Below are 144179 nucleotides of genomic sequence, written 5' to 3'. Positions count from 1 at the left end.
GACCAAGATTAACAGTACTTGCAACATATCGTATAACCCGCTTGACAGTAGTCAAGTGCGACTCTTTAGGATCAGACTGATATCTAGCGTAAATACTAACACTTAGAGCAATATCAGGTCTACTAGCAGTTAAATACAGTAAACTACTAATTACACTATGATATAATTTCAGATCTACATTTTTACCAGTAGAATCTTTTGAGAGTTTTAAAGTTGTACTCATAGGAGTATCAAAATTCTTACCATTCTCAAATCCAAATCTCTTAATCAAATTCATAGCATATTTAGATTGAGAAATAAACATTCCATCAGGTTTTTGCTTTACTTAGAACCCAATGAAATAATTCACTTCTCCAACCATGCTCATTTCAAACTGAGATTTCATCAAATCTGCAAACTCAAAAGTCATGTCAGTACAGGTAGATCCATAAATGATATCATCAACATAAATTTGTACTATTAAAATATGATCATCATATTTTTTGATAAACAGAGTCTTATCAACACATTCCATTTGAAAATTATAGCTTAATAGAAACTTTGTTAGTTTCTCGTACCATGCCTTAGGAGCTTGTTTTAAACCGTAAAGTGCCTTTTTAAGGCGATACACATGATCAGTATTTTTGGGATCTTCAAAACCCATCGGTTGTTCAACATAGACTTCCTCATGTAGATCACCATTTAAAAAAGCACTTTTCACATCCATTTGGTAAATCTTAAACTTTCTAACACACGCAATGGATATAAAGAGTCTAATTGATTCAAGACATGCTACTGGTGCGAAGGTTTCATCAAAATCAATGCCTTCAATTTGAGTGTAACCTTGTACCACTAGCCTAGCCTTGTTTCTAATAATATTGCCAAGCTCGTTAGACTTATTTTTAAAAATCCATTTAGTTCCAATGATGAGTTTATCTTTAGGTCTAGGTACGAGATACCAAACATCATTTCTTATGAATTAGTTAAGTTCTTCTTGCATCGCAACAATCCAGTTTTCATCAGCAAGAGCTTCTTTTACGTTAGATGGTTCTATCTGAGATGTAAAATATACGTAATTACATATATCCTCAAGTTGTCTACGGGTACGAACACCAGTGAGAGGGTTTCCAAGAATCTGTGTGGTTGGATGATCTTTAACAATCCTTAGTTTAGAATCAGTCTGATTAGATGAAGTATCAGATTTATCAATTACTAGTACTTCATCATTATCTGAACTTGAGACTGGTGTGTTTAAGTGATCATCAATGACTACATTGATAGACTCTTGAATCACACCGGTCCTTTTGTTCAGAACCCTATAAGCTCGATTGTTTAAAGAGTATCCTAAAAAGATCCCTTCATCACTTTTCGTATCAAACTTTTCCAGATATTCACGATCTCGTAAAATATAATACTTGCTACCAAAAACTTGAAAGTATTTGACAGTAGGCTTTTTATCGAACCACAATTCATAAGCCGTTTTATTATTACTTTTGCTAGTGTAAACCCGGTTAATGAAATAGCAAGCTGTATTGACTGCTTCAGCCCAAAGATTCTTAGAGAGTTTCATACTGTTCAACATGACATAAGTCATTTCTTGAAGCACTCTATTTTTCCTTTCAACTATTCCATTTAGTTGTGGAGTTTTGGGCGCTAAGAATTCATGTAATATTCCCTGGCCGCTAAAGAACTTCTCAAAATCACTATTCTCAAATTCAGATCCTTGATCATTACGAATCTTACTAACTTGAGAACCTTTTTCAGTTTGAATCCTTTTGAGAAGCTTTTTCACTTCTTCAAAGGTTTTTGATTTGTCCCTTAAGAAGACAAGCCATGTATATCTGGTAAAGTCATCTACTATTACTAAGACATATCTTTTGCCACCTCGACTTTCTGTCTTGGTAGGTCCTATAAGATCCATATGGGGAAGCTTGAGTAGTCTTGATGTGGTATTGGAATTCACCTTTTTGTGTGAGTTCCTTGTTTGTTTGCCAATCTGACATTCACCACATATTTTATCTAACTTTTGTAGTTTGGGTAGACCTCTTATAAGTTCTCGTTTGCTCAATCTATATAGATTTCGGTAGTGTACATGTCCAAGACGTTTGTGCCACAAATCAGTCTCGTCTGTATGGACCATGTAACACAATTGATTAGATGAGCTAGATTCACTAATAATATAGCAGTTTTCAGACGTTCTACATCCAGTTAGTATTACTGAACCCTTGTTGTTTAGAATCTCACAGCTTTGATTAGAAAACCGAACACTATGGTTATTATCACAAATTTGTAATATGTTTAGAAGATTATGTTTCAGTCCTTCAACATACAAAACATTTTTAAATAAAGGAAGGTTATAGAGTTGAACCGTACCTTGGCCCATAATCTTGCAATTGCTTCCATCACCAAAAGTAACTGACCCATCAGTCATATCTTTAAGATCGGTGAATAAGGCCTTGTCGCCTATCATATGCCTGGAGCATCCACTATCTAGGTACCACTTTGAATGGCTTGTTGCTTTGAAAGTGGTGTGGCCAACCAAGCAGGCAACTTTAGGAACCCATTTCAGAACTATTTTGGGTTTAGGAGTATAGTTGGTCTTCTTCTGACTGTTGTTATAAGAATGACCTACTGAGTTAGATTTTAAGAGCTCCTTGAGTAAATCCACTATCTTTTCAGCTAGTGGGTTTCTGTTCTGATTTTTGAAGTTGACATAGTTACCTCTAGGTTTTTGAAAAGCTTTTGTATTTTTAGAAAAACCTTGACTAGTATTTTTTCCTTTTGAGTTAGAGGACTCTCCTTTCACAAACTTAGGAGAAGTATACTTTATCATAGCCCAACTCGGATCTGTCGCCACATTTTCTAGATTCAGATAAAAGTTTTTCTAACTTTAGATCTCCTTGGGCATACCTCCATGTATCCTTTAAACTCAGAAGAGAAGATACTTCATTTTTAGGTCTCTCATTTTCAGATTTCAGATTTTCAATCAGGGAGGTTTTGAATTCTAAATCACATTTTGATTTTTCAAAACAATCTGAAATTTGGGATTTTTCTAAAACAAGAGATTCAAAACATTCTTTGAGTTTAAAAAACTTTTCTTTTTGAAGTTTGAGTTTGACAGCAATTTTACAACTTTCCTTGTATAGGGCATTGTAAGCATCTTGAAGATCATCTTAACTTTCATAATCACTATTCAGATTTTCTTCGCTAGTTGGATCATCATGATCTGAAAAAGTGAATTTGCCTAGAGTCATAGGGGTTTAACTTCACTGCCCGACACGATTTCAGAATCTTCTGATTCAAAAGAAGCTTCAGAATCAGATGATTCATCCCAAGTAGCCAACATAACCTTCTTTTCGGGTTTGTCCTTTTTAGGACACGTGTTTACTAAATGCCCATATTCTTGGCAATTGTAAGATTGACTATCTTTCAAAGATTTCCAAGTTTTAGATTTGGGTTTTGATCTTTTCTTATGACTTGATTTTTGAAAATCAACCCTCTTTTTACTCTTGAAAATATTGTAAAACTTTTTCGCTAAAAGAGCCATATCATCTTCAAAATCAGAGTTTTCTTTAGAAGATTTAAGAATGATAGATTTACTTTTAGGAGCTTTAAAGTTTAATTCATAGGTTTGTAAAGAACCAACTAGTTCTTCTACCCTCATATTGTCTGTATCACGAAGTTCCTGGATCGCAGTTACCTTAGAGTTGAACCGTTTAGGAAGTGAGCGTAGTATCTTTGCACACACTTTACTTTCTGGGATTTTATCGCCAAAACCCCACATTGATTTACAATGTCATTTAATCTAGTGTAAAAGTCCATAAACATTTCATTTTCCTCCATATGAATTTCTTCAAATTTGGTTGTGAGGAGTTGGACTTTAGATTTTTTGACAATTGTAGTACCCTCGTGTGTCATTTCTAATATATCCCAGGCTTGCTTTATAGTATCACAGGATATGATTCTTTTGAACTCATCCGGTGATAGTGCACAAGTGATTGCATTTAGTGCTTTTGCATTGGCACTATCATTTTTCTGAAGGGTGGTCCAAGAGAAATAAGGAGTTACTCTCATTGATTTTGAACCATCGATACCAGTCACTTCAATGGTAGGTGGGTTCCATTCAGTCACTGTGGCTTGCCACACACTCTCATCCATTGATTTGAGGAAGATCCTCATCTTGGCTTTCCAATAGGCATAATTGGAGCCATCAAAGGGTGGAGGCCTAGTGACTGATAGGCTATCAAAATTTGACATCTTTTTAAATAGCTTAGATCGTTAGCTCAGGAAATAAATCCAAATAAAAAGCAATAAGAGCGAGCTATTAAGCTCAAATACCACTTGAAATGGCCTAGCTATACGTCCTAGAGGGGGGGTGAATAGGACGATGCCAAAATAAAACTTTAACAATGGAATAAAGAAAGATAGATAGCCAAATAAATTAAATCAAATCACAATGCTGAAATAAAAGCAACCTCACTAAACAAGTATTGAGAGGTTGATACGAATTCAGTTCTAAGGACAACCTTACACCATAAAACCAAAGGTTTATGGCAGGACAACCTTATTTCTAGAATGTCCTTTGTATCAAAAACTCAAACCGGAGAAGAATAAATAAATAGTAAGGAATTGAAATAAATTACAGGAATTTAAAACTAAATTATTACAACATTCCCACTGTGCTTGAAATGTAAATTTTACAACATTCACATCCACACATACATTCCACAAATTTGAATGAAAGAGATATAAAACTTAAGTAAGCATTCAAACCACAAGACAGAGTTATATTGGTTCGCCTGTGTGTACACCAACTATTTAACAACAGCCACACAGCGCTACTCCATTCTAATATCCTCACACATGGGATATCAACGTTCACTATCAAAGATAGGTTTTCCGGGTTCACCCAAAACCTTCACAATTGTGTTTTTCGTTGTGGGCTTACACAATTAAAAAAAAAACCCTCTTCTGAGTTTTCTTGGCTCTCCTCAGATAACCAATACAATGAGATTTTTCTGGCAAATTTCAAAAGAAAATCAAATGAAAGTAAATTACACAAACGTAAAATACCTGAATTTCTCCTTCGTTGTAGCAGCCCAGAAGAACCAAGTCGGAGTAGAGATTTGAATGTCAAAGTTCAATGTCCAATACTCTCTTTGTAATGGTTCTAAGTTCTAACAGATTTTAAATTAAACCAATTGGGCGTAGCTTTATTTGATTTTAATTCTAAGAAGATGGAATACAGCAATTCCACTTTTCAAATAAGATTGGAATACAAGAACAAAATCAAATAAGAAAAGCTAAAGAAAGAGAATATTAAATATACACACTTAGCTTAAAATGGATCACAGACTTATCTCTTAGAAGGCCAAATTAAATTAGCTTGAATTTCATATATTATTCTGAGATTCATCCTCTATTTATAGGTGAGCAAATCACGTCTTCGACTGGTCGTAGAATTAACAAATATTTGAAAATTCCGGCGCGATAAGATCTAGCGGTTTCACGACTGGTCGTAGGTGGTCTACGACTGGTCATAAGTCCCCTTCTACTGGTCGTAGGTTTCACACAACTAGTCGAAGCTAGCCAATCTTTAACGCTGTACATTGAGTCGTAGCTCTATGACAGGTCGAAGAAACAGTCAACATTGTTTATACTACTAGTTGAATAAACCCAAAGACTAGTCAAAGCCAAACATAAAATATCTGAATTTTGTAACAAACTTACGACTGATCTAGGAAATTCTTAGACAGGTCGAAGGAGTGCTAGGACTAGTCAAACAAAGTCCAGGACTAGTCTTAGAACAACCTAAACTCACATATATAAAACATATGAATTATGTATCCAGAATGACCTACTCTAAAGGTCAACCTAAGGTCAGTCATACCTCAATAGTGAAGTAAGGACATTGAAACTTAGAGACAAGAGACCTTTGAAAGTAGCAAAGCTTGAAGTCTTGATGGAGCTCAAACTTGAAAGCTTCTTGAGATCTTGAGGTTGAACTTGAAAGCTTCTTGAGATTCTTGACTTATGAACAGTGCTTGTCAAACAAAGTTGATCTTGAGTAGAGCATTATTCTTCACAGATGCAAGCTTCATAATAGTGTCTTTGGCCCCACAAATTTGACAACAAAAAGGGCTATAAACTATAGCACTTACAGAAGCCCAACACTGTAGGCGATATCCGACCTTATGATTATGAGGTACCTTAGGCTTCCAATCAGACTCTTGAACAGAGTCAAGTCCACGCTCCTTCCTTCTCCTTCTTTTGTCAGCTTAAGGCCCGTTGTTACAGGCGTGTTTATGGCATTGCAATCGGTCATCTTGAACTTTTCAAGCAATTCCTTGGCATACTTCTTCTGAGATATATATATGCCACCATGTTGTTGCTTCACTTCAATGCGCAGAAAAAAGGACATCAGACCTCCGTCGGTCATCTCGAACTTCTTAAACATAGCCTTCTTAAATTCATCAAACATCGGTCGATTGTTTCCTGTAAACAACAAATCATCAACATACAGGCATGCTATAAGCATATCGCCATGAGCATTGTTCTTGATGTAAACTGCATGCTCATATGAACATTGGGCGAAGCTGTTCTCTTGAAGATATTTATCGATGCGTGCATTCCAAGCACGTGAGGCTTGCTTCAATCCATAGAGGGCTTTCTTCAGTCAATACACCTTGTGTTCCTCCCGTTGCATAAAAAACCTTCAGACTGGTCAACGTAGACCTCTTATTCCAGAATTCCATTTAGGAATGCAGATTTCACATCCAATTGGTAGATCATCCAACTGTGATGAGTTGCAAGGGAGATAATCATCCTAATAGTGTCAAGGCAGGCAACAGGAGTGAAGACTTCTTCATAGTCCACCGCATACTTCTGTTTGTAGCCCTTTGCTACAAGCCTTGCCTTCGAGCGATCGATCTCACCATCAACATTTCGCTTGATCTTGTACACCCATTTGACGCTAATAGCTCTTTGGCCTTGATGAAGTAAAGTTAGTTCCCATGTATGGTTCTTCTCAATGGCCTGAATCTCCTCTTCCATAGCCGTCCTCCAGCATTCTTCTTCTACAGCCTCCTCAAATGTAAGAGGCTTGTGGTCAGCATATAAGCAAAACAAATTTACTTCCTTAGTTTCGGCGTATATATCGTTGAGGCTCCTCATTTTGATAGGAGCCAAGGGTGAAGGAGAACTGTATGATGACGTGCTAGCTGAATTTTGATTTGATGGAATACTTCCAGAGGAGATGGAATATATCGTTGGACTTCTATGTGCAGACGGTTCGGTGGAAGATGGTGTTGCAGGTGTTTGCTCCTGGTTCTCATGCTTCTCTTCTTCATGTTCTTCAACCTCGACTTGATTTTCTTTAGATGAATCTTCCAGTTCCATTTCCAGGCTTCTTCCTTGCAAAATACTACATCTCTACTCACCACCACTTTATTGGTTAGTGAGTTGTAGAGTTTGTATGCCTTTAACTCTTCACTGTAGCCGATGAAGATGCACTTCTCGCCACGATCATCAAGCTTTTTCCTTCTCACTTCTGGAACTTGAGCATAGGCAACACACCCAAAGATCCTTAGGTGTGCCATGCTTGACTTGTATCCACTCCATGCGTCCTACAGTGTCTTGAATCTGACACTCTTAGTCAGACACCTATTGAGCAGATAGTCAGTACATGTAACTGCCTCTGCCAAGAAATTCTTCAGTAGACTTTTCTCCTTCAGCATGGTCCTTGTCATGTCGAGAATGGTTCATTTTTTCTATTCTGCTGTAGCATATAAGCTGCAATGTGTTGTTGCTTGATTCCTTAATCCCTGCAATACTCTCGAAAGGCATTTGAAGTGTACTCTCCACCTTTGTCAAATTTAAGGGTTTTGATTTTAAGACCACTTTCTTTTTCAACAAAGGCCTTAAAATTTTTTTAAATAGTAAAAGCAACAAACTTTTCTTTGATTGCATACACCCACAATTTTTTACTGAAATCGTTAATGAAGATAATAAAGTATTTATTACCTCCAAGAGAGGTTGGCTCCAATGATCCACAGATGTCAGTGTGAACCAACTGCAACGGTTCTCTTACTCTTCAGGATACTCCATTCAGAAAGGAGTTCCTTTGCTATTTCCCAAGTGTGCACGCCTCACACACTTGTTCTGGAGCTTTAATGGTAGGTAAGCCATGCACCATGTTTGATGACGATGAAAGTTTCAGGCCACTAAAATTTAGATGGCCAAATAGAAGATGCCATGTCCAAGAATCATTCTTTGCTTTTCCATAAAAACACTTCTTGAGCATTGTGTTTATATGAAGCGGAAACATACGATTCTTTGCCATCTGAAATTTCGTAATCAAATGTCCATGCATCTCTTATGGAAAGAGAAGAATTCTCCATGTGTATAACATACTTTTCATGTTGGGCACGTAATACACATTGGAGATGTAGTTTGGAATACCATTCTTCTGAAAGATTTTGATTTTGCCTTTACCTTTCACCGGTGTCTTTGATGAGTTGCCAAATGTCACATCACCATGAACTCCTATGAATTCTTCAAATAGGCTTTTGTTCCTGCACATGTGATTGCTCGCACCTGTGTCGAGATACCATACATCTGGTCGATCACATTCTTTCTCTTGTGCAAGGAGCACCGTGGATTCTTCCTGATCATGACTTGATGCTTCAACATAGTTGGATCGTTCATTGTGATCCATTGGCTTGCTCCAACAATCCGAGGCATAATGGTCTAATTTGTTACAATTCCGGCACTGAATATTTCTCATATTTTCGCGACTGCGTACGGATCGGCCTTTACCATTCCCTCATCCATGGAAATTGGTAAATTTCTGTTGATTTTGTGGATGGTTTAGATGATATCCATGTGCCCTTCCTCTTACATTAGTGTTGATGAAGCGACCTCCACGATTTGTATGACCACTACTTTGGTCATTTAGAGTTAGCTTAGACTCTAAGGCATGTTCCAACGTCGGTGCGTTATTTTTCTGCATTTATTGCTCATGCACTTGCAACGATCCCATCAACTCTTCGACGGACAAGATTTCCAAGTCTTACGATTCTTCAAGGGCCACAACCAGATGCTTAAATTTGGTTGTATGAGATTGGAGTATTTTTTCTACTACCTGAATATCTTCAAACTTTTCTCCATTTTTTTTAAATTGTTCACTATAATAAGCAATTTTGAAAAATAGTCTGAAATGGACTCACCTTCCTTCATATGTGCAGCTTCGAACTCGGCTCTAAGGGTTTCGAGTCGAACTCTCCTAACACAATCAACACCCTTAAATATGGTGCTGAGACTCTCCCATGCTTGCTTGCATGTTGTAGCTTCAGCAATTCGTTCAAAAGTGGAGTCATCCAACCCTTGATATATAAAAAATAAAGCCTTCTTGTCCTTTTTCCTTTGATCTTTGAGAGCCGTCTTTTGTTCGGCAGAATAGGAGGCTTCTTGCTCCATTGTGGGTTTTACATACCCATCACTGACGATATCCCATAGATCCTGAGATCCAAACAAAGCCTTTATCTGGATGCACCAGTTTTCATAGTTATCCTTAGATAACTTTGGAATCTGTGGCTGGATCGAGGACGCCATCACTTCTTCAGACCACGGATCAACAACGCCTTTTTCTTGACGTAGCAATACCTTTTTTTTTTGAAAAAAAAAAACTTCATTGCTAAAAAACCAGGGGGGCATGTACAAGTAAATTCAAGAGGGCCGCCCCCCGCAGGCCACTCCTATCGTGAATAAATAACAAAATGCAAAAGAAAAACACCCAGCCCTACCCAGCAGAATTAAACAATCTAATATTCCCCAACCCTACCTTGTCCAAGAAAAGAGAGCCTTTCACCTCAGCAGGGAGGTCCTGCAAGGAGAACAAGGACAAGAGGGGTTGGTCGGCGCTGCCTAAAGGGGCCATCCCGTCAGCCGGAACGTTTCCTTCTCTCCAAATGTGGGAGATAGATATGTCACCACAAGGGAGCAATTTTTTGACTCTCTCCACCCATGCTCTCCATCGCCAGGCAACTTCCACCTTTCCTAGCAACATATCCACACTCACTCTCGAGTCGGATTCAACTACCACCTTTTTTAGACCTCTCTCTAAGCAGAAAAATAGTCCGTCATGGATCACTCTAATTTTCGCTTCATTATTCATACCCGGCCTGTAACCAGTTGCAAATGCAAAGACCAGGTTACCATTGGCATCCCTGCACACTCCACCACCGCCTGATAGACCCGGATTGCCTCGAGCCGAACCATCGACATTGAGCTTGTACCAGCCAGCGGCCGGTTTTGCCCACTTGATGACCTCATGGTGCAGGATTGGAGACGTCGGAGCCGGGGAACGAAGCCCCCCCCAAGTTTGCTGGGAGGACGGGAAGGGAGCAGAGCCATCGCAGTCCATGGCCGCGATGCGACCCTTTACCCTGGCGATAATTCTCATTGACTGCATGGGCCTATCGTCAAATCTCGCCTCATTCCTTGCAATCCATAACTCCCACACAATTAGCATAGGAATTGCGTACCTGATTCGCGTGGAAATCACTCCCGGAGTAGCGGCATTCCACCATAGATGGAAGCAGTCCTCAAAAGATTGGTGCAAAAAGTGATATCGCATTGAACCGAGAAATAGCGCCAGATATTGCTAGCCTGCTGACCAAGCAAGAATAGATGAGGGATGGATTCCTCCTGCGGGCTGAAAGTGGGGCCAATTCTACAGCAGGAACATCTGGATGCAAGGTGGACTCCTTTGCTCTGAACCCGACTATCCACAGGAAGAGCTCCCTGTAAAAGTCGCCAACTGAGCAACGACATTTTAGGGGGAATGTTAGGATGCCAAATCCAGTTGTTCCACCATTGACCTTGCCCCATATCCCTACCCAGATGCCAGGCTGACTTTCCAGAGGGTTCCTGCGGCCAGAAGCAACACGGCCTATCATCCGACAGTGCTAGCCTTGCCTTGAATATGTGGGATAGGACGGGAGGAGGGAGCAGATTCAAGACCTGAGAAGGGGGGAGGGCCCCTACGGGGCTAATGAAGTCCCTAACCAGTAGCTCCCTTATATTTTCTGGGATTGGACCATCCACGTGTGCTGATAGAGGCCCAAGACCTGTCCAATTGGGCTCCCATAAGTTCATATCACCATTTCTAGCATCCCATTGGGTGAAGGCCGAGACGACAGGGAGGAAGGTTCTAGTTTTCTTCCATAGCTGAGAGCTTCTGTTTGTAAGGAAGTCGCCATCTGTACATCCCAGGTCAACCTGATGCCTAGATCTAATTAGATGTACCCAAGGTCCGCCTTCTTCCCTAAATTTTACTGACCAGGCCATTCTCATGCGATGAGCTTCCATAACTTCCTGTAAGCTACGCACTCCCAGCCCACCTTCTTCTGTAGGGCTCGCGATTTTCCTCCAAGCGATCCAGTGAGTCTTGCCCTTCCCTTCAGCCATGCCCCAGAAGAAAGACGCGATCTGCACCTTCAAACTATACCCAGTCCCATGGGATTGTCTCACTCTAATACCAATTTGTTGGCTTTACAAAGCCTTGGGAGATAATTCAAACACCTACACAAGAAGGGAAGAAAAAAAAAACATAGAAAAACTCTTTGTATTAAAAAAGCTTTCAAGCTTGATTTTTCTTTTTTGTTTTCTATATGAACGTGCAGCATAACACCTCCTTATACAGTCATTGCTACTTATGTGAAATACCTAATATGCCCTCATTAACTACATATAATATTCTAACAGTTTCCAACGTTTGGAAATCCACCAGTCACATGTGGAAAATGTGAAAATTCCATTGGACGTTCCAACAATTAGCCCTTGGTATCAACAATCTTACCGGAAGCATCCCACCTTCACTTGGAAACCTTTCGTCTCTCATACTCCTTTATCTCTCAAGAAACCGTCTGGAGGGCAGCATCCCTGATGATCTCAGTCGGTTGGTGAGGTTAAACATTCTTGGTATTCGTGAAAATGAACTTTCAAGTACGATTCCGCCTCGGTTATACAATCTCTCTTCTATTAACATTTTTGACGTGGGATTGAACAGATTGCATGGAACTCTTCCACCATAGGCCTCACTCTTCCTAATCCCCAATAGCTTCTTTTCGGAGTAAACAAATTCATAGGACCCATACCAGTTTCATTATCCAATGCTTCTGGACTTGTACTTGTTAACCTTGATAACAATAGTTTTAGCAGATCTGTGCCTATGAATTTTGGAAGCCTCAAGAATCTCTCTAGGTTACGTTTGTGGGGAAATGAACTAGGAATTGGAAAAGGTAGTGACTTGGGTTTTCTTGATTCTTTGATCAATTGCAATAGTTTACAACTATTGGATGTAGGCATTAATAATCTCAGTGGCTTGTTGCCCAACTCCATAGCGAATCTTTCAACCCAACTAAATGAACTATCATTAGACAATAACATGATATTTAGAAGCATCCCATCTGGGATTCAGAATGTCATTGTCTTAATAGTAGTCAATTTGGGGAACAACTTTCTAACAGGTAGAATTCCCATTGGTGTTGGGATGCTTAACAAGGTGGAGCAACTTTACTTGAGTGGAAATGAATTATTAGGGCAAATTCCATCTTCCTTGGGCAACATCTCTCAATTTCTTTTATTCTTTTTTTCAAAAAAACTATCAGTTCATTTCATTAAAAGGTATAAGATTTACAAGGATCTGCACAGAAAAGAGAAGAAACGAATGCACCCCTCACAACAAAAAAAAAAGCAGGGGTTGCAATCCTAGTCTCTGATAAAACAGACTTTAAACCAACAAAGATCAAAAGAGACAAAGAAGGCCATTACATAATCCAAAAAAGTCATACTACGGACGAGAGGGGGAAGGGCCCGATACTGGAGATAAATTGTAGACTGCTGGAGGAGGCTCCCTTCACGCGCCAAACCATCAGCCGGCCCGTTTCCTTCACGGAGAACGTGAATGAAAGAGAAGTTGCCCAGGCTACGCAACTGGTGGATTCAAGACAGTCAAGGTTTCCACTTCTAAGGGGTCTTAGATTTAGTGGAGATACTGAGAACCACCAGATTTGAATCAAATTCGACCATTACCCTATTCAAACCTTTCTCCAAACAAAGCAGCATTCCATCATAGATAACGCAAAGTTCCGCCATATTGTTAGAGCCTACCCCATAGGCCCTGGAGAAAGCGAAAATAAAGTTACCTTTGTCATTCCTACATATACCGCCCCCACCAGAGGGGCCAGGATTAGCAATCGCCGAACCATCTGTATTTAATTTTACCCATCCCAGAGAAGGATGCCTCAATTTCACCAGCACCGAGGAAGGGCGCCTATGTATAACTGTCGGATTCCTTTGTCTAAGCCCACAAGGCCGTCGAATATTGTCCATAACATCCTCTCCAATAACAGGTTAGCCCACCATCTGACTCGGGCCACCGACTTGCTGAAGATCATAGGGGAGTTATTGAAGATGGCACCGTTTCTGGCACGCCAAATCTCTTAAAAGATTAGGATCGACAACACACTTTTGACTGAGATTGGAGCTACTCCCTGCACTGCAGCATTCCTCCAGTGACTCAGCTTACCTGCAGCTGAGCTGTGGACCAGAGGAGGGACCCCGCACATCCTTCCGAAAAGGTGCTAAAGGGATTGAGCATGGTGACTAAATAGAAAAAGATGAGCGATTGATTCCGATTGAGGAGCTCTGTTTTAATCATCCCGGCAACAATTACATCTCAATGCAAGGGCTACTCCTTTTGATTGAACGCTGCTATCGACGGGGAGCGCATTATGTAGTAATCGCCACATGAAGACAAAAATTTTAGGAGGGAGAGGGTGTTGCCAGATCCACTTACCCCAAAGGACGGGCTGGCGAGGAGTTCTAAGCAGCTGCCAGGCGAAGTGGATGGAAAATCGACCTGACTATTTGAGGGGCTAGAAGCATACAGGGGGATCATCAAAAATAGAGAAACCACCATTGAAATTTTCATCGATTACCTACTGAGGCAAGATGGAGAAAACCCGAGCTGGAGGGTGGGGGCCTGCATGACTGTCCCAAGCAGACGTTGTATAGGGCCCCTGCCTAGCCAGTTTTCAGTCCAAAAATTAAGCTCTCCATTACCGATCAGCCACTGGATAGACTCTGAAAGAATAGGGAACAATGACCTGACACTCTTCCAAAGCGGGCAACATCTCTCAATTATACCAACTCAGTTTATCTAGAAATAATCTAATGGAGAGCATACCTTCAAGTCTTGGAAATTGTAAAAACTTGTAGTTTCTATACCTCGAAAATAATAACTTTAGTAGTACCTTACCCAGACAACTTTTTAGCATTCCTTCTTTGATAGAATTCCATGTTCAGAATAACTCCTTTAACGGTTATCTACCACAAGAAGTTGGTTACTCTAATGCTCTTGGAAGCTTCATTGTTTCTAATAATAAATTGTCGGGTGAAATTCCAAGCTAGCTAGGCAATTGTCTCAACCTAGAGTATCTCCTGTTCGATGGGAACTTCTTTCGCAAATCAATTCCTCCAACATTTGGTACTCTAAGAGGCCTTCAAATCCTGGATCTTTCACGCAACAACATGTCTGGGGAGATTTCAAAATATTTGGAGAAGCTTGCTCTACGATCTTTAAATCTATCTTTCAATAATTTCGAGGGCGAATTACCAAAACAAGGGGTTTTTGTAAATGCTAGTGAAATTTCTGTGCTCGGAAATAGGAAGCTTTGTGGAGGTATTCAAGAATTACAATTGCCTCCATGCTCTAGCAAAGCTTCCAAGAAACGGAGGAACTCTCCTGCTTCAAAAGTCAAATTCTCAGTAATTGGCGTTGTTCTGGTTCTCATTTCATTATCATGTTTCTTTACCGCTCTTTATTGGGTAAGAAAGTGCAGAAGAAAAGCTTTCACTGCACCTTCTACAAAGGATCCTTCTATGAACGTGCCTTATGCGAAGCTCTTTAAAGCAACAGATGGGTTCTCTTCTGACAATTTGTTCAGCACTGGAAGTTTTGGTGTTGTATATAAAGGGATTCAGGATTGTGATGCAACAATGTTAGCAGTAAAAGTCTTCAATCTTCAACGACAAGGAGCTCTGCAGAGCTTCATGGCCGAATGTGATGCCTTGAGAAACATTAGGCATCGGAATCTTGTTAAGATCTTGACTTGTTGCTCAAGCATTGCTTTCAAGGGCAATGATTTTAAAGCTCTAATTTATGAGCACATGCCCAATGGAAGTCTAGACGAGTGGTTGCACAGTGATGATGATGACCAGCTGAGAAAGAACTTGAAGTTTACTCAAACGCTAAACATAGCTGTAGATATTGTTGGAATTACAAACCAAAGTCTAGCAATTAACTGTGACTGTTCATCTTCCAAAGCACAACAACACTTCCCATGAAGATGCTTTTGGAAGATGAAAAGTTTGTGTAGTTTTTAGGAATATTTAATGTTGGAAGCTCCTAGTAGGGGTAGTTTTGTCTTTTCACATTACATTCAAATGCTTAGAAATGGGCATCTTGTGTATCCGGTTGGAGCAAGCAAGTCAATAGCAATGAGAAGTTTGCAGCAGCAAAACAATTTAAGAGAATAAAAATTCTATTTTTCTTCTCTCTTTCTTCCTTCTGCATCAGATTTCTGAGTTGTGCTAAGGCTTTGTAAAGCTAAGAAATTTTTTTTTTGAAGCAAAGAAAAGCTCTGGCTTATACAGCCAACAAACTGGTATCAGAGCCTAGTTGGTTTTTCGGAAGATGTTTCCAGCAGGTTTTTTCAGGCAAAGTACTGATTTTTTCTGAAGAAAAAAAATCTGTTCAAAAATCAGATTGCAAAGCTAAGTATTTTTTCAGGTTGAAGTTGCCAGCAATTTTTTCAGCCAAAAAAAAAAAATCAAATTTCAAAAGTTTTTTTTTTCGGCTAAAAAAATCTGTTAAAAAATCAGATTTCAAAAGTTTATCTAGCTAAGAAAAAAATCCGTTTTCTATTTCATCTCTCTCTCTCCCTTCATTTAAAAAAATCAGTCATTCCTTCTTTAAAAAATAAAAAAGATGGCCAAATCAATCCGGCCACAGGTTCCTAAGTTGTCAAAAGACAACTATGAAAGGTGGTGCATCCAAATGAAGGCGTTGTTTGAGTCGCAAGAACTATGGGAGATCATCACCGATGGGTATGTAGAACCCACTATGGAGGAAGAAGCCGCCTTCATCAACGAAGAAAAGACCGCTCTCAAAAATCAAAGGAAGAAAGAAAACAAGGCTTTGTTCCTCCTCTATCAAGGGTTGGATGAATTAACCTTTGAAAAGATTGCTGAAGCAACATCAAGCAAGCAAGCTTGGGATACCCTTGGCACCATCTTCAAGGGTGTTGATCGAGTGAAGTGGGTTCGCCTTTAAACACTGAGAGCCGAGTTCGAAGCGGCGCACATGAAGGAAGGTGAAAGTATCTCTGACTACTTCTCACATCTAATTGTTATTATTAACAATTTAAAAAGAAATGGTGAAAATTTTGAAAACGTACGTGTCATGGAAAAGGCATTGCAATCTCTCACAACCAAGTTTGAGCATGTGGTTGTGGCGATCGAAGAATCAAATGACTTGGAAAAACTATCCATTGAAGAATTGATGAGATCGTTGCAAGTGCATGAGCAACGAATGCAAAAGAATGCTGGTTCAACGCTTGAATATGCCTTAGAGTCTAAGTTAACTCTAAATGAACAAAAAATGGTCATACACAACGAGGGGGTCGTGGCACTAGCAATCGTGTAAGAGGCAGAGGTCGTGGATATCATCCAAGCCATCAACAAAATCAATAAAAGTTTACCAGTTTCATTGGAAGAGGAAATGGTAGAGGCCGGTTCATACGTGGTCGTGGAAACACAGAGAACGTTTAATGCCACAATTGCAAGAAATTCGGCCATCATGCCTCTGAGTGTTGGAGCAAAGTGGATCAAGATGAATGATCCAACTATGCTGAAGCATCACATCATGAACAAGAAGACTCCACACTCCTCGCACAAGAAAATGCATGTGAATGCCCAGATGTGTGGTATCTCGACACGGGTGCAAGCAACCACATGAGTGGTAACAAAGAACGATTCGTGGAACTCATAGAAGGAGTTCGTGGCAACGTGAGTTTTGGCGACTCATCAAAGGTACCTGTGATAGGCAAAGGAAAAATTAAAATCTATCAGAAGAATGGTGAGCCAAATTACATCTCTAATGTGTATTACATACCAAACATAACATCCTCAGTATCGGCCAACTCCTTGGGAAAGGGTATGTCATACACATGGAGAACTATTCTCTCTCTATAAGAGATGCTCACAGAAGACTTGTGGCTCAAGTCCAAATGGCGAAGAATCGCATGTTTCTGCTCCATATTAACACAAAGGCTAAGAAGTGTCTCTATGGAATCGTGAAGAATAATTCATGGAGATGGCATCTTCGCTTTGGGCATCTTCATTTCAGTGGCCTTAAACTCTTATCCTCATCAAGTATGGTGCATAGCTTGCCAGCTATTGAAGCTCCAGAACATATATGTGAGGCCTGCACACTCAGCAAGTAACAAAGGAACTCTTTTCCAAGTGGAGTGTCTAGAAGAGTAAAAGAACCACTTCAATTGGTTCACACTGATACTTGTGGACTACTTGAAACACCCTCTCTTGGAGGTAATAAATATTTTATTACCTTCATTGATGATTTCAGCAGAAGACTTTGGGTGTATTACATCAAAGAAAAATCTTCCGCTTTCACTATCTTTAAAATTTTCAAAGCTCATGTTGAAGTTGAAGGTGGTCACAAAATTAAAGTACTCAGATCTGACAGAGGTGGAGAGCACACCTCAAATGCATTTCGAGATTTTTGCATGGAACATGGCATTAAGCAACAACATACTGCAGCTTACACGCAACAATAGAATGGAATTACAGAACGGAAAAACCGCACCAACCTCGACATGATGAGGACCATGCTGAAGGAGAAAGACTTGCCAAAGAGATTCTGGGCAGAGGCAGTTGCATGTACTACTTACCTACTCAATCTGTGTCCAACCAAGAGCGTCAGAAACATGACACCATAGGAGGCATGGAGTGGCTACAAACCAGGCGTGGCGCACCTAAGGATCTTTGGGTGTGTTGCTTACACTCAAGTTCCAGAAGCAAGAAGAAGAAAGCTTGATGATCGAGGCAAAAAATGCATCTTCATCGACTACAGTGAAGCATCTAAAGCCTATAAGCTCTACAATCCACTAACTAATAAAGTAGTGGTGAGTAGAGATGTGGTCTTTAGTAATGAAGAAGTTTGAAAATGGAACAATGAAGAATCAACCAAAGATATTCTAGTCGAAACACAAGAACATGAAGAAAGGCATGACCGTTAAGAACAAACACCCGCAACATCTTCGACCGCATCATCAGTACACAGAAGTCCAGGAGTACATTCCATCACTCCTGGAAGTACTCTATCAAGTCAAAATTCGGCCAGCTTGTCCTCACCCATGGCACCTACAAAAATGAAAAGCTTAAGCGATATCTATGAGCAAACTGAAGAGGTCAATCTTTTTTGCCTGTATGTAGATCATGAGCCTCTGACATTTCAGGAGGCCATAAAAGAAGAATGTTGGAGAATTGCTATAAAAGAAGAAATTCATGCCATTGAGAAAAATGACACATGGGAGTTGACTACGCTCCCTAATAGCCAGAAAACTATTGGCGTCAAATGAGTGTATAAGATTAAGTGAAATGCTGATGGTGAGATCGATCGCTACAAGGCAAGGCTCGTAGCAAAGGGCTACAAACAGAACTACGGGGTGGACTATGAAGAAATTTTCACTCCTGTTGCTCGCCTTGACACTGTGAGGATGATTATCTCCCTTGCAGCCCATCACAGTTGGATGATCTAACAACTGGATGTGAAATCTGCATTCCTAAATGGAATTCTGGAAGAAGAGGTTTATGTTGACTAGCCTGAAGGCTTTGTTATGTAAGGGGAGGAACACATGGTGTATCAACTGAAGAAAGCCCTCTATGGGTTGAAACAAGCTCCACGTGCTTGGAATGCACGCATCGACAACTATCTTCAAGAGAACGGCTTCGCTCAATGTCCATATGAGCATGCAGTTTACATCAAGAAGAATGCTCATGGCGATATGCTTATAGCATGCTTGTATGTTGATGATTTACTATTTACAGGAAATAGCCGACCGATATTTGATGAATTCAAGAAAGCCATGTTTAAGGAGTTCGAGATGACCGACAGAGGTTTGATGTCCTTTTTTCTAGGCATTGAAGTGAAGCAACAACATGGTGGCATCTATATATCTCAGAAGAAGTATGCCAAGGAATTGCTTGAAAAGTTCAAGATGGCTAATTGCAATGCCGTAAACACGCCTGTAGTAACGGACTTAAAACTGACAGAGGATGGAGAAAGAAGAAGCATTGACTCGACTATGTTCAAGAGTCTGATTGGAAGCCTAAGGTACCTCACAATCACAAGGCCGGATATCGTTTATAGTGTTGGGCTTCTAAGTAGGTACATGGAAGTATCAAAAGAATCACACTGGCTAGCCGCAAAAAGAATCATTAGGTACGTCAAAGGAACAATGGAATTTGGTCTTTTCTATCCATACGATGATGAAGCAATACTGTATGGATACTCAGACAGTGATTGGGGAGGTGACCAAGATGAAAGAAATAACACCACTGGCTATGTATTCTATCTCGGAACGACTGCTTTCACATAAAATTCGAAGAAGCAGAGTGTGGTCGCCTTGTCCACATGTGAAGCAGAGTATGTGGCAGCATCATCCACTATTTGTGAGGGAATTTGGTTGAGAAACCTGCTAAAGGAGCTGAAGCATCCGCAGGAAGAATCCACAGTCATATATGTGGATAACAAGTCGGCAATCGAGCTAGCCAAAAATTCGGTGCAGCATGGAAGAAGCAAACACATTGATACCCAATACCATTTTCTGAGAGATCATGTGAAGCAGAAAACGATGAAATTAGAGTATTGTCATACTACGGAACAAGTGGCAGATATTTTCACAAAGGCATTGCCGACAGATGCATTCAAATGACTAAGAACGATGCTTGGAATGAAGCCGGTTTTGGTTTGAAGGGGAGTGTTGGAATTGCAAACCAAAGCCCAGTAATTAACTGTGACTATTCATCTTCCAAAGCACAGCAACACTTCCCATGAATATGCTTTTGGAAGATGAAAAGTTTGTGTAGTTTCTAGGAATATTTAATGTTGGAAGCTCCTAGTAGGGGCAGTTTTGTCTTTTCATATTACATTCAAATGCCTATAAATGAGCATCCTGTATATCCGGTTGGAGCAAGCAAAGCGAGCAAGTCAATAGCAATGAGAAGTTTGCAGCAGCAAAACAGTCTAAAAGAATAGAAATTCTATTTTTCTTCTCTCTTTCTTCCTTTTGCATCAAATTTATGAGTTGTGCTAAGGCTTTGTAAAGCCAAGAAAATTTTGTTATTTTGAAGCAAAGAAAAGCTAGCTCTGGCTTATACAGCCAACAGATATGGCTTCTGCACTGGATTATCTACATAATGATTGCCAAACATCAATCATTCACCGGCATCTAAAACCGAACAACATTCTTCTTCATGATGACATGATTGCTCACGTGGGTGATCTCGGCATCTAGCCAGATTCTTATCCGAAGTTGCTAATACTAGCTCAATTGGGATGAACGGATCTATTGGGTCCATCACTCCAGGTAACAATTTCGTCCATTTCCTTTTAATTTTTTTGGTCATGCATGCGATGTATGTATGTGAAAGGGCCCACTGTAATGTTTATGTGAAATCCACTCCAATGAACAGATGCATCAGCCCATCTTAGGGCTAAGATTCAAAAATCAATTGATAATTATTCCCGTGACCATACTTGAGGGAAATAGTTGGGGCCAGGGATGCTCACCCTTGATCTTTACATTGCCTGATATGATGTTTACGTGAAATCTACTCTGCCAATGAGACATTCAAAAAAAAGAAACCTACTCTGACAATGAGATGTTCATCTCAAGTGAGGTCTAGCGCCAAAAGCCAGGCTGATTTGAGATTAGCACAATAAAGGAAGCAGTTGGGAGTGTGGTGTCCACCCTTCACTTTTTTTAGGCCCACCGTGATGATAATTTGAAAATCACTCTGACCATTAGATGATACATTGAAATATAGACCTGTGACAAAAAATTAGGTCCATTCGATATTCAAGCCGGTAAAACGAAGAGTAATAGTTTTGAGGGTGTGTTACTTTTTATATCATTTTCAATCATGTGGTCCACCTAGATTAAGGGATGAGGCTGATTTTTTGTCTTGGGCGTGCACCTAGCAGTCAGAGTGACTTTCACACAAGCATTAGGGTGGGGACCTACCTGAGCCTCCAAGCCTCCAACCTCTTTGGTCTCACAAAGGGTCTAGTTACAGTGCAGGGATAACTTGTAACCTTTCATGTACTTGCTTTATTTAATCTATGCAATAGGTTGGTCATATCATGATGATTTTCTTATGCAAAAATTATCTTCTTTCATCGGGTGATCTTCTATCCTGCTATTTATCAATGGTTAGACATTGTTTTCTAAGCGTGATTCATTTGAAGAATAGATGGGACTCATTTTTGCACTAGTTGATACCCATGGTAGGCCAATCCTATTGGATGTCCTGTTCACTTGATAAGTTGGAAGTTATCCATTGGGTGGATATGTGTGTGTGTGTGCTCCTTCCAGTCTATCAGGGAGGGTCCGGCCGGTGCTGAGCCAAGCAGCTGAGTGGCCCCTGTTTTATGCTCTGTTGCTAGTTCCCCTGCTCTTCAGTAGATGGTCCTTCCCTTGCTGAATGTTTCCAGTTTCTTTATTCTTGGTGCTCCTGCTTCTTTCTTTGTTAGCTAGCTTCTTTGTGTAGCCTTCCTTTTCTTGGTATATGATAGGTGAGGTCCATTTCTTTTTGCCTGAACACACCGGAATGGTTGTAAATCTTGTTTCATCAATGAAATTTTGGTGGAAAATGTCCACCTTTCTTTTTTTAAAAAGAAAAAGAAAAAGAAAGTGTCATGGTCGTCTAATCTGAACGGTCTATGTGATGTGGAATCCCATGAAACTCTAATCTACAAATTTTCACCCTAATCTAAAATTCTGGTGGGCCGTACCAAAAAGAAATGCAAATCAAGGAAGGAAACTGCTTTCATTTTTTATGGCCCACCAAAGTTTTGGATCAAAGTAAATTTTGAGCCCAAGGGGTTTCATGAGGTGCTCCTTCATATGGACCGTTCAAATTTTGGAGTGTTGTCCATTCGGATGTGTGTGTGTGTGTGTGTGTGTGTGTGTGTGTGTGTGTGTAGGGTAGCAATGGGCTGGGCCTAGAATAGATCTTGGCCCAGATTTTGAATCGTTGCTGGCTGATACACACACATATGAAGGGTTATCAATGGGCCGGGCCTAGATTAGGTCTTAGCCCAGATTTTGAACTGTTACTGGTTGGGATGTTGAGCTAGCTCTATTCAAAATTCTGATTTTTATAGCCTAAGCTTGGCCCATTGACACCATATGTGTACATCTATATGTATGTATGGCTACATGTGTCAATATATATATATATATATATATATATCTGTGTGGTCGTGCAAGGTTAGATTCCTTATCCAAAAATAGTGTCGAAATCGCCGGTATAGCGATACAAGTAGGATGATTCGGTACGTAGAGCGGTGGAATCGAATCCCTGAAACTATCTCTCACTCTCTCTCACTTCTCCTCCCTTTCTCCTTTTCTTTTTCTCTCTTCTTTCTCCTAGGGTTTGAAAATTCATATGGAATGAGAGATGGGTGGGTTAAGGCCATTATATAGGCTCAGAACTAATGTAATAGCCTCAGGGCCATGGTATACTTAGGTTATAGCCAAAGGTCGACTATTTCGGGCCAACGGAGCTCGTTTGGAGGCCCATTACCTGCATACGGTTCGGAGAAAGTTCTCTAACGATGGATCTACGCTAGGTTAAGATTTCGGTCCAATCGGATTTATGGATCGACCGCGATGGACTTGTTTTAGTTCAACGATCATCGTCACTCGATCAGGGCCACAAGTACACTGACCTGTGTAGGGAAATTTTCCTGATCCGAGGGTGTAGTTGGATCAGATTCTGACAGTCTGAAACCTTAAATTTGGCCTACAAGCAAACGGACCAGATTACTTAAGTTTGAGTTTATTTTCTAAAGATAATCACGTTTCTCATACACTTCGCTCTGGGTTCAAGTTGTGCATTTCTGGATACTATTTGGACTTGATTCCCGATATGGTTGTCAAGCCCAGTAAGGCGTTCATAACCGTATAGTTTCGCATTAATCGGACTTTCGACGCGCGGTCCAGGTTTGATACGGAGTTTCAAGATTCTCTCGAGAGCAACTGGGTTTTGAGATTGATCATAGGTTTATAAGTTATGTAGCATTAGCGATTCTACTTGTTTTGGGTCTTGCAGATTGTATAGAAAGTGGTTCAACTAATTTACCAATTAATTCAGTTTAGTACTTAATTAATTTCTGTTTAATTTCTATATAATTCGACCCTTAGTGATTTCTGCCTGAGATGGTATTTAGGTCTTTGTATGGATTTTTTCGAGACGTTACAGGATATAACACATACCTCATGATCAGGCCCACAGAACTTGTTAACGTCAATACAGCAAGTTAGGTGCACAGCTACACTTACATGAAATGTCACTGCACTTTTTGTGCAGTGCACATCAACACTAAAATATCTAAAATATATCCAATAAAAGCAAGGATATGTAGATGGATAGTTCTTTCAAAGCCATGTGGGGCCCACCTTGATTATATGTTTTATCTAAGCCGTTCATCCATTTTGACATATCATTTTAGGTCTTGAGCACAAAAAGACGGTATATTAAAGGCTGAAGTGGACCACACTACATGAAACAATTGGATTAAATTCATATAATCTAAATCGTACCCAACCTGATTTGACTCGGTTTCCCTGACCGAATCGGACTCGGTTCGGGTCAGGCCAACCATGCATCGGATCGGTCCAAGTCAGGTGACCCGGACTCGATCCCGGATCGGATCGAGTTTGGGTCAAGCCATTGAGATTTCGGATCGGATCGAGTTGGACCCGATCCGATCCGATCGAGACCAATGCCCAGCTCTACCCTTGGCTCTGTAGGGCCTACTGTGATGTGTGTGTGTGTGTGTGTGTGTGTGTGTGTGTGTGTGTGTGTGTGATGTATCCATACCATCCATCTATTTTATCAGCTCGTTTTAGAAAGCGACCTCAAAAACGATGCAAATCCAAAGCTTAATTTGACCACACCACAGAAAACATTGGTGAATAATGTTCCAACAATAAAAATTTCTTAGGAGCCATGCCGTGTTGCCCATGCTGAATTTGCGAGATTCCATCATAGCTACGGAACAAACCATTACACCTTCCACTACTGACAAGTTCTCCTAGACCATCGGCCAATGAATTTCCTTCTCTAAAGGTGTGGGCAATCCTAAAATTTATAACAATTCTCAAGCGAGCAATAGCCTGCACCTGGTACCAAATTTTCCACTGAGCTGGTGCAAGGGGATTAAAGATGGCATAAAAAACAATTTTGGAGTTATTATGGAATACCATTACCGAGCCCCAAGTCGATGCAATACTTTATTTTTTTAATAAAAAAGGCCACACCCCTGTATCTTTGTTGAAAAGAGTAAACGATGTACAGATTTAGTGACCCTGCCAGAGAAGTTATGAGCGGCAAAGATAACTTTTTGACTCGTGGAGAGTACCTCCTCGACCGCACGGGGCTTGGCTCTGTAAGGGACTCCTAGTCTCCTCCCATCAGTTCTCTAGTTAGGATCTTCTCATTGGTGTCCTCCTCTTCTTTTTGTAATGGTGGGACACCTCCTCTGTAAAGTTGCACATTACAGGAAATATACAAATCCATTTTCAAAAAAAAAGAGGCAAAGATAACTTTGCCTGTGTGATCTCTATAGATTCCACCCACTCCACGGTGCCAAGATTTCCACTGGAGGATCCATCAACATTCAGTTTTACCTATACTGTCAAGGCTTAGCTCATTTTATATTAACCCATTTCTGTTCCTGCCTCGCCCATCCCTATTGGTATTCACAGTTTTATCTGTACCATCCATTATGTTAGAGACTACTATGGTTTGATAATTCTAACCATCTTGTTAGTTGTATATCAATATATATTTGAAAACAAAGCAATGATTCACATTCGTCAGGCAAAAGAATTACATCAGTTGGATCGAACCATTGGATCATAGAAATTCATTCTTTCTTTTTCCTTTTAGCAAATCATGGTCAAACTCACTGGATGAATACCTCATCAAACTAATATCAAGTTGGTAGTCCAAATGCTGAATTAATTCCTCAAGATTGTAACTAATATCGAGTTGGTAGTCCAAATGCTAAATTGATTCCTTAAGATTGTAAAGTCATTTTGAAATGTTTTGCATAAAATATATTAGTGATTAAACATATTAGTGAGTCAATGCTATTCTTATTATAATATGATGTTGTCTTTTTCTTATTAAATTCATGATACAATCTCCCTTTTACTAACGGAAGGCCAGAAAAAGAAGAAGAAGAGAAATACATCTTACATATTCAATATCAATACAAGTAGACACTTAAGCCAAGATTAAATATATATAGAGCTTGTTTACAGAAGCATTCAACAAACTCCTTTTATTTGGAAATCTTTCTCAACATAACTACCAATGATAACTTATTAATGACTGAGGTTAGACAAACCTTCGTCTAATATTTGCAGCCTAACCTATCTGTCTCGGTGAATCCCGACCCTGAGATACAAGTCCTTGATTGCATGCATTTCAGCAACAACATCTCTTATATGCATTCATTTTCTTGGAGATTCCGCGGAGCACAACACTCCGATTTTGACCATTGAAACCAAGCAGTCATGCATTCTGTTTCTTGTGTTGATATGATTTTCATTGCCTTGAATAACTTCAACTGCTTCTAAGAGCAGTTGTGGATCAACAATCTCCATTACTCGTTCAGCCAAAGCCAAACTTAGTAAAATGATGAAGGCTGAGATTATCCTTAAACATGTCGTCAGTTGGCCCCTTTCCGGTGATCATCTCCAATAGAAGGATTCCATAGCTGTAAACATCTCCTTGTGTAGATCAATTGGTGTGCTATAAACTTATATGTTCTTATAAAGATGTTCTACATTGAACAAGGATCTGCTACCTACTGGAATGAAAGAACTCAGCTCCTCAGTCATCAACTGAACATATGAGTTGCTGTTATGATTTTAATGTAACACATATCACAACTAAAGCCATTAACAGAAAAGAATTATTGATACCTTACTATGGTCTGATTCATGTGGGGGTGCAAGTGAGTACCCACTTTGTATATCTAGATCTTTGTGAATCTTGCTGGGTGTGGGTCCTTCAAATTTGGGGTCATTCTTTAATGACCCCGATTTGAATAAAATCGGGTTGGTGACCTTCATTTTGATTTAGGCCCAGGTCAGGTCTGATTCTGTTCTAGGGCGAGTTCTGTTTATGTGAAACCCTACCCACCAGTGAGGTTGTTGTCTGTTGGGATCATCTGCTCCCAAGCTGGAAATGTTTGCATAGTGAGGCAGCTGTGAAAAGCTTGTGCATAGATGCTCTTATTATGCAGGACCATGGGTAATATGTGGGCAATTAGCTACCTCTGCTTTTGTACCACTGTTGGAACCCACACCCAACCACCCTAGCAAGTGTGTTACACCATGTTAGGCCCAGGGCCCAAAAATCAACCCAATCTGTGATTCAGGTCCACCACATGATTGGAACCGTGTACTAAGGGCGGTGGTCACCTCCAAACTATTTCCCTTCATGTGGACCACCTGCATCATGGATAGCTTATTTTTGGGCCAGGCCTAGATTTTAGTGTGCCCTCTAATGGTTGGAGTGGATTTCATGTTATCATCATGGTAGGCCCTATAAAAATTCAAGGGTGAATATATCTCTCCCACCCGTTTCTTTTGGTGTGGTCCACTTTAATCATAAGTCAGCTTGATCTTTTGGACCTGAACCTAACTCAGGATCACACATCCAATGGTTGGAATGTATTTCACATTATCGACTTTGTGAATGCAGGAAAGCCAAAGTGATAATGAGAGAAATATGAAGTGGATTCTACTCCATTTATAGAGAAGTGCATAACGGACTCGGATTTGGTAGTGACCCCTCCAGTACCGAGCTTAGTAATGGTAAGCTCTGAAGTTAGCAGTATCGAGTTTGTGAATGCAAGAAAGCCAAAGTGACGAAGATATTCCATACATTTTGAACGCTGATATTGACGATAATATCCATTTCTCAACTACTACACACTTCCAGTAATTCCTTTCATGCAACCCATCAATCTAGGTGGGGCAACCTTGGTGATGTTTTTGATAAATCCATACCATCCACCAGTTTCACTAGTTTATTTTATGTCCTGGTTGAAAAATTGAGGCAGATCTGAAGCCTAAGTGGGTCAAAGAAGAGTAAAAAGAGGAGTGGAAAATACATACAGTTAAACCTTCTGAGGTCCAACATGATGCTTATATGCCATCGAAATCGTTGAAACGGTTTATCAAATTGTTCATATTGTCATTCCCACTTGTATGAGCTTAAAAGTTAAAACACATAAATGGTAGCATAATTCAAAACTTAATTTAATGGTACCACTAGCATTTAACGGTGGGCGTTTAATACTCAATATTTTTAACCATGTGACTCACCAGAGTTTTAGATGCATTATTTTTGGGCGCATCCCCTGAAATCATATAAAGAGACTAGTAAATGATTTTGAAATTATTAACAATAAAGGTTAAAAAGACTTTTGGCCCGTCCCAACGCGGTGCAGAACGATGTAAAAAGCGGACGGTTATTTCGCGACTGCAGAAACGAAAGTCTGCATTTAGAAATGGAAAGAAAAAACTTTCCCCTTCTTTCTTTTCTTTTGACTGTAAAAGGTCCAAAAAGACTTGAAACACGAGGAGTAGGGGCCTACGCAAACAAAAGCTCCGTGGGCCTGCATTAGAGCTTCTTGCGACGACTGTCTGTGGAATTAAATTGGCGTGGATCATGATGAATGTGATGCACATGTATGACTTAACACTGTTTTATCTTTACCACAACCTGGATGCATGATACGCGAAAAGAAAAGTAACACCGGTTGGATCCCCGTGCTCCATGGGTCACTGAATCTTTACCGGATGTGGAAAGGAAGTGATCTATAGAAGTCATCCATTACTTTCCCCAATAGGATTGCGTGGTGTGTCACACACTTGATGTGGCAAAGTTCTGTACGCCCCACTACGATGTATGTGTTATATTCAAACCATCCATCCATTTTACCAGATCATTTTAAGCCATAAGACCAAAAATGAGGCAGTTCCAAGGCTCAAGTGGACCACACCACAGAAAGCATTGAGGAGGGCAATGATGATCACCGTTGAAATTTTTCTTGGGCCACTTGTGATGTTTATTTGTCATACAACGTGTTCATAGGGTCACACAAACTTAGATGAATTGTTTTCAATGACAAGCTTTCAATCCCCACCGATATCTGATCCGCTTGAGCTTCGGATCTACTACAATTTTGCAGCATGTTTATCATGATGGATGGATGGTGTGGATATTATATATATATATATATATATATACACACATACACACACACACGCTCGACCACATGTTATCTTCCCATGAGGTCAAGTGTGGGTACTATGCTAGCGCTCTGATGATGAAAGTTTCAAAAGAATGGTGAGATTTCATAGGAAGAAAGGTTAGATTTTATATGAGAGTGGAGAAACAAGATCGGTGAAACCGTCTCTCTCATGTATATTTCCTAAGAAAGCCTCCCGCATGAAGGTTCTGCCTTAGAAACTTAGGTGAGGCCTACCGTGGGGTTTTCTGAGACCCACCCCATCCATCCGTTTTTCTCATATCATTTTAATATATGATCCAAAAAATGAGTTAGGCCCAGGGATCAAGTGGACCACAAGTTGGGGATTGAACGTCCACCATTAAAAACTTCTTGGGAGAGATGGAGAAGTTTTAAATCAACCTAATATTTGTGTTTTCACTTCATCTACGTCTGCATGACCTTTCGAATAGGTTGGATGGTAAAAAAAAAGTATTACGGTGGACCTTAAAAAGGTTTCAACGGTGGGTGTCATTATCACTGCAACTTCCTTTGGTGTGGCCCATTGAAGCTGGACCTGCTTCATTTTTAGGATGATGTGGATAAAACACTTACATCATGTTGGCCCCACAGAGCCCTAGTGGGGGTAGGACGCAATCCATGTCATCTTTCTTTCGGGTAGTGCCGAACAAGTAGAAACAGATTGGCTACTCCCCCTGCCACTAGCTAGGTGGTGGTGGTCGGTGCGCTATGGGCCCCACCATGATGTATGTGTTTCATCCATGTTGTTCATCCACTTTTACATATCATGTTAATACTTTATCCAAAAAATGAAAGGGATATAAATATCAGGTGGACTACACCATAAGAAAACAATAGTGATTGGATATCCACCATTAAAATCCTCTCAAGGACCACTGTATTGTTTATTTGACATCCAATCTGTTGATTAGATCATACAGACATAAATGAAGTGAAAAAACAAATGTCATCTTGATCCAAAAACTTTTTTGGCTCCCAAAAAGTTTTTAATAGTTGACATTCAATCAACACTATTTCATGTAATGTGGTCCACTTGAGATTGGGTTATACCTTATTTTTGGTCTCATTCCCGAAAATGATATAGAAAAATAGATAAACGGCATGGATGAAGCACTTACATCATTGTAATGTCCACAGAGCACTGACCAACTGCCGTTTGCTGGTGGCAGGGGAGTAGCCAATCCGTTTCCAGAGCGGTCCCTGTTTGACGGACGCGGATTAGATACTGAAGGGTTGAGTAGCGAGTCAGCTACTGAAGTGATGTGTAGGCCCCACTATGATGTATGTGTTATATCCTCTCCGTTCATCCATTTTAAAATATCATTTTAAATCATGAGCCAAAGAATGAGGTAGATAAAAATCTGTAGTGGACCCCACCACAAAAAAACAGCGAGGAGAGTGATTCCCATCGTTGAAACTATCCTAAAGCCCACCACAATGTTTTTTTAAAATCCAACCTGTTCAAAAGTTTAAAAAGACATGAAATAAGAGAAACACAAATATCAGCTTTATCTAAACTTTTGTGGCCTTTAGAAGTTTTTAATGGAGGGCATCACTGTCCCCACTATTTCCTGTGTTGGGGTCCATTGGAGCTTTGGATTTAACACATTCTTTGCGTATTGCTCTAAATTGATTTGGAAGGTGTGGATACGAAACATTCATCATTGTGGGGCTATATATGGAACTTGGTGACGTCACTTCGATAGCTAGTGCTACTCAACTTGTCAGTAGCTAATCCGCTAATCTGCACCGCTGTTTGACGGAAGCAGACTGCGCAGTGAGTAACTCACTTCACTTAGCGTACTGAGTAAACTCTGTGAGGTCCACTATGATTTATGTATCTGGTTTGCTCCATCCATCCATTTTACCATATAATTTTAGGGCCTAAGCCCAAAAATTAATCATATAGAATATTCAAATGGACCACACCACATGAAACAGTTGCATTTACTGTTGAAAAATTCTTGGGGGCCACAGAAGTTTTGGATCAAGCTTATAGTTGTTTTTTTCTCTTCATCCATGTTTGTTTGATCTTATGAGCAGATTAGATGACAAATAGACATCACTGTGGAGCCTAGCAAGATTTCAATGGTTGAAATCATTATTCCCACTCATGTGATATGATCAACAACTTGAGACTTGGATTTGGTTCAATTTTAAGCTCAACCCCCTAAATGATATAGAAAAATGGATGGATGGAGTGGATTTCTCAAAAAAAAAACCCACAGTAGGCTCCACCTAGGTTTCCATAACTGTACTTCATGCTAAAGGCTTTCGGAGGAGATACCAGAGTGGTATTTTAATAACCAGTTTCATCGGTTTTGTTTCTCCACTCATCCTATAAAATCTCACCATTGGTTTGGAATTTTCAACATCCGACCGCTATTGTGTTGCCAGCACTCGACCTCATAGAAAGGTACCATGCAGTCGAGGGCATATTACCTTTTCCCATATATATATATATATAGGGAAATAGTACTATAAGGTCGAGCGTGAAAAAATTAAATTGGCATGCCACTAGTTTTCAAGTGTTCATGTGGCGGTGTGTGAAAAAAAATCGTATACCACTAGTTTAGAAACTTGGTGCGGTGATAAGTGATCTATAGGCTGATTTTAGTGCTGCAATGGATCTTATGGTGCATGGTATGATGCTCCCTGGCTTGTCATTGTATTGGTGTGACCTTGGAAGCAGATTCGTTAGTGTCCTTGTCTCTTTTGGGCCTACTGTGATATATATGTGTTGTATCCATACCATCCATCTATTTCGTCAGCTCCTTTTAGATAGCGACCTCAAAAATTAAGCAAATCCAAAGCTTAATTCGACCACACCACAGGAAACATTGGAGATAACTTGTTCCACAAATAAAAATTTCTTGGGGGCCATTAAAGTTTTTGATGAAGCTGATATTTTTGTTTTCCTTTCATCCAAGTCTGTGCAACCTAATCAAAAGGTGGGATGGCAAATAAGCATCACAATAGCCCCAGGAAGGTTTCAGTTGAGTATGTCATTATCCCCACTGTTTCCTGTAGTGTGGTCCACGTGAGCTTTGAATCTGCTTATTTTTTGAGAACATGCTCTAAAATGAGGTGCCAAAATAGATGACCCGTGTGGATATAAAACACATACATTACGGTGATGCTCACGGCACCATGGTGGCATTATCACCAGCCACTCCTTTTCCCTTATTGTCATATGGAACTGTAAGATTGACCTTCAAAGTCACGGGGAGGTAAAAGTAACAGGTGGATCTAGAAGTTCTTCCTATCATTACCGGAATATTTTAAGATGTCTGAGCAGATCTGACCGCGTAGATATTCAATTTAACCGATTTTAAGAATAAAAAGCATAGATATGAGCTAGTCCCATACATCTTCATTCAACGTGTTATGTGCCAGATGGCTTTAAGCATGCTCAGGTTCCATGGGCTACGTACACCGTATCGTATCATCTTAGGATTCTGAGTGTTGAACGGATTGGTCCTCAAAAGATTAAATTCAGGGGGTGGAGACCGGGTGTCTCGCTTCTTTCTCTTTTCACCGTGGCAGAGGATACACGGCATTGTTTTGTCCACATCTCTTTTCTCAGTAGACTTGTGCATGGCTTTTCTCAGTAGACTTGACCTTCTTTCCACATCGGATGAAGACAGGAGCAATCAGAAAACACAAGACTAGCCAATAGTCAACATTCAAATGAGAAAAAATTTCTCCAATGGGACCCTCATTAGAAGAAGATTTTGGATCCATACATGTGTGCCATCTGTAATACTCTATTATAAGGAAATTTTAATCATACAATCCCAGTAATATCTGCACCAACCTCCTGCTAATTATGTCAGGATCATTCCAGTACATTTTCTACTTTCCCTTATATTTCCCTAATTTACTTTTAATCCATACATGTGCTTGATTTATTGATGTGGCTATCTAACCATATAATCCATGGAAGTTGAAAGAAACTAATGAAATGAATTTGTTGAATATTTTTCTTACTGCTTGTTGCAAGTCATTAAACCAATTGTTGGATTGTTTCTGATGAGTGACCGCAAGGCTAATTTTGCCATTATGAATAGTGCTTTTGTTGTGTGGCAAGTGGTGGATTGCTTGAAATGCTTAAAACGTTTAGGGCTCATTCATGGATCATGCTCTGTACTGGGGTGATAGTTGGTGTAATATTGAAATGTTGGATTGACCTTTTTAGTGGTGCAGATTCCATAGCAGCTGATGGTGATTCAGAGATTCTTTGTATCTTCCTATCCTTTTCAGCGGTTCAGATTCTATATTTGGACCATTTTACCATCCAAAGCAATGAAAACATTTTAGATGGCATCAATTGCTCCACAGACTATACCATATTATCTCAGGATTGTTTGAGTTCAGTGAATTATTCCGATTTCCAAATGGAAACCGTCCGAAGTTCTGACGTTTCCTGTAGACTTCTCCTTAAATGTATTTTTTTAAAATATATTTTAAAAAAATCTGATGATGTGGCACTTACAGTGACGTGTACCAATAGTAAAGCTGGATTCAGGTGCTCGCTGTTTCCACGAAACAGGGGATGATCCGCACTCAAGTAAAGGCGGTTTACGAAAATAAATGAAAAAGCAAAAGTAAGCCCAAAACTGGGCCCACAAAAAAATTTAAAAAAATTAAAAAATCATCAAGGGACGAGAAGTCACACTTCTCTGTATATATATGGGAGAATCCATGCCATATATGTCTCCTCACTTTTTCTTTTCTGCATTCACAAACTCCATAATGGAGCTCCCACGTATGAGCTTATGGGCAATTTGGTCATTTCTCCTTCTCTCTTCTATTCACGTTCCATGTTTCTTTGGATCTGCCGCTCACTTCTCCAACGAAACTGATCTCCTTGCTTTGCTCAAATTCAAACATCTAATAACCGACGATCCTCTCCATTCTTTGAGCTCATGGAATCATACTCTCCACTTCTGCCACTGGCAAGGTGTCACTTGCGCTGGTCGCCGTCATCCTCAAAGGGTCAGTGCCTTGAACCTCACTGCCCAGAAATTGGTGGGGCCCATATCTCCTTACATAGCAAACCTCACCTTCCTCAGGATAATCGATCTCAGACGCAATGGCTTTCACGGGACGATTCCTGAAGAGATTGGCCGTTTGTTCCGCTTGAGGTATCTCAGTCTGGCCAATAACACATTCACTGGAGAAATTCCAGCAAATCTGACCCACTGTTTGAAACTCCAAGTTCTTAATCTTCAGGGGAATCAGCTCACAGGGAGGATTCCGACTGAGCTTGGCTCTCTATCGAAGCTCACCCGCTTAATCCTTGGTCGCAACAGTCTTGCAGGAAGCATCCCACCTTCACTTGGAAACCTTTCGTCTCTCACTTATCTTTATCTTACTTATAACAGTCTGGAGGGCAGCATCCCAGATGACCTTTGTCAGTTGGTGAGCTTAAAGCTTCTTGGCATAGGTGCAAATAAACTGTCAGGTGTATTTGTTGGACGTAGGCCGGTGGGGCCCACTGGTGAGCAATCACTAGTGGGTGGGTCCCACATGTTTAGGCATCTTCCGGCCTTTCTCCTTTTCGGTTATATTTCAAATTCAAAATTGAATTTGATTTATGATAGGAGATAGGGATAAGACCGGATGATATGGTCTCATCCAATCTCCCCTCCTTTCCTATAAAAGGCACGCGCTCTCTCTCGCATAAATATAAGATATACAAAATACTGAGAGTATACGGAGAGAGAAACATTGTGCACGAGAGTCTGTCCATCTTAGCTTGTCCTTGGGACGATCTGATCCATAGATCGCAATCCGGGGCCACTATATACCGTAGGATCAGGGGTGTGAATAGTTCCATTTGCTCCAGTAGTAGATAGGCGGGCCATTGGAGCACCGTTCTTCTGCTTTGTGAGGATTCCAAACTTCGTGTAGACCGTCAGATCTTGAGGGCTCACCTTCCGCGCTTCCCAACAGTGGTATCAGAGCATATTTAACGGCGGATCTCCGATTATATTCATCTAAAAAGGTAAGTGACCCAACCTTTTTTTTTGGATTGGAATCTATGACTTACGAATGGTATTGGATCAGTATGTGTATGGTGGATTAGATTTTGGAAACACGCATGAGGATACATGTAGTATATGCATGTATCCTGGCTTTAAATCTAATCGGCATAAATGTATACACGTATGCCATATGCCTGTAAGCCCGATTAAGTTTCCATACACATTATGCATCATACCACATGCGTGTACATCACAGTCATACCACATGCGTGTACATCACAAATATGCATCACAGATATGCATCATACCACATGCGTGTGCATCTTATAAAAATAAAATAAAAATACAGCAATAGTTGTTGTTGTTGTATTGAACTATACCACTAAAATTATAGCCGGTGACGTATCGCACCATATATGAATGATTGGTTGATGTACATGCACGTGTGTTAGCTTCTGTACATATACATGTCACGTGTCATGTGTGTTGGCTGATGTGTCACATGTGATGGTTGATGTATATGCACGTGTGTTGGCTTCTGTACATATACGTGTCACGTGTCACGTGTGTTGGCTGACGTGTCACATGTGATGGCTGATGTACATGTACATGTGTTGGCTCATGTGCACGTAATGTGAATTGCTGGTGTACAGCATTCCATAAATGATTGCACACTTGGGAATCAGATTGGCTAGTGTACATCAGTGACGTACACAACTAAGACACGTTATGTGTTTTATTTACGTTGACAGAAATAGAAGTTGTATTCACATGGGTTACTTGATATGTACCATGATATGTACTGTATCCAATCTGACCATCCAATTAGAACCACAACATCATGTTGGTGGCCCACTGAATAAGATGGCCCATTCACATTAATATGTGCATTGAAGTGCATTCACAAGTGCATGTGAATGTAGGCCCTATGGACCATGATCATAGCACATTAACGTGTTCTTTTTTTAGTCTTTAAAAGAAACATATATATTATTGCATGGACCATGATCAGACCGATGAGATACAAAAGCATAGCTACTGCGGATTGGCTGATGTGAATAAAACCAGCCATTTAGTTGTTGTATTCAAATACACTGCCATAAATATAGCTGTCGTATGAAGAAGAAACGGATTGGCTGCTGTTCAATCACACCAGCTATATTAACGTCAGCAACACATGTAGGTCTGATCACATGGTATAAGTTGTATCGAAACGGTCAAAAGATACACATGTTATTCTATATATACGTGTTGTTTTGTACACACGGTACACATGTTAGCTGTACATGCAATAGTACATGCAATAGCTAATCTGTACACACGGTACACATGTTGGCTGTACAAGCATTAGCTACTGTACACGTGTTAGCTACTGTAAACGTGTGTGCACGTGTTGGCTAATCTGCAAGTACATGTGTTAGCTATTGTACACGTGTTAGCTACTGTACACGTGTGTATACGTGTTGGCTAATCTGCAAGTGTACACATATTATATTGGGTCATAGCTTCTGCTATACACATGTGTACATGTGTTGTACACGTGTTGTACACGTGTTTAGCAGAAGTTACCATGGCTTCTGTACACATGGCTTTAGTACACATTGTTTTGAACTCATTTTTGGCTTTTGTACACATGGCTTTTGTACACATGTTAGCACGTATACATATGTGTAGATCTGTTGAAGGATGATGGACTCATATCAAAAGAATGTTGTTTCTTTTATTATATCTTCTTCACTGTTGATCTAAAGCTAATTAGTAATCGAAACGATCATCAACTATGATGATCAATGTTGATGAAAGGATCCATCATCAACAATGATCATTATCGGTAATGATCGGATCCATCACTAATAGTCATGATCACAGGTGAAGATTGTACTCTCTCTATATCTTAGCACTTAATTTTTCCTTTCTGATGATGATGTTAATATACATGAAAATATTCGGTTTGATGTGTTTAGATCAAAGCCCCCTTATTTTGTTTTCATTGGATATAGAAAAACTTAGTACTTAGGTACTCCCTATATTTAGATAAAGGTTGTGCATAACCTGAGTGGGAGTTTATTCTCCTACACCAAATGATGCATGCAACCATGTAATGGAAGGTTGCTCGTTATATAAATTTATTTTTATAAAAGCATTAAATCTCATCTTAATTAGAGAACTTGATTGTTCTACACCGCCCATTCGGGTATGTGGACTTTCAGATCTCATTAAGATGTGTTAACTGCTTTTATACTTTGAAATTTTATATAACACGTAGAAATGCTGATGATTAGTGTCAATACCTTAGATCATAGCTAAGTAGTGATACTCATGCAATGTAGAGATGGCCACCAAAGCGTTAATCGCTGAACAGCTAAAAGGACAACATTTCGACGGCAACAACTACGAAGACTGGTCCCGCGCAGTGCGATGCCTTCTAGACGAGGACAACATATCTCACACACTCGATGTAGTTCAAGAGGAACCCATCCTAGCTGAAAACGAAAATTTACAAGAACATAGGGTTGCGATGACTCGCTATAATAAGTGGCGAAAACAAAATCGTTCAGCCCGTAATGTCCTTCTTAGCACTATGCACAAAGAACTCATACCTACGTATGAAGTGCATGAAACCGCTAAGGGAATCTGGGAAGCACTGACAGATGCCTATGCGCAGAAGTCAGATGCGAGAGTTAGGGCAATGGAATTGGAATTCCAGGAGTATAGGATGCCTGTCGGCTGTCCCATCAAAGATCATATTCGTAAGATGGAGCAAATGATAGGTGCCCTTAGGAATGTTGGGTGCAAATTGACTGAAAATCAGAAGATTATAGCCATGCACCGTTCCTTGCCTGAATCTTGGGCCCAAATCAAAAGAATTCTGAACCATACTGATTCTATCACAACGTTCAGAGACTTTTGTGGCCACTTGGTACGTGAGGTTGAAATGAATGCAATTCAGCCAGGTTCGGCCAAGGCCTTTGTAGCAGAGACCCATAAGCGAAAAGCTAACAATAAACGGTCCAAAGCTCGCAAGAAGGCGAAGAAGAATAATCAAGAACAGAAGACCACAACACCTGCTCCAAATCTCAAGAAGGGGAATGGAAAGAAGAAGCAGAAAAAGACAAATGTAATCTGCTTTGTCTGTGGAAATTCCGGCCATTATGCTCGGCAGTGTGCCCACAAAAAGACGGTAATTTCTCAGTCACAAGATACTTTGTATGTAGGCGTTTGTTCTGAAATCCTTTCCGTTGATACTATATCTAACGAGTGGATTTTGGATTCAGGCGCAACAAAGCACGTGACACAGAGTCGTCGAGGACTCGAGGAATTCCAGCCTGTAGCCAAAGGAAGTTACAAGCTCTACATGGGCAATAACGCTGTTGAAGACGTACTAGGGATTGGCGTTCTCCATCTCCGTACGCGCATAGGGCAAACAATAATCCTTCGTGATACTCTTTTTGCACCAGGGATGCGTCGGAATTTAATTTCTGTTTCTAGGTTATTATTTGATGGTTTCGATATTCGATTTTCTGGGACTAGAGTTTCTTTGAGACAAAATAACCTCATCTTTGCATGGGGATATTTAATTTCAGATTTATTTATTCTAGACGTAGATTGTGATAATGCCCATCTTGCTTTATCTGCTATGTCGAATAAAAATGTAGTATCTGAATCTCAAAAATGGCACGCGAGGTTAGGTCACATCGGAAATGATCGTATGACAAGACTAGTACGTTCTGGTCTGTTAGACTCCTTATCCAAAGTTGATTTGCCATTTTGTGAACATTGTGTGTCCGGAAAGATATCGAAGAAACCATTTCCCAAAGCAGCTAGGTCTAAGGGCACACTTGAGATAATCCATTAGATATCTGTGGACCATTTAATGTACATGCCAGAAACGGATGTCAATACTTTGTCACTTTCATTGACGATTACTCGCGCTATGGATATGTGTATCTCATCTCACACAAATCTGAGGCTTTTGATTGTTTTCTTAAATATAAAGCTGAGGTGGAAAATCAGCTTGAGAAAAAGATTAAAACCCTTCGATCTGATAGAGGTGGCGAGTATACATCTGAAACGTTTAAATCATATTGTGAAAATGTTGGAATTGTTCGGCAGTACACAATGGCATACACTCCACAACAAAACGGTGTTGTAGAAAGAAGGAATAGGACACTATTGGACATGGTTAGATCGATGATGGCACAAGCCAATCTCTCTACCATATTCTGGGGAGACGCACTGTTAACAGCCGTCTACGTCCTTAATAGAGTCCCATCCAAATCCATTCCTAAGACTCCATATGAGATGTGGTCTAGGAGGCCTCCTTCTTTAGCCCACCTACGCCCTTGGGGATCATTGGCATATGTTTTGCTACCTACTCAACATAGAGGTAAACTTGATAGTAAAACCATTGAATGCGTGTTCATTAGGTACCCTATGCATTCAAAGGGATACGTTCTAGTTTATGAGGACCATGAACGATGGATTGAGATAGAATCCCGAGACGTGACCTTCGTTGAAGATAGATACCCAAGCCGAAGGAAGCAAAAGGTTCCAATAGAACTTTTTGAAATACCCGATGTATCTCAGGAGAGTGGGAGTTCTGCTCCTCAAGATGAAGATGCTCCTATAGTTCACCAGGATAGTGGGAGGTCATCTCAGCAGGCTCCTGAGTTACGTCGAAGCGAAAGAGGATTGATTCCCCGAAGATACTTCGATATTGAGGGGCAAACATTCTCTTGCATTGCAGTTGATGATGATGAACCTGATTCATATCAGGATGCATTATTATCTTCTAACTCGGCCGATTGGGTAAATGCTATGGACGAAGAGATCGCCTCCATGGAGAAGAATAAAGTCTGGGAACTTGTTGATCTGCCTTCCAATCGCAAAGCGATAGGTAATAAATGGGTACTTAAGATCAAAAGAAAGGCAGATGGTACAGTGGACAAGTATAAAGCACGATTAGTTGCTAAAGGTTTTACACAACAAGAAGGCATTGATTACGAGGAGACCTTTTCACCTGTTGCAAAGTTCTCCTCAATCCGCATGATCTTGTCCATTGTCGCAAGTTTAGACTTAGAGTTATATCAGATGGATGTAAAGACCGCATTCTTAAATGGTGACTTGGAAGAAGAGATATACATGCAACAACCCATGGGTTATGTGGACAAAAAGCATCCAAAGAAAGTCTGCAAGTTGTTAAAATCTATCTATGGGCTGAAGCAATCTTCAAGACAGTGGTACATGAGGTTCCACTTGGCCATCACCACTTTTGGATTCACGATGAGTGAAGAAGATCATTGTGTATACATAAAACGGTCTGGAAGATCTTTTCTGATACTATCTCTATATGTAGACGATATCCTGTTAGCTGGTAATGACATGCAATTGTTAATATTGACTAAAGATTGGCTATTTTCGAACTTTGAGATGAAAGACCTCGGTGAAGCCAACTTTATTCTTGGGGTAAAAATCATCAGGGATCGCCCTAAGAAATTTTTAGGCTTGTCTCAAGCAACCTATATACAAAAGATCTTAGAGCGGTTCAGGATGAAAAATTCAAAAGCTATTGAAACCCCTATGGATAAAGCTACCAAGCTAGACAGGAAATCGTGTCCCCAGACTGAAGCCGAGAAATTGGCTATGTCCTCAGTACCTTATGCAAGTGCAGTAGGGAGCTTAATGTATGCTATGCTTTGCACCAGACCGGATATTAGCTATGCAATTGGCATAGTCAGCCGTTATCAGAGTAACCCGGGACAGTCTCATTGGCAAGCCGTCAAACGTATATTCCGCTATCTCAGAGGAACAAAAGACCTAATGTTGTGTTATGAAGGAACAAGCCTCGAGCTCAAAGGATATTCAGATGCTGCTTGGGGTAATGACGCCGACGAGGGAAAGTCTACTTCAGGATATGTATTCTTACTCGGAGGAGGAGCTATCTCATGGTCGAGTAAGAAACAGACATCCACAGCTCTTTCATCTATGGAGGCCGAGTACATTGCATGTTGTGCTGCAGTTCAGGAGTGTGTATGGGTTCGCAGATTTCTAATGAGTCTGGGTATTGTACCGAGTGTTCGTCAGCCTATATCGCTGAAGATAGACAATACTTCTGCCATTGACTTGGCTAAGGACCCAAAACACCACCAGAAATCTAAGCACATTGAGATCAAGTATCATTACGTCCGTGATCAAGTGAGAGATAAGAAGGTCACCCTCAGCTACATTCCTACTAAGGAGATGATGGCTGATCCCATGACGAAACCTATAGCTAGAGATCTATTTCAGGTTCACGTCAGGCAGATGGGATTGAGGAAAGCTTGACTGATGTACTTGTTTTGTAGTACCTTTAATCTTTCATTAATGAATAATATATTCCTTTTTATTCAGTATTGAACACTAATATTACTAGATATGAAGATCATCAGCATTTACCTTGAAATCATGAAGGATTTCTATTTTTGTCGGCAGGCCGGTCACCCACTCGCACGGGTTGACCAACCTTGAATGTACAAGAGAGGTACATTTAGGGCTATGTTTATACATTGAGGTATGAACTTCCCTTTATTGTGAATAATAAAGGATGAGGATATGAGTGAGTCGTATCCGCCTACAATCTTATAAAGATTGAAGATGAGACTGATAAAGTCGAATAACATAATCGCACCATTCCGTTACATGCGATCAATGTTATGGCCTGAAATTAAAGCCAGGTTATGAGGTTATGAGATGAGTCGTACCTTATGTAGAATGACCTGCGTATTGTAGACCCGACATTCACCTAGTATTGTCTACTTTACGACGTGGATTGTAGCCACGTGCTTGGGACCTATTACCTACAGATTGCTTTGATTCGATCTAATCATTGCAACGTGCGAGTAGCCAGTCCCGTAGGTGACTCTTTGTGTCCTTAGCTACCCTCCTCTTGTGTATATGAGGATGAGATTGAGTGTCACTACTTTAGTGTACTATGACGAAAAGTCCTTGATTGGCCAAACTTGGTTACGCTAGGAAAGCGACTTGATTAATTCCAAATTACACATCTGCATGGGGAAGATCCCGTGACAGCTACACCAAGTTTCTAGAACTATAAATACGCACTTGAAGACTTATCCGCCGGCAGTATCGAGTTGTTTTTATTAGACTTTTGCAAACAGTATTTTTCTTAAAAAGCATATATATATAAGTATTGCTTTGAATTGGTTTTATTCGAAGTTTGTGAAAAATCAAGTTTTCAGAATAACTCGATAAGTTGGATAAGTGCGTATGTTGGCCGAGTACTCCAGGTCGGGAGTTAACTCCATCCGGTGTGGTCATGCGGACTAGGACAGGCATTGCAAAGCTTGGGTTATTGAGTACTAGTCAGGTGGTCACTTAGTACTTAAGCACCTGTGAGAAGATAATGGTGATCCAGCTGGTCCCACGCCTCTGATTCTTTTGATCGCGATGTTTGGTTTTATGATTGTTATTAGGCAAGTTAGATGGACAAATTTATATGCCTATCCCACAATGTGATTGAGTGGGAGATGTTGGACGTAGGCCGGTGGGGCCCACTGGTGAGCAATCACTAGTGGGTGGGTCCCACATGTTTAGGCATCTTCCGGCCTTTCTCCTTTTCGGTTATATTTCAAATTCAAAATTGAATTTGATTTATGATAGGAGATAGGGATAAGACCGGATGATATGGTCTCATCCAATCTCCCCTCCTTTCCTATAAAAGGCACGCGCTCTCTCTCGCATAAATATAAGATATACAAAATACTGAGAGTATACGGAGAGAGAAACATTGTGCACGAGAGTCTGTCCATCTTAGCTTGTCCTTGGGATGATCTGATCCATAGATCGCAATCCGGGACCACTATATACCGTAGGATCAGAGGTGTGAATAGTTCCATCTGCTCCAGTAGTAGATAGGCGGGCCGTTGAAACATCAATCTTTTGCTTTGTAAAGGTTCCAAACATCGTGTAGACCGTCGGATCTTGAGGGCTCACCTTCCGCGCTTCCCAACAGTGAAGCGATCGAGCTGTTTTGTATCTCCTCTATTGTCACTTTGGACATGGGATTTAACAGATTGCATGGAAATCTTCCACCTAACATAGGCTTCACTCTTTCTAATCTCCAAGAGCTTTATGCCGGAGGTAACCAATTCACAGGACCCATACCAGTTTCATTATCCAATGCTTCTGGACTTTCACTTATTGACCTTGGAAACAATAGTTTCAGCGGATCTGTACCTCTGAATTTTGGAAGCCTCAAAGGTCTCACCTCATTAAATTTGTGGGGCAACGAACTTGGAATTGGAAAAGCTCGTGACTTGAGTTTTCTTGATTCTTTGACCAATTGCAGTAGCTTAGAAGTGGTGGACGTGAGCAGAAATCGTCTCAGCGGTGCGTTGCCCAACTCCATAGCGAATCTTTCGACCCAACTAACATTCCTATCTTTAGGAAGTAATATGATATTCGGAAGCATCCCATCTGGGATTCAGAATCTTATTGGCTTAACAGTACTGAATATGGTGCGTAATTTTCTGACTGGTACAATTCCCATTGGTGTTGGGAAGCTTAACAAGTTGGAGGGACTTTACTTAGATTCAAATGGATTATCAGGGAAAATTCCACCTTCATTGGGCAACATCACCAGATTGTACGAACTCTATTTACATGAAAACAAACTATCGGGAAGCATACCTTCAAATCTTGGTAATTGCATAAACCTGAACTTAATATACCTCGACTATAATAACTTTAGTGGTACCTTACCCAAACAACTTTTCAGCATTCCATCTCTGATTTATCTCCAAGCTCAAAACAACTTTTTCACTAATCTGCCACATGAAGCCAGTTACTTGAAAGCTCTTGGAACATTCAATGTTTCTAATAACAAATTGTCAGGCGAAATTCCAAGCTGGCTAGGCAATTGTCTCAGCCTAGAGTATCTCGTGTTGGATGGGAACTTCTTTCAAGGATCAATTCCATCAACATTTAGTACTCTAAAAGGCCTTCGATACCTGGATCTTTCACGCAACAACTTATCTGGGAAGATTCCAAGATATCTGGAGAAGTTTGCTCTAGAGTATCTAAATCTATCCTTCAATAATTTCGAGGGTGAATTACCAAAACAAGGGGTCTTTGGAAATGCCAGTCGACTTTCAGTGCTCGGAAATAGTAAGCTTTGTGGGGGTATTCATGAATTACAATTGCCACCATGCTCTAGCCAAGCTTCCAAGAATCGGGGGATCTCTCTTGCTTCAAAAGTCAAATTCTCAATAATTGGTGCTGTCCTGGGTCTTATTTCATTATCATGTTTCTTTACCATTCTTTATCGGGTAAGAAAGTCAAGAAGGAAACCTTTTGCTGTGCCTTCTATGGAGGATCCTTTTATGAACGTGTCTTATGCGGAGCTCTTTAAAGCAACAGATGAGTTCTCTCCTGCCAATTTGATCGGAACCGGAAGTTTTGGTGCTGTATATAAAGGGATTCTAGATCGTGTTGGGACTATGATAGCAGTGAAAGTCTTCAACCTTCAACAACAAGGAGCTCTGCGGAGCTTCATGGCCGAATGTGATGCGTTGAGAAACATTAGGCATCGGAATCTTGTTAAGATCTTAACTTGTTGCTCGAGCATTGATTTTAAGGGCAATGATTTTAAAGCTCTAGTATACAAGTACATGTCCAATGGAAGTCTAGAGAAGTGGTTCCATAGGGAAGGCCATGACCAGCCGAGAAGGAACTTGAAGTTTACTGAAAGGCTAAACATTGCTATAGATGTGGCTTCTGCACTGGATTATCTACATAATCATTGTCAAACGTCAATCATTCATCAAGATTTAAAGCCAAGCAACATTCTTCTTGATGATGACATGATTGCTCATGTGGGTGATTTCGGGCTAGTCAGGTTCTTATCGGAGGTTGCTCAAAGCAGCTCAGTTGGGATGAAGGGATCTATTGGGTACATCGCTCCAGGTAACAATTTCATCTATTTCCTATTATTATTATTATTATTATTGAAGGATCCACACCTGGCAAGAGGAGCTAAGTTCTTTCATTTGAGTAACAAAGTCTTATTCAATGTAGAGCATCTTTATAGGGACATATAACTTCATAGCACACCAATCGATGTGAGGAATTCAGATCTTTAGTAAAGGAAAAAAGGCAAATTACTTGTTTAAATAGAATATTTCCTCTCTCTCCCTCTCACTCTCTCTCTCAAATGTCAAAAGTCAAGGGAAGTGACCGATTGGGCTGATTTTCAATCCCTAATTCTAACATGTGTAATCAAACCCATGACCTCAGTGTTGAAACTCACTGTTTACGAGTGAGCCATGGTCACTTAGATTCTAACACAAGTTGTATAAATTGCAGAGTATGCAATGGGCAGAAAAGCATCTACACAAGGAGATGTTTATAGCTACAGAATCCTTCTACTAGAGATGATCACTGGAAAGGGGCCAACTGATGACGTGTTTAAGGACAATCTAAGCCTTCATCATTTTGCTAAGCTGGCTTTGGCTGAACAAGTAATGGAGATTGTTGATCCACAACTGCTATTAGAAGAAGCTGAAGCTATTCAAGGCAATGAAAATCAAATCAATACAAGAAATAGAATGCATGACTGTTTGATTTCAATGGCCAAAATCGGTGTGTTGTGCTCTGCAGAATCTCCGAGAAAACGAATGCAAATGAGAGATGTTGTTGCTGAAATGCACACAATCAAGGACTTGTATCTCGGGGTCATGATTCATCGAGACAAGCAAGTTAGGTCGCAAATATTAGATGAAGGTTTGTCTTACCTCAGACATTACTAAGTTATTGTTAGTAGTTATTTTGAGAAAGATTTGCAAATGAAATGAGTTTGTTGAATCCTTCCCTAAACAAGCTCTAGATATATTATTTAGACTTAGGTTAAGAGTGCATTTGTATTGAAATTGAATATATGAGAAGATGTTTTTTTTTTTTTTTTAAAATCTTATGTTAGGCAAAGGGAGATTGTATCATGAATTTAATAAAACTTTACAATGTTAAGAAATTAGTTGAGCATTTGGACTACCAACTTGATATAAGTTTGATGAGGTATTCGTCCAATGAATTCTACCATGGATTTGGCAAAAAAAAAATAAAAAATGAATGAACTTGTATGATCCAATGGTTCATCTACTTGATGTCAGTAATTCTTTCGCGTGACGATTGTGAATCATTGATTTGTTGTCAAATGTATGTTGATGTACAACTAACAAGATGGTTAGAATTATCAGACCATAGTAATCTCTGATGTAATTGATGGTACACATAAAACTGTGAATACCAGTAGGGATGGGATAGGCCGGAATAAAAATGGGCTAAGCCGGAACAGGGATGGATAAAACTAAATGTTAATGGATCCTCCCGTGGGAATCTTGATAAGGATGGAGGGGGTAGACTCGTTAGAGATCACATGGATAAAGTTATCTTTGCCTTTCATAACTTTTATGACAGGGTCACTAATAATGTGGCTGAAACACATGCAGCCTTTGACAGCATTAATTAGTATTGCATTGACCTGGGGCTAAGGAATGTTATTGTGTTATCAGATTCCATTTTTTTAATGCCATTTGTAATCCCCTTGCACTAACCCCATGGAAGATTTGGTATCAGGTGGGGGATATTTCCGATTTGAAAATTGTTATAAATTTTAGGAAATCTGGCACTTTTAAATGAGGAAATTCAGTGGCAGATGGTTTAAGAATACTTGCGAGCAAGCCTAATCGTTTGTTCCATAGTTGGGGTGAGCTTCTGTGTGAGATTTAGGTCTTGCTGGCTATGGACAATGCAGGTATGAGATTCTTAGTAGGCCTTTCAATCATGAGCTGGGCCTGGTTGGCTTTGGCCCAAAATTTGAACTGTTTTGAGTCTGGCCGTTTCAAAATTTTTATTTTGGTAGGCCAGAGCCCAGCCCATTGATAGCCCTGATTATTTGTATCATGTTTTCTTTTATCTTTTTTAACCTTGCACCCCCCAAACAAAAACAAAAACGAAAACAAAACAAAAAATAGAGGGAGGCAGCCTGCTATTCATTTCGTCACGATTGGAATCAGTTGAGTTGGAAGATTAAGTTGTAAAAGTTACATAAAACATTAAGTTTAACTAGCCAGAGATGTATGGATTGATTTTGGTAGCTCCATGCCTTTGTCAAAGGATTGGCTTGGGGATTCTGTATGCAGTTTATATGATAGGTGAGGCTGGATCTTTTTGCTGTGCTTGGCTAAAAAAAGGTAAAAAAGAAAAAAGAAAAAAGAACAACAGAGAGTTAGTTTCTTCAGGATCGGAATAAGTCGAGTTGGAAGTTTGAGTTGTAAAAGTTACATTAAAGATTAAATTTATCTAGCCAGAGATGTATGGATTATCATATGAATGGATGGATTCTCTTGGTAGCACATGTACAACAATATTATATTATGGCATTGTGATACACATTCATAAAAACAGAGCCATCCTTTTGCTGAGACCCATTTCAAACAAGCACTGGACTAACATCATGCTTTCATGTTGAATTGGTAAACCCATGTATATTCATCAGCTACATAATACCTTGAATATCAAACATTAGTCATATAGCTTCTAAGTTTCTAAATTTTCTCATACTTATGGCCTAATTAATTAATGGAACTTCTTGTTTTCGTCTACCATTTTAATAGTGGGTCCAACCTGTTGAATGGCACACGTTCATGCACTCCACATACGATGGAGGCATGTTCTCGAAGTGGGATTTAGCTGGTTTATTGCCTTTGCCTGATCTTTCTGGTGATCAGGTAGGCCACTCGTGCTAGTTGAATGTGGACCACTCCTTTTTTTTCTAATTAGTATGACTATTGCAAATGTTTAAATAAGACAATCCAAAATTCTAGGCCATAGCACATTCCTAGACGTAAGTGAGACTATATTCCTATAGCTACACTGAGAGTAAGTTTCCAATAGTTACTCGAGTAATTAAAAATTGTTGTTAACAGATGTCTTAAATCTGAGGAAATTCGACTAGCCCGAGAAAGCTCAGGTGAAAGTCCAGTAACAATTTATTTTGGAACTTCCGAGAAATTCGACCAGTCGGAGGATAAGTTTGACTAGTCGAAGTGCCCTTCGACTAGCCCGAGCTCTGGTTTGATTAGTTAGAGGTTACGCAGATTGTGCGTGAACTACATAAATTTAAGGCGGTTTCCGGACTATTCCAAGTCGGTGCGAAAGTTGGAATTTCTCAACTATAAATTGGAGTTCCTAGGGCCATTCTAAGATATTCTAAGGTTTCCTAAACTATTCCAGAGGGTTTCTAAAATAGTTATAGGGTTTCAAATTGTGTAGCAAAGGGTGAGATTCGAGGTTGTTCGAATCAGATAAGTCCTTTCTCTTTATAATTTATGCTTTCATAGTGGATTTGTGTCGCTTTGTGCCGTGGTTTTTTTTCGAAATGGTTTTTCACGTTAAATCTTTGTGTTCTCTTATGTTTGCTTGGTGTAATTAGAGCACCGAGCACCAGCCATTGGCCAGTGCCCCGGGGAGTAGCCGATCTATCACTTTCTCGAGGGTTGGAGCAGCTGGTGACTTCTTCTTCACTCCACACTATAACAAATTAGACTTTTTACGATGATTTTTTTAGCGATGAGTCTAATTTCTTTGCAAAAAGTCAATTTTTTACAATGATATTTCAAGTTGGTGAAAAAAAATAGATTATTTACGATGACATTTTAAATCGTCGCTAATAGTTAACTTTTTTACGACGAGCTTCAATTGTCGTCGCAAAACTTGTCGCGAAAACTTGTCACATGAATTTTTCACAACGAGCTTAACCAGTCGTCGCTAATAGCTACTTTTTGTGACAAATTAGGTGTCGTTAAAAAAAAAAAGTTTTTACGACGACACAAAAGTTGTCACAAATAGTAGCTTTTGCGACGACTGGTTAAGCTCGTTGCAAAAATACAACATTAGACTTTTTTCCACAGTTCTTTTTACAACGACTAGTTAAACTCATTGTAAAAAATACTAAATTACACTTTTTGCGACGAATGTAGTTTCATTGCGAAATGTTAAAGTATTTGCAACAACATTGTAAATCATCGTAAATAGTTGACGTTTTTGCAACGGGCTTAATTACCATCGCAAAAATGTTTTCCAGCAATTTTTTTTAAAAAAATTACATGGCAGGAAAGACTTTTCGCCACGCATTTCAATCGTTATCGCTAATGTCCACTTTATGCAACGAATCAAGTATCGTCACAAAACATTATTTTTTGCAATGACACAAAAGTTACTACAAATAATTTATTTTAGCGACGACCAGGTTAACTCGTTGCGACAAATACTGTCATGCCCCAAACCCGAAAATCGGATTAGTAATAACAAATATAATTTTTAAGATAAAAATTTCGCGCTATCTGGAAAACTTTTGAGGTAAGAGTTTTACCGACGAACCAAAACCGTCGGGAATAATGTTTTTCTCGGCGAAAAAAATTTCCTTGGCAAAACACTACTACCAATGTTTTTCCGATGGCTAAAAATTTTCGGTAATAATGTCTTTACCGACGAAAAATTTCGTTGCTAAAAGTAATTCATTTTTCGCGCTATTTTTGAAAATTTCGCGGTAAGACTTTTACCGACAAACCAAAACCGTCGGGAATAATGTGTTTCCCATCGAAAAAAATCGTCGGTTTATTATTGAAGAATTCTTGTCAGTAAAAGTTTTCCCGACAGCTGAAAACCGTCGGTAATAATGTCTTTACCAACGAAAAATTTTGTCGGTAAAAATATTAAACCAAATTAAGATTCCCGCCTTGGCTGAAAGTATGACAGTTTTACCGACGAACTAAAACCGTCGGAAAAAGGTTCCTGCCAGGGATTTAGGATTCCCGCCTTGGCCTAAAGTATGAAAGTTTTGCCGACAAACTAAAACCGTCGGAAAAAGGTTCCTACCATGGCCTGATAGTTTTGCCGACGAACTTAAACCGTCGGGAAAAGGTTCTGCCAAAATAAAGTCGTCATGAATAATATTTTACTAACGAAATTCAATTTGCGTTGGTAAAAACACTTTTACCGATGAATATTGTTGTCGCAAAACTAAATATTCTCGACGGATGAAAACCTTTGCTAATGTTTTTTTACTTACGAGCAAAAACCGTCAATAAAGATAATATGTTTCGTGTGTGTGTGTGTGTGTGTGTGTGTGTGTGTGTGTGTGTGTGTGTATGGGAAAAGGTACTATGCGCTCGACCTCACGATAAGCCACCGTGATGCGTTTCGAACATCTACCCCATCAATTAGATGCACCATTCCATCATGGGCCTAGGTCTCAAAAATGAAGTCAATCCGTGACTTGTGTGGGCCACACCACATACGTAGTGGAGAGGGGCCGTGCACCATTAAAACATTCATGACCATTTGTATCGGGCCCACCGAGATGTGGTTTGAAAATCCAGCCCATCCATTATGTGTCCCACTTGGATGAGGGTTCGAATCAAGTTTCAGCCGCATTTTTGGTGGGCCCCAACAAGTGCTTTTATATATTTTAACGGTGTCTTCACATGATTTAAGATGGTATGCCCCACTTAAGTTCTCAGTATACGGCTGATTTTGGGATATCCCATAATTTAAAGGGGACCCATCAACTGCTCGGTGTTGATGGTCGACACGCATCACGGTGGGGCCCACACAGCTTGACCTCACGGGAGCTTAGCGTGAGGTCGCGCGCATAGTACCTTTTCCCTATATATATATATATATATATATATATATAAAATTTTTATATATAATTAAAAATTAATATTTAAATGATTTGTAATATCACATGAAAAAGAATATTGAGAAGTTAGTAAAATTTTTAAAAATGTTTGAGAAAAATTTTGTGAACAAAATGATGCTTTTGAAGAAAAAAATCGGCATTTTGAAATTTTTAAGAAAAAATTAAAATATGAGAAATTTTTGGAGATTTTGAAAATAAAAATTTAGAATTTGTATTTTAAATGTTTTTTGAAATATTTTATAATAAAAATGATATTTTGTTAAAAGAGTAAAAATATATACAATTTGAAAATAAATGTTATTTTTATATGGAAATTGAAATTTATCTATGAAAAATAAAATTATTGAATTATTAGGCACATCCACTAATTGAACCTTTAATCATTTTTGGACAATCTAATCAGTTCAGATTGAAGAGTAAATAACTTCAGATGTTTAAATCAAATTTCACTGAAATTGTTGATCAATCTTGTATGCCCAATATCTTTCTCATATGTAGCATGATTGGGACGAGTAACTAGTCAAATTGAGGGTAATGATCAGTAAAATAGAGTGAATGGATTAGACATGTAAAATGGGCCAAATATTCTGGTCAAAATTGTGACCCAATTTATTAACACCCTAAGAACCTAAGAATTAATGTTAGTAAGTTTTGTGGGGGCCATCATGATATGTGTCGAACATCAACACTGTGCATTTGATGTGCCCCTTAATTTAGCTTATGAGATATCTCAAAAATCATCTGTATACGAAACTCAGGTGGGCCATGCCATCTAAAACTATGTGAGACATCTAAAAAAATATAAAAGCACTTAGTGGGGCCCACATGAGTTTTGAATGTGGCTGAAACTGGGTCTGACCCCTCATCCAAGTAGGACGCACATAATGAGTGGGTTAGATATGTGAATCACATTTAAGCAGGCCCAATATATGATTATGAAAGTTTTAAGGAAACCCCTCTCCACTATATTATGTGGTGTGGCTCACCCAAGTCATGGATTGACATTCTCCATACCGTTCAATGCTTTTCTCGGATCGTTTTAAGATATTAACTAAAAAAATGGGACGGGTCCTTAAGTGGATTACAAAGTGGGGATTGAACGTCCACCATTAAAAATAACATTCATAGAAGTTTTGGATCAACCTGATGTTTGTGTTTTCCCTTCATTCATATCTTTTTGATATTATGAACATGTTGGATGAAAAATAAACATTACTATGGGCCAAAGGAAGGTATAAACGGTGGAAATCATTATTCCACACTGTTTTGTGTGGCATGGTCCACTTAAGTTTTGGATTTACCAAAAATTTGGGATTAACCCACACCGTTCATCCATTTTTCGAGATCATTTTATAGAATTATCCAAGAAAATGAATCATATCCAAAGATTAAATGGACCACACCACAAATAAGGGGAACAGATTGGCTACTCCCCCTACACCATCCAATGGCTGGTGGTTGGTGCTGTGTGGGCCCCACCATGATGTATGTGTTTAATCCATGCCGTCCATCTATTTTTAAAGATCATCTTATGGCATGAGACCAAATGAGGTATATATATCATAATCTGAAATGGACCACATTACAGGAAATAGTGTTGAATGAGCATCAACCATTTAAAACATTTTGGGGGCCATAAAAGTTTTGGATCGAGATGATTTTTGTTTTTCCCCTTCATCTAGGCCTGTATGACCTAATAAATAGATTGGATGCCAAATAAACAGTATAGTGGGCCTTACGAGGATTTTAATGATGGATAACCAATCACTTTTGTTTTCATGTGATGTGGTCCACCTGATATTTATATACCTCACATTCCACCATGATGTATGTTTTATATCCACACCTTCCATCCATTTGGAGAGATCATTTTAGGGCAATATCCAAAGAACGAGTTAAATCCAAAGCTCCAGTGGACCCCAGCACAAAAAATAGTGGGACAGTGATGCCCACCATTAAAAATACCTAAGGATCGTATCCCATAGAAATTTAAGTGAAAATAGGTTAAGTGCAAAACTAAATAATCGGTGGATTTAGCTCGAACCACCATTTACACAAATGGCAAGACCCAAAACCATCAAAATCGCTAACTCAACACTACTTAAAAACCTAAGAGAAATTCCAAGAGCCTGTCGCTCTCGGGAGTACATTGAAACCACATAGCGGACCTAGATCTCCGATGACCGCGAAACTATGGGGTTATGACCGTCCTACTGGGCATACAGCCATTGTGAAAATCGAGCCCAGATGGTGTCCAGAAATGCATAACTTGAGCCTTGAGTGAAGTGTATGAGAAACACAAATATCTTTAGAAAACGTAATGAAACTTAAGTAAATTGGGTCATTCGCTTACGTAAGAAATTGAAGATTTCGGACCATCAGTTTCTAACCAAACGTCACCCCTGGAAAAAGAAAATTTCGTTGCACAAATTGGAATACTGGTGGCCCTATTCGAGCAAGTTCGACCGTTGATCTGACACGTGTCCTTCACGGTTGATGGGCTTATCTGATCGCACCGAAATCATATCCTGGCATATATCCATCGTCAGGGAACTTACCCTATGATGTGAGTAGTGGACCTCCATATAAGCCCCATTTGCCCGAAACGAGTGCCCTTTGGATACAAACTAAGTATACCATGGCCCTGGGGCCATTTACATCACTTTTAGACTTATATAAAGCCCTTATTTCAACCCATTTCTATTCCATACGAATTTCTCCAAACCTAGGAGAGAGAAGAGAGAAAAGAAGAGAAGAGTGAGGAAAGAGAGGAGAGAGATTTTGGGAGATTGTTGCTGGGATTCTCTCCCACTACTTCACGCACTGAATCTATTACGCTACCCAACCTGTTTCAACTACGATTTTGGGTAAGAAATCAGAACCCTAATACCGTAGTTAAGATCTAGAATAGTCGTTTGCACTTGTATTCAAATCAATTATCTGGGCAAATTCCGTCTTCCTTGGGAAACATCTCCAAATTGTCGGTACTCAGTTTAGTTGGAAACAATCTATCTGGGAGTATACCTTCAACTCTTGCAAATTGTGTAAACCTGCAATTCATATCCCTCCACAATAATAACTTCAGCGGCAGCTTACCCAAACTACTTTTCAGCATTCCATCTCTCATTGAACTCCAAGCTCAAAACAACTTTTTTACTGATCTGCCATATGAAGCCGGTTACTTGCAAGCTCTTGGAAATTTTAGTGTTTCTAATAACAAATTGTCAGGCGAAATTCCAAGCTGGCTAGGAAATTGTCTCAGCCTAGAGTATCTTGGGTTGGATGCGAACTTCTTTCAAGGATCAATTCCTCCAACATTTAGTACTCTAAAAGGTCTTCGATACATGGATCTTTCAAGCAACAACTTGTCTGGGTAGCACGCCAACAACGCAGTGAACCGAGATTCAATCTCCAGTCTCACCCACAAACGATAAACAGGAAGGAATATAAACTAGAAGAAGAATCAAAGCATTCCAAATAAACTATAAGACAAGATATACGTGGAAAAACCCCGACAAGGGTAAAAAACCACGGATGCAAACTTCCACTATGAAGAAAAATAAAGATTACAAGGCAATATACTAACCTCTCCCTTGGAAATACAGAGAAAAATCTTTGTCCACACCTTGGAATAACTCTCATAATACCTAAAAAAGCCATAGGGACCCCTATTTATAGTTTAGGCAGCTCCTCTTTCGCACCTATGCGAAAATCGGCTCAAAAAATTCGTAGTCCGCATCAAATCCGGAAACGAATCTGCGTAACCTCGACTGGTCGAGCGGAACCCTCGATTGGTTGAGCATGGGCCTCGACCGGTCGAGTACCACGAAAGTTGTGATTGAATCATCACACCTGTGGCCATGATGTTGTGGCGGTTCGAACATGAAAATTTGAAGTAAACCACATTTTATGATCATATATATATATATATATATTTCACTTTTCTTCGGATAATGTTTGATGATTGTGAAATATGTATGAGTTTTGTTTTTGTTTATTTAAATTTGTGATTAATAAAAATCATGAACTTAATTTATAATGTGTAGATGAAGAGGTTTGCTATAATACATCCTTACATTTTTATTTTTTTTTACACACACATGCACCCCACATGGGTCCTCGATCTCGATGATTTCAGTGTTGAAATGCATCTACCATTGAGCCATGTAGGGAGTCCCATCTTTTTTTTTTTTTTTTTTTTAATTTTTTTTAAAAATCAACTGCAATGTTAGCACTACCAAAAAACGAGCAAAGGCCACGAACTTTGAAAGCCTTTAGCTACGGATGTAATCCGTAGTAATTTTGCTACGGATTTAGTCCGCAGCTGAAACCTGATCGATCCGTACCTAAAGCCTACCTCTCACCATAGCCATATTAGATATTGATGATGCTTAAGGGGCTCCATAGGACCCATTGAAATATATATGTTTGATCTAATCCATCCATAAATTCTGATATATAATTTTAGTGGATTGGGCCAAACGTCATGTAGATTAAAGGTCTAAGTGGACCACACAATAAGAAATCATAAAAATTGAATATCTATTGTTAGTATGTTGTGTGGTCTTATTACTGCTTCAATCTAACTCATTTTTTGTATCAACCCGTAAAATAATATTTTAAATTTAATGGACATATTGGATAAATAACATACATCATGGTGGGCCCCACAGTCCTAAAGCCCACGGTCCTCATGAGCCGTCCGTCACGTGCCCCTCCCCAAAATTCATTCTGCCATTTTCTCCCGCCCGCGTACCTCTCAAAACGAGGGTTTTTGCGTCCGCCCGTTTCTCTGTCTCTCCATCTCCCAGCTCCCTCACCCTCTCTCCCTCTCTCGCACTCAGCCTCTCCCTCGCCATCTCTCGATCTCTCACTGTCCCTCACCCTCTCCCCGTCTCTTGGCCGCATTCCCTGCTCTCTATTTCCCAACCTCTCTCTCTCTCGCTAGCGTTTTCAAAATGCCCTTTCGTCGCAAGATGGAGAATAACAGTTAGTCTCTCTCTCTCTCTCTCTCTCTCTCTCTCTATTTCCGAAATCAGTTGCGATCAGATGCGCCATTGAAATCTCTGTTTCTGTATCTTGTAATCTCACTTGCCCAACATATATATCTTGCATGAGAAATCTGTATCTTGTAATTTTCTACAGAGCACCATAATGAAAGGCATGATCGAAAGTGGGGCCTGACAAGATCTCAATGATAGCTCCAAGCAGTTTGCAAAATTGTTAGCTCAGAATGTAAAACTCGTTGATTCGAAAGAACTTGGGTCTAATAAGGAGCAGATATTGGCTTCTCTGAAGATGGTGCGGCAGTCCTATTGGAAGCTGGCTATTAGGTATTTTGGGAATTTTATTATAGTCTCAGCTATTTTTATGGGATAATATGTTTTCACACATATCATGCTAGCTATGCCCAGCACCATCCAAGGGCTCGAGTTTAGGGATTAGACTTGCCGGACTCAATTAGGGAAGTGGTTGTGTGTGGGGTTTTGGTTCTTCAAGGTGAACGTGTCCTAGAGAATATATCTCGCTTTATGCAGGTTAGAATACAAAGAGGTAAACTCCTTTACTTACAGATCAGCTTGATTTCACTTAGTTAAAAGGGAGTATTGTGTAGCAGGAGGAATTGTAGGGCCATGATGCATCAGGATATATACACGTTCCTGTTCCCTGTCCATACACGTGCAGCCCATGGTCGTCACTGTGGCAATTTATCTGATGGGCCCCATCATGGATGGGTGATACCCCAATAACTCTTCAAGATTAGAGAAGATCCTTATCTTTACGAGTTGAAAAAAAAATTAATTTGGTGGAATTTCCAAGGTTCGGAAGGCTGAGATCTTGCAATCTAGGGGATTTTAGGCTGTCCTTTGTCTATGCTGGAGCCAGTCAGATGAACCTTCTGGGATCCAGATCTCCACACTATGAGTCTGACTTGTATGAACTAAGCACACGAGAATGGTAAGCATGACCTGATGCATTATGGAGCTATAATTCCTCTTACCATGAGGGTTCTTGATTCTAATATCAGTGCATGATAGTATTAATTGTGAGCGTTTATGTAAAGTATGATTGGGAATGAATTCATTTTTCTTAACCATACGAACCACAATATTAATACTCACACATGAAGGCATATATTCTGATACCTGACTTCCTAAATATATATTTCCCTGGTTGAAATGCCAGCTTTAAGAGTTTATTTTGAGGGGAATTGTTACAAATGGACAAGTTTCAGATATGTTAATCCTACATTTTTCTTTAAAAAATGGATGAGTTTCAGAATACACACACACACACACACACACACACACAAAACTTAAGCATGCTTTTGCTTTTAATAATTGTACCCACTTTCTTTGTCTTGTTCAGGGCCATTAAGATTTTGGTTTTCTTAGCTGCAGCATCTCTGATTGATAAAAATATACATGTTTTTCTCTTGCAAATTTTAAGTTTACGTGGTTGCATACTTTCTGGTAAATAACTTGAATCATTGCCATCTTGAATTTTAGGCAGCGATCATGGAGTCAAAGCACAGATGGATGGGTGGTTGCTAACTGTTGCCTTGATTGAAGGAACCAACGTAGCAGCTGTGGATTCAACTGGATTTTCAGACCCATATGTGATATTGACCTGCAATGGTAAAACAAGAACCAGCTCAATCAAGTTCCAAATGCTAGATCCTCAATGGAATGGTAAGCTATTGTAATTTCTCTGTTTTGTATTTGTACTATTAATGTATTGAGCATATCTGTGATGTCACTTAGGATATGGCAAGGGGACAATTGAATGTGTGGTTCAGCCCGAGCTCAAGAAAGACTGTTATTAAAACTTGAAATTCAGGTTCAGGCTTGCTGTTTATCACCAATCACATCCAGACCTGGAACAGGCTTCAATTGAAAAAGTTGTTAAGCATTGTCATGGGCATGGTTGTTTAATCCTTGGGCCCAAGTATCATGCCTTGGTCCAATTTGCAGTCATAAAGTTCTGCCAGGAATCCTGAAGAGTTAGGCTAGCCCATTGCAGTCCTAGCTACTAGAAGATAGCAGCAGCAACACTTTTGCTGGAAAGTTCCTAGTAGAACAGACAACCAACTCATGATCCCAATTTCTCATGTATGGATTTTTATTATCGAATTTTGTTGTGCTTGCAGAAATATTTGAATTTGATGCAATGGATGAGCCTCTGTCTATGATGGATGTGGAAGTGTTTGATTTTGATGGCCCTTCGATGAAGCAACATCCATCGGACACACTGAAATCAATTTCGTAAAATCTAATTTGGCTGAACTGGCAGATATATGGATTCCTCTTCAGGGAAAGTTAGCTTAGGCATGCTAGTCTAAGTTGCACTTACGAACCTTTTTGAACAATACAAGAGGTACTGATATTGTTAAAGAGTACATAACAAAGATGGAGAAGGAGGTCGGGAAGAAGGTGAATGACTGTTCTTGCTTTTGGATGCTTATTACCCATGCTACATATTCATTTTTCTACTCTTGTTTTTCTCATTTATTTTATCAACATTTGAAAATAATTTAAGATAAATTTGCGGGCACCGCAGACAAACTCAGCATTCCAGAAGCTATTTGGGCTTCAACTAGAGGAATTCCTCATCAATGACTTTACTTGTCACTTGAAGCGAAAAATGCCTATGCAGGTGCTGTTATCTTTTTGTGTTATGGATCATGTTACTGATTAAACTCTGCCTAGTAAAAATCTCACTAACAGACCCCAGCCCCAGTAAAGGAGGGTTGATGAATTTGGGCAGCCTTGGTAAAGGAAGGATGATAATGATGACAATGACAATGAAAACAACCCAGGGTTATGCCTAGTATCCTTGGGTATTCGGCCCATGTTTCAGTGATTAAATCCATTGATCCAATGGACTCTTCCTTCAATGGGCCATGTCCCAAAAGCTCTTTCAATTGAATATGGACTATGTCCATATTTTTCTTCTTAGCAGTCTATTTTCAGGTCAGCAATAGACGGGCTAGGATTGTTCCATCTGGGGATTTTTAGCAATAGTCCATCTACTCTGGCAGCCCATGAGAGCAATGGTTTGGATCACGAAATATTAGGTGCGGCTTGCACAAACTACCAACCTGATGATACCATACATGCGTAATGTTGAGGATCATATATCTCCAGGATCTTTTTAATGACTCATACATACATTCTTCCTGTTGATACCATGTATGCTTAATCATGCTCATCTGGTTCCTTCTCTGCAGGGCTGTCTCTTTCTATCAGCAAGAATAATTGGGTTTCATGCAAACTTGTTTGGACATAAAACCAAATTCTTTTTTCTTTGGGAAGACATAGAAGATATCCAAGTGGTCCCTCCACCTCTAGCATCTGTTGGCAGTCCATCTCTTATCATTATTCTTCGCTGAGGCAGGGGTTTGGATTCCAAGCATGGTGCCAAGGCATAGGATGAAGAAGGCAGGTTGAAGTTCCATTTCCAGTCATTTGTATCATTCCATATAGCCAAAAGGTACTAGTTTCACATCCTTTCTACTTTTAATAGAAGTTGTTTATGTGCTTCTGTGAACAAGGAAATTATCAAGTTTTGATCTTGATGCATCAAGGCATGTGGTATATATATCAGTTAGGAACAATGGATCCTATGCTTGGAGATTTGCCAATCAGTTAGGAACAATGAAGAAGGCCGCTTTCAGTGTTGTTCCTATCCCACTTGCTATATGGAGTAGAAAAATTGGGAAATAGGATCCTACCTGATGCAGTTCTTGCTTCTCACTCTCACCCCAATTGCAAGGTGGATTGGTTCTTCATTCTGAGTATCTTGGACTCAGGGAACCAAATTGCAATATATTACTTTCAAGTTGGACTTGTGTGAAACTTAACTGCAATTTGATGGATACTCATGCATCATGAGTCATGACTATTAGGAAACATCTTAAAACCTTTTATATTCTCTTGATTAAACTGAACTTGTCAATATACTCTTTTGTAATGATCTCCTATTAACTAGTCTATAAATAACTTCTGTGAGAACTCATCTCGTGTATTGTGTGCATGACATCCAGCCCATTCATCAGATGTGTTACCTCATGAAACCTCTAGGCCCAAAAATCAGCCTGATTCAAAATTTAGGTGAGCCACAGCAAAGGGAACCAAAGCGAGACGGCACCCTACCCTTGATTTTCACTAGGCCCAAATAAGTTGCAAAATAGCCTGATTTTTTACATGACCCTTCATCCAAGCCAGATGAAAGGTACACATGGGATTACTTCTTGAAGGGTTCTCACATGTTCTCATGAAAACTGGTTTGTAGGAGAAATTTTTCCTCCAAACATAGTGTAAAATATGAACTATCATCTTTCTACATCTTCCCCCACCCTAACTTCTACTGTAGAACTAAGTGCTATTTGTTCATGGAAATTTGATTTTCATACATAGAATCATGAAAATTAGAATACTTTAAACTAATTCAGGTCTCTTCCTTATACTTGCAAGGCCACATTCTTCTGGGTTCCTCTGGGTAGTAGCCAATCATGGTTTTCTTCCAATCCTGGACAGATTCTGTCATGACTGTTTTTAACATTTTCATTTTCTAATTTTCCTATGGTTGAATAATGCAACTAAGCAATTTCTACATTATGGAAGCTGAAGTTTTGATCAAGTTGTCAAACTTGCTAGAATACTTGGTTTCTTAGAGGAATGCCAAGAAGACAGGAAGATGTATTCATTTTAGAAGATTGTAATGTGTTTCATTGAGATGCTCGAAACACATTGTAAAAACCCATTTTGTAGAATAGTGAAAAGGAAAAAAGAAAATTGGCTGGTAATTATGATTGATTTGCTTGATGCAATTAGGTGGTTTAACAATGGATCCTATGCTTGGAGATTAGCCAGTTTGTTTAACGAGAGGTTTGATATTCGTGCTAAAGTTTGGGTTAGAATGTTGTCGGATATACAATTAAAGGCTATCATTGAGTTAGAATGTTGTATATTTGAACGTATTTATAGTCTTAGGCTCCATTTGGTCATCACATTAGTATTTATGAAAACATTTTTTTTTTTGAAAACCAAACGGGGCCTAAGCCCTTTTTTAACTCCGCCAATGCAACTCCTTGCATTGCCGGTCCCAAGCCCGGGTAAAGGAGGAGGGAGAAGGGCTTTAGAATGAATCGTCAACTATGGAGGAGATCCTGAAAATGCAGTGAGTATCTCTGGTTTTATGGTTTTACTTGTACATTCCTGTATTGATTACTCAAGCATGATGGTTATGCGCATTCTTTCAGGTGGATGTTGCATGTGGGAGGGTTAGAGCTGCATATTTCAGATTCAAGCATCTGGTACGTCTCTTGTCAAGAATGCACATGTGTAGTTCATTAAACAATACATTATGTGATATCGTGTGCATGATATCTATGTTGTAATTTCCCTCATATATTTTGCTTAAAATCCAAGTTTATGTATGATTCTCATGCATTGACATGGATTTGGGCTAAAAAAGATCAAAATGGAAAATTTGAGAAAACATGGGAGATTTTCTTTTATAAAGTATTTGGGACCAAGTGGTTATGTATTTGCTCCATTAAATTTGCTCGAAATTAATGGAGTAGACCCGGATGTGCGTCGAAGCTATCCGGATGAGCGGGGGTCCCTGGAAGGTGGGAATCGCTGTTATGACCATGATGAAGCTGTCCATTTCATATGGACAACATTGGAGGGCCTGGGCCATTTAGATAGGTCATGTTTATTTATTTACTCAAAATTAATGGGGAGTAGACCCGGATGTGTGTCGGAGCTATTCGGAAGAGCGGGGTTCCCTGGAAAGAGGGAACCGCTATTATGACCATGATGAAGCTGTCCATTTTTTATGGACAATATTGGAAGGGCCTGACATTTATGTCGGATGGCCGTATTTATATCTGTATTTGCTTTGCAGGGACCATACCCTTAACCTAAACCAAAACCTAAACTTGAACCTACACCTAATCCTAATCTTAACTCCTTAACCTAAACCTATACCTAAACTTGAAAACCCAAACATAAACCCCATCCCGAACCCAAACCCGATATCATAAACCTAAACCTTAACCTATTCTCAATTCCCTAAACCTATGTCTTATAACCTAAACCTAAACCTAAACCTAAACCGAAACCTTAACTTATACCTATAACCTATAACCTAAACCAAAACCCATGACCTAAAACCTTAACCTATAACCTAAACCTCAACCTTAACTTAAACCTATAACCTAAACTTGAACATATAACCTTAACCTAAAACCTAAAACCTAAACCTAAACCTATAACCTAAATGTATTCTCAATTCCCTAAACTTAAACCTACACCTAATCCTAATCTTAACTCCCTAACCTAAACCTATACCTAAACTTGAAAACCCAAACATAAACCCCATCCCGAACCCAAACCCGATTTCCTAAACCTAAACCTTAACCTATTCTCAATTCCCTAAACCTATGTCTTATAACCTAAACCTAAACCTAAACCTTAACTTATACCTATAACCTATAAACAAAACCAAAACCCATGACCTAAAACCTTAACCTATAACCTAAACCTCAACCTTAACTTAAACCTATAACCTAAACCTGAACATATAACCTTAACCTAAAACCTAGAACCTAAACCTAAACCTATAACCTAAATGTATTCTCAATTCCCTAAACTTAAACCTACACCTAATCCTAATCTTAACTCCTTAACCTAAACCTATACCTAAACTTGAAAACCCAAACATAAACCCCATCCCGAACCCAAACCCGATTTCCTAAACCTAAACCTTAACCTATTCTCAATTCCCTAAACCTATGTCTTATAACCTAAACCTAAACCTAAACCTAAACCTAAACCTTAACTTATACCTATAACCTATAACCTAAACCAAAACCCATGACCTAAAACCTTAACCTATAACCTAAACCTTAACCTTAACTTAAACCTATAACCTAAACCTGAGCATATAACCTTAACCTAAAACCTAGAACCTAAACCTAAACCTATAACTTAAATGTATTCTCAATTCCCTAAACTTAAACATACACCTAATCCTAATCTTAACTCCCTAACCTAAACCTATACGTAAACTTGAAAACCCAAACAAAAACCCCATCCCGAACCTAAACCCGATTTCCTAATCCTAAACCTTAACCTATTCTCAATTCCCTAAACCTATGTCTTATAACCTAAACCTAAACCTAAACCTAAACCTAAACCTTAACTTATACCTATAACCTATAACCTAAACCAAAACCCATGACCTAAAACCTTAACCTATAACCCAAAACCTCAACCTTAACTTAAACCTAAACCTAAACCTATAGCCTAAACTCAATTCCCTAAACCTCAACCTAGACCTAAACCTAAACCTATAGCCTAAACTCAAATCCCTAAACCTTAACCTATAACCTAACCTAAACTTATACTTAAAACCTAAAACTATTCCCAAATCCCAAACCCTATAACCTAAACCAAAACCTAAACCTAAACCTATAACCTAAACTCAATTCCCTAAACCTCAACCTAGACCTAAACCTAAACCTATAGCCTAAACTCAAATCCCTAAACCTTAACCTATAACCTAACCTAAATTTATACTTAAAACCTAAAACTATTCCCAAATCCCAAACCCTATAACCTAAACCAAAACCTAAACCTAAACCTATAACCTAAACTCAATTCCCTAAACCTCAACCTAGACCTAAACCTAAACCTATAGCCTAAACTCAAATCCCTAAACCTTAACCTATAACCTAACCTAAACCTATACTTATAACCTAAAACTATTCCCAAAACCCAAACCGACACCTAAACCTAAACCTAAACCTAAACCTATAGCCTAAACTCAAATCCCTAAACCTTAACCTATAACCTAACCTAAACTTATACTTAAAACCTAAAACTATTCCCAAATCCCAAACCCTATAACCTAAACCAAAACCAAAACCTAAACCTATAACCTAAACTCAATTCCCTAAACCTCAACCTAGACCTAAACCTAAACCTATAGCCTAAACTCAAATCCCTAAACCTTAACCTAGACCTAGACCTAAACCTAAACCTATAGCCTAAACTCAAATCCCTAAACCTTAACCTATAACCTAACCTAAACCTATACTTATAACCTAAAACTATTCCCAAAACCCAAACCGACACCTAAACCTAAACCTATAACCTAAACTCAATTCCCTAAACCTCAACCTAGACCTAAACCTAAACCTATAGCCTAAACTCAAATCCCTAAACCTTAACCTATAACCTAACCTAAACTTATACTTAAAACCTAAAACTATTCCCAAATCCCAAAACCTATAACCTAAACCAAAACCAAAACCTATAACCTAAACCCGAACCCATTCTCAAATCACAAAACCCAAACCTCAACCTAAACCTAAACCTAAACCTTTAACCTAAACTGAATTCCCTAAACCTCAACCTAGACCTAATCCTAAACCTAAAACCTAAACTCAAATCCCAAACCTTAACCTATAACCTAACCTAAACCTATACTTATAACCTAAAACTATTCCCAAATCCCAAAACCTATAACCTAAACTCAAATCCCTAAACCTTAACCTATAACCTAACCTAAACCTATACTTATAACCTAAAATTATTCCCAAATCCCAAAATCTATTACCTAAACCTAACCTTTCCCTAAACCTATAACCTAAACTCAATTCTCTAAACCTAAACCTACAACTATTCCTAATCTCAACTCCCTAACCTAAACCTAAACCTAAACTTGAAAACCCAAACTTAAACCCAATCCCGAACCTGAACCCGATTTCCTAAACCTAAACCATAATCCATTCTCAAATCCAAAAACCTATAACCTAAACCTAAACCAAAACCAAAACTTATAACCTAAACCCGAACCCATTCTCAAATTCCAAAACCTATAACCTAAACCCGAACCCATTCTCAAATCCCAAAACCCAAACATAAACCTAAACCTAAACATAAAACCTAAACTTAAACCTATAACATAAACTCAAATCCCTAAACCTAAACCTAAACCTAATCCTATAACCTAAACTGAAATCCCTAAACCTTAACCTATGACCTAACATAAACCTATACTTATAACCTAAAACTATTCCCAAATCCCAAAACCTATTACCTAAACCTATAACCTAAACTCAATTCCGTAAACCTCAACCTAGACCTAAACCTAAACCTAAACCTATAGCCTAAACTCAAATCCCTAAACCTTAACCTATAACCTAACCTAAACCTATACTTATAACCTAAAACTATTCTCAAATCCCAAAACCTATTACCTAAACCTAACCTTTCCCTAAACCATAACCCATTCTCAATTCCCTAAAGCTATAACCTATAACCTAAACCTAAACCTAAACATAAACCTAACCTAAACTTATAACCTTTCCTAAAACCTTTAACTTAAACCTAAACTTAAAACCTAAATGTATTCTCAAATTCTTAAACCCAAACCTACACCTAATCCTAATCTCAACTCCCTAACCTAAACCTAAACTTGAAAGCCCAAACCTAAACCCGATCCCAAACCCGAACCCGATTTCGTAAACCTAAACCTTAACCTGTAATCAAGTTCCCAAAAGCTATAACCTATAACCTAAACCTTAACCTAAACCTAAACCAAAACCTATAACCTAAACCTTAACCTATAACCTAAACTTAATTATAACCTATAGCCTAACCTTAACCTAAACCTATAACCTAAACCTAAACCAAACCTAAACCTATAATCATATGGTGAGACCATTTCTTTTGTGTCAATTTCATTCCTCTTTGAATTTTTTTTAATTCATTAAGAAAAAAAAAAGTGGTTATACGTGATGCACTTCTTTCACTGTCTTTCTTTTCTCTAATGGACATTCTAATTTATGAATGACATGACTATTTGTAGGATGATGAAATATACGAAGCTGCTGAAATTCAGTGAAGTCGAGCACATTTCTCTAATGAAGCCAAAGATTTGTATTTTCAGTATTATTATATTTGTAACTGTAATTGATTGTAATTGTAATTAATTGAATGAAGGATTGTAATTGTAATTGAATGAATGAAGGATTGTAATTGTAATTGAATGAATGAATGATTGTAATTGAATGAATGAATGATTGTACAGGTGGTATTTGAATGAACAGGTGGTAATTGAATGAACAGGTGGTATTTGAATGAACAGGTGATTTAATTTTTCAATGTACAAAATAGCTACGGATATTGACCGTAGCCACTAGTCAAATAGCTGTAGCTTTTTTAATTTTGGCATATTGCTACGGACTTTCAGCTACAAATAATATCCGTAGCTGTTTGAAGTTTTTGCTACAGATATAATTGCTATGGATTATATCTGTAGCTATTTAACATATAGCTACGGATTTAATCCGTAGCCAATAATCAGATAGGTGTAGCCTTTTAAATTTTGGCCTATTGCTACGGACTTTCAGCTACAAATAATATCTATAGCTGTTTATTTTTTTTGCTACAGGGGAAAAGGCTACGGATTTAATCCGTAGCCATAGACCTATAGCTACGGGTTTAATCCATAGCCATAGGTTCCAGACCTATCGTTATGGCACCTACGACGACGGTCGTGTTACGGACTAGCTACGGACTTAATCCGTAGCCTTAGGTCTAAGGCTACGGATTTAATCCGTAGCCTTTGCCCGTTTTTTTGGTAGTGGATCCTCTTATAGGGTTATGCGAAGCATAGCGCTTCCGTCGTACTGATAGATACTATCTTCTGTAATTGAGAGACCCAACTGACTGCAGCACTACCCAGAGTAAAGACATAACCTGTAGTGCTTCTTCTACTGTCGATATCTCCTGCCAAATCTGAATCTACGTAGCCTTGTAGCTTGATTTTTAATCCACCATAATACAACCCTATATCCACAGTACCTACCAGGTATCTGAGGATCCACTTCACAGCTTCCTATTGTTCCTTTCCGAGGTTGTTCATGAACCTTCTAACAACTCCCACTGCTTGAGCAATGTCCGGCCTCGTACTCACCATAGCATACATGAGATTCCTAATAGCTTACGCGTATGGGACTTTAGCCATGTAGTCCCATTCCTCCTGAGTCTTTGCACCTTGCTCTCGGCTAATGGAGTGCTAACTGACTTAGCACCTCCCATGTTGAATCGATCAAGTACCTTGGCTATGTACTCTGCCTGTGACAAAACTAGTTTCTTGTTTTTCCCGTCACACTTTATCCTTATGCCTAGGATTTGTTTTGCAGCTCATAAATCCTTCATGGCAAATTCTCTAAACAGTTGTCTTTTGAGATCTGAGATGTCCTTCATGCTTGATCTGGCCACAAGCATATCATCAACGTATAAAAGAAGGATGATGTATGACGTATTAAACTTCTTTAAATAACAATAGTGGTCTGCATGACATTTCCTAAAACCGTTTCCTGACATGAAATTGTTGACCTTCTTTTACCACTGCCTTGGGGCCTGCTTCAGGCCATATAGATTCTTCTTCAGTCTACACACTTTGTTCTCCTTTCCTAGTGCCACGTATCCTGTCGGTTGATGCATATGTTCTCTTCCTCAAGGTCCCCATAAAGAAAGGCTGTCTTAACATCTATCTGCTCTAGATGTAAGTTCTCTGTAGGCACTATACTCAAGACCATGCAAATCGTAGATATTTTCACCACTGGTGAAAATATTTCAATGAAATCGATACTTGCCTTTTGTTAAAACTCTTTCACAACTAATCTGGTCTTGTACTATTTCGAACCATCGTGTTCTTCCTTTAGTCTGTAAACTCACTTGTTATGAAGAGGTTTCTTACCATTAGGCAGAGTAACTAGCTCCCATGTACAATTAGACTCAAGAGAGTCCATCTCATCATCCATGGCCTGCTCCCACTTAACCCGTATATTCGACTGTAATGCCTCTTCAAAACACTCTGGTTCACCATTATCTATCAGTAGTAAATAATGTAAGGGGGTGAATATCGAACCGTGGGTCTCCTCTCCCGAGTAGACCTCCTCACAATCGGTGTTTATGGCTCTGCCTCATAATGCTCCTGTGCATGATCATCCTGTGGCGCTATAACACCCATGTACGGTAACTCTTCCAATTCTACAAATTCCTTCTCCTCAGCCTTATTTTGCTGCACATTGTCCTTATGCATCACTTTTTCATTGAAGACTACGTCCTTACTTCTGATGATTTTCCTGTTTTCTACATCCCAGAACCTATAACCAAAATCATGCTACCCATAGCCTATAAACGTGTACTTCTTGGACTTTGCATCCAGCTTGTTTCTGTACTCTGCATCAATGTGAACATATGAAGTGCAACCGAACACTCTAAGATGTGTAAGGTTCACTTTTTTCCCAGTCCACGTTTCTTCTGGTAGCCCACCATCCAATGGTGCGGAGGGACTTCTATTGATGAGATATGCAGCAGTATTCACAGCATATGCCCAAAACGTCTCTCTCTCTCTCTCTCAAAATTCTAACTTTTGATATTATTTGTATCCAAATGGTCTTTTTTGACCACACGCACCACATGTGTACTCGAACCCATGAAACTCACTAACTACCAGTGAGCCATGGTCACTTAGATTCTAACATAAGTTGTATAAATTGCAGAGTATGCGATGGGCGGAAAAGCATCTACACAAGGAGATGTTTACAGCTACGGAATCCTTCTACTGGAGATGATCACTGGAAAGGGGCCGACTGATGATGTGTTTAAGGATAATCTAAGCCTTCATCATTTTGCTAAGATGGCTTTGGCTGAAAGAGTAATGGAGATTGTTGATCCACAACTGCTCTTAGAAGAAGCTGAAGCTATTCAAGGCAATGAAAATCAAATCAATTCAAGAAATAGAATGCATGACTGCTTGATTTCAATGGTCAAAATTGGTGTGTTATGTTCTGCAGAATCTCCAAGAAAACGAATGCAAATGAGAGATGTTGTTTCTGAAATGCACACAATCAAGGACTTGTATCTCGGGATCAAGATTCACCGAGACAAACAAGTTAGGTCACAAATACTAGATGAAGGTTTGTCTTACCTTAGGCATTACTAAGTTATTGTTAGTAGTTATTTTGAGAAAGATTTCCAAATGAAATGAGTTTGTTGAATCCTTCCCTAAACAAGCTCTAAATATATTATTTAGACTTAGGTTAAGAGTGTATTTGTATTGATATTGAATATATGAGAAGATGTTTTCTTTTCTTTTTTATTCTTTTTTTTTTAATCTTATGTTAGGCAAAGGGAGATTGTATCATGAATTTAATAAAACCTTACAATGTTAAGAAATTAGTCTAGCATTTGGACTACCAACTTGATATAAGTTTGATGAGGTATTCGTCCAATGAATTTTACCATGGATTTGGCCAAAAAAAATAAAATGAATGAACTTGTATGATCCAATGGTTCATCTAATTGATGTAAGTAATTCTTTCGCCTGACGAATGTGAATCATTGCTATGTTTTCAAATGTATGTTGATGTACAACTAACAAGATGGTTAGAATTATCAGACCATAGTAATCTCTGATGAAATGGATGGTACACATAAAACCATGAATACCAACAAGGATGGGATAGGCCAGAATAAAAATGGGCTAAGCCGGAACCGGGATGGATAAAACTAAATGTTAATTGATCCTCCTGTGGGAATCCTGATGACGCTGGAAGGGGTAGAATCTTTAGAGATCACATGGATTAAGTTATCTTTGCCTTTCATAACTTCTTTGATAGGGTCACTAATAATGTGGCTGAAACACATGCAGCCTTTGACGGCATTAATTAGTATTGCATTGACCTGGGGCTAAGGAATGTTATTGTGTTATCATATTCCATTTTTTTAATGCCATTTCTAATCCCCTTGCACTAGCCCCATGGAAGATTTGGTATCAGGTGGGGGATATTTCCCATTTGAAAATTGTTATAACATGTAGGAAATCCGACACTTTTAGATAAGGAAATTCAGTGGCAGATGGTTTAGGAATACTTGCGAGCGAGCTTAATCGTTTGTTCCATAGTTGGGATGATCTCCTACGTCAGATTTGGGGCTTGCTGGATATGGACAATGCAGGTATGGGATGCTTAGTAGGCCTTTCAATGAGCTGGGCCTGGGGTTGGCTTTGGCCCAAAATTTGAACTATTTCAAGTCTGGCCGTTTCAAAATTTTGATTTTGTTAGGCCAGAGCCCAGCCCATTGATAGCCCTGATTATTTGTATAATGTTTTCTTTTATCTTTTTTAACCTTGCACCCCCCAAACAAAAATAAAACAAAAAGTCAAAGGAGTGGCTTGGGGATTCTGTATGCAGTTTATATGATAGGTGAGGCTGGATCTTTTTGCTGTGCTTGGCTAAAAAAAGGTAAAAAAGAAAAAAGAAAAAAGAACAACAGAGAGTTGGTTTCTTCAGGATCGGAACAAGTCGAGTTGGAAGTTTGAGTTGTAAAAGTTACAATAAAGATAAAATTTATCTTGCCAGAGATGTATGGATTATCATATGAATGGATGGATTCTCTTGGTAGCACATGTACAACAATATTAGATTATGGTATTGTGATACACATTCATAAAAACAGAGCCATCCGTCTGCTGAGACCCATTTCAAACAAGCACAGGGCTAACATCTTCCTTCCATGTTGAATTAGTAAACCCATGTACATTCATCAGCTATATGATACCTTGAATATCAAACATTAGTCATACATATAGCTTCTAAGTTTCCAAATTTTCTCATACTTGTGGCCCAATTAATTAATGGAACTTCTTGTTTTCGTCTACCATTTTAATAGTGGGTCCAACCTGTTGAATGGCACACGTTCATGCACTCCACATACGATGGAGGCATGTTCTCGAAGTGGGATTTAGCTGGTTTATTGCCTTTGCCTGATCTTTCTGGTGATCAGGTAGGCCACTCGTGCTAGTTGAATGTGGACCACTCCTTTTTTTTCTAATTAGTATGACTATTGCAAATGTTTAAATAAGACAATCCAAAATTCTAGGCCATAGCACATTCCTAGACGTAAGTGAGACTATATTCCTATAGCTACACTGAGAGTAAGTTTCCAATAGTTACTCGAGTAATTAAAAATTGTTGTTAACAGATGTCTTAAATCTGAGGAAATTCGACTAGCCCGAGAAAGCTCAGGTGAAAGTTCGGTAACAATTTATTTTGGAACTTTCCAGAAATTCGACCAGTCGGAGGATAAGTTCGACTAGTCGAAGTGCCCTTCGACTAGCCCGAGGACTAGCCCTAGCCTTGGTTTGATTAGTTGGAGGTAACGTAGATTGTGCGCGGACTGCGTAAATTTAAGGCGATTTCCGGACTATTCCAAGTCGAGTAAAAGTTGTTCCGAGCACCGGTAGAAGTGGTTTCTGAACACTTTTTCTCATGAAAAAGCGCCATAAAATTTCTACACAAGAGCTGGTAAAAGCTTCTGTATAGATTTGGGAGGCCCTAACATGCCAGTAATTTTTTTTTATTATATATAATTTAATCGAAACTTGTATTTTTTAAATATTTGAAACATAAAAATGATGCGATACAAATAAAACTGGATATTAAACAAAATTTATATTACTAGACAATAAAAAAATATATAATATTTATTACAATGCACACCTTCAATTTGATGAGCTGGCTAAAAAATATTGATTTTAATTGATAACTAATACAGTGGATTTCCTTCACTTGAGGGTTATCTGGGGGGCTTATGCCATACAAATATCCTGCAATTTGAGTCCGAAGATCTGCTATGCAAATAAACTTCTTCAAAATGTTCTTGGCCATGATGTATGTATAGCCTGTCTCCTGTAATTAGGAATTACTCACATAAATTTAGTTTCCAGAACCTTGAAAGTTAAAAAGTGCATACAATGGAAAATAGCCATAATTATTTACCTTAATGTCCTCAGTGTTCACATAAATATGATTGACTCTAAGATATAGATTCTTTGCTGAGATTGCTCTCACACGCCAATCAGTTTTAGAACCACATGCCGCTTGCTCATAGGGGCTTGTTGTGGTGACAATGAGTTCATCGCAGTGCACAATTGTTGTCCTTGTTGTGACTGCTATAAGTTGGCTTGCTTCTTTCGCCTGTACATGAAGATTTGCTAAAGATTATTAGCCAAGTGAAAGCGGCAAAGAAGCTCCTCAGACGCAAAAGCACAACTGCATCGATGACATCAAATCCAAGCATGAAGGCATGGACAAAATCCGCACACTTCTGTATGTTACTGACATCCGGAGTATCAGGTCTTTTATTCAATTACACATTACGGGCCAGAAAATTTTAAAAAATTATATTAACAAAATAATGTTTAAAAAAATAAAAAAAAGAAAAGTAGAATCTGACACATGCACACCCAAAGCAACCTATACCATGCCCCCCACAAACGCCACAATTTTGGCACTGCTTATTTTGTGGGACCCACCTTAGGAGGGTCACAGCCAAATAATGTAACAATTGAACGACATGAATCATCAATCAATGAACTGAAAATGGAATAAGAAACTGGAAAGAAAATGCAATAGCATTTGGAATGAAACCAAGTAAAAACAGAACAAAAACTCCCAACTTCCAGAGAAAAAATCTAACCCATAAACAATGCACATTTCTAGTGATCATGTACTTTCACAAGAACCATAGTTGGGTGAATTCCACTCATCTGGACATCTCTTTTTTCTTGGTCAAAACTAAAAAGGAAATTTTATTAACTAGGATAAGCGTGCATGCACATAGCTATCAATTCCCTAGTGGGGTGTGGCTAACAGTGGGGTGTGTGTGTACCAACACGCTAACTACTGCCATTTTTTTTTAATATATATACTAGTCCAGAAAAGCAGGAAGCGATTTCCTCACATTTGAAGCACTTGAATTGAGAAACAAAACATTAGAATTAACAATTTGCTTGGTAGTAGGAGATAACAATTAATTGGGGTCGCCTACATGAATCTGTCCCACCATTTTATTCTATCCCAACAATGTTCCAAACATCTCGTCTCTACACTACTTGGTTTGGCCCATATGCTGTTGTAAACATCCACTGGAATCCCGTCAGCATATCCTTTAACTCCACTAAGACAACTCCCCTCCCCACCAATCCTCCTTCATCCAAACATTAGAGTCTCACTCCACCACAACCCCCCTCTTAGACCATACACTGATCTGCTCCTTCTACCCTTCCTCTCCCCACCCAAGAGGCCTCCAGAGTCCTTTATAATATTATCCACACATGCAAACTTATGAACATGTACAAGTGAAGAGGAAAGAAAGAAGAAAACAATATCATTTGTTTCATTAGGATAAAAGCTTTCTTTGGTCCACAAGAACAAATCTGAAAAGGCACTTACATGACCCGAGAAGACAATATCGACACCATATTGATACAAGAGTGCTTCCATTTCCTGCCTCATGCATTCAAATTCCTGATAGTGTGATGAATAACTATTGTACTAAGGAGGATGCCATGCAACCACCAACCATGGGGTCACTTTGCGATCCACTCGAAGTAAATGATCCCTTATCCATGCATGCTGGGCACCCGTAAAAGATGGTCGCATTGTTAGAAATAATAACAGATCAACTGGACTCACATGCACCTTTGTATACAAAGATCAAATTCATAAAATTAAAGTTTAGCAGTACACCCATCACAAATAAACTAACAGGAAGTATCTACATAATGACCACAATAATAGTAGTAAAGGAACAGATTTAGAAAGTTGAGAATCTATTAGCATCTACAACAACTCTCAATTTAATTACACTCTAATATTTAAAAATAAAAAATAAAAATCAAAGAAAACCATTCCAAAAGATCGAAGCATTACCTCATATATTGTTGGGGTAAATGAAAACCCACGCCTTACTTCTCTGCATAGACAAAGAAACAAGGTTCAAAAACTGAATCTCTAGACAAACCAATGAAAAAGTGAAAAATTGAATTAAATATGCAAGCAGAAATTACACAAGTACCATTGATTTGGGTGGCAAGTTATACTTGAATTTTGCCCTAACAATTCCCCTATTTCCATGGATTCTGACATACAAATTCTACCTATAGCTTCAACTGATTGCAATAGAAAACATAGTGTCCCATTCGCAGTCTGTTAAGAAGCTGGTTGAATTTCAGCTCCAATGTGACTCACATTTATTATCAGTTCCCCTACATCATATGCATTCAGCCCATGCCTTCAGAGTAAGGATAGTTTGTTACTTCATCAACCCATTCCAAAACTGCAAGATGAGGTTTAGGAATAAAAACAAATGAAAAAGAGCATAACAAGTGATCAATACACGCATAATTTGAAGCAGCATATAGCAAGTGATTTTTGACATGTAAACCATCCAATGGACAGAACAATGGTTCACTCATGTGTGGATGGATCCATTTCTGGACACATTTTGGTCCCCAGAGAGCAATCAACATACACAGATTAACCTTGGGACAATCTGTTTAATGGAAACTAGTAACAAATTATTATACTAACAATTGCAATTCAATCCAAACTTCAGCGTGGCCATGGTATATTGAAAGTGGATATGAAAATTAAACTTAAGTTATTTTCTAATTTCTGAATCGCATATACCTTCCCAAGTATTGATAACTAGGCTCCAAATTGCAATTGTAGTGACTTTAAAAAAATAAAATGTAATTACAATTTGGTCATGAAAGAACATATTCAATAGTTATTGCAATTCAATTCAATTACACATCCAAATGCACCCTTGGTGATTTTAATCATTACCTCATTCATGAAAATATAACCATAGTTAGAGGCCATGAGCCCATAGTCATGTGCCAATGTAAAAATACAGCCCGCGCCAATTGCATGTCCTCTGTTTGGACAATCACCTTGTATTAGAAACTAATTCCAAGATTATGAAATAAATGCAATCATTTGAACTTGGAAACATGTTAGAATTGGAGTCAGCTAGAAATAACAATTGTAATTTATCTCCTATGTAGAAATTCACCGAATTACTGCAATGGTTGGGACACATAAAGTCAAGATCTTGCCTACAAGCCTCTGAAACATTAGCAAGTATTCCTGCCCAATACAGAGGAAAAACAGAATTAGTGTCCATAACCAACTATTTATGGGTTCCTGAACATCGTTCATTAGTTTCATGGCTCAAACCATTCAACCAAGATAGATCATCATCCATTGCTTTTTCCACATTTCAAGAAGTTAGAGAGAGAGAGAGAGAGAAAGAGAGAGAGAGAGTAGAGCCAAACTAAAAGCATATCATTCTCCACAAAATCACATTTCTTTGAGGTTTTAACAAACAACTCCAATGCATTTTTTTGTTCAATACTAAGAGAGAGTTAAGACAAAAAAATAAAATAAAATGAAAACATAATCAAAAGGCTAGTAAATGAATAAAAAGAGTGCCAATCTTCATATGAAGGCTCCCATTTTACCAATTTATAACCTATTCCTTATATATATGTCATAGAAAACAAACACAAGCTCTCTCTGTCATGAAACATTTTCAAAGAAATGTGTTGATTTAGGCACTCTACACCATTACCAATGGATTTTGACAGAGTAGGCTGAGGAAAAGAGAATCAGTGAAGGGCGAAAAGTCCAGCTCAAGCACAAAGTTATTTTTGGAGTTGTGCATAAAAGAAAGCAACTTTATTAGAAAACCAAAAAAAAATGCCTACAAAAATCAAGAAAGAAAGAAAATATAGAAATAATAGAAACAGGAGCAATGAGAATTCAAACCATGTCCTGATGCTACTGCATTTTGTCTACCTTGAGAACCCAAACACACCCTGAGATGTTCATTTAACTAGTTAATAAAAGGTACAACACATACCGTTGGGCCTGTGAGTAAGGAAGTTCCAGAATCAGCATGGCAGCACAACCATCAGCACAAAAACCTGAAAGACAATGTCTTAAAATTCCACCACGTGGTGAATGCGATGGAATATAGAAAACAAACATAGATTTAAGAGATGTTTCCTCACCTGTTGAATAGTTCCCAACAAGAAAGTCTCCCATGAAAACCATTATCTGACAGCATCATGAAATTAAAATAAAAAGGAGCGGATTTACATGATAATGCCACGATTTTTATGCCGACCAATAAACAATTCATGAGTTTCAAAAAAAAAAATCAATAAACAGGGAAGATTATAAAAGAATGGGAGACATGATCTTAGGTACAACGCCACTTCTATTCGGTGGGCCATATTTTTTTAAACCAAACGGACTATCATTAGTCAAGACTTTTAAGGGGGAAAAAAATCACATATATCTTTCACCAGTGAAAACATGCCAGCTTGGAAAAAAACAAATTTATTTCTTCTAGAGATATGAGTCCCAGAATATTCTATTAGACTTGAAACAAGGCACCTATTATGAGATTTACATGTTCTTTTAGCAGCTGTGGCCATGACAGGAGACAGGATGCAAAATGTTTCAGACTAAGAAAATGACTCACTTTCTTGTTACTTGCTGCATCTTCTGCTTGTTTAACCAGGGTGGTTCCTTCAGCAGTAACATGCTGCATCACAAAGCACTCAGTAACCATAGAGAGGCAGGATAAACATAAGCACTCAGTTACAAGTGGGGCCTCTAGGAAAGCATATAAATGAAGCGACAAAAGTGTTTTCTGTTTTAGCAGTCAGTTTAAGTTTAAGATAAACATTAGCAGTCTCTTTGTGTTTGCTGTTTAGATGGTCTTGACATTTTTATTTATTTATTTATTTTTTAATTCTGTTTTAGCCTCTGTTCATGCAGATTTCTGATGTGGGTCTTTTTAGATTTGCTGTTTAGCCTCTTTTCATGCAGATTTCTGATGTGGGTCTTTTTGGATTTGTTGTTTTTTGCTATTACACGGTGTGTTCTTGGGGGTTGTATGAAAGTCAGGCATAAACTAACTAAAATTAGACCGACTAGACCGTGGAATCCACTGTCGCTAAATCACAATCTGAAAATCAGGCTGTTTGAACAATCCTAACATCTGATTTGTAGAGACTTGTTCATTGAAATAGGACTGTTGGATATTTTTCATTTTAATGAGCCAATAACAACAACAACATAAAAATAAAAAAAAAAAAATAAAAACAAAAAAAAAAAAAAAACAGTTGCTCATAGTAACATATAAAACAACACAATACCGAAAGGTAACCACTATGCGTGCAAGGCTACATCCATGCAATGCAAATTGAAATTTCAGCAGCTAGACTCAAGCATATTATGTTCACTGCCATTTACCAAGCCATGTTTGGGAAGGCATCATGTTCGTCATGTCAACGGATCAGCATTTAGCACATCCAAGAGGAACCATTGAAACATGTGCTTTGGAACCTACTCTCCTAGCAATTTTGTGGCCAGCTTGGAAAGAAAGAAATAACAGGACTTCTAATTGGTGATAGTGGACCTAATTACTTCCTGGGCCAGGTCCTTATAAGAGATCTCTAGGCATAGTAGGGATGACTTTTTAAAAATTGAGCAGGTGTTCTAATGTGATGGGGGTGTAAGGGTCTGTGGTTTCCATTGTGGGCTGTATTTTCTCTGCCATTCTAGGCCTTTCTTGTGTTCTAATGAACTATCAATTTCAATAAAGAGAATGGAAAACCATTCAAATACGACTACTTTTCACCGGTGTATATTTTTTTAAGTAGTCACTGTCACTCGGTGTAATTTATTTTTCATCCACAATTCAAAATACTCTTCTGCAGATGTCAAATTCCTTCTCAGAGCCCACTTTCTTTTATTAGACACAACCATCATCAACTAGAAAGATGCTCATGACATGTGTACCTTCATGAGGCAGTTCTTCGTTTCTTAAGTGTCTTATCAATGATTCAATATAGAGCAAGTTCATGGCTATATGCAGCAGCTGCCGGATGACAGAGTTCCAGTTTTCCACATCATTCATCAAATGACTGCATAGATGTTATTTCAAATGTTTGGACAACATCTAATTCCTTTAATGCCTATTTAACATCCACACTCAGAAGCTAATGGCACTTGTCACATCATATAAGTGATTTGAAAGCATGCGAATGCATAATGTGTATATGATGTTCAGTGGCACACCCATGAATAATTTGACTGCACCACAAGTGCTTCAAATTTAACGCTACTGATGGCATGGCTGTAGATCGTATGATGTTGGGTTGGTTATTTATAGCATGGCATGGTTGACCAAGACAGCATGATCTAGCATAAGAGAACATGATATAGATATATAAATCTATCTTATAAATACGATTCTTTCATGAAACAAAATTAAACCCTGACAGAAGATTGGTGATCTTTATCATATATATCAACAGATGTACTTTTTAAATGCTAATGAACAGATGTCTGAACTACCTTAATATAGACCGTCTAGTTCAACCTGTCATTTGCCACCTTTCACTCTCATCAGTTCAATCTGCAGTTCGGTTTCACCATAGGTGAAGGAGAGCCTTCACCAAATGAGCAGATCATTGAAGCAGACCAGTTTCGGCCAGCAAGATCCCTATCGGTTCGAAGTTCCATTAGCTTTTGTCATTGTGTCTTGGTTGTACTGAACATTTGCCATTCAATTCAAGTGTGCATCCAAACAAGGTTATTTGCAATTTTGTAACAATCATAAGCTTACTTGATGAATGGAAGCCAAACAAGATTCAATTATATCAGCGTAAGAATGCTACTATCCACCGACCTGCCATACACATTCAGGTAAGAAAACCATACAAATCTCTTTAAGAAAGTTGAAATGGGAAGTGGACACTGAGATTTAGCAAATAGATCATTTAACCCCATCTTCAATGAATGGATCACATAGGAGCGAATTTCAGTGCTAAAATCTTTTCCTCAGGAAACAAGAAACACAGATCAATTGCACGATTACAGCAGAGTTCTTGACAATACAGCAAGTTTGAGTCATTTGGCATTTAATCGAGCATGTAAGGTGCCAAAGCATAACATAACCAAATTTAAAAAAAAAAAAAAAGATTGATGAAAACTTCACAGATTCAATCATTTGCATCTCGTTTTATAACCTACAGTCATAAACAAAATCCAGAAAAAAAAAATCGATCTAACAGATGGATGACAGATATATACAGAGAGATGACCTGTAGATCTTCGGGGAGATATTCGTGTTTTATGTGGAGATCCATTGAATGCTTGAGATGTAAGTGGCTAAGGCTTCCTTGATGTCCATATCATACATCGGATTGCAGAGATCCTCGTATCTCATCCTTAGACATGTTAAAAGAGAGATAGAGATTAAAAACCCCTAAGAGAGAGAGAGAGAGAGAGAGAGAGAGAGAGAGAGAGAGAGAGAGAGAGAGAGAAGGGTTAGGTTTTTGGTACGTACGGTGTTTATACCCGATCACTAACCGACGCCTATTTTTAATTAGCGCCAGTAAACCAGCCACGCAGATTGTCGGCTAAGCAGAGTTTTGTTGTAGTGACATCCTTCTCGGATCTGCTCAGCTCCACCCAGACGTCCATCTTAGGGCGAGCATCAACCCTATCTGATGGGTTGAAAAGATCCCGTTATTACAAGTCGGTGTGAAAGTTAGAGTTCCCCAACTATAAATAGGAGTTTCAAGGGTGCTCCTAGATCCATTCTAAGATATTCCAAGGTTTCCTAAATTATTCCCGAGAGTTTCTAAATAGTTCTAGGGTTTCAAGGAGTGTAGGAAAGGGTGAGATTCGAGGTTGTTTGAATCGGGTAAGTCCTTTTTCTTTATAATTTATGCTTTCATTGTGGATTTCTGTCGCTTTGTGCCGTACGTGGTTTTTTCCTGAAAGGATTTTTTACGTTAAATTGTTGTATTCTCTTTGTGTTTGCTTAGTGTTTTTGAATTGTAATCATAGATTCATGTCTATATGATTCTGCCATTTATCTCAACAATATTTATACTAATAAAAAGTTAGAAGAAATTTTAAGGATTATTATATGTTTAAATAGCCTATTTTTCTATCATTATGTTAAATCGCACGCCTAAATCTAAACCAAAATATCCTTTAAAGGGATGTTGCTCATGTAAATATATGAAAAAAAAAAAAAAACGTTTGCATTGCAAAGAGAGTTGAAAAGTTAGTGTAACACGGATGGGGTCTTTTATAATGTTTTGAGGGAGAAAACTGCAGCTGGTTTATGGGCAAAGTTAGAAGATTTTTATGCTAAAAAATCCACTCAGAATCGTCTACACTTGAAGCTACAGTTGTTCACCTTCAAATTGGCAGAGGGTGGAGATGTGGAGGCCCACATCAATAATTTTAATAAACTGATTTGTAAATTGCTGGATATGTAAGAAGTGATCAAAGATAAAGATCAGGCATGTATATTGTTGAATAATCTACCACCATTGTATGAGTCATTCAGGAACTCATTGTGTACCGAAAATAAAACCCTAAGTGTGGACACCGTTATCTCAACCCTTTAAGGGAAGGTCACGAGAAAGATGAACGGTGGCTTGGGGTCATCTTCTGATGGACTGTTTACAATGGAAAGAAATACTAAGCAAGGTACAGGATCTTTAAGATCTAGATTCAAATAAGGGCAAGGGAAAATGAAAACTAAAGTGTTGGAACTGTGGGATGAATGGACACATGAAGAAGGATTGCACAAATCCTAAAGTGAAGAAAGAAAACTCAGAGGCTTCTTCTAGGGAGGCCAATGTTGTCACATCTGAAGAAACAAGTAGAGATGATGTTCTGTCTGTGTTTATAGTCGGATACTTGCATGACAATCTTAGAGATGAGTGGATCCTTAACACAGGAGCATCATATCACATGACTCCTCATTGGAGTTAGTTCGCCAATTACAAGGAATGCGATGGTGGACAAGTCTTTATGAGCAATGACAATGCCTGTAATGTTGTGCCTATTGGTATGGAAAGCATCAAGATGTTTGATAGAATAAAGCGTACCTTAACTGATGTCAGGCACATTCCTGATATGAAAAAAAGTCTAATTTTTCTTAATGTACTCGAGGCTATAGGGTGCAAGTTCACTGGTATTGATGATATCCTTAAAGTTTTAAAAGGGACACTCGTGGTTATGAGAGCGCAAAGGTATGGAAACCTTTACAGGTTGATCGGAAGCACTTCAACAGGTGGAGAGATAGCAGCTATTGTAGATTCCATGTCTCTACGATGTGGCATGCTCGTCTGGGCCACATGAGCGATCGGGGCATGAAGGTACTATCTGATCGTTATTTGATTCCAACTTTTAAAATTTCTGATTTAGATATATACGAGCATTGTATGTATGGTAAATAATTTAAATTATCTTTTAAAATTAGAAAACATGTATGTAAGGGAGTGTTTGATTATGTGCACTCTGACGTATAGGGGTCATCGCCAGAGGTTTTCATTGGGGGATCGTCATGGTTTGTTTCATTCATTGACGATTACTCAAGGAAAGTTTGGGTTTACTTCATGAAATGTAAATCTGAAGTTATTACCATATTCAAACAATGGAAGGCAATGGTGGAAAAACAGTCAAGGCGAAAAATAAAGTTTTTAAGGACTGACAATGATGGAGAATTCACTTTCACTGAGTTTAATGAATATTGTAAAGATGAAAGGATTATTAGGTACAACATAGTGCGCCACATGCCTGAACAAAACGGTGTGGCTAAGCAGATAAATCGGACTCTATTAGAGAGGGACCGATGCATATTAAGTAATGATGTGTTGGACAAGGACTTATGGACTGAGGCCGTTAACACGGCTTGCTACTTGGTGAATCGATCCCTGTCTACAACAATTGAATATAAAATCTCAGAGAAAATATGGAGTGGTCATAAGCTGAACTACTCAGATTTGCGCATATTTAGTTGTGAGGCTTATTCTCATATACTGTCAGTTGAGAGAGATAAGCCAGACCATAAAGTCAAAAAGTACATCTTTGTTGACTATGGTATTGGTGTGAAAGGTTACATGTTATTCGACAAAGTCACACACAAGGTCATCAGTAGCTGTGTCATCAGATTCGATAAAAGCTTTCTATTCTGCAAGAATGATCAAGAGGAGAAAGAGGAACCAGAAAGGTTGATTGTAGACGTCCATATTGACACAGATGATACTCAGACAGAGACAGATGTACAGACAGAGGTACAGGAGCAGGTGGAGCGGCCACCTATGAGCAGGAACCCACCGCGTGATTGCAAGTTACTGATAAGATACAGGGACTCTAATATCATATATGCCCTCATTACAGATGAGGGAGACCTTTCAACTATTCGGGAAGCTCTTGATGAGCCTGATGCAGAAAAGTGGAAGGCATCTATGGACAATGACATGGACTCATTGTACAAAAACAATACACGAGAGCTGGTGGAGCTTCCAATGGGCCAAAAAGTAATCGAATGCAAGTGGTTATTTAAAAGGAAACATGACAAATACAAAGTGAGGCTGATAGCGAAGGGGTATGCTTAGAGAGAAAGAATCGACTTCAAAGAGATATTCACACCGATGGTTAAGCAAGTATCTATCAAATTCATGTTGGCGTTGGTTGCCTAATACGATCTCGAACTGGAACAGATGAATGTCAAAACTGCATTCCTGCACAGAGAGTTGGAAGAGCAGATTTACATGAAGTAACCTGAGGGCAACAAAGTTAAAGGGGCAGAGAAAAAGGTTTGTAGGTTAATGTGGTCGTTGTGCGGCCTGAAACAGTCGCCTAAGCAGTGATATAAAAAATATGATTCTTTCATGTTGAGTTAGAAATTTACTTGGAGTAAATACAATCACTGTGTCTATTACAAGACACTGAGTGATGACAGATTCATCATCCTAGTATTATAAGTTGATAATATGTTGATCGCCTGTCATGATATGTCTGAAATCAAGGTATTAAAGACTCAGTTATTAGGGATATTCGAGATGAAAAATTTGGGGGCTGCAAAGAGGGTTCTCGACATAGATATTTATAGAGTTAGGAAGAAGAGCAGACTTTAGTTATCACAGGCAGAATACCTTCAAAAGGTGCTGATCAAGTATGGGATGGACCAGGCAAAGCCGGTGAGTGTTCCCCACGCAGCTCACTTCAAGTTTTCCTCAGAACAATGTCTTAAATCAATTGAGGAAGAGCAGCTTATGTCTCATGTGCCTTATTTGAATGCAGTTGACAGTTTAATGTATATCATGATCTGTACGAGATTAGATATTTCAAAGGCAGTTGGTGTTGTGAGTAGATACATGTCATACCCTAGTAAATAACATTGGCAAGCGGTAAAATGGTTACTTCAATACATTTAAGGTACAAAAGAGTACGTCTTAACTTTTAAGAAGATAGAGACAAAGTTGGTAGGGTATGTTGATTCAGACTACACAGGTAGTGTGGATTTCAGAAAGTCTACTTCAGGATACTCGTTTATACTAGTTGGTGGAGCAATTAGTTGGATTCGAAGCTTCAATATATGGTAGCTCTTTTCACGACCGAAGCAGAATATATGACAGTAATAGAAGCGTTTAAAGAAGGTGTTTGGTTAAGAGGCATGATAAATCAGTTGAGACTTCAGTAGGAGGCCATGCCGGTTAATTGTGATAGCTTTCACCTTACGAAACTTTTACCTACGAATACGTTTGTTGTCAAAAATATTTACAAAACTTTTACCTACGAATATTTTCGTGGCTAAAAATATTTACAAAACGTTTACCTACGAATATTGTCGTAGGTAAAAATATTTACAAAACTTATACCTATGAATATTTTCGTAGCTAAAAATATTTACAAAATTTTTATTCGTAGGTAAAAATTATTACAAAACGTTTACCTACGAATATTTTCGTAGCTAAAAATTTTACAAAACTTTCACCTTACGAAACTTTTACCTACGAATACGTTTGTTGTCAAAAATATTTACAAAACTTTTACCTACGAATATTTTCGTGGCTAAAAATATTTACAAAACGTTTACCTACGAATATTGTCGTAGGTAAAAATATTTACAAAACTTATACCTATGAATATTTTCGTAGCTAAAAATATTTACAAAATTTTTATTTTTTTTTCTACCATGCATAATGATGTAGACATCAAGGAGTATATGTACAAGTTTGTTTATATAATTAGCTTTAAAAGAGTGATAACCTTTGAGATTTTATGAAACTAAATAAGATTTTTAATATAAACCGTTGATAATTGCCTAAAGTTGAAAATCTACTTGCTTAGAAAGTAAGGACTTAAATATTAGCTTTTTTTTCTTTTTTCTTTTTTTTTTTTCCTTTTTTTTTTTTGGACACACACCCACACACTACAATATGTGCTCGAAGCCATGACCTTAGCATTAAAAACCTTGTGAATCTACCACTAAGTCATGAGTAGGGACCCAAAGGCTTAGATATTAGTTACAGCTTGGATTTTATCCAACCTTGCTTGCTAAGATCCTCTTTGGATTTATATGTTATCTTGTTTTCATCCAGCCCTATCCAACAATGGATATGTGGAGCCTACCATGATGCCTATGTAATATCCATCCGCACGTGTAGCGATGTCTAATGTTAGGTAATGTTAAGACTTCAAACAAAAGATAGATTTGGAAGTCAAGCAAACCAAAAAGTAAAAAAACTAGCATGACTCATCTACTATTGTAAACTCTCCTTTATCTTTGTACAGTACCCATTCTTCTCTATTTTCTCTCTCTTGACAAAATCTCTTCACCGGCTTCCTCCTCCCTCTTTGCATGAGTCCCACGTGACACTTTCTGTAGTACATCTAAACTGTAGCCCTAAACTATAACACTACTTTAATGCCCCAGCCATAACTTTCTGAGGACATTTTGCTGGAATTCTTTGAGCTGGAAACCTAAGTAGGGCCCATTGTGATGTTTGTAAGAAATTCATCTTGTCCATCCGTTCTGTGAGCTAATTACTTTAGGAGGTGAGGCTAAAATTGAGAAAGATCAACGAATCAAGTGGGCCGTACGATAGAAAAAGGTGGGTAGTGAAATTCACACAGTTGCAACCTCCCTGAGTTGAGAATAATGTTTACATGCTATAGACACCGTTCATACCACAAATATTATCTGGATTCAAAACTTATGTGGTCCCATAAATATTTCAACCGTGGATGCTCAATACTCATCCCTCTTTCAAAATTGGGCTAGATTTTAAAAAACCTAGAATTGTTGAACCGATCCAGAACTGAACCAATTTTCACGGTCCGGTTCCACTTTGGTTCTAGGGTGCTAACAATCCAGTTCCGGTTCTGAAAATTCCAAAACCGTATGAAACGGCTCGGTTCCGATTTCACCCTAGAACCAGACTGAACCGACCCGTGTGCACCCCTACTCCAAAGTATGATTGGCTTTAATGATCCCACCTAAGCTTGGCAAAAAAAAAATGGCATTCAATCATTTCTTCATGCTATTGGTTCGATGGTGAGAACCACCTAATCAATTGGACCAAATGAACGGTCCAGATTGATGATGTGGACTGTACACATTTCCCAACTGCAACCAGTGCATTGAAAGGTCCCCGTGCACTTGCACTTATTAGCGCACTGAAGCGTTTTCAAAATCGCCCTCAAATTTCTTAAGCGGTACAGGCGGGGCCATTTATTAAAAAAAAAAAAACCTATATTCATGTTGTGTCATGTTGATACTGAGCTATGATCCTAGCAAATGATCCTAACCATCCAATCCGTTCTTGAAGTGCCATGGAAGGGTAGCTTGGTTATATAAAAATTTAAAAATGCCTTTCAGGCCCCGACCTCACCTTAGAAGGTACTGTCATTATTGTCCGGCCCAACTTGAAATATGTAATGGCATTCAAATTCGGTTACCCAACGGCCGCTATGCAGTGATAACAGTAATAACTGTTATGCATTGCAGGTCGAAGTGTCAAAATGATCGTAGCAGCTTCGAAACAGTCCATGACGGTTTCAGAACAATTTTTTCAAAAAAATGAAAAAAGCCATAACCGTTGATACAGGGACTGTAATGGCAGTTATGCCCGTATTATACGATAATGGTGGTGGGATAATGGTGGTGGCCGTTATGTTCACCATTACCATTTTGGAACACCTGTTATCTTATATCCATGTCTTCTACCCCTTTTTCTAAGATCCTTTTAGAGAATGAGCTTAAAAAATAAAAAAACACACAAATTTCAGGTGGACCATATTATAAGAAACAGTGGTGATTGAACACTTTATTATTAAAAACTTCTTAGAGGCTATAGTAAAGTTTCCATGAGGTATATTTTCCATCCAACCTGCTGATAAGATCAACCGAAATATATATATATTGGCTTGATCCCAATGTTTTTGGCACATTAATGATCAATCATCGCTTGTATGGTCCACCTGAGAAATGAATCTGCTTCATTTTTGGACTAATAGACAGCCAGAAAATTCTTTAAACTAGTAGTTTAAGTTTACTAGGGACATTGTGGTCCACATGAGTAAAACAGGCTGCTTTTTAAAACATTGTCCCCACCCATTTGAAAAGCATAAACGTTTGATATTGGCACATGTCCTAACAACGTCTAAATTTGGCACGTGTCTGCATCACTGAGCCAGGTCTGTGGAGTGAATCAAGTCCCGTTTGGCAGAATAGATTGGGAGGATTTGACGGCATTGAAGGGTTTTCATAATTCATCAAAAGTTATTTGGAAGCATGGATGGGCTGCATTTGGAATTAAGGGAATTGTCAATCTTCTCACGTACTGATTTTGCATTCTCTCTCTTTAGTGAGATTATCAATTATTTTCCTTTTTTGTTTATTTTTGAAAGAAAGAGTGTGGGATGTGTAACATATATTGTTGTCACTAAGCTATTAATTCACTATGGCTACATAACTAAAATTATATTAATGGAATGATTTGAGTAGTCCATAAATTAGTCCTATAAATCAATGATTAAAAAAGCTAGTGGTTCAGTTGTGATCCTACGATGTGGTTAATCTGAAATATGAAATTTCATCATTTTTTGTCAACGTATATATTTTAATTAATTTATTACAATCACTATATCAAACATTACATATGTCCCCTCATTAAGGATATTAATATTAATTTAATAATTACATTCAAACTCTTATAAATATGCTACATAATTTCAATGCATTAGTATTTTTGAATTATTAGTATTTTCATATACAAGTTGCTAAAGATAGCTAAATATCCTTGACTTTAAATCCCCCTGATGTGGAATTTAGGTATTTGAAAACTAAAGACAAGTAGGGCCTATGGTGGAGTTTACATGGAATTCAATTCATTTACATGATGCGTCTAATCACAATGAAGATTTCAAAACGTAGGTGAGTTATTCCATGTGAACTTAAGTGGCGATTAGATTATAAGTTATTTAAGAAAAGCTTATTTTGATTTTAACTTATAAAACTGAAGTGATCAAGTAACTTTAAATTTGTTTAAGAAAAGGTATTCCTCATCTCGTGATTGCCCCCTTTCTCCGCTCGCTCTGAAATGCCCTTCCATTTTCACCTATTTTCGCTTCTCTCTCTCTCTCTCTCTCTCTCTGTCTGGCGTCCGGATCAATCGAACGGTCGCGATGAAGTCTGACGGAGTTTCGTTGTAGAAAATGAGAGTTTGGCAACTCGTTTCCAGATCTCATGGAGTGGTTGAGAGTTAGGGTTTAGATGAGGAAATCGCTATTTTTCGCTGTCGTTTTCGTTGCCGTATAGCGTTGAATCGGAGTTTCAGGGCTGCAGAGTCGCAAATGCAAGCTCCCGTACAGCTGCAGAGGCAAGGGAGGAGCCTTGGAGCTGTGATGAAGGACAAGGAAGAGGATCTTGCGTTGTTTCTCGAGATGCGGAAGCGCGAGTAGGAGCGGAATAGCTTGCTCCTCCTCCACACCTCCGAAGATTTCAATCCTCCTTTAGGTATGCGCTCCGATGTTTCCCACTGTAACATTCACACTTCTTGGGGTAAGATTCAGTTCTTTCCAGGCCTTAGGTATTGAAAATGCTGCCAAATTGCTATTTCGCATCATCATTTTTTTTTTTTGGTTTCTTTACTAGTTTTCTATGAATCGGATGTCAATGTCCAGTGAGTGATAGCTTCAGAACTCAGATATTCTTTTTTATTCGAATTTCATTTTCGACAGTGCAACGTTTGAATCTCCTTTGTAATTTTTGTATCTACGGCATACATGTTCCTGAGGTGGACCCCTCCATGTAGATGACCTACTCCCGACATTGGGCCAGTCTACTCATCAGATATGGTGTTGGACACACACGAATAGATGTTCGGTAGCAAGTTTCTATCTTGTGTACATTAAGCATACAAGTGTAGCCCACATGATGGGTGGACCGGCCTGCTCTTTAGCTTGGGTCATCCACGAGGTGGGGGCCACCTGATGCACGGCTTAGATCTCCCAAACACGTGCCATTTTGACATGTATGGCTGCATTTGGAAATGTGTGTATCAAAATCACCTATTGTTAATTAGTGTTATCAATCTTGTAAAACTGGACTTATCCACAAAGTAGTATATCTTTTCCATCTTCTAACTTGCAAATGTTTCTGGATAACAGGGTCGAAACCAGGCGGTTCTCCCATATTCAAGATAGTGTCATCAACACCACGTAAAACTGCTTCTGATGACTTCCTAAACACCGACAGCGAGAAAAATGATTATGATTGGTAATGTTATACAGCGTCTCATCTACTTATTAAGGAATGCTGAAAAACATTGATGATAAGGAATATTTGGGTGCACCACCAAGTTGTGGGTGGCAGGGCTTCCAAAGTGCAGTCAGTACATCTGGTACTTGGAAAGAACCCATTAATCGTGTTAGCATTTCCCACCCTTTCCTTCCCCAATCACAACTGAGGTGTCATTCTTATCTTATAATTTGGCAGCAGCATCTTATCGGCCTGGGAATCAGATCGCCCAGATTTCCCCCAACATCAAGAGTTCTGGCAGGTTTTTTGTTGTAAAAATTGAGTTGCAAACTGTAAGGCACATTATTTAAATTTTTTTTAAAAAAAAAACACTGTAGAATCAAACAAAACTACTTGCAAAGGATTGGAGATGCACGTGCATACCATGTATTGCAGCACTTCTACCACCAAAAGTTTCAGAAATTTCGTATACAGAGGAATTAAAACTGGTGGTGTAAAGAAGCTGTGAAGACAATTTTCGACAGCCCTCTAGTTGTGTACTATAGAGTTAAATGTAAAGCATGCATCCATATTTAATATAGTGATAAGGTTTTTATGGATTGTGTATGTATAACCAGTAATATTTAGTTTAGAACGAAAGTTGCATATGAGTAGAAAATAGATTGATTTGGTAGAATCATTAATCACAGCAGTTGAAGATGGGTGCAACATAAGTTCTGGAATAAAAGCAGGAATGAGGTTCTGAAGCGATACCTTGGTACAAGATTCTTTGTTGGAACGTGTTGTTTGCATCATGTACTGCACTGGAATCACTTTTGGGCATAGTTTGTTTCTTGTGCAAGGCAAACTTTTTGAGGGGCAACACTTCACGTTTGCCTCTTCTATAGCAAGCATGTCATCCTTTTTAAAGATGGCAATTGAATTTGCCACAACTCAACAATGAGACATACGTGGAAAAGCTTGCTTGGGGGTGTTTATGTGGTTTTCTTCTCCCTACAGCTACATTTCCCATCTCACAATGCTTTTCACATAGGTGATCTAGAGATGCATGCGCATGGTTTTGAAAATTGGTTATTATATGGCCATATCCGGCCTGCCCGTTATTTGATACAGGGTGAACTGGTCCATTACAAAAGAAAAGGCCTTTTTCATTTCACACATCTTTCCTCACTCAAACTATAAGGGAAGCGGAGAAACTCAATTTGTTACTACATCCAGGCATATTTTGGGGATCAAAACATAAGATATTAGTGGGGGTTGATTAATCCAAGCAAAATAGACCATTTGGGGGGTGGGGAGAATAGGAAGAAGGGGTAAGCCATCAGTCCACTGCTTTCCACTTTTTTCCATCCTTAATTTATATATTTCAGTATAGTGGATCTAATCCACCAAAAACTTGTTTTGTTTGTGTTTAGTTAGGGCCTATTTGCTTGGCTTTTCGGTGGTGAAGCTAACAATCAACATATTCTTGTCAGGGAATGGTCTGATTCTCCATTAAACACATGTTTTTTTTTTTTTTTTTTTTTTTTTAATAATAAATTTAGGCATTTTTCAAGTTTCCTTATTTCCGGAAAAATTTATCAGAATTTACAGGGGAAAATCGGCTGAGACAGGCCTATATCACCCATTGTGGGTTTGTATAGTCCAATACACCTGGGATTGTTAACAAAAAAGCAAGCTTCAGAGGTTTTCAGTTTGGCTAAATTGCATGTGATGGAATGGGTGAAAGCTTCAAAAGCTATCAATCCAGCCTGGTTTTTAGTCATTTGGTTACATCTGTAATCTGTTTTCGTTTGGCTTCGGCCTTTCTTTCAATGCTATTATTGCAGTTCAAAAAAAAAAATCATACAGGAACTGCAGTAAAAATAGAACTCCCGAGAATCGAAGATGCTACATCTTGACCTAGAATGGAGCACATCAACTCAAGAACCTAAATTCCTAAGGATAGCAAATAGAGTTACATGTAACAAGAAACCGATGTGAGACTAAACCCATAACACAATAACTAGAACGTACATCCATGGATTTAGAGAGAAATGTGCTGATTAACTTCTTTCGATGGCATCTATGTTGGAAAGGGTGATTGTTTCCCAAGCAATTATTAGATCTTCAGCCATACCAATTGTCTTGTGCGCGTAAACACTGATGTGGAAGCTAATTATGCACTTTGGTGGAATAAGGATGGTTTCCTTAGGTTCATTAAGAAGCATAGCAAGATACTTGCAACAAACATTTGAGATCGTTTTTTGTTCCTCTAATAGTTGAAACAAGGAGAAACAAGTTTTTAAAATGTTTGAGGCAACAACCAACTTTGGTAGATGTGAAATCTTTTCGTATTTCAAATTTTGACTCAAGGTCAAGGGCTATTGATAAGCATAAATGTTGGGAGTTTTGGCTCTTGGAATGATTTATGAGGAATTATGCTTGAAGCATCATGTCACCCCACGTAATGTATAGAACGGTCGAAATGGCTTGTGGTTGCTACAACTGATAGGAAAAGGATAGCTTGATCCTGGATTTAGGGAGTAAGGGTTGTTGAATGTCATCGTTGAGTTAAGAATTCCTGTAGGTAGCCCGGAGTGAATGGGTTAGTAGTATGAGTTTTGTATTTCCCTTGCCTAAAACCTCAAGAAAATCAATTCCTTTTTATATAATTTGCACTACTACAAATTAGCAATGTTGAATTTTCTTATATCACAAATTAATAAAAGAACAATCTTACCTTTCAAAAAAAAAAAGAAAAAAGAACAATCTTCTCAGTAACAATTCTCTTTTGCATTAGTTCTGGAAATATTGTTGTGAAATTGATTGAGAAATTCATTTCTCTGTTTTTTTCCTTGTAAAGTGGAAATTTACTTCCTTTCAAGATGGAAAGTATATTCTGCCTTTTTTAATCATTGTTATTTGTTAAGCATCTTGATTTTTTGCTTTCACATGTGTGCCTGTTCGAGATGCATCTGCGTCGGAACTGGAAGATTTTATTTGCAATTTTATTGGTGGCTTATTGATGCAGGATATGGAAAATTAAATATGATATGCAAGATTTCAGGCTTAGATCCTACCAATTCAGAAACAATCACACAAATTCCACGTCCCACATGAAAATCCAAACATTCAATTAAAAAGGGGAATCTATGCGGGTCCAAGCCGACACAAGTTAGGACTGGACCAATAAAAATTATAAACCAAATGATGTCAAAGGGAAATAAAATCAACTACTCATGCATAAAAATCAGTCCCTAATCCAAGGGATTCCCTAATTTCAATTCAAGGAACCCTAAGGTGATAAAAAGGGGCAAATCAATTAGGGATCATGTAATCTAGGGTTAGGATTCATGAAAAACGGCTATGAGAGGATAAAAGAGGATAAAAACCTGAGCCAAAAGATGATCCCGCGTGTGGACAGCAACAATGGCCCAGACGGACGTGCGTGTGATCCCGGCCGCACGTGTGTGGGGCCCACTATTCAGAAAAAGGCCACCTTGGCCCTGGTCGGCCAGGGATGGACTCCAAAACCCCCAAATCTCAGCTCGATCCGATGTACGGTTTGTGCGTGGTGCTCCGCCGAAGTTTCAGCTCGCCTGCGGGCCGAAATCTGGAAACCTGCTGTAATGAAGAAATCTGATGCAACAAAAGGACAAATTTGAAGTACGGATGGTGGGGGAAGATGGAAAAAAAGATGATGGAAGATGGGGGTGAATTGGGATCGATGTGGCTTCGCACCACGGTAGTTAGCCCTTCGAAAAGGGAGGGCTTCGCACCCACTTTTGAATTCTTCCACAACTCACGAAGAGAGCAGAAAAATAAAGCAGGAATTTTTTATTAACTTCAATGAATCAAAAGAACTACAAGGGGTGCCTATTTATAGGGAAAATCCTATACCCCAAAACTCGCACCATGTGCGCAACCTATTACTTGGCGATGAAGTAAACTAAAATAAAAACCAAACAGAGAAATCTAAAGCATTCACAATGTTCTAAATAATAACAATAAGCAAAACCTAAAATATGAAATCAATCCGACGAGTGGGCCACAATCATGAGATCCCATGATGGGCTTTTCTTGACTATCGGGCCCACTTTTCTGAACCAAAACTTGTCTTCTAGCTAGGAGGCCCTCCCTGGACGTCGTCATCGAGCCAGATCGATGGTGGGGTCCTCCTTCTGCGTATGTACGTGCATCTGCGTCGGAACTGGAAGATTTTATTTGCAATTTTATTGGTGGCTTATGCATGATGTGAGTGAGGTTAAACAAATGAGTATGGATTGAGACTTACCGAGGATTCTTTTCTGATTCCAGGCTTCTTACGCCACCTGGTACTCCTCTTTTTCCTTATCTGGAAATGGAGTCAAACAAATCCACCCTGGGTCAGATTGTAACCCCCAAAGCTCGTCCAACTGCACTGAAGTCTAGGGTGAGCCCTCAGTATGACTTGTGGATTCTCGGTTATCAATCCTTGCAATTGCATTACTTGAATGCTACAAAGTTCTGTGACAGCATCTCTAATGGGATAGCTATGAATCTGTCTTCTTGGTGTATTTTGCTTTTCTTGTTGTTTTCATGCAGCTGTCTTGTGCAATTAATTTATTGCGACATCCCTGCATGTTACACTTGGATATTTATTTAGTTGAATGTAACTGTAGGGACATTAGAAGATGCCCTTGTCTGAGCTTGGGCAGTAAAGAATTGGTTGCAAACAGATGTTATTGTTTCTTAACATTTAGAGCTCCACATATGCTATTATACGTTCTCAAGGAAAGGGTTGGTCTCCTAGGGTCAACCTTTTAATCTTAGTATGTTTCGTTCCTTTTACCTGGTAGATAGGCTTTTCATGAACTTTCATTCTATAATGTTATCAAAATGTATGTTTCTATATTTTGTGCATGGATCTTTTTCGTGTTGTATTTTGTGAGTAGTTTAGTATTCTCTGAAGTCTTATAATTTATTATTCATGAATCTATCAAAATATAGCATTTCTTGATTTCTTGTGCTCTCTCGTGCATGTTGTTATTTCCCTGTTGAAATAGGCAAACAGTACCCTTTTTGCCTTTTCTGCATGTTTCCAGTAGACTGCTCTGTTCTGAGAGCTTTCCCTGTTTTCTGCAAGGCCATAGGTGATTTTTGGTTCTCATTAAAGCAATGAATAGGGGATTGGTACTTCCAAACTGTGCCTGATGTGCTATAATCAAGCTGAGACTATCAATCACCTATTCCTTCACTGCTCCTTCGCCGGGTGTATGGAACGGGATCCTTGATCAAAACGAAGGTCCAAGGACTTGATGACTACAACAACCCAACTTTATTCAAATCAGGGTCCTTAAAATTTGAATGACCCACACCCGGCAAGATTCACGAAGATCTGGATATACAAAGTGGGACTCAGTTGCACCCCACATGAATCACACCATGGTAAGGTATGAAGAATTCTTTTGTGTTAATGGCTTTATTTGTGATGTGTTACATTAAAATCATAACAGCAACTCATATGTTCACTTGATGACTGAGGAGCTGATTTCTTTCATTTGAGTAGCAGATACTTTTTCAATGTACATCTTTATAAGAACTTATAAGTTTATAGCACACCAATTGATGTTAGGAATTCAGATCCTCTTCCTCTTAAATAGAATATTCTTCCTCGGTGTTGAATCTCACTGTCTACCACCAACTTATGGTCACTTAGATTCTAATATAAGTTGTATAAATTACAGAGTATGCGATGGGTGGAAAACCTACACATGGAGATGTTTACAACTATGGAATCCTTCTATTGGAGATGATCACAGGGAAGGGGCCAACTGATGACATGTTTAAGGACAATCTAAGCCTTCATCATTTTGCTAAGTTGGCTTTGGCTGAACGAGTAATGGAGATTGTTGATCCACAACTGCTCTTAGAAGAAGCTAAAGTTATTCAAGGCAATGAAAATCAAATAAATACATGAAATAGAATGCATGACTGCTTGATTTCAATGGTCAAAATCGGTGTTTTGTGCTCTGCAGAATCTCCAAGTAAACGAATGCAAATGAGAGATGTTGTTGTTGAAATGAACACAATCAAGGACTTGTATCTCGGGGTCAAGATTCGCCAAGACAAACAAGTTAGGTCGCAAATATTAGATGAAGGTTTGTCTTATCTCAGGCATTACTAAGTTAGTATTAGTAGTTATTTTGAGAAAGATTTCCAAATGAAATGAGTTTGTTGAATACTTCCCTAAACAAGCTCTAGATATATTATTTAGTCTTAGGTTAAGAGTGTACTTGTATTGATATTGAATATATGAGAAGAACTGCGAAAAAAGGACGGTCCAAAACCGTCTCAAATGACCAAAAAGGACGGTCATGGACCGTCGCAAGGGCCGTCAAATTTTGACTGTCGTATTACTTAAAGGATGGTCGAAAACCGTCATTTTTATTGATGAAAAAAGGACGGTCATGGACCGTCCTTAAAAAGGACAGTCTCGGACCGTCTCTTATGAGCCTTTAAAGGACGGCCATCAACCGTCCTTAAAAAAGACTGTCGTAGACCGTCTCTGATGAGCCTTTAAAGGACGGCCATAGACCGTCCTTTTTAAGGACTGTCATGGTCCGTCTCTTATGGGCCTTCAAAGGACGGCCACAGACCGTCCTTTAAAAGGACGGTCATAGACCATCCTTAAAAAGGATTGTCATGGACCGTCCCTTATAAGAGGGTCAATATATACCTGTTATATCATCATATTCTTCCTGATATACACTTGTTATATAATATATTTCATCCAAACATAAACTACATCCATCTAAACCCAAACTACGTAAATCCAACATAAACTACATTCATCCAAACATAAACTACATCCATCCAAACACAAGCAATCTTATCCACATTACATTCATCCACACATAAATACATATAAGTTTAACATCATAAATAAAAAAAAAGAAAAAAATCAGCAACAATTTTCTTTGTGTCTTTCATCTGAAAAAAAATATTAAACCAACAAAACATTATAATTCAGAATCATGAAGAATTGCATAAACTTCTTCCAAAAAAGTGAGCACTTTTTAAAAATAAAACTGATCATTAAAATAGGTTTAGGTTTAGGTTTTAGGTTTTAGGTGTTAGGTTTTAGGTTTTAGGTTTAGGTTTAGGTTTAGGATTAGGTTTTAGGTTATAGGTTATAAGTTTAGGTTATAGGTTATAGGTTATAGGTTAAGGTTTAGGTTATAGGTTTTGGTTTAGGTTTAGGTTAAGGTTTAGGCTTAGGTTATAGGTTTAGGTTTTAGTTATAGGTTATAGTATATAGGTTATAGCTTTAGGGAATTGAGAATAGGTTAAGGTTAAGGTTTAGGTTTAGGAAATCGGGTCCGAGTTCGGGATCGGGTTTAGGTTTGGGTTATCAAGTTTAGGTTTAAGTTTAGGTTAGGGAGTTGAGATTAGGATTAGGTGTAGGTTTAGGTTCAAGGATTTGAAAATACATTTCGATTTTAGGTTTAGGTTTAGGTTTAGGTTTTAGGCTTATGTTTAGGTTATAGGTTTAGGTTATAAGTGCAGGTAATAGGTTTAGGTTTATGTTAGGTTATAGGTTAAGGTTTAGGTTTAGGAAATTGGGTTCGGGTTCGGGATCGGGTTTAGGTTTGGATTAGGGAGTTGAGATTAGGATTAGGTGTAGGTTTAGGTTTAGGGATTTGAGAATACATTTAGGTTTAGGTTAAGGTTTAGGTTTAGCTTATAAGCAATAGGTTTTAGGTTTAGGTTTAAGTTATAGGTTACAGGTTTAGGTATAGCTTTAGGCTTAGGTTTAGGTTACAAGATAAAGGTTTAGGGAATTGAGAATAGGTTAAGGTTTAGGTTTAGGAAATCGGGTTCGGGTTCGAGATCGGGTTTAGGTTTGGGTTTTCAAGTTTAGGTTTAGGTTTAGGTTAGGGAGTTGAGATTAGGATTAGGTGTAGGTTTAGGTTTAGGGATTCGAGAATACATTTAGGTTTTAGGTTTAGGTTAAGGTTTAGGTTTAGGTTATAAGCTATAGGTTTAGGAAATTGAGAATAGGTTAAGGTTTAGGTTTAGGAAATCGGGTTCGGGTTCGGGATCGGGTTTAGGTTTTGGTTTTCAAGTTTAGGTTTAGGTTTAGGTTAGGGAGTTGAGATTAGGATTAGGTGTAGGTTTAGGTTTAGGGATTTGAGAATACATTAAGGTTTAGGTTTAGGAAATCGGGTTCGGGTTCGGGATCGAGTTTAGGTTTGAGTTTTCAAGTTTAGGTTAGGGAGTTGAGAATAGAATTAGGTGTAGGTTTAGGTTTAGGGATTTGAGAATACATTTAGGTTTTAGGTTTATGTTTAGGTTATAGGTTATAGGTTTAGGTTAAGGTATAGGTTTAGGTTTCGGTTTAGGTTATAAGCAATGGGTTTAGGGAATTGAGAATAGGTTAAGGTTTAGGTTTAGGAAATCGGGTTCGGGATCGGGTTTAGGTTTGAGTTTTCAAGTTTAGGTTTAGGTTTAGGTTAGGGAGTTGAGATTAGGATTAGGTGTAGGTTTAGGTTTAGGGATTTGAGAATACATTTAGGTTATAGGTTTATGTTTAGGTTATAGGTTATAGGTTTAGGTTTAGTTTTAGGTTAAGGTATCGGTTTAGATTTCGGTTTAGGTTATAAGCAATAGGTTTAGGGAATTGAGAATAGGTTAAGGTTTAGGTTTAGGGAATTGAGAATACATTTAGGTTTTAGGTTTATGTTTAGGTTATAGGTTACATGTTTAGGTTAAGGTTATAGGTTACAGGTTTAGGTTAAGGTTTAGGTTAAGGTTTAGGTTTAGGTTTAAGGATTTGAGAATACATTTAGGTTTAGGAAATCGGGTTCGGGATCGGTTTTAGGTTTGGGTTTTCAAGTTTAGGTTTAGGTTTAGGTTAGGGAGTTGAGATTATGATTAGGTGTAGGTTTAGGTTTAGGGATTTGAGAATACATTTAGGTTTTAGGTTTAGGTTTAGGTTATAGGTTATAGGTTTAGGTTTAGGTTTAGGTTAAGGTATAGGTTTAGGTTTCGGTTTAGGTTATAGGTTATTTGTTTAGGTTTAGGTTTAGGTTTAGGTTTAGGTTTAGGTTTAGGTTTACGTTTAGGTTATAAGCTATAGGTTTAGGGAATTGAGAATAGGTTAAGGTTTAGGTTTAGGAAATCGGGTTCGGGTTCGAGATCGGGTTTAGGTTTTGATTTTTAAGTTTAAGTTTAGGTTTAGGTTAGGGAGTTGAGATTAGGATTTGGTGTAGGTTTAGGTTTAGTGATTTGAGAATACATTTAGGTTTTAGGTTTATGTTTAGGTTATAGTTTATAGGTTTAGGTTAAGGTATAGGTTTAGGTTATAAGCAATAGGTTTAGGGAATTGAGAATCGGTTAAGGTTTAGGTTTAGGAAATCGGGTTCGGGTTCGGGATCGGGTTTTGGTTTTGGTTTCCAAGTTTAAGTTTCGGTTTAGGTTAGGGAGTTGAGATTAGGATTAGGTGTAGGTTTAGGTTTAGGGATTTGAGAATACATTTAGGTTTTAGGTTTAGGTGTATGTTACGGGTTATAGGTTTAGGTTTAGGTTAAGGTTTAGGCTTAGCTTTAGGTTATAAGCTATAGGTTTAGGGAATTGAGAATAGGTTAAGGTTTAGGTTTAGGAAATCGGGTTCGGGTTCGGGATCGGGTTTAGGTTTTGGTTTTCAAGTTTAGGTTTAGGTTTAGGTTAGGGAGTTGAGATTAGGATTAGGTGTAGGTTTAGGTTTAGGGATTTGAGAATACATTTAGGTTTTAGGTTTAGGTTTAGGTTATAGGTTATAGGTTTAGGTTTAGGTTTAAGTTAAGGTATAGGTTTAGGTTTCGGTTTAGGTTATTTGTTATATAGGTTTAGGTTTAGGTTTAGGTTAAGGTTATAGGTTATAGGTTTATGTTAAGGTTTAGGTTAAGGTTAAGGTTTAGGTTTAGGTTTAGGTTTAGGTTATAAGCTATAGGTTTAGGGAATTGAGAATAGGTTAAGGTTTAGGTTTAGGAAATCGGGTTCGAGTTCGGGATCGGGTTTAGGTTTGGGTTTTCAAGTTTAGGTTTAGGTTTAGGTTAGGGAGTTTAGATTAGGATTAGGTGTAGGTTTAGGTATAGGGATTTGAGAATACATTAAGGTTTAGGTTTAGGGATTTGAGAATAGGTTTAGGTTTAGGGATTTGAGAATAGGTTTGGGTTATAGGTTTAGGTTTAGGTTAGGGAGTTGAGATTAGGATTAGGTGTAGGTTTAGGTTTAGGGATTTGAGAATACATTTAGGTTTTAGGTTTATGTTTAGGTTATAGGCTATAGGTTTAGGTTAAGTTATAGGTTTAGGTTTCAGTTTAGGTTATAAGCAATAGGTTTAGGGAATTGAGAATAGGTTAATGTTTAGGTTAAGGAAATCGGGTTCGGGTTCGGGATCGGGTTTAGGTTTGAGTTTTCAAGTTTAGGTTTAGGTTTAGGTTAGGGAGTTGAGATTAGGATTAGGTATAGAGATTTGAGAATAGGTTTAGGTTATAGGTTTAGGGATTTGAGAATAGGTTTAGGTTATAGGTTTAGGTTTAGGTTTACGTTTAGGTTAAGGTTATATGTTAAGGTTAAGGTTATAGGTATAGGTTATAAGTTTAGGTTTAGGTTAGGTTATAGGTTTTTGGTTAAGGTTTAGGTTATAGTTATAGGTTTTGTGATTTGAGAATAGGTTTAGGTTATAAGTATAGGTTTAGGTTAGGTTATAGGTTAAGGTTTAGGGAATTGAGTTTAGGTTATAGGTTCAGGTTATAGGTTATAGGTTATAGGTTTAGATTATAGGTTTTGGGATTTGAGAATAGGTTTAGGTTAAAAGTATAGGTTTAGGTTAGGTTATAGGTTAAGGTTTAGGGAATTGAGTTTAGGTTATAGGTTCAGGTTATAGGTTATAGGTTTAGGGTATGGTTTAGGTTATAGGTTTTGGGATTTGAGAATAGGTTTAGGGAATAAGTATAGGTTTAGGTTTAGGTTTAGGTTTAGGTTATAAGATATAGGTTTAGGGAATTGAGAATAGGTTAATGTTTAGGTTTAGGAAATCAGGTTTGGGTTTTCAAGTTTAGGTTTAGGTTTAGGTTTGGGAGTTGAGATTAGGATTAGGTGTAGGTTTAGGTTTAGGGATTTGAGAATACATTAGGTTTTAAGTTTAGGTTTAGGTTATATGGTATAGGTTTAGGTTTAGGTTTAGGTTATAAGCAATAGGTTTAGGGAATTAAGAATAGGTTAAGGTTTAGGTTTAGGAAATCGGGTTCCGGTTCGAGATCGGGTTTAGGTTTGGGTTTTCAAGTTTAGGTTAGGGAGTTGAGATTAGGATTAGGTGTAGGTTTAGGTTTAGAGATTTGAGAATGCATTAGGTTTTTGGTTTAGGTTTAGGTTTAGACATTTGAGAATGCTTTAGGTTTTAGGTGTAGGTTTAGGTTTAGAGATTTGAGAATGCATTAGGTTTTAGGTTTAGGTTTAGGTTTCGGTTTAGGTTATAAGCTATAGGTTTAGGGAATTGAGAATAGGTTAAGGTTTAGGCTTAGGAAATCGGGTTCGGGTTCGGGATCGGGTTTAGGTTTAGGTTTAGGTTAGGGAGTTGAGATTAGGATTAGGTGTAGGTTTAGGTTTAGGGATTTGAGAATACATTAGGTTTTAGGTTTAGGTTTAGGTTATAGGTTATAGGTTTAGGTTTAGGTTAAGGTTATATGTTAAGGTTAAAGTTATAGGTTTAGGTTTAGGTTTAGGTTATAGGTTTACGTTAGGTTATAGGTTTTTGGTTAAGGTTTAGGTTATAGTTATAGGTTTTGGGATTTGAGAATAGGTTATAGGTTCAGGTTATAGGTTATAGGTTTACGTTAAGGTTTAGGTTATAGGTTTTGAGATTTGAGAATAGGTTTAGGTTATAAGTATAGGTTTAGGTTAGGTTGTAGGTTAAAGTTTAGGAAATTGAGTTTAGGTTATAGGTTTAGGTTATAGTTTATAGGTTTAGGTTGTAGTTATAGGTTTTGGGATTTGAGAATAGGTTTAGGTTATAGGTTAAGGGTGTGGTCCCTGCAAATACAGATATAAACACGGCCTGCTCCAATTGGCCAGGCCCTTCCAATGCTGTCCATAGGAAATGGACAGCTTCATCATGGTCATAACAGCGGTTCCCATCTTTCAGGGACCCCCGCTCAACATCCGGATAGCTCCGACGCACATCCGGGTCTGCTCCATCAATTTCGAGTAAATACATAAACATGGCCTGTCCAAATGGCCAGGCCACTCCAATGTTGTCCATAGGAAATGGACAGCTTCATCATGGTCATAACAGCGGTTCCCACCTTCCAGGGACCCCCGCTCAACATCCAGATAGCTCCGACGCACATCCGGGTCTGCTCCATCAATTTCGAGCTAATACATTTAAAAACAACATAATTATATCTAAAAGCATCTGGATACCTGGGGAAGGCCTCCCATATTCGTATTGTTGGTTACTCATCCCTTTGTCTATAAGCCACAATCGACCAACACTTTCTATTGCTACCTGTACTCTGAAACCAACACAAATATAACTGGGAAACAATATAAGGAATAAGAAAAAATGAATTTACCTGTACACATCATTAAATGTTTCCCTATAAGGAGGTGTAATGAATCAAAGAACGAAGAAATTTGACATATAACTACATACAAGAAAGATAAAGGATATGCATATCTGGAGTGTTGTTATTCTCACATTACTGTGAGAGAGTAGGGTTTCATCATATATATTGATCAACCTATGCAGCTTCTTTGGGAAATCTAGTGTAAACTCAAGCAACTAATCTAATTTCCCTGTCAGCTTTCCAGAATCAGGAAATCAGAGGAAATTAAAGTCACACACACACACACACACACACACACACACACACACACACACACACACACATATCGATCCACAAAAAAAAAAAAGATTAAAAAAAAAGGAGTTTCTTATATAACTTGCAATGATGCCTACCATAAAACAAGAAAATGGAACTAACTAAATTATTATTTTTAGCTTATAATCATGAGCTTAAAATCGAGTTTCTTGCAGTAATTCACCACAATTTCTTCCAAAAAAGGAAAAACCATAGAAAATGCGATTTTTATTTAATTTTTTTAAATTTCATCATAATGTCATATTAGCAGGAAATGAAAATAAAATGTATCATAAATTCATGTAAAATATCTGGAAAATTAAGGCAATATCTAAGTTCCCTACATGTTCATTTGTCACAATTTCCTCTTGAGAATTCCGTGAGAGCTGAGACATTGACATGCCCTGTGAAAATGACTGTTGCGAATGCGACCGGAACTACGAAGAACCTTGGCTTTTACCAAAAACTGAAGTATCTGCTCCTGGTGGGATTGCATTTCCTCTCCTGCATGAACAGAGTAAGAAAATCACCACAAAAGAAGACTATAAATGTGACCGGATCGGGTTTTCTTGATAAATCTGGACCTAGAATGTGGTGGAAGGACAGAAATGGAGCTCAGATCGCAGGCCTTGCTGATCTTGAACTTCATTATCTGATTTTCAGATATATGCGAGACTCTAGAGGGAAGCAAATGTTGAATTATAGACCATTTTCACTTCCCGAAAAAGCGATTAAAAAAAATAATAATCTAATTTTACAATGAAAGTTCTTCGAATTCAGTGAGGCAAAGATGTCGTAGTTTGGATGTATCGATCTTAGAGCACTTGAAAGGGGAGTCAAACTCTACATCATTTTCAGCTCCAAACGAAGCTACTTCAAGAAATTTGTAGCATCACCAAAAATCTCTCAGATTCCATCCTGAAAGCTAATCATTCAAGCACTCTTTTAAAAGAACACAAATTCTTCACCATTTAAACCATTAGGAACAATTCAAAAGAATTTTTAACATCACATATGTAAATCACAGTGACAAATCTCATTCTCACCTATTTTTCGGTTAGGAATTTCTCAAGGGATTTTCAGATTTTTGAAGTTTTTCTCAGTGTATTTATTGGGAAAATCTCACTTAAAACATAAAATTTTAAAATATTTATGATAAATTAACATATCATTTTATTTATATGTATGTATGTAATGATTATTTGAAAAAAAAATAATTCAAATAATTCCATTTAATATCATAATAAATTCGGTATAAAATAACAGATAATTAAAAACTGCCGAGATTTTGGTATCTCGTGATAATGACATGATAACATTTTTTTTAATTAATATTTCACAAAAATTGCAAGATTTTAAAAAAAGTCGGCAATATTTGTCAGGGACATGAGAATCTCTTAGATTGCTGGTAAGAACAAAAAGGTAAAATCAACCCTTCTCTAGAGCTACTCAATTCAGGAGCTCTCTTGATGGAAGATGTTGAATTCTGCACCATTTTCCACTTAGGAATAATCAATTCAAAGACATTTCCAATGTAAAAGATGCAATTCTCTCAGATTCCTGCAAAACAGAACCTCCAAGATCAATTCAAGGGATTGTACGCCATTTTCAGTTCTAGAAAGTGATTCAAAGGAACTTTGCAACGTACATATGAAATCTCTCAAACTTTGCAGGAAAAAAAACTCCACTTTCGGATCTAATCATTTCAAGAGCTCATTTGAAAGAAGAACTTGAATCCTACACCATTTTTAGATCTGAAGGAAGCATTTCAAAAAATATCTCTCCAAAAAATAAAATTTTGATAATATCATTCATAGGGATTAAACACAAATCTCGTTGAGGCCAGACATCAAACAAATGGCGTGCACCATCTTCTATGCAACAAAACTGATGAGATCGAAGAAACTAGGGACCTCATTAGATGGGCCAGGCGTTGATGAAACGTTGCCTTAAAATGAAACGTGCACCATCTTCTATGCAACAAAACTGATGATCAAAGAAACAGAAATGTAGAGTGCAGTCATGTGAATGCTCACCTATTTGAGATGGTTCTGCACGGTGACTGGTGAGGAAGAGGGCGCTCGAAAGACTCACAGCCCAATCTCGACCGGTGATGAAGAGGGTGCTCGAAAGAGGGAACGGAGAGGAAGAAAATGGCGGTCGAAAGAGGGATTTGGAAATTCCTCTTCTGAAATGGGATAAAAGATTCAAATCCGAAAAATGTGAGTTTTCCATAATTTATAAAATAAATGGTCTTCACAGCCGTACAATTAAGGTTCAAGTTACTTGATGGTTAAGATACTATTACATAAGAAAATTATAAATATAAACAATCTACAGCAAGACCCATTATTTGGATGGTCTGGATATCCATATCTCAAACCCACTTTTTCCATGAACAAGTCACCACTATTTTACTTAAAATACAAAACTCACAACTGTTCACCGTGCAAATAACAACGCTATCTTAAGCTTTGGATCTGGTAGGGCTCTATGGGCCTCACCGTGATGTTTGTGTTTAATCCACACCATACATCCAGTTGTAAAAAAAAAAAATTAATGTTGATAAAAGGAAAATTTAGCTCGAAATAAATCTCACATGAACCACACCACAGGCAAAACAGTAGTGATTGGACGTCCACCGTTAATTGACATCACCATTTTCTGTGTGTCAAACATCTACCCATCATGATGGGTGTCAAACATCTACCCCATCAGTCAGATGCACCATTCCATGGTGGGGCCAAGGATTAAAACTCAAGTCAATCTGTGACTTGTGTGGGCCACACCACATACAAAAGTTGAGAGGGGTTACCCTCCATTAAAACATTCATAATTATTTTTTGGGTCCACCGAGATGTGGTTCACAAATCCAGCCCATCCATTATGTGTGTGCCACTTGGATGAGGGGTCATACCAAGTTTCAGACGCATCCAAATTTCAGGTGGGGCCCACAAAGTGCTTTTATATATTTTAGGCATGTCTTCACATGATTTTAGATGATATGGCCCATCGGAGTTCCGTATACGGCTGATTTTTGGGATATCCCATAATTTAAAGGGGACCCATCAAATGCATGGTGTTGATGTTGGACACACATCATGGTGTGGCCCACACATCTCGACCTCATGGGGAGTTCCCATGAGCTCTACGTAAAGAACCTTTTTCCATATATATTATTACGATATATATATATATATATATATATATATATATATATATATAATATTTTAAAAAAATATAAAAACCTATTATGTATTTGTTATATCCACACCGTCCATCCATTCTGAGATATTATTTTAAGTCATTAGCCAAAGAATGAGACAGATAAAAATTTGTAGTGGACCCCGCCACAGAAAACAACGAGGAGGGTGATTCCCATTGTTGAAACTATCCTAAGGTCCATTGGAATGTTTATTTGAAATCCAACTAGTTCAAAAGTTTTTTTTTTTTTTTTTGGAAAAAAAAAACATGAAATAAGGGAATACACAAATATCAACTTTATCAAAAACTTTTGTGGCCTTTAGAAGTTTTTAATGGTGGGCATTACTGTCCCATTGTTTTCTGTGCTGGGGTCCACTGGAGCTTTGGATTTAACTCGTTCTTTGGACATTGCCCTAAAATGATCTCTCCAAATGGATGGAAGGTGTGGATACAAAACATACATCATGGTGGGGTCCAAAATTGAGAGGTATATAAAGATCATTTTATGACTTGATCCCAAAAATGAAAAGTATATAAATCGATATCTTAGGTGCACCACACCATATGAAAACAATAGTGATTGGATATCCATCATTAAAATCCTCCTAAGGCCTACTGTACTGTTTATTTGACATCCAATATGTTGATTAGGTCATACATGGCCAGATGAAGGGGAAAAACAAAAATCAGCTTGATCCAAAACTTTTATGGCCCCAAAATGTTTTTTAATGGTTGACGCTCATTCAACACTGTTTCCTGGAATGTGGTCCACTAAAGATTTGGATATATCTCATTTTTGGTCTCATACCGTAAGATGATCTTTAAAAATAGATAGACGACATGGATTAAACACATACATCATGGTAGGGCTCACAGAGCACCAACCACCAGCCATTGGATGGTATTAGGGGGAGTAGTCAATCCGTTCCCCTTATTTGTAGTGTGGTCCACTTAATCTTTGGATATGATTCATTTTTTAGATAATTCTCTAAAATTATCTCGAAAAATGGATGAACGGTGTGGGTTGATCCTAAATTTTCAGTAAATCCAAAGCTCAAGTGGACCATGCCACACCAAACAGTGTGGAATAATGATTTCTAGGTTGATACCTTCCTTAGGCCCACAGTAATGTTTATTTGCCCTCCAACCTGTTCATAATATCAAAAAGATGTGAATGAAGAAAAAACACAAATATTTGCTCGACCCAAAACTTCTATGGCCTCCAAGAAATTTTCAATGGTAGAGGTTCAATCACACTATTTCTTATGGTGTGGTCCACTTGAGCTTTGGATATGCTTTCTTTTGATTCTTTAGACCTCAAGTTATTTGTTAACATGGATGAACGGAGTGGATAAAATAAATAAATAACGGTGAACCCCACAGAGTTTACTCTGGTAAAGGTAACGAGTAACTCAAATGTAGTGGAGAAAGGTTTCCTTAAAACATTCATAATCATATATTGGGCCTGCCTAAATGTGATTCACATATCCAACCCACTCATTATGTGTGTCCCACTTGGATGAGGGGTCAGACCAAGTTTCAACCGCATCCAAAACTCATGTGGGCCCCACCAAGTACTTTTATATTTTTTAGGATGTCTTCACATAGTTTTAAATGGTATGGCCCACTTGAGTTTCGTTTACCGATGATTTTTGAGATATCTCATAACCTAAAGGGACACATCAAATCCACGGTGTTGATGTTCGACACACATCTTGATGGGGCCCACAAAACTTACTAACATCAATTCTTAGGTTCTCATGAGGTCAGTAAGTTGGGTCACAATTTTAACCAGAATATTTGGCCCATTTTACATGTCTAGTCCATTCACTCTATTTTACTGATCAATACTCTCAATTTGACTAGTTACTCGCCTCAATCATGCTACATATGAGAAAGATATTGGGCATACAAGATTGATCAACAATTTCAGTGAAATTTGATTTAAACATCTGAAGTTATTTACTCTTTAATTTGAACTGATTAGATTGTCCAAAAATGATTAAAGGTTCAATTAGTGGATGTGCCTAATAATTTAGTAATTTTATTTTTCACAAATAAATTTAACATTTTTTAAAAAAATATATATGTTTTTTACTCTTTTAACTAAATATCATTTTCATTTCAATTTTTCTTATCAAAATACAAAATTTAGTTTTCTTTTTTTAAAAATATATTTTTTTACAATTTGTCAATTTTTTCACAATTTTGTTTAATTTTTTAAATTTTCTTTTCAAAATATCATTTTTTTAATCTCACCTTTGTTATCTAACTTTTCAATTTTCTTGTCAAAATACAAAATTTAGTTTTCTTTTTAAAAATATATTTTTTTTTACAATTTGTCAATTTTTTCACAAATTTATTTAATTTTTTAAATTTTTTTTTCAAAATATCATTTTTAAAATCTCACTTTTGTTATATAACTTTTTAATTTTTCTTATCAAAATACAAAATCTAGTTTTCCTTTTTAATAAATATATTTTTACAATTTGTCAATTTTTTCACAAATTTGTTTAATTTTTTAAAATTTCTTTCAAAATATCATTTTTTAAATCTCACTTTTGTTATATAACTTTTTAATTTTTCTTGTCAAAATACAAAATCTAGTTTTCTTTTTTTTAAAATATATTTTTTTTTGCAATTTGTTAATTTTTTCACAATTTTGTTTAATTTTTTAAATTTTCTTTTTCAAAATACTATTTTTTTATTGAAATTTTTTTTTTCAAAATTATCAACATTATTCGAAGTTCTTAATTATTTTTTTTTCAAAATCTAGATTTTTATAAAATTACAATTTTTTTTTTCAAAATTTAAAATTTTCTTAAACATTGTTAATTATTTTTCTAAGCTTTTCAACTAAATTTTTTTTTGAAATTTATAATTTTTTTGAGCTTCTTAAATTTTGACTTGAGCATTAGTAGAGACAGTCTTTGACAGGGCTATAAGACGGTCTAGGACCGTCTCTAATAGAGACGGTCTTTGACAGTCTCCAATAGAGACGGTTTAGGACCGTCTCTAATATAGACGGTCTTTGCCAGGACTATAAGACGGCTAAGTACCGTCTCTAATGGAGACGGTCTTTGACCGTCTCAGATTACAAGTAAAAGACGGCCAATGACCGTCTCTAATAGAGACGGCCAATGGCCGTCTCAGATGACCGCATATAAGACAGTCAAGGACCGTCTCTAATGCGGACGGCCAATGACTGTCTCAAATGACCCATACAAGACGGTCAACGACCGTCTTAAATGATTTGTGGACGTTTAAAATTTTTAGACAATATTAAAGACGGTCAAGGGCCGTCTAAAATTTTAGAGACGGTTTACGGCCATCTCTAAAGCTTTTTTAAAACAAGCAATTTTAGAGACAGTCTAGAACCGTCTCTAAATCCGTCCTTTTTTTCCATTTTTCACGTAGTGTGTCAGATTCTTTTTTGACCTCACAAAGTTAATAGATATGACTCCATCATGCAACATGTGTTTTACTATGTTGTGTCTGAGTCTAATATGCCAACTCTTTTCATTATTTTTCCGTCTTATTATAATAAGAATAATATTGAATTACTAAGATGTTTAATTATTAATATATTTCATGCTAAAGTTTTCAAAAAGACGTTACAATCTTAAGAAATTAGTTTAGCATTTAGACTACCAACTTGATATTAGTTTGATGAGTAGGTGTGTATGTTGAGCGGAACCAAGTCGAGCTGAGGCTAGCTCAACTCGGCTTGGCCACTAGCTGACCTCAGCTTGAACTCGGCTGGTCTTTGAGCCTGACTGGCTAGCTCGGCTTGGTTCTGTCAGTAGCTCGGGCCAAGTTCAAGCCAAGATCAAGCCGAGTTTTTCTGTGCGGCACTTCCACGAACACCTGGACTACACCTTCAAAATCCCATTGTCTGTAAAACAGCAACAAAGGTTGTTCAGGTATTTTATCAAATACCTTCCAAGCAACATAAAAATCTAAATTAAAAAAAAAAGGTATTTGTTTCATATACATACCTTCCTTGCAACCAGCCACACTTTGTTGAGTCATTTCATCAAACACTTGGTGAGCAACATCAGTATCAAAAGTAACCGAGTCACCGAATTGGTTTGATCCGAGTTCGATTCGAGCTGGGTTCGATCCGAGTTGACCCATGTATATTCATCAGCTACATAATACCTTGAATATCAAACATTAGTCATATAGCTTCTAAGTTTCTAAATTTTCTCATACTTATGGCCTAATTAATTAATGGAACTTCTTCTTGTATTCGTTTGCTATTTTAATAGTGGCTCCAACCTGTTGAATGGCATACGTTCATGTGCTCTACAAATGATGGAGGCCTGTTCTTTAGGTGGGCTCTAGCTCAAATGTGGACTACTGGTAAATCCTCAACTCGCCCTTTTTCTTAGTAGGACTATTGCACATGTTTAAATTTGACAATCCAAATTTCTAGGCCACAGCACATTGCTAGATGCAAGGGAGAGTATATTCCTATAGCTACACTGAGAGTAAGATACCAATAGCTACTCAAGTAATTAAAAATAACATTAATAATAAGATTGGAAATGGGTATCCATTATCCAGTCAAAGTTCATAGTGCATAGATTGATGTTAGAAATTCCTAACTTTAGGAAAAACAGAAATGCTAATTACTTGTTTAAATGGATTCAACCTCTATTTTTATTTGCATATAAGTGGTTGCCTACATTCTTGTGAGTGATATAAATTACCGAGTATGCAATGGGCAGTAAATCGTCCACACAAGGAGATGCTTATAGCTATGGGATTCTTCCACTGGAGATAATAGGTAGCATTCGTGTGTTAAAATTCACAAAATGCAGCTCGTCTCAAAAGTTATACAATTCTTATTATTTCCTTTGGTGTGGTCCACTTGAAATTCGGATTCTCTTCATTTTTGGGTTCATGTTTTAAAATGAGTTTATAAAACAGATGGACCGTGTGGATGAAACACATACAGCACCGTCTGCTCCAAAGATTTCGACTAAGTCTCCTGGCAATCCGCATGGGATCAACTGTAGAATGAGTTGAGGATATGTCCGTCTTGTGGGTTTTATTGTCAAATGTGAGCCATCCGTGTGGTTCCCAATACATAGGTGGACCTACATATCCATCACTCTGCCACGTGGCTTCACCATATTCTGGTACTTCCAGTTCTACAGTTGCATCTCCCTCTCGAATGGCACTGGATTGGGTGCGCGCCTGACTGCAGGCCCATCTTGATGTACATTTTACATATCCAAGCAATTCATCCGTTTTGCCAGCTCATTTTAGGGCATGACCCAGAAAATGAAGCAAATCCAAATATCAGGTGGACCATACAAAAGGAAACAGTGGTGATTGACCATTAAAATTTTCTTGTGGAATCAAGCTGATATTTGTTTTTCCCTTTTACCAAGGTCTGTGTGAGCTCATCAACAGGTTGGATGGAAAATAAACATTATGGTGGGCCTTAGGAAATTTTTTACAGTGGGTGTCCAATTGCCACTGTTTTGAGTATATGGCCTTAGGAAATTTTGTACGGTGGCTTCTACGGAGGATATGGCATTGGCACTAACACCAGGACGGAGATCAAGGTGATCCTTGGTCTCCTGAATTGATGTAGAGCGGGTCGCGGACAGTTTCATGGCTAAGATGGATCAGAAAAGGCCCAGTTGACGACAGAAGTGATCCAGGCCATCGGACCTTATATCGGGCGTATCTCGCAATCCGGAATGAGTTAGCTGACGTAAAATATATGATTTTGGGGTAGAACGAGCTACTTTAGCCAACCAACCCCGCTACGCCGGGTTGCGCCGCCCGGAATTGCGAAAAACCCCTTGATTGACGGTCGTTTCCCTGTTTTAATTTCGTTTTTACTATAAATAGTAAGTTTTAGTTTGATTATAACTCTTCATCCGTTGGGCTTTAGGAGTTGCGCCCAACATGAAAAGAGCTTAGAATAATTAGGGGAACGGTTTGGTGAAGCCAAATAGGACACTTACTATTTTTGGCCGAAAACCTTGCGCACTAGTAGACATCACGACCGTCTATAAATAGTAAGTTTACTATTTATAGTAAGTCGTGGATTCTAGGAGTTTGAGTTGTAGTTTGATTATGATTTCTTTCCCATTGCTTGATACCCTTATTTAAAGGGTTGTGAACTCGATTTTATTAATTCATCAATCAATTTCGAATTTATTAGAATTTATTTCTATTTTCTGCTTTCTTTCCTCGTGGATTCGAGAAGTCTCTGTGAGGAGTCCAGAGAAGTTCCGTGGATTCGGAATAGTTATCCTCTTGAGGAAGACGGTGCTCGACCTCACGTCCTCCCTGCATCAAATATGCTATGTGCTCTTTTTGGATTCAATAAAGTCCAAGTTGCTAGCGACTCTAGAATTGTGGTGCAAGCTCTATCCAGCAGCAAGAGTGCTGGGTCAATCTGGTGTTGGAAAGCGAGCATCTGGTCCATCTCGCAAGATGTACAGACTGAAATTTCTCATACTCCTAGAGAGGCTAATTCGGTGGCAGACGGCTTGCCAAGACTGGGGAGTGAATGCCAGGAAGACCGCAACTTCCATTCATGGAAAGCCCTCCCACCCACCATCAGATGTCTCCTCTTTCTTGACAAAGTGGGTCTGGATAACCGTAGGACCTCCTAGTTTGCTGTCTGATGTTTATTTGTATAGTCACACAATAGAGGAGGCCTTTTCCTTTTGTTATCAGCCCGCCTCTGAATCATTGCGCTGTAAGCCGTACGTGGCATCTCCTTCATTCAATATAGTTTTCTCTTAAAAAAAAATAATAAAAATAATTTGCCACTGTTTCCTTATGGTGTGGTCTACCTGAGATATTGAACTGCTTCATTTTTGGGTTCATGTCTAAAATGAACTGTATGTATAAAGTGAATTGGAAAAACCGATTAACGGTGTGGATATACAAAATACACATCAGGGTGGGCCCCATGGTCAGGACAATGCCGTGTTCGGTGAGGCTGGCCGCACCAAATCCACCCCCCTCCAATGAGTCGTCCCATAGATGAAATTTGTGGGTCTATACATGGTGACACGTGCACAGTGATTGAGTGCTCGATAGATAATTTATAAGCTATTATCACCGTCCGTTCCGATGGGGGCATTTATTGCAAAAATACACCTAACGGTTGTGTGTTTACTTCTGAATGTATTAAAAATACATTCCAATAGGTAGCATCCATTTAGATTGGAACGTACATGTGATACACCCATCCATCCATCGGGGTGGGACACCAAGGTGTGACCTGCTCTAGTAGAGTGCCACTTGGGGTGAATGTGCATGTGACCCACCTCACCCATCGGATACACCACCCCATTTTTTCAACCTGGATTTCAAAATCCAGGGCAATTTAGAAATTAGGTGGGACTACACCACAAGGAACATTGTAAACTCTTGCTTGAAACGTCTAAATTCTCATTCTGTGGCCTAGATGACTTTGGAAATTGAGATTGTCCTGATTTTTGGGATGAGGGACAAACCCACAAGTGGTGCACCAGATGGACGTGGTGTGTCTCATGAACTTATAGCAATTCCCTCCAAGCTAGTCAGGTCACGCCTCCCTAACGTCTACAAGAGTGGTTGGGTGCTTAATAAAGGTAGTTGGATCATTGCACAAAAAAGAGTGGTTGGGTTTTTAATATTTCCAATGCAATAATGAGGGTGCCCCTCCAAATAGCTAGACAGGGCATTTGGATTCTTAACAAGAGTAGTTGGATTTTTTATGAAGAAAAAACTTAGAGCCAGAAAATTACGTGATCTTCTGTCATAACTAGCCTTCTCGCAACTCATCAATGGTTGAGAAGTAGGCCTTCTCTATTGATAAGAGGATTCCCTAGCTATTATTTCTGGAACTCCCCAGCTGAATAATGGAACTCACGCCTATGATTTTAAGGGGCAATTTGGTCATTTTTCCTTCACGCCATCCTTGTCTCCTCCATGAACGTTCTAAGGTTAGGAGCCGCCACTATCTACTCAAATACCAATCGGCTATCTTTGCTTGCTTCAAGGATTAGAAAACCAGGGATCCTCTGTAAATTTCTTGAGGGCCAAAAAAGTTTTAGATCAAGTTTTATTTGTGTTTTCCCTTGATATAAATATGTGTGACCTTATTTACAGGATGTACGGAAAATAAACATTACGGTAGGCCTTAGTACGTTTTTAATGTTGGGCGTTCAATCACCGGCATTTTCCTGTGGTGTAGTCCTGCTGAGATTTGGGTAATGTCCTAAAATGATTCGGCAAAACAGATGGACGTACGGTGCGGATGTTAAACACATACATCATGGTGGGCCTCAAAATTATGGATTCACCGAGTTTGCTGGCTCCCCAGATCCAACGAATACGCGTTCAATTTTCATATGGCATCGACAGCGTCCTTGTAATTAAAACATATACATTACAGTCGTGGTTCCAGATCCACCGAGTAGGCGTTCAGTTTTCACATGCTATGAGATAGTTAAACATGGATGCTTTCTGTAGACTTTACATATCGGATGAACAGTCCATATTCAATGAGCCATGGAGTAGGGTGATCCAACTAGTGTGCCTTTTCTTTTTGTTTACCACGCATCCACCGAAGATGAACACTCTGCTCATACACTATCTATCATTTGCAGATAATATTAGAACCTGGGGACAATGAGTCGGATTCAAAATTTAAGCAATCCACGCCTAGCATTTGAACTCTTCTCGGGACCTACCCAATTTTGGACCAGGTTGATATTGTTAATCCCCATTGTAATGGGTTTAAATGGTCACCCGGATTTCTGCATCAACACCCATTATCACCATTCCTCAAAAGAACCAATTGGAATAGGTTATGTGCGATCTGTACGGATTCGGTGTATTTGAAGATTTGCAGAGATGTATGAGGAAGATTTCTTAGTAATTATAGCTGAAACATATTAAACAACGTGTTGTGGGTGGAATTGGACTGATTGATTAACCGAAGAAAGATGAAAGCAACACAAGGCCAACAGCTCGGATGAAGGGTCGTGAACGAGCTTAGCCTTAGATGGCGAGCTCAACCCCCATGACTAATCTGAGCACCCATCATGAGGGGTAATGTCGACTACCGACCACGACCTTCTCTACTACCGAGCGGCGACCACAAGCACTCACCTAAGCAACCGAGCTAATGCCTCGCATCGACCCTGGATGACGACTTCGCCTCTTGACCTCGATCATCCATTCCAGAGTTATCAGCCTTAACAAGTGACTTAGAGGTTGGCCTCAGCTATCAAACATGACCTCATGGGATACCAACCACCAGAGGTTGTTTCGCATTTGAAAAGGACATCCTCTTTGAGATCCTTGCCGAGAATCACGCCGAAGAGAGATCCCTTGCACGATATGCACCTACATAGTAGATTCATTACCACGTATGGAAGAGGCATTAAGAGAGTATAAATAAGAACCTTACCTACAGGAAAAGGTACGCACATCTACCCTAACCCAACGAACCCATTAAACTATAAACCTAACTTAGGCATCGGAGGGTCCCTGGCTACAACCAAAGCCCCAATTATTATTTGATTTTTATAGGTACACAATGGTCCAGCAAATGACAACCATATTTTAGCATCAACACAATGCATTGTCATTGTGTAACCAGCCGATAGATGAGCAATCATGAAAGATCGGTTATAGGACAGATGGCAGAGGAAAAAACAAAGGAAGCCAAGTACTTATAGCAACCATTAGAACATGAGAAGCATTTAGATAGACAGATTAGAGTTATAAATAGTAGAAGAATTCAATAAGAAAAAGTGTCTCATATCAAACCAATGAAAACTAAACACTATCTTTCAATTATCATTTTAATTACCAGTCAAATTGCATTCTATATATAGTGTAATCATTTACTTTGCCTATCAAGTAAATTACATTTCTTAGTGTAACTCTTTACTTTCAGCCTACTGTTTACATTCCATCGTATAATCCGTAGCATTAATCAAGTAGTTGATAATCACAGTTGTAATTTGAGCCTATGCTCACACGCTGGATTAAGTTCTTCACTCGAAGTGGTGTTTTGCAGTTGTTCCTCACAATTGACTATACGGATCCCTTTCTCATTTTACTTTATCTTTATTGAAAAAGTCTATTTGTATGGAAGGCAAAAGTGTAATCCACCATCAAAGGGTGAACCCTGCCCTCCGAATATTATCTGATCTTGTCTACACATTGAGCGAGTGACTGAATTGGTGGCCAATCGCATCAGATATCGGTCATACACTATGTCTGACTATCTTGGCATTTGGGGTCATTGTTGTTCAGTTTGAATTGATCTTCAATTTCATCATATAATCCGTAGCATTAATCAAGTATCTTATAATCTTAGTTGTAATTTGAGTCTATAATCACACGCTAGATTCAGTTCTTCACTCAAAGAGGTGTTTTGCGGCCGTTCTTCACAATCGACTGTAATAAAACCAATTAATTTTAGAGAATCGTAACCGTCAGTCCCCGGCAACGGCGCCAAAAACTTGTTCACTCCCCAAGTGCGGGGTTGTGATGTAGTAATAAACTCGGTAAGACCGAGGTCGAATCCACAGGGACTGAAACCTGTACGTTATCTAAAATCAAGTAGAAATAGAACTAGACTAAGATTTGATCTAGACCAAATAGAAATTTAAGGAATAATGGTGAAATAATTATCTAAATCTTTAAGAAATTCAGAGGAAGGAAACTAGGGATTCAGAGGATCCAACTGTAGAGATCAGGGAGATCTTATGCCTGCATCAAGGATTATAGAATTCAAACTTATTTGATCTGGTTTTCAAGAGATGAAAGGTATATGAATTAGAATGGATTCCATCATCTAACCATGCCCAGGAGACAAAGCCAACAACAGGATTAAACTAATTACCAACCAATCAACAATGTATGAGGATCAGGAAGGGTACTGTCATCCTACCATGCCCATGGAGCCATGATGAACAACAGGGCTTCCTAACTTCATAAACATAAAAAAAAAGAAAAAGAAATATTCAAAGCCATTGCAAATCCATTGTAATTTCAGTCACAACAGACCATAAAAGACTAGGAAAAATATTCCTTGAATAATCAAATATATCAAATTCAGTTTATGCATTAAAGGCACAAAGTAGACTCTCCCATCTTGCTACAGGCTTCACCTCTTAGCCCTAGCTAAGAGGTTTAGCCACACATGATATGGGCTAAACTTAAGGCAAATGGAAAATACAAAGAGAAAGAAAAGGGCAAGACGGAAAGAAATAATATAACAGGAAACGAAAAAAGAAATAATAAAACTTCACTCTCTCTCTCCAATCTTCTAGCTTCGTCCCCTGTCCTCCGGTTCAATCCCCCTCCTCTTTGCTCTTTTTCCCTTCTTTCTTATAGCCCCCGGCGCCCTAGAGACCTCGTTTGATGTTCTGCTGTAGGTGGAATTCCTTACGCAGCAGCGTGCGCAAGCAAAGATTGCGGACCGAGCTGCGTTGTTGGTGGGGCCCACGATCAGTGTTGCGTGAAGAATCCAGTCCGTCCACTGGATTGTGGACGAAAAACCAGTCAGACATGACCGCTTCTACTCTAGTTTGGTGCAACCAATCAGGCTTTCAACTGTACCGTTTATTCTTATGTTTACATGAGATTTGCCTGTGTGGGCATGCATTGAAGCAAAAGGAAATCTTGGCTGGGGTCATCCCCATCCCCTGGAGCCTGTGTACGGTCCAGATGGACCATACAATCAATGGTGGTGGCCCACGGAAGGCCGGACACGCGATCGCACGTCCCTGCGTAAACAGGGACTGCGTAACTCTTACGCTGTGATGATGGCGGGCCTCCATTCCCTGTCTATTTAGTAAATCCATGCCGTCCAATGTTTTCTTCGCGAAAAACCGGTCGGATATGGTCGGTTTTGGATCGACGCTGAAGCGGCCCACCTGATTTTTCATATCACCGTTCAACCTAAGTTTCGACGGTCAAAATCCGCTACCCGCTGCTTCCTAGAAAAATTCCACCTAGGCATTGGTAATGTGGACCAATATGATCTAATGGACGGTTTAGATTGGTCTTTGGGACCGTGATGGCGGCCCACTTGATCGAACCGCGATCCCTGTTTTCTTCCGCTGGAGAGAGGTCGAGTCGGAGAGGGAGAGCTCGGTCAGCGCTTGCTGACCGAGGTTCCGAATTTTGGTGCGTGTCCTGTGCTACACCACCCCGTATACACGCGTCACGTGTTCGGGTTCCAAGGCGATGTATGTGCACAATCTGATCCATCCATCCGTTCACTCATCTTATTTTAACCGTGGGGACTGAAGATGAAGCGCATTCATACAGCAGGTGGGCCCCATATCACTGTTTTAGTGGCTGATCTGTTCATTGGGCCACTTCCACAGTGATTCAGGAGCTGAATTTTTATGTGTACGGTTCATTTATGGTCCTCAGGCCACGTATGAAGTTTCGAACTGATCAGATGGTGGGAACCCTATGATCTTGCATTCTGGACACTTTTCAGGCCACTTGAACTTCAATTCCTCGATTTTCTTGGATCCCTGGCGTGCAAATCAGTCGATCTTGATCTCCTGGGGTCCATCCCATGCTTTGGTGTCATTAGAGCGTTAAGTCCATGCTTTAAGCACCTTTTTTCGGTCCAGGCTCGTACAAACACTCTGCATTACAAACACGATTAATCAGGCCATTACACGGTATCATGCGTGTAAATCTATGCAACAACTGGGTCTGATATGCAATATTTGACCCTCAACACAACCCCCAACCAGCATCTTGCTAGTCCCGAGCAAAGTATGCGAAAAATGAGTTGAGAATTACAGAACAATTTATAAACTCGAGTGATTTTTGCAGAGTAATCCAGATACGAGAACTTTTAGATTCATGACTGTTGGATATTACTTTCTCCTAGACTCCAGTACATGGTAAACTTCATAATCAAGTTCAAAGTATTATTCCATTAATTAGAAAAATTCTAACCATTGAGATCCATGAATGTATAATCTAATCTCGACTTGTCAACATTAAGATTTACCTTGATATTTAAGGATATCAATGGTAACAACTGAGAGAATTCACGATAACTCTTCTTGGCTTACACATTATCTTTTTATTCTTTTAATAATTTTTTTTTTGATTTTTTGATTTTTTTTTTCATTAGAAGTAACGCCAAGAAGAGGGATCAGATCCTCACCTATAGGGAGCAAACCTAAGGTAAAGTCTGTACACCCAACTTTTTCACATATCATTCATGGGGAATTAAATCTACACCTATAGGGAGCAAACCTAAGGTAAAGACCATTTGCCCAATCCTTTCAGTTTTCCCAAGTTAATCCTTTAATATCGAACTGAAACCTTAATATGCAAGCGAGATGTGTCCTGCGAATTCATGACTCAACCAATGTTTACAAATTCTAATAATGGATTAATAATTCAAACTTAGCTGTGAAATTTAATAGATAACTGAATCCAAGAGTCATAAAGTACCAACATCACGCATCTTGAAATTCTAAGTGCCCTAGATGGCCGTCAAAATCACTTCGACTTCCACAAAATGTCAGAAATTTTTTTAAAATTTTCACAATTTTTGTTCAAGACCAAGAAAATGCTGATTAGGTGACCTAATCTCCCACCCCCAACCTAGAATCTACATTGTCCTCAATGTAAAAAGAAATAGACATGCAATGCACATGAGACAACGGAAAAATAAGAGTGATGGAAAGATAGTACCTGAATGAAAGAATCAAGAGGCTTTTCAAAGATTTCTACGTAAGAGCGGTCAGCACAAGAGAGAAACCAACAAATAAAATAACAAAAATACAATCCTACCTATACCACTTTCGCAGGTGCTCTCGATTGCATTTAGCGTATGCAACAAGCCTTTAAACCCCTAGGTTTCCCCTAGTGGACGAGTTGTAGTCTCGTGAGGGTTTGCAGTAATGTTACCCACAAACATTGAACTGACTAATGAAAAAAATGACATAAAATGAAGAGCTGGGTTGCCTCCCAGGAGCGCTAAGTTTACCGTCTTCAGCCAGACAAATAAAGCAACTACCCTAGTCCTAAGAAAACAGGAAACCTACCTATACCTCCATCAGACTAGGAGATCAATCCTGGTAAACAGGATCAGTCAGAGGCATGGACATGTCCTCTGAATCAAATTTCTCGACAAATGGTTTCAATCGATGTCCATTGACTTTAAACTCCTTGCCATTGTCGGGATCTCTTATCTCAACGGCCCCATGCGGAAAAACAGTGACAACAATATAAGGACCGGTCCAACGAGATCGAAGCTTACCCGGAAAGAGATGTAATCGAGAATTGTACAAAAGGACCTTCTGACCAGGCGTGAATGATTTTCGCGAAATGTGTTGGTCATGAAATGCTTTCATCCTGTCCTTGTAAATTCTCGAATTATCGTACGCATCATTCCGGATTTCCTCCAATTCATTCAATTGAAGTTTGCGTAGCGAGCCAGCGTTGTCCAGATTGAAATTAAGATTTTTGATCGCCCAGTACGCTCTATGTTCCAGCTCCACAGGCAAGTGACAAGCCTTCCCATAGACAAGTCTAAAGGGAGACATTCCAATAGGAGTTTTAAATGCAGTACGGTATGCCCATAAGGCATCGGTCAATCGGATTGACCAATCCTTACGATCTGGGTTGACCGTTTTCTCCAAAATGTGTTTGATCTCCCTATTGGAAATCTCAGCTTGTCCACTTGTCTGAGGATGGTATGGGGTGCTCACCTTATGAGAGATACCGTATTTCTTCATTAAGCTCTCGAATGGTCTATTACAAAAGTGTGAGCCCCCATCACTAATGATGGCTCGAGGCGTTCCGAATCGAGAAAGAATGTTTTCTTTTAGGAATTTAATGACCGTGCGATGGTCATTCTTTCGACACGGAATCGCTTCGACCCATTTAGTGACATAATCCACGGCGAGCAAAATATACAGATTTCCAAACGATTGGGGGAATGGTCCCATGAAATCGATGCCCCAGCAATCAAATGCTTCAATGATAAGAATGGGATTCAAAGGCATCATATTTCGACGGGACAATGCTCCCAATTTCTGACAACGCTCACAAGCTTTGCAAAACTCATGAGTGTCCCTAAACATCGTGGGCCAGTAAAAGCCACACTGCAGAATCTTGGCCGTGGTCTTTTTAGCAGAAAAGTGACCACCACAGGCCTCTGAGTGACAGAAGGAGATGATGCTCTGATGCTCATCGTCTGGTACACATCTCCTTAGAATTTGGTCTGGGCAATATTTAAATAAATAAGGATCATCCCAGAAAAAGTTGCGCACCTCGGTGAAAAATTTCTTCTTATCTTGCGCGGTCCAATGTGTCGGCGTGAAACCCGTAGCAAGATAATTAGCAATATCGGCGAACCAAGGTGAATGGGAGACTCAGAAGTTGTTCATCGGGGAACATGTCATTGATATGGGTCGCCTCAAGGGAATCGAGGTATTAAGGCGAGAAAGGTGATCACCACTACGTTCTCTACTCCCTTTTTATCTTTAATTTCCAAATCAAATTCTTGGAGTAGAAGGATCCATCTTATCAAGCGGGGCTTAGAATCATTCTTAGAAAGAAGATACTTCAGTGCCGCATGATCTGTATATATAATGATCTTGGATCCGATCAAGTAGGACCTAAATTTGTCCAAGGCGAACACTACAGCTAAGAGTTCCTTTTCCGTAGTCGAGTAGTTCACCTGGGCGGGATTTAGAGTCCTACTCGCGTAATGAATGACGTAGGGCTTCTTATCTTTTCTCTGGCCTAGGACCGCCCCAAGAGCATAATCAGAAGCGTCGCACATAAGCTCAAAAGGAAGGCTCCGATCGGGTGGTCGCATGATAGGTGCGGTGGTTAACGTGCCTTTAAGCTTGGTGAAAGCTTCCTGGCATTGCTCGGTCCACTCGTACGGAACATCCTTTTGAAGAAGATTACATAAAGGACAAGAAAGGAGACTAAAGTCCTTTATGAATCGCTGTAAAACCTGCGTGTCCTAAGAAGGATCGCACGTCTCGATGTTCTTGGGTGGAGGTAGGTTAGAGATAAGATCAATTTTTGCCTCATCTACCTCGATTCCTTTGGACGAGATGATATGCCCAAGGACAATTCCCTTGAACCATGAAATGGCACTTCTCCCAATTAAGTACCAGTTCTTTTCTTCACATCTTTTCAACAGCACACATTTAAGACTTTCCAAGCACGTGACAGACCGTAAACAGAGAAGTCGTCCATGAAGACCTCTAGATATTGCCCTACCATATCAGAAAAGATACTAAGCATACATCGCTGAAAGGTGGCAGGGGCATTACATAGTCCGAATGGCATCCTTCGATAGGCAAAGGTGCCGTAGGGACATGTAAATGTGGTCTTTTCCTGGTCTTCAGGGGCTATCTCTATCTGGTTGTAGCCCGAATACCCGTCAAGGAAACTGTAATAGGAATGACCAGCTAACCTTTCCAGGATCTGATCAATGAATGGTAAAGGAAAGTGGTCTTTTCTCGTAACGGTATTCAACTTCCTGTAGTCAATGCACATTCTCCAACCAGTAGTGACTCTAGTTGGCACGAGTTCATTATTAGCATTGGCTACGATGGTGATTCCGGACTTCTTAGGGACCACTTGAGTTGGACTCACCCATTGACTATCGGATATAGGGTATATAATACCCACGTCCAATAGTTTAAGAACCTCGGCTTTAACCACTTCCTTCATATTTGGATTTAGTCTACGTTGTGGTTGCCGAGCGGTTTTTGCATTATCCTCAAGATATATGTGGTGAGTACAAATCGAGGGATCGATTCCTTTGAGGTCCGCTATCGTCCATCCCAGGGCTCCTTTATGCTCAATGAGAGTAGATATAAGCATACTCTCCTGTTCTTTCTCCAGGTGGGCAGAGATCACCACCGGGTATGTCTCATCTTGACCTAAATAGGCATATTTCAAATCAGAGGGCAAAGGTTTTAGGTCAAGCTTCGGCGGCTTGAGGTTAGACGGTAGAGGCACTACATCGGTTTGTGGCAATTCTTCAAATTGTGGCCTCCACCGGTTAACTTCAAGTACCGGTGCAATATCAAGCAAGGCGCACGTCTCCCTAATCATGTCATCATCAAAATCATGGGAGTGGGCCAGGCACGTCTCTAGATGGTCGGAGGATAAGGTCAGAGGTGTCGTATCTTCCACGAAAGAGTCAATCATGTTAATGTCGTGGAAATCGTCATCATCCTCTGAGTTGTTGCCGTTATTGAAAAAAATGTTTGACTCCAATGTCAAATTTCCAAAAGACATAGTCATAATACCATTCCTACAATTGATAATTGCATTTGACGTGGCAAGGAATGGGCGACCAAGAATGACGGGAATCTGAGTGCTCATGTTATTGATGGGTTCGGTGTCCAGGATGATAAAGTCTACAGGGTAGTAAAATCTATCAACTTGGACCAACACATCCTCAATTATCCCTCTTGGTACACGAACAGAGCGATCAGCAAGTTGTAGTGTGGTTAGGGTGGGTTTTAATTCACCCAAACCTAACTGTTTGTATACCGAGTAGGGAATCAGATTGACGCTCGCTCCTAAGTCAAGAAGTGCGTGATCAATTCGATGGTTCCCGATTACACATGATATGGTTGGGCTACCGGGATCCTTGAATTTCTGCGGCACGTCTTGCTTCAGGATGGCACTCACTTTCTCAGTCAAGAAGATTTTCTTTTGAATAATTTTCCGTCGCTTGGTCGTGCATAAGTCTTTTAGGAATTTGGCATATGAAGGTATCTGTTTAACGACATCAAGTAGAGGAATGTTGACTTTCACCTGTTTCAACACCTCTAGGATATCCTGAGAGTTAGAGAGAGGTTTTGGTGAAACCAACCGTTGGGGAAATGGAGCAACTGGCTTTTCTAGAAGTTTCGGTTCTAATTTTTGTGGGGCCTCACTAGATTCATTATTGTTGTCCTCTTTCGGTTCTTGAGGCTTTTCGGGCCTAACCGGAAGAGTTTTATCAATGATCTTCCCACTCCTAAGAGTGGTGATGGATTTAGCATGCCCCATCTGATTTAAAGAGCTGGGATCATTATTCTCGTACTGCGGTTTAGGATTGGGGAGAGGTTGTGCAGGAAGCATCCCCTTTTCTATAACCGTCATACGAGAATCTATCTTTTGCATAAAATCTGTAATTTCCCGCATTGCCTGAGCCAGCTCTTGTATGGAATTTTGAACCGGTTCCTCTTGAGGTTTCACTTGATTTGGATTTTGATTGAAGAAACCTGGAGGAGTAGCCGTTTGTCCGTTCCTCCAACTAAAGATTGGATGATTTTTCCAGCCAGGATTGTATGTATTAGAGTTAGGTCCAGTAAAAGGTCTTTGATAGTTGTTTACGGCATTGGCTTGTTCATTCAACACTCCTCGAAAGGCAGGTATTGTAGGACAATTTTCAGTTGTGTGAATGTTGCAATCACAGATGCCGCAAACAATTTCATTGACCTTATCCTTCTTTCCTTCCATGGCCTCATCTTTCCTTATGATCGTAGTCAGTTTACTCTTGAGATCATCCTCTTCTTTCAAAAGATATAATCCACCTTTCTCCTTTAATTGAGTTGGCCTAGACGTGTTGTTCGACTTTGGGTAATAGTCCCAAGATTGTGTTTTTTCAGCCAAACTATCAAGGTAGTCCCATACCTCGTCGACATCTTTATTAATGAACTCTCCATTACACATTGTCTCGACCATTTGGCGCATGAAAGATGTCAGTCCATCGTAGAAAAAATTTGTAATGCTCCACGTTTCAAATCCGTGTTGTGGGCATGAATTGACTAAATCTTTGAACCTTTCCCAACATTGAAAGAATGTTTCATCTTCCTTTTGGGAAAAGTTCATGATTGCTTTTCTGAGGGTAATCGTTTTATGATGTGGGAAGAATTTTTTTATGAATTCCCTCTGCATGTCGTTCCATGTGCCAATGGATCTAGGACGCAGTGAATGTAACCACGTCTTAGCTTTCTCTTTTAAGGAAAAAGGAAAGAGTTTCAGCCTAATTGTATCCTCAGATACATTAGGAAAACATAATGTAGCTATTATCTCATCGAACTCTTTCAAATGTAAATATGGACTTTCAGATTCAAGTCCATGGAATTTGGGAAGGAGTTGGATAACTCCTGGCTTGATGTCCATTTGTCCTGTGTTTTCAGGAAAAATCATGCATGAGGGCGTACTCACTCCCGCCGGTTGTAGAAAATCTCGTAAAGTACGAGGCGGGGGTGCCTGTTGCACCTCATTCTCATCTTGGGTATCCTCCACCCTGGGTGGAAGTAGAGGAGGTTGGTGTTCAGCCATAACTTCAGTTAACTCAGGGGATTTCGAGCGGTGTCTAGTCCTGCGATGGATAGTCAACCCCTCAACCAATCCTCCTTCAGTCAAGAGACGTCGAGTGTCGTCACGGGCCCACTTGGGCATGAAAACACTCGCAGCCCTCAATTAAAAACCTAATCCTAAGAAAGGAAAAGAAAATCTAGAAAGAAAGAGAGAGTTGGAAAGAAGTTACCAAATCGAAGTCCTAAGTTAAAAACCTGCAAAATAAAACAAAAATAAGTTAGATTCTAAAAAGAAAAATAGCAGTAAATTAATTTCTAAAAGAAGGAATTTTTAAAAGAAAGTGGAGATTTCTAAAATAAATTAGGAAAGATCTAAACTAGAAAGTAGATTATTAAAAGAGAACTGAAAGATAGGAAGTAGGGAAAGAGCTTACCAAATTAGAAACTTCTATCTTAAAGGCCTACAAAATAAGAAGGTTAGTTCCTAAAAAATATTCTAAAAATAAATTAGGAAAATAAATTAGATTCTAAAAGTGTTAGAATTAGAAAATTTCTAAAATTTAAACCCTAATTCTAAAAATATGAAAAAGTAGAGAGATTAGGAAGAAATTACCAATTGAGAAACTTATGTCCAGATCCTATAAAATAGGAAACAAGTTAGTTTTGAACCCAAATAGAAATAAATAAATAAATAAATAAAAACTAAGGTTAGTAAAATCCTAATCTTAAACTAATCCTAAAACTAATTAATTTCAGAAGATCGTAACCGTCAGTCCCCGGCAACGGCGCCAAAAACTTGTTCACACCCCAAGTGCAGGGTTGTGATGTAGTAATAAACTCGGTAAGACCGAGGTCGAATCCACAGGGACTGATACCTGTACGTTATCTAAAATCAAGTAGAAATAGAACTAGACTAAGATTTGATCTAGACCAAATAGAAATTTAAGGAATAATGGTGGAATAATTATCTAAATCTTTAAGAAATTCAGAGGAAGGAAACTAGGGATTCAGAGGATCCAACTGTAGAGATCAGGGAGATCTTATGCCTGCATCAAGGATTATAGAATTCAAACTTATTTGATCTGGTTTTCAAGAGATGAAAGGTATATGAATTAGAATGGATTCCATCATCTAACCATGCCCAGGAGACAAAGCCAACAACAGGATTAAACTAATTACCAACCAATCAACAATGTATGAGGATCAGGAAGGGTACTGTCATCCTACCATGCCCATGGAGCCATGATGAACAACAGGGCTTCCTAACTTCATAAACATAAAAAAAGAAAAGGAGATATTCAAAGCCATTGCAAATCCATTGTAATTTCAGTCACAACAGACCATAAAAGACTAGGAAAAATATTCCTTGAATAATCAAATATATCAAATTCAGTTTATGCATTAAAGGCACAAAGTAGACTCTCCCATCTTGCTACAGGCTTCAACTCTTAGCACTAGCTAAGAGGTTTAGCCACACTTGATATGGGCTAAACTTAAGGCAAATAAAAAATATAAAGAGAAAGTAATGTACAAGAAGGAAAGAAATAATATAACAGGAAACGAAAAAAGAAATAATAAAACTTCACTCTCTCTCTCCAATCTTCTAGCTTCGTCCCCTGTCCTGCTCTTTTTCCCTTCTTTCTTATAGCCCCAGCGCCCTAGAGACCTCGTTTGATGTTCTGCTGTAGGTGGAATTCCTTACGCAGCAGCGTGCGCAAGCAAAGATTGCGGACCGAGCTGCGTTGTTGGTGGGGCCCACGATCAGTGTTGCGTGAAGAATCCAGTCCGTCCACTGGATTGTGGACGAAAAACCAGTCAGACATGACCGCTTCTACTCTAGTTTGGTGCAACCAATCAGGCTTTCAACTGTACCGTTTATTCTTATGTTTACATGAGATTTGCCTGTGTGGGCATGCATTGAAGCAAAAGGAAATCTTGGCTGGGGTCATCCCCATCCCCTGGAGCCTGTGTACGGTCCAGATGGACCATACAATCAATGGTGGTGGCCCACGGAAGGCCGGACACGCGATCGCACGTCCCTGCGTAAACAGGGACTGCGTAACTCTTACGCTGTGATGATGGCGGGCCTCCATTCCCTGTCTATTTAGTAAATCCATGCCGTCCAATGTTTTCTTCGCGAAAAACCGGTCGGATATGGTCGGTTTTGGATCGACGCTGAAGCGGCCCACCTGATTTTTCATATCACCGTTCAACCTAAGTTTCGACGGTCAAAATCCGCTACCCGCTGCTTCCTAGAAAAATTCCACCTAGGCATTGGTAATGTGGACCAATATGATCTAATGGACGGTTTAGATTGGTCTTTGGGACCGTGATGGCGGCCCACTTGATCGAACCGCGATCCCTGTTTTCTTCCGCTGGAGAGAAGTCGAGTCGGAGAGGGAGAGCTCGGTCAGCGCTTGCTGACCGAGGTTCCGAATTTTGGTGCGCGTCCTGTGCTACACCACCCCGTATACACGCGTCACGTGTTCGGGTTCCAAGGCGATGTATGTGCACAATCTGATCCGTCCATCCGTTCACTCATCTTATTTTAACCGTGGGGACTGAAGATGAAGCGCATTCATACAGCAGGTGGGCCCCATATCACTGTTTTAGTGGCTGATCTGTTCATTGGGCCACTTCCACAGTGATTCAGGAGCTGAATTTTTATGTGTACGGTTCATTTATGGTCCTCAGGCCACGTATGAAGTTTCGAACTGATCAGATGGTGGGAACCCTATGATCTTGCATTCTGGACACTTTTCAGGCCACTTGAACTTCAATTCCTCGATTTTCTTGGATCCCTGGCGTGCAAATCAGTCGATCTTGATCTCCTGGGGTCCATCCCATGCTTTGGTGTCATTAGAGCGTTAAGTCCATGCTTTAAGCACCTTTTTTCGGTCCAGGCTCGTACAAACACTCTGCATTACAAACACGATTAATCAGGCCATTACACGGTATCATGCGTGTAAATCTATGCAACAACTGGGTCTGATATGCAATATTTGACCCTCAACAAAGACATGATTAAAATAGAACATTGGAGAACGAACCCAACCCTCCGAATATCACCTCTGATCTTGTTTACACATTAAGCAAGAAGTCAATTGGTGGCCAATCTCATCGAGATCTCGATCGTGAACTCATACACTATTCATCATTTAAGCAAGCCACGCCTACCATCTGAACCTTCTCGAGACCCACCCAGTTTTGGACCAGGGTGATATATGGTTTTCACTTCAAGGGTGGGTATCTCTGTATCATTCCCACTCTTGTGGTGTGGCCCACTGGAATTTTGAAATGCCTTCATCTTTTGGTTCCCCGTCCTAATATGAGTATGCTCGGATGATAGATAAGGTGGATGTGACTCACGGATCAAGGTACGCCCTATGGAACTTTTTGTTAGTAAGGCTCCGTATTTTAAATCACTTCGTATATAGTTGTAAATAGGTAATAATTTTTTACCCATTTAATTTCTACACGATTCTCAATGTTGAGGTTCTGACCTACTTTTTTAACTCTAAAACTATCAACGAGTGTGAAATTTGTGGGGCTCACTTTGATGTATGTGGCTTATCCAAACTGTCCATCCATTAGGCAAGCTAATTTTAGGATATGAGCCCAAAAATAAGGTAGAACCAAAGCTCAAGTGAACCACATCATAGAAATAGTGAGAATTTAATGCCCGCATTAAATACTTCTCGGGGCCAAGGAAATTTTGGATGAAGCGATTATTTGTATTTTCCCCCTTATCTATTTCGTTTGTGTGACCTTATGAACTGGTTAGATGACAAATAAACATCACGTATGCCCAAAGAAGGAAACAACTTTCCACTTTGGATGTTTCAAGGCAACTTGAGTTTTGAATCTACCTCGGTTTTGCACTAGGCCATAAAATGATCTATAAAAGCAGATGGACGACATGGATGTGTCACATAGATTATGGTGTTGCTCATGCGTTCGGTCACAACTCGAACACGGCTCTAAATGTGGACACCCAAAGAAGCTCCTCCCGTTCTTGGTTCCCTTCCCGAGTTAGACGGGGCCACCCGGTTAGGGGACCAACTAATGTCACTCACATCTCATGCGATCGACAAAATGTCACCGAGAATTCTCAATCTGCTCGACAAAACGCCACAGAGAATTCTCGGCCTCCCGATACAATGCAAATCCGCACCACCCGTGGCCCACAAAAGCAAGTTTCCCTCCAATTGGAACCGTCCTTCAACCTCAACCATCGGACCTGGATCTTCCCCCGATCCTCAATATCTTACCTTCCTTCCACTAACCATGCTACTCAATGTTACCCCCTTTTATTGGATCGATGGTCGACTCCGGTCCTCATTTGTTAACAATTAGCCCTCATTTCAAGGCAACTTGCTTGCTACCATTCCCATTGTTCCGCAGCCCAACCCGATCACCCCATGGATCGCACCTCCCCATGATGCTCAACGCCTTGGATAGGTGGCTCTGCGTGTAAAAACCTGTTTAGGGATAGCCTGCACAGCAGATCTTGACCCTTCCCACCTTGCCTGAGACAACCCCCGATTTCAACTCGGCTCCCCGATTTCAACTCGGCTCACCGACCACCCCTCCGGGTGGGCCCCGAGTGAAGATCTTCGTGGCCGAAAGATTCCATATCTCTCGATAGATGAGACCATGGATCAAACAGATCTTACACCTTAGTTGCCCCTCAAGAATGCTTCGCAACAACCCAGGAACCCAACTGCGGCTAAACAGTTTAAGGATCTTCAACTCTGGGTGGACATACAGGTCATACAGTCTTGACGACCCTCCAATCTCTCGACTCGAGCGAACCAAACCATGACAAGGCAATCGGATACAACATTCCAAGAAAAATAGAAAAAGTTTGTCCTTGTACAACTTCACTCACGGGAAGAGCCGTCGAAAAGCAAATCACAGGGTTGAGACAAGATGTTGTGTTCTTGATGAATAGCATCCTATCTTGGAATGTACGGGGGGTAGGTAATGCTCAAACTACCCGTTTTCTAAAAAGGCTAACCAAGAAACACAATATTGCGATTGTTTTGTTACAGGAACCAATGCTTAGAGACTCTCGTCGCTCAAGGGTGGCTTCTAGGTTGAGCTTTCCCAACCACATCGCTGACGAGACCGGGGGAAGCAAGATATGGATTTTGGGTAAGGATAATGTTCAAATGCAGATAATCAGGGCCAATAATCAAAGCATCACTATCAAAGCCAACTCGTTGATTTTTCCCCTACCCATCACCATCACAACAGTCTATGCTAGCTGTAGCAGGGAACATAGAAAATACCTCTTGGATGAGCTGAAAGAAATTTTTAGAACGACTACGGGCCCTTGGCTGGTTAGCAGGGACTTCAACACCATTCTCAGTCCTAATGATCGTATTGGTGCACTCCTCAGATGACGGGAGCAATGAAAGACTTCCAAGACGCTATCAATAACACAGGGCTGATCGATGCTGGCTACCAGGGCCCTCCTTTTTCTTGGTGCAACAATAGAGCGGGTAGGAGCCGAAGATGGGCCAGGTTAGACTGTATGCTCGTCAACGCAGATTGGTTAGCGGCTCTCCCGACCTTCCAAGTTCATCATTTACAGCGATCCTTTTCTGACCATTCTCCTCTCTTGCTCTCCTTCCATGAAGAGGTTTTTGTTTTTCCTCGTCCCTTTCGATTCCAACAAATGTGGATGGTCCATGAAGATTTCAAGCTTTTTCTATTTTTAGAATTAGGGTTTTATTTTTTAGAAAATTTCTAATTCTAGGCTTTCTTTTTTAGAAATTTTCTATTTTCTAATTTTAGATTTAAATTCTTCCTTTAAGTAACTTTCTATTTTCTAGGATTAGAAACTTTTTTTTTAGAAACTAACTTTCTATTTTTATTTTTAGAAACTTTCTAATTCTAGGATTTCTTTTGTTTTTAGAAACTAATTTCTTTTATTTCCTTTTGCAGGATTTTAACATAGAACTCCAATCTGGTAACTTCCTTCTAACTTCTTCTCCTCTTACTTACCATACTGTTGTAGGATCTTTTCTTTTATTTTTCTTAGGATTAGATTCAGAGTTAGGGTTGCACCATGTATATGTACGAGTGGGAACGTCAGTATGCTGAGAAGAATAACATATATTGGGATGATGATTATGATGGAAATCAACCTATGTCCCAAAACTTTTCTGAAACTATCATCGAGAACCGATCGGAATATAAAGATCCACCGGTTAAGAAGTCCTTACGTGATCATATGCAGGAGAACAATTACACCCCACGGATTAACAAAACAGTACGTGAGTGTTGGGGTTATCATAACTATGGGAGTGAGAATTATTATCATCCATCTGATAAAAAGAAAACAATGCGTGATTATATTATGAGTGATAATATGTATTACCAACCATCAGATTCTCCCACCTATGATCCGTATGACTGTAATCAGTGGAAACATCAAAATTGGGGAAATGAACCAACAACATGTTATAATAATTATTCTCTTGGATCCCCTACCTTTGAGATCCAACCAGAAACGATCCAAGAGGATTCAATTCAGCGTAACATGGCCTGTCTTGTGGAAATTAGAAAAGCAATGGAAGCACTCAATTCGTGCCTCGATAGGATAGAGGAAGCTCGCTCATCCCAACCACAACCCAATCCAGAAATACAATGCGAGGAAAGTGATCCTCACTCGCTTTTGAAGAAATCTGAAATTTGGAATGAGGAGTTGGATTCCATTAATGAGCATATGGTTCACTTTCCCGATGAGTCGATCTCGATGACGGTCCAAAGGAATGGTCAAGAGACGTGGGTATCTTTCAAATACAGTGATGATGACACACCTCCCTCACATGACACACAGGATTTCAATGATGAGGTAAATGTTAATTTATTCGAACCTCAACCTAATTCAGGAATGGAATGTGAGGAAAGCGATCCCATCCCGAGTGTGCACTACTGGACGGAATTAGACAATGATGCATATTGGGATGACTATTATAAACGTACAACCCAAATTTTCGTAGAATCAATCTCAAGTTTAGTCCAGGTCAATGATCAAGTCGTACACAAAGTGGTTGGTCATAATGAGTCACTCCCTTCACTTGACATGTCTAATTTAAAAGTGGAGGATGAGCCCCTTACAAATGACCCTTCTATCTCTTGTGAGATATGTTTGCACCACTCCCCTTAATTGAACGATGATGTAATTCGGGAGAAGGACGAGTTGCTCGCTACAACCCTGGAATTTGAAACCACTCAGTTGAGGCCACCATCTAAGTTGTACACGTTTGACAATTCAACGCCTCGATTGAGTAGTTTCAATGAATAAAGTGATCACATAAATGTTTCCCCTATTAATTTTCAATCTGTCTGTGCAGGACCGAAGTAAGAGAGTGTACCTCCATCCACTTTCAAGGATGATGGATTCTTTGGGCAGATCATCATGAGCTCTAATTTGGAAAATAAGTCACGCTCAGCTGAACTTCCCAACTCTTTGGATGATTGCTTTGCACACTTTGCAGATTCAAACGATCCCATGTCAAAAGACAAAGTGGATGCCTTACAGGACACCATCTGAGTTGTACATATTTGACAATTCAACGCCTCGATTGAGTAGTTTCAATGAACAGAGTGATCACATCGATGCTTCCCCTATTGATTTTCAATCTGTCTGTGTAGGATTGGAGCAAGAGAGCGTACCTCCATCCACTTTCAAGGATGATAGATTTCTTGGGTAGATCATCACGAGCTCTAATGTGAAAAATAAGTCATACTCACCTGAACTTCCCAACTCTTTGGATGATTGCTTGACACACTTTGCAGATTCAAACGATCTCATGTCAAAAGACAAAGTGGATGCCTTGCAAGACAACATCTCGGTAGTCATCACTGATCGAGAGAACCCTTATTCTGAAGCCTCTTCTTTCCCTGATCCTACATGTCTACCATTAAAGGATGAGGAGCTGACAATGGAACCGAAGTCTAACACTTCGGAATGTGTTGAAACTACATCACTTCCTGAGAAGTTTTCTGAGCTTTATCTACTTATAGTCTCTGATTCACCATGGGATAATAACACCGAAATTTCTTCTATCACAGGTGAAACGTATATACTTTGGATACCTCAAGTGATTCAGCGAAATTTTTTTGATGAGGTACATAAGTTTCCCTAGAAAGTCATGCTCCAGAGCGTCCAAGCCAATTGCAAAAAGGGCTTTTGGATGATCCTGTTGAGGAACTTACTGAGAAACTTATCAAGATATTGGCTGGAAGAGGAACCTTGCGGCATGATCGAATAATTTTTTCCTGCTTTTATAGGACTATGGTAGTTTGTTTTATGTTATTCTAGGATAGACGGTTTTATGCCATTAGGTTAGTTTGCTTTCTGCATTGTTTTAGGATATTTTGCTTTTGTATCTTCACTCTCGTGCTAACCGATTTTCATGTTGTGATCTCTTAGAAAGTCTCTCTCTCGATTCATTATCCAGGTACTATCTTCCCATCACTTTTCCTTTACTTTCGTTGTCCCATGTGCATTGCATGGTCATATCTTTTACATTGAGGACAATGTAGATTTTAGATTGGGGTGGGAGATTAGATCCCCTAATCAGTATTTTATCGGTCTTGAGCAAAAATTGTGAAAATTTTAAAATTTTTCTGGAACTTCTTGTGAATGCGAAGTGATTTTGATGGTCGTCTTTGATTCAGAATTATAAGATACGTAATGATAGATTTATGACTCTTAGATTCAATTATCTATTAGATTTCACAGTTAAGTTTGAAGTGTTGATTCATAATTAGAAGTTGTAAACATTGATTGAATCATAATTTTACATGTCACATCTCACTTACACATTGATGTTTCAGTTCAATATTGAAGGACTAACTTGGTAATCACTAAGCATGAAAGGAACCAGCCTGGACAATTTGCCTATCATGATCAATAGAAAAGGAAAAAGAAGAAGTGAAGAAAAAGAAAATACCTAGGGTTGGGCGAATGGTCTTCACCATAGGTTTGCTCCCTATAGGTGAAGGACTGATTCCTCACAGTTGACATTCAGAAAATATTGGGCGACTGGTCTTCACCATAGGTTTGCTCCTTATAGGTGAGGATTCGATTCCTTTCATTAGCATGACTTTTGACGAAAAATCAAGGGTTGAGATTTTGATCTATGAGGCAGGTTTTGGTTTAGGTTGTGGTTGACCCCGAATGCTCTTGTGGAGTGCCAAGGATATCACGAAATAGAGAAATAAACTAGGATGATAAGACAATATTTCATTATACACTCATAGTACTCAATGTTAGAATTTTTCTAATTGATGGATTAATGCTTAGAACTTGATTATAAAATTTACCGTGTGCTTAAGTCCAGGAGAGAGTAATGCCCAACATTCATGAATCTTAAAATTCTAGGTTCTGAATTGTCTTTCAAAAGTCACTCGAGTTTATAAATTTTCCTATAAGTCTCAACTTAATTTTCGCATATTTTGCTCGGGACTAGCAAAATGCTGGTTGGGGGTTGTGTTGAGGGTCAAATATTGCATATTAGACCCTAGTTATTGCCTGGATTTATGAATATAATACTGTTCAACGGCCTGTTGTAATTGTGTTTATGATGCAAGGTGCAATTACAAGCTTGAACTGGAAAGGATGCTAAAAGCTAGATTTGACACTCTAGCATCACCAAGGCATTGGACGGGACTCTATGGGACTAAGATCGAGGATTCACACACCAGAGATCAGAGAAATTCCAGCCACTCACTTCAAAGAGGCTTGAAAAACGTCCAGATTGCAAGATCACAAGGTTCCCACCATCTGATCGGCTCGAAAATTTATACATGGCCTGAGGACCATAAATTAACTGTACACGTCGAATTTCAACTATTCTGTCTTTGTGGAAGTGACCCAATGGATAGATCATCCCATAAAATAGAGATTTGGGGCCCACCTGATATTTGGATGCGCTTCAATTTTGGTTTCAACAGTGTACATGAGGTGAAAAAGTGGATGGATGGATTGGATTTTACATATACATCAAGGCGAGACCCACTTTATGAAAGTGGAGTGCACAGAAGCCGTGCACTCGCCGTGCACTGAGTGAACCAAGTCGGTCAGCAGGCACTGACCCGACTTCTCTTACTAAAACGGAAGTTTTCGTTTTCAGCGGTGTGAAAACTGTAACAGGGAAATGAGGTTGACGTTCAGTGGGCCGCCATCATCACACAACTTGATGATCTGCACCGTCCATTCGTTCCAGAAGGTCAAACCGACCATACAAAAGGAATTTCTCCAAACCCATGCACGCACACAGGAAAATACCGGTTAAAAATATGGAAAATCAGGTGGGCCGCTTCAGCGTCAAGCCAAAACCGACCATCTCTGAATTTTTTTATTAGAATGTAGTGGATGGCATGGATTCCTTGAACCAATAGTGAAGTGGGCCCCGCCATCTGTACAGCGTCCGGACGTGCCCTGCCTCTGTTCGCGCGGTCTGAAAAGTTTGAGAAGTTATGGACCACCATCAGGGCCTATCTGTTCAATCCAGACCGTCTAGAAGCCGGAGAATGGGGTTTTTGCCCTTTGTATGAAGTCAGAATTGCTAGCCAGGGTGATCGCTCCTCTTGATCTCAGATTAAAACGCAGCTGTCAGTGCATTTTTGCTGCACAGAACTTGGCATGGGCAAACCGGATCCGGATTTGCTGCTGCTGCGAAAGAGAAGTGCGAAAAAGCACCGACTCCTATCCATCACTTGGGCACTTTCCTCTTGTGCTTGAGAGCTCTCCAACGACGGAAGAAACCATATAAGCAAGAGAAAGAGAGAAAAGAGAAGGGGGCATTCAAGTTTCCAACAAGATAGAGAGAGAAGGAGAGAGGGAATTGTTTTATTTGTTTGTTTTTCAAAATTTTTGGAGGATTAGCCGAACCATGTCAGGCTAAACCTCTTAGCTAGGGCTAAGAGGTGAAGCTTGTGGCGTGATGGGACTGATTCTACGACTTTGATTCATGCCATGAACTATGTTGATTCTAGTTTTGAATAATAGGAATATTTCTAGTTTTTAATGGTTTGTTGTGACTGAAATTACAATAGATCTGCGATAGCTTTAAGTATTCCTATTCTATTATTATGATTATGCAGTTAGCAAGCCCTGTTGTTCACCATTGCCCCTTGGACAAGGTTGGATGATGGAATCCTTCCTAACATTCATACATCACTCAGATTAGCTGTGAATTGGTTTAATTCTGTTGTTTGCTTTGTCTCATAAGCATGGTTTTGTGATGGAATCCATTCTAATTTACACCCGTCTGATCTCTTGAAAACTAGATTAAATGAAGTTTAGAATTGATTTTTAGGTTATATCTTCTAACTGGATGAAGATGGGACTCAAAGTTCGATTGAGTTCATGAATCGACCGTAGATCTCCCTGATTTCTACAAGTGGATCCTCTGAATCCCTAGTTTCCTACCCTTGGATTCCTTAAGTTTTGCATTAATCTCTCACCATTATTCATCAATTCATATTTGATTTCAACTCATCTTAGTTTATAATACTAAGGTCCAGGCTAGGAGCCCTACGGAATATCATCAGCATCTGAGGGTACAAGACGTGATTGGCCCTCTCGTCCCCCTGTCCATTGCTTTTATTCCCCCTCTCCTTCCTCCCCACATCCTTCAGCACATCCGAAGGGAGGGTATTCAACCCAGCAAGGTGAGGACAGCTTCATCTGGACCAAAGAGTCGTCTGAGAAGTTCACGGTCAAATTTGCCTGAAAGGAAGTGCACACGCCAGGCTGCCAAAGATGTTGGGCTAAATGGGTGTGGCATGCCAGCTTGCCCCCCAAAATCATGACTTGAGTGGAAAATTCTCAATCGGGTTGTCCCAGTGGATAACAATGTCAAGAAAAGAGGAACGATCCTTGCGTCCTGCTGCTCTTGTTGCACGCTAGAGGGCAATCACAACGAGGAGACGCAGGACCACCTCTTTGCTTGAGCTGAGCTTGCAAACAGTGTCTAGTCCTACTTCTCCTCCATTCTCTCTGTCTCCTTCCTGGCTGGTCAATCAGTAGTAGGTCGAGCCGTGCAAATGGTGGAAGCATGGCTAACGGTAACTCAAACATTAGTATTCTCCAAGGGATTACTCCTCACCTCATCTCCTGGGAGATTTGGAATGCAAGAAACAGGAATCGGTTTGAAGAAGTCCATGTGAACGTAGCATAGTCCATAACTAACATCGAAAGATGGTTCTCCATCATTACTACTTCTTTCCCACTACCGCCAAGCAAAAGTCACACAAACAACAAGGCCATTGGTGATTTGGGTATCATGCCTACTCTAGGAAAAACAGGTGCCTTCGCATTATCAAATGGAAAAGGCCAGCTACGGGTTGGGTAAAATTGAATGTAGACGGATCTTCTAAGGAAAATTTGGGACCCTCAAGTAGTGGGGGAGTGTGTTGAAACGAAAATGAGAATCTAATTTTTACATTCTCAAGAGGTCACTTGCTAAACCTATCTTGCTGCTAAAGTAGGGATGCATCCCTTTGTGTGGCCCAAGGCCTAAACAGGATTGAAGTGGAAAGTGACTCGAAAGTAGCAGTGGGCTTACTCTCAAATGAAAGACCAACTCCATGGAGTGTCTGCTACTAGAAGAAGAAGGATGATAGAATACATTCGGGGAAGCGTCTCGGTTACTTTCATCCACACCTTCAGGGAGGCGAACAGAGTTGCCCATGGATTGGCTCGAATGGGCAGCGATGAGCAACGAGACGGGGACTTCTTTTGGGCTGCCGACCTCCCCCATTTGCCTCGTGGAGAGTTCCTCCTCCACTGAACGGGGCTTGGCTAGTTAGGAACTCCTAGTCTTTTCCCCTCAGAACTCAGTTTAGAATCTTCTCATCTGTGCCCTCCTCTCCTTTTCGTGTTTAGAATCTTATCATGTGTATCCTCCTCTCCTTTCTGTAACGGAGGGACACATTTTTATATTTCTTCTCTGAAGATGCCCAATGCATGAAATATACGAATCCATTTTTAAAAAAAAGAACAGAAGACATTCCATCTTTTGATTCGTATCAATTCATCAACGGATTAGAAGGGAAACGGATTGGATGGTGTACACACAACATATTCGGAAGAAGGAAACGGATTGGCTGGTGTACACACACCAGCCACCTATCTGGTGTGAGTACGTGTCGTGGGAAGAAGGATTTAAAGCCTCCAGTGTTGTACGAACGGTTCAAAGGAAATCAAAGTTATATGGCCCGCAATGATGTATTTATCATATCTACACCGGTCATCCATTTGGCGAGGTCAATTTAAAAATTGACCCTAAATTTGAGTAATTTCCTATGCTCAAGTGGAATATAACTTTGATTTCCTCGCCCCACACACACACACACACATATATATATATATATATGACAATGATCTCACCGTTAAATCATTCGTATGGCCCACCGTAATGTTTACTTTCCATCCAATCTATTCATAAGGTCAGTCAGACCTAGATGAAAAGAATAAACAAAAAAATTCTTCTGGACGCTCAAAAGGGTTTCAATGGCAGCCGTTCAATCCCACTGCTTAAAGTGGATTTTGGATCTGTCTTATTTTCGGGATCAAGCCTTAGGACGAGCTCATCAAATGGACGGATATAACACATACTTCACGATGGGACCCACAGAACTTGGTGACGTCAACACACCAGCTAGGTTGGTGGTGCGTGGTACACCAGCCAATCCGCTTCCGACCGGACGTAGCGGAATCCGTCCATATTGCTAGCTTTTGGATTAACGCTAGCAAGTTCCGTGGGTCTGATAACGAGGTATGTGTTATATCCAACGTATGAGCCTATGGGCAATTTGGTCATTTCTCCTTCTATCTTCCATTCACCTTCCATGTTTCTTCGGATCTGCTGCTCGCTTCTCCAACGAAACGGATCTCCTTGCTTTGCTCAGCTTTAAAGATCTAATAAGGGACGATCCTCTCCAATCCTTGAGCTCCTGGAACCATACTCTCCACTTCTGCCACTGGCAAGGTGTCATTTGCGGTGGTCGACGGCATCCTCAAAGGGTCACCGCCTTGAACCTCACTGGCCAAAACTTGGTGGGCTCCATATCTCCCTACATTGCAAACCTCACCTTCCTCAGGAGATTCGATCTCACAGGAAATAGCTTCCACGGTGCGGTTCCCGATGAGATTGGCCGTTTGTTCCGCTTGCGGTATCTCAGTCTGGCCAATAACACATTCACCGGAGAAATTCCAGCAAATCTGACCCACTTTTCGGAACTCCAAGTCCTTGATCTTTACGGGAATCAGCTGTCAGGGAGGATTCCAACTGAGCTTGGTTCTCTGTCAAAGCTCACCAGATTGTACCTTGGTCAAAACAATCTTACAGGAAGCATCCCACCTTCACTTGGAAACCTTTCGTCTCTCACTTACCTTTATCTCTCAATAAATAGTCTAGATGGCAACATCCCAGACGATCTCGGTCGGTTGGTGAAGTTAAGCATTCTTGCCATTCGTGAAAATGAACTATCAGGTGCGATTCCGCCTCGGCTCTACAATCTCTCCTCTATTAACGTTTTGGACATGGGATTTAACAGATTGCATGGAAATCTTCCACCTAACTTAGACCTCACTCTTCCTAATCTCCAAGAGCTTTATGTCAGAGCAAACGAATTCACAGGGCATATACCAGTTTCATTATCCAATGCTTCGGGACTTCTAAATATTCATCTTTCTGAGAATAGTTTTATTGGATCCGTGCCTATGAATTTTGGAAGCCTTAAGGGTCTCCACACCTTAGCTTTCTGGGGCAATGGACTTGGAATTGGGAAAGGTCGTGACTTGAATTTTCTCATTTCTTTGACCAATTGCAGTAACTTTCAAGTGCTGGACATAAGCCAAAATCGTCTCAGTGGGGTGTTGCCTGACTCCATGTCTAATCTTTCGACCCGGCTGAGGTACCTATCATTAGGAAGTAACCGTATATTTGGAAGCATACCATCTGGGATTCAGAATCTTGTCGGCTTAACAACACTAGGAATGGAATACAACTTTCTAACAGGTACTATTCCCGTTGGTGTTGGGAAGCTTAACAAGATTGGAGTATTTTCCTTTGAAGGAAATGAATTATCAGGGCAAATTCCGTCAACCTTTGGCAACATCTCCCAACTGTTCATACTCAGTTTATCTAGAAACAATCTATCGGGAAGCATACCTTCAGCCCTTGGTAATTGCATACTTCAATTCATATACCTCCAGTATAATTACTTCAGTGGTAGCTTACCCAAACAACTTTTCAGCATTCCGTCTCTGATTAAATTTGAAGCTCAAAACAACTTCTTTACTACTCTGCCAAATGGAGCGGGTTACTTGCCAGCTCTTGGAACATTCCGGGTTTCTAATAACAAATTGTCAGGCGAAATTCCACGATGGCTAGGCAATTGTCTCAGCCTAGAGTCTCTCTCCTTGGATGGGAACTTCTTTCAAGGATCAATTCCTCCAACATTTACTACTCTAAGAGGCCTTCAATCCCTGGATCTTTCCCACAACAATTTGTCTGGGAAGATTCCAGAATACATGGCGAAGCTTCTAGCTCTGCAGTATCTAAATCTGTCTTTCAATAATTTCGAGGGTGAGTTACCGAAAGAAGGGGTCTTTGGAAATGCCAGTCAAGTTTCAGTGCTCGGGAATAGTAAGCTTTGTGGGGGTATTCATGAATTACAATTGCCTCCATGCTCTTCCAAGAAACGGGGGAAGTCTCTTGCTTCAAAAGTAAAATTCTCAGTAATTGGTGTTGTCCTGTGCCTTATTTCATTATCATGTTTCTTTACCATTCTTTATTGGGTAAGAAAGTCAAGAAGGAAACCTTTGACTGAGACTTCTGCCGAGGATCCTTTTCTGAACGTGTCTTATGGGGAGCTCTTTAAAGCAACAGATGGGTTCTCTTCTGCCAATTTGATTGGCACTGGAAGTTATGGTTCTGTGTATAAAGGAATTTTAGAGGGAGACGGAAATATCGTGGCTGTGAAAGTCATCAACCTTCAACGACAAGGAGCTCTTAGGAGTTTCTTGGCTGAATGCGAAGTTTTGAGAAACATTAGGCATCGGAATCTTGTTAAGATCTTAACTTGTTGCTCCAGCATTGATTTTAAGGGCAGTGATTTCAAAGCTCTAGTTTATGAGTATATGCCCAATGGAAGTCTAGAGAAGTGGTTGCACAGAGATGGCCAGGACGATCAGCCGAGGAGCTTGAACTTTATTCAAAGGCTAAACATAGCCATTGATGTGGCTTCTGCATTAGATTATCTCCATGATCATTGCCAAACATCAATTGTTCATCGAGATTTAAAACCAAGCAACATTCTTCTTGATGATGACATGATTGCTCGTGTGAGTGATTTTGGGCTAGCCAGGTTCTTATCTGAGGTTGCTCAAACCAGCTCGGTTGGTATGAAAGGATCTATTGGGTACATCGCTCCAGGTAACTATATTTCTTCTTTTTTCTTTTTTTCAGGTAACTATTTCATATATTTCCATTTATTTTATATCTCCTTGAGAAATGATCTCCTGGAAACTGGTCCGCAAATATTTTCTGTAAGAACTCATCCTTCGTGATGTGTATACGCAGGCCCTTCATCTAGCTCAAATGAGGGGTTGGGCCAAAAATTCTCATGAGAATCAGTTCTCAGCAAAATCTCTCTCTCTCTCTCTCTCTCTCTCTCTCTCTCTCTCTCTCTCTCTCTCCAAGCAGGTGAGAGCACGCCCCTGTAACTCATTAACAGATGAACATGTTACAGGAAAGTGAGAAGCTGTCAATTCTTTTCAAAAGGAATTCTAACCCCACACATACCTTTACACGTGCCTGCTTGGACTTAAGTGTGTGAAAAAGTAGGGCTGGTACGGTTTTAAGTGGGTTGACAAATGTACTCATTCAAGGCACACATTTTGCGTGCCTGAAGAGTGCCACAGCCTGCTGACTTCTCCGTAATATATGCTTGGGGAGCATCTCTAGGGTAACAGTATGCTTCTGGTTTGAGTAGATAGACGTATGGGTGTAATTTGATCAGCCATGTTTACTTCTTCTTTTTTTATATTTCAACAAGAAAATATTTTTTTTTATATAAACCATAACCAAATAACAGAGAACCGTTTACTATTAATAATTGTAGCTCTTGAGATATCAAAAAACATAACAGGACAAGATCAAAAACATAACAAGAGAAGATAACCCAGTCAACAAGATAAAGATAACCCAGCCATTCCCCTCCACACACCACTTAACATGAGATCAAGATAACCCAACCATAACTAGTACTAGTACTACTGCTATACTTAGTTCCTCCGGTTGTCATCCCGAGCAAACCCGCCACTTTGGTAACGATTAGTTCCTCCATTTGCCATATGAAGCACCACCACCACAGTAACGAGATCCTCCATCTGACCCATCATAGCCACAATTCCCCTTCATAGCCATCGCTGCTACTGCGACCACTTGCGAAATCCTCCGTCTCCACCACTGCTTCCTCTGGACTGAGCCACGTTTACCTTAAACATGAAAAACTAGTCATATTCTTCTAAGCTTCCAACCTTTTGCATACGTGTGGCTGATTAATGGAACTTACTATATTGGTCTGGTATTTTTTCAACGGATCCAAACTGTTAAATGGCTTAGGTTATTATATTCCCTACATATGACCAACTCATGTTCTTTGGGTGGGCTCTGGCAAGTGTGTTGCCTTCGCTTCATCGTTCAAAAAGGCGGGCCCATCATGGTGGGACAACTTAAATGGACGGGTGAGATGTCATACAAACACCATGGCGGCCCCATATGCCAACTAGTTGGACGCATAAATAGTTGTGTGTGCCTGTTTTTATTAATAAAGGTAAGAGTTATTCCACGCCAATTTTGATCAGAGGGGTTCAGCAGCTCAGGTGGGCTGCTCCATGGTGTTAACGTTAAATCCACCCCGACCCATCAGGTGTGCCACCTTATGTTAGGTCCATAGCTAAAGAGTCAGCCCCATCGGCAATTCAATGAAGTGGACACACAAGTAGAAACAGTGTTCAGAGCGAAGCTCATCATCCAAACTGTTTTGGTATGGCTCACCAGAATCATGTATGTGAGCCTGAATTTTCCCTCTCTCTATCTCTCAATATTCAACCTTTGATATTATTTGTATCCAAATGGTCACTTACATTCTAATATGAGATGTATAAATTACAGAATATGTGATGGGCAGTAAAGCATCTACACAAGGAGATGTTTACAGCTATGGAATTCTTCTATTGGAGATGATCACTGGCAAGGGGCCAACTGATGGGATGTTTATGGACAATCTAAGCCTTCATCATTTTGCTAAGTTAGCTTTGCCTGAACGAGTAATGGAGATTGTTAAGCCACAATTGCTTATAGAAGGCACTGAAGTTACTCAGGGCAATGGAAATCATATCAATACAAGAAATAGAATGCATGAATGCTTGATTTTATTGGTCAGAATTGGTGTGTTGTACTCTTCAGAGTCTCCAAGAGAACGAATGTGCATGAAAGATGTTGTCACCGAAATGCATGCAATCAAGGATTTATATCTGGGTGTCAGGATTCAGCAAGATGAACAAGTTATGTCACAACTGTCAGGTGAAGATCCATCTTACCTCAGTTATTATTGAGATATTATTGGTAGTTATATTGAGAAGATTTTAAAATAAAATGAGCTTGTTGAAAATACTTTTCTTAACAAGCTTTAGATATGTTTAGTCTTGGCCTAGGAGTGCGCTTGTATTGATGGTGAATATATGACTATGCTTTTCTTTTTCTTTGTTTTATTTCATGTTCAGCTAACATGAATGTACCAAGTCAAAGACATCATCTTATTACAATAAAAATACTATTGGGTCATTGAGATGTTTAATAGCTAAAGCATTTTATTCAACCCTTCGCAAAATGCCATCACATTCCAATGGAAGTGCTTCAGCAATTGGAGTAGCAACTGTGCTTCAACATTTATTTGTATTATTTTTTTGTGCTTCAGCAATTGGACTACCCATAGGAGAGTAATCAGAAGAAGTATCTGTCCAATGAATGCCATTAAAAGATTACATTGTTTTGCGAGATGAATGTGAACCATTGCCCTACTTTCAAATATCTGTCAATACACCACCAACAAGATAATTAGAAACATCGAAACATAGTGGTGTCCTACAGCCCATCCTAAATGCATATGCCTAGATAGACTCTTATATATATATATATATATATATACCATGCGAAATGTCAACAAGAGCAAATGCATCTTTGTTCATGGGAATGTTTCCATGCACTTAGCCCACCAGATCATTCCTCATTGTTAATTATGATTGATGTCTTTTTAAGTATCTTTTTCGAATGGTATTTCTGTGGAAGATGTACGATATCCCCACTACACTAAAACAAAATGAGGAAAGAAAGTACAATGCTTACGAATCAATATTGGTGGCATTTCTCTACCGATCCAAATGATTCATATTGTGTCCCCCAGCGTAGATGGGAGATGCCCTTAAAAGCTCCTGCATCAGTCATGCAAGTAAAATATAGGCCATTGGCTGCTATTCATTTTCATTGATTTTCTAGGATTATCTAATTAAAAAAATATATATTATGGCATGCAACATGCACGTAATGGAGTCCGTGAAATCAATGGACTTGGTTACCAAGATGTGTGGCCCAATAGTAACATTTATGGGTCAAGCGAAGGAACTATATTGGTTTTGATCGAGCATCACACAAAATGTAAACAGAATGGCATCACCAGTTCCATTGAAACCAAGTAAGAGATTTTTGTTGAAAGACAGATTTTCACATTGGAAGCAATTGCCTGTGCCCCTGCCCACAGGAAGTTCCTTGTGGGCGGAAGCTATGTGGGGCCACAGAGATGCCTGTGAAAGATCCAAACCGTCCATCAGTTTCTCAAGCTCACAATAGGCAACGAGACCAAAATTTAGGCAGATCCAAAACTCAGGTGGGCCACATGACAAGAAATGGAGAGAATAAAAACGTCCATTATTGAAACCTTCCTAGAGCTGACCATGATGTTTATATGTCATCCAAACCAATAGCTGATTGTGCTGGACCTTTGCTTTTGAGCCTTCTTGAAGATCTAACAGCTTGGTGAAGACCAGTGTTGTGGCCTGTGGACCAATCTCAGGCCATCTTGTTATATTGTGGTTTGGGCTTGGAATTAGGTCATCCACTCATGGGTCAGGCCAGAAACAATTTGAAGCAGCCCAGGCCAGGCCAGGTGCAACCCTAGGGCCTGATTACTAGATAATTAGCCCAGTTTAGTAGGTTGTGTGATATGTAGTATAAGATTTCCTGCAAAGGTACAGCCCAGTTAAGTATATGGGCTTGGGCCTGAAATGATGGTCAATTACCAACTGGGCACACTAGCAACCCCTCACCAACCAAAACCATGTATATAAGCAGCCTCTGGGTTTGAGCCTAGCCACAATTATATATGCTCCATTCACCGCTACTCACCATAACATCCACAGCTATATTGAAGGATGGTATACCAAAAGCGGGGGCCTCCACTACAAGAAAAGAGGGTTTTAGCCTCGGTTCAAAATTGAGGCTAGAAAGGTTAAAAACTAAGGCTAAAGCCTTTAGCCTCAGTTTTGCCTCAGTTATCCAAACCGAGGTTGAAACCCCTGTGGCTAAAGGCTTTAGCTTCAGTTTTAGCAACCGAGGCTAAAATGACTTTTATAGCCTCGGCTCTTCAAGTGAGGCTAAAAACCTTTTTAGCTTCAATTTTCTCGAAATGAGGCTAAATC

At 39.2% G+C, this 144179-nt stretch overlaps 3 protein-coding genes, 3 long non-coding RNA genes, 1 other non-coding gene and 1 pseudogene across 10 annotated transcripts; 6 read left to right on the top strand and 2 right to left on the bottom strand.

Annotated features, from left to right (window-relative positions):
- Positions 1–14574: 14574 nt before the first annotated feature.
- Positions 14575–15390, top strand: LOC131254227 (probable LRR receptor-like serine/threonine-protein kinase At3g47570). The gene has a single exon (XM_058255225.1). The coding sequence runs from the start codon at positions 14575–14577 to the stop codon at positions 15388–15390; it is 816 nt and encodes a 271-aa protein (XP_058111208.1).
- A 27348-nt stretch (positions 15391–42738) lies between these two features.
- Positions 42739–94235, top strand: LOC131253238 (probable LRR receptor-like serine/threonine-protein kinase At3g47570). Of its 4 annotated transcripts, none has more exons than XM_058254164.1 (2): positions 42739–44661; positions 93702–94235. In XM_058254164.1, the coding sequence occupies exons 1-2, from the start codon at positions 42756–42758 to the stop codon at positions 93932–93934; spliced, it is 2139 nt and encodes a 712-aa protein (XP_058110147.1). In that variant the 5' UTR covers positions 42739–42755; the 3' UTR covers positions 93935–94235. The 4 variants fall into 4 exon arrangements, 3 of the variants coding, with proteins under 3 accessions (XP_058110147.1, XP_058110144.1, XP_058110146.1); XM_058254161.1 differs by lacking the exon at positions 93702–94235 and adding an exon at positions 68052–68646; XM_058254163.1 differs by lacking the exon at positions 93702–94235 and adding an exon at positions 45061–45722.
- LOC131253727 (C2 and GRAM domain-containing protein At1g03370-like) lies at positions 47400–59184 on the top strand (annotated as a pseudogene).
- On the bottom strand, positions 70985–71563 carry LOC131253241 (uncharacterized). The gene is made up of 2 exons (XR_009175056.1): positions 71331–71563; positions 70985–71240 (listed from the first exon to the last, which is right to left on the bottom strand). It is a non-coding gene; the product is annotated as an uncharacterized LOC131253241 (long non-coding RNA).
- LOC131253240 (uncharacterized) lies at positions 87741–92786 on the top strand. The gene is made up of 2 exons (XR_009175055.1): positions 87741–88011; positions 92293–92786. It is a non-coding gene; the product is annotated as an uncharacterized LOC131253240 (long non-coding RNA).
- Positions 94236–101075: 6840 nt separating the features above from the next.
- Positions 101076–101526, bottom strand: LOC131253965 (uncharacterized). The gene is made up of 2 exons (XR_009175390.1): positions 101447–101526; positions 101076–101366 (listed from the first exon to the last, which is right to left on the bottom strand). It is a non-coding gene; the product is annotated as an uncharacterized LOC131253965 (long non-coding RNA).
- Positions 101527–122862: 21336 nt separating this feature from the next.
- LOC131254502 (small nucleolar RNA R71) lies at positions 122863–122969 on the top strand. The gene has a single exon (XR_009175614.1). It is a non-coding gene; the product is annotated as a small nucleolar RNA R71 (small nucleolar RNA).
- Positions 122970–137192: 14223 nt separating this feature from the next.
- On the top strand, positions 137193–142040 carry LOC131254226 (probable LRR receptor-like serine/threonine-protein kinase At3g47570). Its single transcript, XM_058255224.1, has 3 exons — positions 137193–139854; positions 139888–139950; positions 141598–142040. Exons 1-3 carry the CDS (start codon positions 137193–137195, stop codon positions 142038–142040), a joined length of 3168 nt encoding a protein of 1055 aa, XP_058111207.1.
- Positions 142041–144179: the final 2139 nt, after the last annotated feature.

Source organism: Magnolia sinica, chromosome 8 (genome assembly GCF_029962835.1).
Source record: "Magnolia sinica isolate HGM2019 chromosome 8, MsV1, whole genome shotgun sequence".
Lineage (NCBI taxonomy): Eukaryota > Viridiplantae > Streptophyta > Magnoliopsida > Magnoliales > Magnoliaceae > Magnolia > Magnolia sinica.
Note: the sequence above shows the minus strand (reverse complement) of the source record. Positions and strands in the feature narration are given on the sequence as shown.

What these genes read in the sequence shown, in the direction of transcription:
- LOC131254227 (XM_058255225.1), top strand. Translation starts at nt 14,575, where the DNA reads ATGTCTGGGGAGATTTCAAAATATTTGGAGAAGCTTGCTCTACGATCT.
- LOC131253238 (XM_058254161.1), top strand. Translation starts at nt 42,756, where the DNA reads ATGGGATTTAACAGATTGCATGGAAATCTTCCACCTAACATAGGCTTC. An exon ending in TATTGGGTACATCGCTCCAG is followed by an intron (nt 44,662 to 68,051) that starts GTAACAATTTCA and finishes TATAAATTGCAG; the next exon opens with AGTATGCGATGGGCGGAAAA.
- LOC131254226 (XM_058255224.1), top strand. Translation starts at nt 137,193, where the DNA reads ATGTGTTATATCCAACGTATGAGCCTATGGGCAATTTGGTCATTTCTC. An exon ending in TATTGGGTACATCGCTCCAG is followed by an intron (nt 139,855 to 139,887) that starts GTAACTATATTT and finishes TCTTTTTTTCAG; the next exon opens with GTAACTATTTCATATATTTC. An exon ending in AAATGATCTCCTGGAAACTG is followed by an intron (nt 139,951 to 141,597) that starts GTCCGCAAATAT and finishes TATAAATTACAG; the next exon opens with AATATGTGATGGGCAGTAAA.